The 144,179-nt window shown below is 40.7% G+C and overlaps 5 protein-coding genes across 7 annotated transcripts in view; 3 read left to right on the top strand and 2 right to left on the bottom strand.

The window, feature by feature from the left end:
* The first annotated feature begins 17,390 nt into the window (after window positions 1-17,390).
* On the top strand, window positions 17,391-42,853 carry LOC115785745 (zinc metalloproteinase-disintegrin-like brevilysin H2a). Its single transcript, XM_030737568.1, has 22 exons — window positions 17,391-17,509; window positions 21,180-21,268; window positions 21,384-21,460; window positions 21,682-21,760; window positions 21,954-22,030; window positions 22,404-22,587; window positions 22,860-22,922; window positions 23,056-23,127; window positions 23,240-23,409; window positions 24,246-24,327; window positions 26,062-26,195; window positions 27,598-27,775; window positions 35,046-35,135; window positions 35,423-35,618; window positions 37,414-37,519; window positions 38,000-38,156; window positions 38,251-38,331; window positions 39,951-40,038; window positions 40,138-40,243; window positions 40,344-40,428; window positions 40,505-40,597; window positions 41,847-42,853. Exons 1-22 carry the CDS (start codon window positions 17,452-17,454, stop codon window positions 41,877-41,879), a joined length of 2,298 nt encoding a protein of 765 aa, XP_030593428.1. The 5' UTR covers window positions 17,391-17,451; the 3' UTR covers window positions 41,880-42,853.
* Window positions 42,854-53,634: 10,781 nt separating this feature from the next.
* LOC115786212 (zinc metalloproteinase-disintegrin-like brevilysin H2a) lies at window positions 53,635-70,546 on the top strand (the record flags this gene model as incomplete). Its single annotated transcript, XM_030738268.1, has 21 exons — window positions 53,635-53,692; window positions 54,310-54,362; window positions 54,649-54,701; window positions 54,854-54,932; window positions 56,152-56,228; window positions 57,755-57,938; window positions 58,141-58,203; window positions 58,291-58,362; window positions 58,475-58,644; window positions 58,825-58,906; window positions 60,765-60,898; window positions 65,523-65,700; window positions 66,743-66,832; window positions 67,132-67,327; window positions 67,651-67,756; window positions 67,845-68,001; window positions 68,095-68,175; window positions 69,883-69,970; window positions 70,053-70,158; window positions 70,259-70,352; window positions 70,430-70,546. Coding segments are annotated over exons 1-21 (2,238 nt in total), but the record flags the coding sequence as incomplete, so codon positions are not given.
* A 7,641-nt stretch (window positions 70,547-78,187) lies between these two features.
* Window positions 78,188-95,379, top strand: LOC115785744 (zinc metalloproteinase-disintegrin-like brevilysin H2a). Its single transcript, XM_030737567.1, has 22 exons — window positions 78,188-78,257; window positions 81,601-81,689; window positions 81,831-81,907; window positions 82,062-82,140; window positions 83,366-83,442; window positions 84,063-84,246; window positions 84,445-84,507; window positions 84,598-84,669; window positions 84,782-84,951; window positions 85,122-85,203; window positions 85,643-85,776; window positions 88,710-88,887; window positions 90,138-90,227; window positions 90,527-90,722; window positions 91,040-91,145; window positions 91,234-91,390; window positions 91,485-91,565; window positions 92,700-92,787; window positions 92,870-92,975; window positions 93,070-93,163; window positions 93,241-93,462; window positions 94,411-95,379. Exons 1-22 carry the CDS (start codon window positions 78,200-78,202, stop codon window positions 94,441-94,443), a joined length of 2,436 nt encoding a protein of 811 aa, XP_030593427.1. The 5' UTR covers window positions 78,188-78,199; the 3' UTR covers window positions 94,444-95,379.
* Window positions 95,380-102,946: 7,567 nt separating this feature from the next.
* LOC115785576 (serine/threonine-protein phosphatase 2B catalytic subunit alpha isoform-like) lies at window positions 102,947-133,988 on the bottom strand. Of its 3 annotated transcripts, XR_004020373.1 has the most exons (15): window positions 133,223-133,988; window positions 125,915-126,112; window positions 124,024-124,148; window positions 116,670-116,781; window positions 114,145-114,290; window positions 113,176-113,315; window positions 111,150-111,227; window positions 110,972-111,066; window positions 110,738-110,863; window positions 110,471-110,548; window positions 108,937-109,021; window positions 107,996-108,093; window positions 106,394-106,865; window positions 105,477-105,503; window positions 103,261-103,284 (listed from the first exon to the last, which is right to left on the bottom strand). XR_004020373.1 is itself a non-coding variant. In XM_030737315.1 (14 exons), the coding sequence occupies exons 1-14, from the start codon at window positions 133,281-133,283 to the stop codon at window positions 103,133-103,135; spliced, it is 1,521 nt and encodes a 506-aa protein (XP_030593175.1). In that variant the 5' UTR covers window positions 133,284-133,988; the 3' UTR covers window positions 102,947-103,132. The 3 variants fall into 3 exon arrangements, 2 of the variants coding, with proteins under 2 accessions (XP_030593175.1, XP_030593176.1); XM_030737315.1 differs by lacking the exon at window positions 106,394-106,865 and having other exon boundaries at window positions 102,947-103,284; XM_030737316.1 differs by lacking the exons at window positions 105,477-105,503; window positions 106,394-106,865 and having other exon boundaries at window positions 102,947-103,293.
* A 2,421-nt stretch (window positions 133,989-136,409) lies between these two features.
* Window positions 136,410-144,179, bottom strand: part of vps37ba (VPS37B subunit of ESCRT-I a) — a 20,021-nt gene continuing 12,251 nt past the window's right edge. The window contains exons 3-4 of the mRNA XM_030738117.1: window positions 141,124-141,206; window positions 136,410-138,872 (exon numbers count right to left, since the gene is read on the bottom strand). Coding sequence (XP_030593977.1) covers window positions 138,384-138,872; window positions 141,124-141,206 — 572 coding nt within the window. The 3' untranslated portion in view covers window positions 136,410-138,383. The remainder of the gene's footprint in view (window positions 138,873-141,123; window positions 141,207-144,179) is intronic.

Here is a 144,179-nt window from a genome sequence, read left to right as displayed (position 1 = left end):
GAGCGTGGTCAGCAGATGCTCGAGGCGCATAGTGCGCCGAGATCGCCAACTGCAGAGTCAGACCTCAGACCTACGAACTTCATGTGGCCTTCAGGTAGCTCTAGACCAGTGCATAGAGAGCTTCATGAAATGGAGTGGAGACGTGTTCTCTGGAGTGACGAATCACACTTCTCTGTCTGATAATTCGATGGGCAAGTGTGGGTTTGGTGGTTGCCAGAAGAACGGTACTTGTCTGACTGCACTGTGTCAAATGTAAAGTTTGGTGCTTTTTCCTCTAAAACACACCCTGACCAGTCTCACAACAATCAGACTAAACCAAATTATAATACAATGCAAAGAAACCTATCTGAAACACTGGAGAGACTGTGAACCAGGCCTTCTAATCCAACATCAGTGTCTGACCTCACAAAAGTGCTTCTGGAAGGATGGTTAAAAAAAATTCCCATAAACACACTCCTAAACTTTGTGGAATAAATCTAGAACTGATAGATGTTACTGATATTCACTTTGATCACTTTTTAATTTGACCTTTTCACATTTAGAGTAGCAATTTAACTTTACAGAGAGATATAATCTCTCCAGCATGTCCTGTGTCAGCCTGGTAGGACATGCCTGGAACACCTCACCCAAGAAGCACCCAGGAGGCATCCTAGTCAGATGCCTGAATCACCTCAGCTGGCTCCTTTTGATATGCAGGAGCAGTGGCTCTGCTCTGAGCCCCTCCCATATGACTGCACCCCTCACCCTATCTCTAAGGGAGAGGCCAGCCACCCTTCGGAGGAAGCCGCTTATACTCGGAATCTTGTTCTTTTGATCACTACCCAAAGTTCGTGACCACAGGTGAGAGTAGGGATGTAGATTGACTATTAGGCTCCACCCCACATTTAACCCTTGTTGGACAAGAGGTTAAGAAAATGGATGGTTAGATGGGTCTGTTCCATTATTTGTCTTTCTATTTGAGTTTTACTCCAATAACATATGACAATGTTAATGGGGTGCTGTGGTAAATGTGTGGTATGTGCTAAATTTGTGCTGCAGGTGGACTGTACCATGTCAAACTGTGTTGATTATTTGAATTATTATTTTATTATTTTAGTAATGAGGCAAATAGATAAATAGTCACTTATGACACATTTGTAAATGATTAAACTTCTGATTAAAAACTCCACTACGTTTACAGGAAACCTTTGTTCACACACTGTTATCGCCACATGCTTAAAACAGAAAAATCACCATCATCACAGAGACAGGAACTCTCACTGAATGAATGGCCAGGTCACAATCCAGCAAGTGTTTTCCCCTCACAGCCAAGAGATGTGCTGGACAAGGACCCAAACAAAATCATGTTTATTTGCATTTTATGCATCATAAATTGTTTGATAAACTAAATTTTTTGGACATATAATAGTTTCAAGAAATACAGTACCAGTCAAAAGTTAGGACACACTTTTGATTGGTGTTGTATTTCCATACAGTGAAGATCACAAACACTGGAAATACTAGAAAGTCCAGTTGTTCTTGATTATGTCATTGCGTGGCCTTGCTTTGGGGCTGAAGCTTCATTGTCATTGTCCTCATCTGAAGGCTTAGTAGTTTTTCAGATAAAACATTGATTGCTGGAAAACAATATTTTTATTGCATTTCTTATTCTGAGCCTGCACCAACCACAAGCTTCCCATTGCAAAAATCAAACAAACAAACAAACAAAAACTTAAATCAACAAAGGATGGGGGAGAATAAAGAAGCAGAGGAGGTGTAGGACATGCATTATATGTACAAATGTCCTGTGCCACCTACACGTTACACTTAGGGGAGCCACTCAGCCATAGAAACCCACGCAGCCCACGTTATGGCTCAGCTGCTGTGGTTCCTGAATGTCACTACTACACTGACTTTGTAAATAAGTCACAAAGTTTAGGACAAGATGCCTAAACTTTAACCTCTTAAACAATGTCATGTTGTTTTACATACATTACAGGACCGCGACAGTGGTCTTTTCATTTCAAATTTCTGATTTCTTTTTTTTAATTAAACATAAACTGCAGCAGTTGTTGGAGATTAAATTAGCATTGTGGTTTCAGTGGGTGTGTGAGCAAAGTTAGCTAGACAGGAGCTTTTTGTGTCCTGCCTGCCATTTATGGACTTCCTTAATGTCACTGTTTTATTTTGAGATGAACAAGTTAAACCTAAGCATGGGCACTAGGTTAATAAAGAAATATAGTTAGTGTAAGAGTTCACTAACAAGCTGTTATGGTGATTTTAGATTTACATGTTTATTTTTTTACTTTTTTTAAGCATTATCCCAGGTAATGCAATTTGCCTATTTCCAGTTCCTCCTCCTTCCTCACAGTTTTCCATCCATCCATCCATCCATCCATTCGCTTCCGCTTATCCGGGGCTGGGTCGCGGGGGCAGGAGCCTAAGCAAAGAAGCCCAGGCTTCCCTCTCCCCAGCCACCTCCTCCAGCTCATCCGGAGGGACCCCAAGGCGTTCCCAGGCCAGCCGAGAGATATAATCCCTCCAGCGTGTCCTGGGTCTACCACGGGGCCTCTTCCCGGTGGGACATGCCCGGAACACCTCACCTAAGAGGCGGCCAAGAGGCATCCTAATCAGATGCCCGAGCCACCTCAACTGGCTCCTTTCAATGTGGAGGAGCAGCGGCTCTACTCTGAGCCCCTCCCGGATGGCCGCACTCCTCACCTTATCTCTAAGGGAGAGGCCAGCCACCCTTCGAAGGAAACTCATTTCTGCTGCTTGTATTCGCGATCTTATTCTTTCGGTCACTACCCAAAGCTTGTGACCATAGGTGAGGGTAGGAACGTAGATCGACCAGTAAATCGAGAGCTTCGCTTTTACACTAAGCTCTCTCTTCACCACGACAGACCGGTGCAGTGTCCGCATCACTGCAGAGGCAGCCCCGAGCCGTCTGTCGATCTCCCGCTCCCTTCTCCCATCACTCGTGAACAAGACCCCGAGATACTTGAACTCCTCCACATGGGGTAAGAACTCGTTCCTGAGCCAGAGAGCACTCCACCTTTTTCTGGCTGAGGACCATGGCCTCAGACTTAGAGGTGCTGATTCTCATACCGGCCGCTTCACACTCGGCTGCGAACCGTTCCACTGCGAGCTGGAGGCCACCCCCTGATGAAGCCTCCTCCGTGAATCGCCACCTTATCGTGGTGGAGGGGTTTGTGTGCCCCAGTGATCCCAGGAGCTATGTTGTCCGGGGGCTTGTCCCCCTGGTAGGGTGTCCCATGGCAAACTGGTCCTGGGTGAGGGTCCAGACAAAGAGCGGTTCAGAAGACCCCTACGTTTGCAACAACGAGGGAACAGTTTACCCTGCCCGGGATAGGGTTACCGGGGCCCCACCCTGGAGCCAGGCCTGGGGAGGGAGCTCGAGGGAGAGCGTCTGGTGGCCGGGCATTAGCCCGTGGTGCTCGGCCGGGCGCAGCCCGAAGAGGTTACATGGGCCCGCCCTTCTGTAGGCTCACCACCTGCAGGAGGTGTCGTAGGGGTCAGGTGCAGTGTGTGTCGGGCGGTGGCCGAGGGCGGAGGCCCTGGCGGACCGATCCCCAGCTATCGAAACTGGCTATTGGGACATGGAATGTCACCTCTTTGGTGGGGAAGGAGCCTGAGCTAGTGCGTGAGGTTGAGAGATATCAGCTCGATATAGTTGGGCTCACCTCAACGCATGGCCTGGGCTCTGGAACCAGTCTCCTGGAGAAGGGCTGGACTCTGTTCCAGTCTGGAGTTGCCCTCGGTGAGAGGCGGCGAGCTGGGGTGGGTATTCTTGTATCCCCCCGGCTTGCTGCCTGTACGTCGGAGTTTACACCGGTGGACAAGAGGGTAGTTTCCCTGCGCCTTCGAGCTGGGGAATGGGTCCTGACTGTTGTTTGCACTTATGCGCCGAATGACAGTTCAGAGTACCCACCCTTTTTGGAGTCGCTGGGTGGGGTGCTGGAGGGTGCTCCATCTGGGGACTCCATAGTCTTGCTGGGAGACTTCAACGCTCATATGGGCAATGACAGTGAGACCTGGAGGGGCGTGATTGGGAGGAACGGCCTGCCCGATCTGAACCCGAATGGTGTTTTGTTATTGGACTTCTGTGCAAACCACAGTTTGTCCATAACGAACACCATGTTCGAACATAAGGATGTCCATAAGTGCACATGGCACCAGGACACCCTAGGTCGCAGGTCGATGATCGATTTTGTAATCGTATCATCAGATCTGCGGCCGTATGTTCTGGACACTCAGGTGAAGAGAGTAGCTGAGCTGTCAACTGATCACCACCTGGTGGTGAGTTGGATCAGGTGGCGGGGGAAGATGCTGGACAGACCTGGCACACCTAAACGTATTGTGAGGGTGTGCTGGGAACGCCTGGCAGAAGCCCCAGTCCGGGAGATCTCCAACTCCCACCTCCGGCAGAACTTCGACAGCATTCCAAGGGAGGCTGAGGACATTGAGTCCGAATGGACCATGTTCCGCACCTCCATTGTTGAGGCTGCTGCTCAGAGCTGTGGCTGCAAGGTGGTTGGTGCCTGTCGTGGTGGTAACCCCCGAACCAGATGGTGGTCACCGGAGATGAAGGGAGCCATCAAGCTGAAGAAAGAGTCCTATCGGGCTTGGTTAGCCTGTGGGACTACGGAGGCAGCTGACAGGTATCGGCAGGCCAAGCGGAATGCAGCTCGGGCAGTGGCCGAAGCAAAAACTCGGGTGTGGGAGGAGTTCGGTGAGGCTATGGAAAAAGACTTTCGAACGGCATCGAAGTGATTCTGGCAAACCGTCAGGTGACTCAAGAGGGGAAAGCAGTGCTCCACTCACACGGTTTATAGTGCGGGTGGGGTGCTGCTGACTTCAACTGAGGCTATAGTCAGACGGTGGAAGGAATACTTCGAGGACCTCCTGAATCCCACTGACACGCCTTCTGTAGTGGAAGCAGAGTCTGGGAACGAGGGAAATGACTTGACCATCACTGGGGGTGAGGTCACTGAGGTAGTTAAACAACTCCTTGGTGGCAGGGCCCCTGGGGTGGACGAGATTCCCCCTGAGTTCCTGAAGGCTCTGGATGTTGTAGGGCTGTCTTGGTTGACACACCTCTGCAACATCGCGTGGAGATCTGGGGCAGTGCCAATGGATTGGCAGACCGGGGTGGTGGTCCCCATCTTTAAGAAGGGAGACCGGAGGGTGTGCTCCAACTTTCGGGGGATCACACTCCTCAGCCTCCCTGGTAAGGTCTATGCCAGGGTGCTGAAAAGGAGGGTCCGTCCGTTAGTCGAACCTCGGATCCAGGAGGAACAATGCGGTTTTCGACCTGGTCGCTGAACGCTGGACCAGCTCTTTATCCTCTCAAGGATATTCGAGTGTGTGTGGGAGTTTGCCCAACCAGTCTACATGTGCTTTGTGGACTTGGAGAAGGCATTCGACCGCGTCCCTCGGGGTGTCCTTTGGGAGGTCCTGCGGGAGTATGGGGTGTCTGGCCCGTTGTTGCGGGCCATTCAGTCTTTGTACAACCGCAGTGAGAGCTTGGTCCGTATAGCCGGTAATAAGTCGGATTCGTTTCCTGTGGGTGTTGGACTCCGTCAGGGCTGCCCTTTGTCACCGATTCTGTTCATAATTTTTATGGACAGAATTTCTAGGCGTAGCCAGGTGGCGGAAGGCTTCTTCCTCGGTGGCCCCAGAGTCTCATCTCTGCTTTTTGCGGATGATTCGGTTCTGTTGGCTTCATCAGGGGGTGCCCTCCAGCTCACAGTTTTCCATCTAAACCAAATAATTTGCATTTTGTCTAAGCTGCCTAACAGCGCAGACTAGAATCTTTATTAGGGCCCGAGAACGAACTGTGCGAAGGCCCTATTGTATTTGCTCCGTTTATTTCCTTTTCTTTTCCTCTGGGTTTTTCAGGGAGTTTCTGCATAGCTGAGACATTTCCTGTGTCATGATCTGAAAGTCCCCTTTGTTTGCTGCCACAACCAGGTCAGAGACTTGTTATGGCCTGAGGTTGCCAACTTATGGCACCGCAGGCTAAGCATGTAGACTCCAAAACCCTGAGCGCTTTGCCTCTTCTGGGTGTTAAAGTTGAGGCGTGGCTGCACATGCTTGCTTTAAAGTGTAATTGTGGTGATATTTTGCTACATGTGAACAAATGAACAGACCAAAACTAACAATGAACTGATTCCAGTAACGAGTACCATGTGTATCCAAGCTCAATCTCATTCTGCCTTAGAGCTTCAGTATTGTTTCTTCTAAACAAACCACACTGGGTGGTGATAACATCAACATTGGTGTGACGTATTATCTTGCATAATGCTCAAGATCCAGTTTAACTGCATGACTGAAATTTGTTTCCAAAAAAAGCAGCTATACTGCTTTAATGATCTCAGCTAGAATAACTAGTAACGTTCACTTATTACAGGAAATACTGAGGCTTTTTAGAATGCACTATTTATATTGTGTTATCCAAGGGCCAAAGACATACTGCAGTGGGAAAAGTGTTGGCAAAAGTATGATTTACTTCTTTTTCTGCAAGGTTTAAAAAAGGTTTAAAAGGCACAGTCATGTAGGTGAACCTACTGTATATATAGATCTTCCAATCAACACCACAGACCAGACACACACATGCAAAAAAACGATCTTTTACATTCATGAACAAATGACCTGAGACCCACTGGATTCTTTGCCATGTACAGTAAAGGTATAATGTTCACACATTATATACATTACACAGCTTATTTCTACTCTTACTGACCACACAAAGCACTTTAGACTACAAGTTTCATATTTGGACAATCACTTGATCCCCTTTGAAAGATAAATGTGGCAGCTTGAGCAATGCCACCTTGGCAGAAAAGAAGGTTTTTATTCAACAAAAATAACATCAGATGTAATATGCTGTGGGAAAAGTAATTCTTCCCTCCCTTAACTTAGATAAATTGTCATTGGGATTTTGCATAACTGTCCATCAGCATGCTAACATTTTTTAAATTACTCTTTCACTTTCCAGAATTCACAATTCAATTGTTTTGGGTTGCTTTGCCCAGTGAGCAAAGCAACCCAAAACAAAAATATTCCCTGCGGTGTGTTTCACAGATTGCTCACATTTCCAGTCCTGAGAAATCTTTGATTCGTTTCTCCAAATCACCGTCCATCCATTTTCTTAACTGGTTATCCAATTCAGGGTAACTAATGCTTAAGCTTATGACTGCTGTTACTGGGTGTACTGGGCAAGTCACTACTCCATCAGAACCAGGCTCAGGGAGGGGCAGCCATCCAGTGTGACCAGCTGGAGGTAAGGGGAGGGAAACAGGATAAAAAAAAAAAGATAAAATTGAATTAAATTGAATTGAAAGCTCTGCATCGCATTCTACTTTTAAATACCCTAGGAACTGCAAGTAAGCTAGCTGTCATGATACCCAGAGCTCTCTCCAGTTTCCTTTTTGTCTTTCTGCCTCGCTCCCCTCCCTGTGTGTTTGTGGGCATGTTGTGTACATGCATCTGTGGAAGACATCACCTTATCAGCACACCTGCCACAGATGGAGGCTCATCAAGGGCAGGCTATTTAAGACTGCAGAAGTTCATCAGTTGCTGCCAGATTGTTGTATCTGTAAAGGAGCGGTACTCAGGCTCCAAGTCTGTGATCGTTTCTCTGTGCAAATTCTGTGCTCTAATTCCTGCCTTTGAACAGACCCAGCCAGTTCAAGGAGACATTCTGTACTAGGACGTTTTTGCGTGTATGCACCCACGGACCCCTGATCCAGTCCCCAAGAAGACCCTGGAGGAAAAACAGCGTTGCTCCCTCTATTCACATCCGTTCACAATTAACTCACAATAATCAGCTGTTTGTTTTCTCAAACCAGTATTCCACAAGGGAGTCCTTCTCTTCCCTTTCATGACACTAGCAGGCTGAGAGCAAAGTGCTCTGCTGAAATGGTGAAATGGTACTATAAGGTTTTTAAGATAAGATGGGGCCTGATTATTCAAGACCTTGTATGTGAGGATTTTAAATCCAGTTCTGTATTTAATAGGGAGCCAATGAAGGTGTGTGTGTGTGTGTGTGTGTGTGTGTGTGTGTGTGTGTGTGTGTGTGTGTGTGTGTGTGTGTGTGTGTGTGTGTGTGTGTGTGTGTGTGTGTGTGTGTGTGTGAATTACAATAGTCCAGCCTAGAAATAATAAATGCATGAATTAGATTTTCAGCATTACGCTGCGACAGGATGTTTCTAATTTCAGAAATACTGCACAAATGCAAGAATGCAATCCTATATATTTGTTTAATATGTGCATTGAAGGACATAGTCTGGTCAAAATAACTCCAAGATTTTTCAGTGTTACTGGAGGAAGAGGTAATGAGATCCAGAGTAAGTATTTGGTTAAACACCAAATACTCCATAATTAACCTTCGTGTGTGAAGAAGACTTCCCATTTATATGAATAAACTGGAATCTATGAGATAAATATGATTCAAACCACTGCATTGCAGTAGCTTTAATACCTATGGCATGCTCTAATCTCTGTGATAAAATGTTATGTTCAACAGTATCAAAGCTGCACTGAGGTCCAACAGGACAAGCACAGAGATGAGTCCACTGTCAGAGGCTGTAAGAAGATTATTTGTAACCTTCACTAATGCTGTTTCTGTACTGTGATGAATTCTGAAACCTGACTGAAACTCTTCAAATACAGATGATCAGTTAGCTGTTTTACAAGGGTTTTTGAAATTAAAGGAAGGTTGGAAATTGGCTAGGTAGAGTGATGGTATTTTAAATAATAGTTTAATTACTCCCATCTCAAAGGCCTGTTGTATGTAGCCCATTAATAAAGATAGATTGATCATATTTAAAATTGAAGCATTAATTAATGGTAGCATGGTTTAGAGGAAGTAACTATTTAGTTTAACTCTGAAAGATCAATCAGAGAGAAAGACTCTTCATAATGATACTGTAAGTAGTACTGAAAGTAGCTGATACATAATGATACATCTGTGAGATGGTTATTAATAATTTTTTCATTAATGGTTAAAATAAAGTGGTAAATGAGTGAACCACCACTGTACTGGAGCTTGGTTATCTATGTTACATTGATTATTATATGCATGTTTTTGACATATTAATTTTTCAAATTAAAATATAATTTTTAGTCTGAATACTGATATATCACAAGGCCATTGTTCTACAGTACTGAAACATACACAAATATTAGCAGTGACATTGCCATCAAATGATCAAAATTGACCAGAATCATGTTCAATATCGTCACCTTGTTAAAATAAAGTCTTTTTTTGGCAAAACTGATTTTTTTTGCCTAAATCATTTCCTCGTGATGCTGCCAACCTCTGGTAAAATCGCCTACCTCCTCAGTTGAACAGATCCTGCAGTTTTACCCATTTAATATAGCTGCCTATATCAAGAGTGTGACTTAGGCTGTTTTATTTTGACTAAGTCAAAAGACTACGTGGGCAATTTTACAAGTTTTTCAAGATGGCAGCTGCTTCGATTAAAAAAAAAACCTCTGCCTCACCACTGATGTTATTTCCATGATTCTGGTCTCATCCCCCATTGTTAAGTGACAAGATTAACTATAATATAGACTAGGCTATAAATATTGCATAGTCATAAATCTTTTTATTCAGTTTTTTGGTCAGCAAAATAGCTAAATCCATGAAGACTATCTGACTGTTACAAGTGAAAGGCTGTTAAATCTGTTAAATCTTTTCTGCCTTTTCAAACAATATTTCATCTACAGGTTTTGCCTCTTTTTTTAACTTTACATGATCTAATTAAGAAAATTTTGAAGACTGTATTGTAATCTGATAGCTAGACATTGTGTATAACAAAAAATTACATTATACTTTTTGTGTTTATGATGAATATCTCAAAATATTGAACACAATATTATGAAAAAAAATATTAGTAATTATAACATAATTTAACTAGTATTGTAGTATATCTGTTGTGCAGTGTCTAGAGGCAGCTTGTGCATCCTTAGGGGTGCATGTATGCACAATACTTAGAAAATTCCTGATGTAGCTTAATACAAGTGACCACAAGGCAATGGATATTTTTCAAAATGATCCCACATAGGTGACTATACATCTCAAAGGGTTGAAAGAGGAGTAAAAGAAGCCTCACTGTGAACAACCATCATTGAACAGAGGAGGTGGATTACATCACCAACTTTCCCCTGCTTGCAGTCCTGAGCTCCCTCCCCAGGTGCCTCAACCCACGTTCACACCTTTGTTCAGGTGACCTCAATAGGTCACATGATACAATGGGGCAAAGTCCCAAATTGGTTTCACCCAAAACCACTGATTGTAATGACCCACTCCTCCTTTCACACCTTGGTACATGTGATTATGCACATGAACAATAGTGGGTCACAACCACCTCCAGGGGACTACACCCACTGGGGTTTAAATACCTGGGTCTCTCCACCTTTTGGTTTGAGAACTGAAGAAGCCTTTGGGATGAGAGGAAAAATGACTTGAAGAAACAAAAGAGGTCCAGTCGCCCTTTTTTCAAGCTCCAGAGACCTGGACGACTGAGAACCTACACAGGCTAGGTTCTAACTGAGCACTCAAAGCACTTTATTCAACATGTTTGCATTTATCCATTCATACAAGCACTTCCTTCTACAGCTAAGTGCTTACTAGCTAACATTCACACACACTCATACAGCTGCATTGGAGAGCAACTTGGGGTTCAGTATCTCGCCGAAGGATACTTTGGCATACAGACTGGAGCAGCCAGGAATGGAACCACCAGCCTTCTGATTAGTAGAGGACCTGCTTTACCTCCTGAGTCACAGCCACCGCCATGAAGACAAAATGAAAGCAGCCTAATCATAGCAATAAATCCATGTGAAAGTGCTTAAGCATGATGAGTTCCTGAAACTGAATGCAGGTTACTTCATTAGCACCAGACCAGGCAAAAAAGTTGGAGAGCTGACTGCATGATTTGAAGGCTCTTCGGTTTAGCAGTGAAGTCAAATTCCATTTCGAGCTGTCCTTCATGGAGGACTTTGCGTGGGTAGCACTGCCACAGAGGACGAAGGTGGACAAGAATGTTTCCAAGTGCTCTGCCCATCAAGGAGAGAAAGTTCCAGGATCTCCAGTCAATGAAACATCTCATGCCCACTTCTTTGACAATTTGCCACATCAAAAGGCATCAGTCAAGAACCCAGCAAAGAGCTGGAGGGAGAACTGAGGAGATGTACATTTCTCCTCATAATTATGTTTAGTTAGTTTGTTACTTATGCTTAATGGTTGACAGAGTTGAACATTTAAAATTGCTTAAGTCGCAAAGGCATGATAAAAAATTTGCCTAAGTCATTTATTCCTCTTATGTTACATAATGGACAGGCATCGTAATGTATGTCAAAAGTCATCTATTGTCATAACCTTTTTGAGTGAAATTATTAATAAATATCATATTTTCAATAGTTCAGTTTTTGGTGTTTCCTGAAAAACCTGAAAAAATGACTTAGGCCATTATTTTAACAGGGTGACATGCTCAAAAATGGCTATCTTGAGATAGATAGCCCATAGATAAGGGCCAGTAGGGGCCATCTCCACCTACTAGGCGGTCAAGAAGGTTGTTATCATCGTTCTAATGGAGGATCACTGCATACATTTTCATTGGATGGATGGATGAACCGTGAGGTCCGCCTCCTGCTGAAGGCACGCAACACTGCTTTTAGATCTGGTGAAGCCCAGGCCTACAGTGCATCCAGAGCTAACCTGAAGAGGGGCATCAGGGAGGCCAAGCATAGCCACAAGCTAAGGATTGAGGAGCACTTCAGTAACTCCAACCTCCGATGCATGTGGCAAGGCATCCAGGTCATTTTTTACTATAAACCCACCATCACCACCCCACAAGTCGACGACATCTCCCTGTTAAATGAGCTCAAGAACTTCAATGCACATTTTCACAGGGATAACCAGGAGGCAGCCACCAAGGCAGTACTCCCTGTAGACCACCAACCAATCACACTGTCCCCCACGATGTGTGTGCTGCACTGAGCAACGCACTGACCAACGCACTGTAAAGCTGTTGGCCCTGATGGCATCCCCGGACGCATGCTCAAGGCCTGTGCTGAACAACTAACTGGGGTCCTGACTGACATCTTCAACCTGTCTCTGTCCCAAGCAGTTGTCCCCACATGCTTCAAGACCACATCCATGATGCCAGTGCCGAAACACTTCAGCTGCCACATGTCACAACGTCTTCCGCCCAATTGCACTCACCTCTGCAATCATGAAGTGCTTCGAGAGGCTGGTCCTGGCTCACCTCAAAACCAGCCTACCTCCCACCCTGGACCCTTTCCAGTTCGCCTACCACCAGAATAGGAGAACTGATGATGCCATCTCCATAGCGTTTCACTCCGCCCTCTCCCACCTGGACAACAACAACACCTATGTGAGAATGCTGTTCATCGATTTCAGCTCAGCATTCAACACCATCATCCCCTCCAGTCTGATCACCAAACTGATCAACCTTGGCATCAGCCCCTCCCTCTGTAACTGGATCTTGGACTTTCTGACCAACAGACCCCAGTCTGTTTGGTCAGACAACCTCACATCCTAAACACCGGCGTTCCACAGGGCTATGTGCTGAGTCCTCTCCTCTACTCCCTCTTTACACACAACTGCGAACCGGTGCATGGCTCCAACACCATCCTCAAGTTCTTAGATAACACAACAGTGATCGGCGTCAACACCAACAACAATGAAACGGACTATAGGGAGGAGGTCCTGCACTTGGCATCATGGTGCGCCGACAATAACCTATCCATCAACACCAAAAAGACCAAGGAGATCATTGTGGACTTCAGGAGAACCACTGGAGGCACACACACACAATCCAGATCCCCGGAGCTGAGGTGGAGCATGTCTCCAGTTTCAAGTTTCTGGGGGTCCATCTCTCCCAGGATCTTTCTTGGTCAGTCAACACCTCCATCCTGGTCAAGAAGGCTCACCAAGGGCTCTTCTTCCTGAGGAAACTAAAGAAGGCTCATCTGTCTCCTCAGATCCTGGTGAACTTCTACCGCAGCACCATCGAGAGCATCCTTACCAGCTGCATCATAGTCTGATATGGTAACTGCTCCGTCGCGGACCAGAAGACTCTGCAGCCGGTGGTGAAAACTGCCCAGAAGGTTCAGGAACAGCTTTTTCCCCTTAGCTGTCACCCTGCTAAATTCTACACAGAGGTGTATTACAGTCTGCCTGTACAAGTATTTGTGAAAGACATCATTATAAAAAGCTCACTGAATTAGAGTGTGGTGCTGTAGGATAGCACTGTTGCAACAGGTCAGCGTGAAATTTCTTCCCTCCTAGATATTCCAGGATCAAATGTCAGTGATATTATTGGAAAATGAATATAGTTATGTTTGGTGAGTTCATTGATCCAGTCTGCACCTAGAGAAAATGTCTCTCCTGTTTGTTTCTTGCTTTGTAGATATTTCTACACTTCCATAACTGTGGCTACATTTATGTGTGAGCATACTCTCATGTAAGATTGTAATTATGCATAGCTTGGTCACCCTTAACTTTGCTGTGCAGCCTATAAATATGGCCCAATTTATAGGTTTAATAATCATAGGACTGACTCTTGTAGTAGTATATTAGGTGCAAATTTAAATCTTTACTACTAAATGGTTTAAATCTTAATTAAAAAGGTCCTGACTTGTGCTTTTATGAAAAAGATAACATAGCACTAACTTGCACCAGATTGCAAATTACTCTCCAATTACTGCAGTGGATGCATAACTCTAAAAAACATGCATTATAGCCATCATCAGAATAAAGGTCTGGGATTAAACCCAAGCTCTAAGAGAAGTCAACAGCGTCATCACTTCTGACTGATGGATTCACCGCTGTACAACTCAGTGCATTGCATGCTCAGTAGTTTACAGAATGATACAATCACTGGTCTGATTAGCAGTGATTTTGTGATCACTGTATGCTGATGTACTGTAGTCTCAAATGCCACACAACTGTCCTTTTAATCTGTCTGTTAAAAGATGTAAGTTTGTCCCACTGCCAGCTCTGTAAATTCTGTATGGTTCAAATCAAGGAAAAGTCCCGTCTCAAGTTCTTTTTAAGAACTTGCAGAATGAGGAAGAATGCTCGATTATTTTTTATTTTAGTTTATGCTGTCAGTGATCTTGAGGCAACTGTTTGTTGTGATTTGGAGCTATATAAATAAATTTGAATTGAATTGAATTGAATTGAATTGAATTGAATTGAATTGAATTGAATTGAATTGATCTGAACATTTTGTGTATCAACACAATCCGTTCTTGGACCTGATCCAACCCTGGCAAAACCTATTTGAAAAATAGGTAATACATATTAAAAAAATTCCATTGTTCAAAATGTTAAAAAAAAAAAAAAAAGATCATTGTAAATGTACCCAGTTCACTCACAGAAGGGGTTAGTTTAAAACGATGGTGACGGTATGCTACTCCTGGTTTAGTAAGTGTGAGCAGATTCTAGTGAAGTGAGGTGCCGCACCCAGAACAAAGCAAAAAAAAAAAAACATTGTGTTTCAAACTGGATGCATCTGCCATTTAGGGTAGTCTCCTCCTACAGAAATACAACACCAAGTTCCTGTTTTTCCTCCTGAACTTTGTCAAAACTGCAATCCTTTGACTTGGATTTCATTTTAGGAAAGAGGACAAAGTGTCAGCGAGCCATCATGATGAGGACAGAATTATTAGCCCTCCTTTTTAACACTCAAACTCCCAAGGTGGTCATTTTGACCTTATTTAAAATTTGCACTGGGATATCTTTGTTGCTATAAACCCCATGTAGGACTGTGACTTTTCATAAATATGTGTATATTGTATTCTAACATTGTCATTTTATTAAAATTATAAGACACAAAAGAGTTGAGTATTTCTACCTAGAACTCCCATAGCAGTAAATATGGATTTTCTCTGATTTCTGAAAAGTCTGTGGGGACTAATTAGCACTGGATGCCACAGAAAACTTTTAAATATTAAACAAATACACTGGTTCATATACAGCACTTGTCTATTGTACTTGAGCACTCAAAACATTTTACACACATGCCTCATTCATAAAAACGCATCAGTATTTTGTCCAAGAAGACTGGAGCAGGGGATTGAACCACAAACCTTCTAATTAGTAGGCAACCTACACACCTCCTGAGCTACAGCCGCATTATGCGCTGATGCGACACGCAAAGCTGCGTGTACTGTAAGAGCGCTCATATGGGTCCTTTTGGAACAAACGACTGATATTGTCATTTGTATTGGAGGACATGTTGAGATTATGATGTTTGCTGTCTGTCTTACTTCGAGGTCCATGAAAAAAATGACATGCACACCATCATGCTGTCTGAATTGTGCTTCCAGAGAGTGATGCATGAGCAAATAACCTTGAAGAGGTTAGCAGCCAGTAGCCTATTGTAATAGAGCTGTGATTTTCAAGTTGTGAAGAATTTTACCATAACAACATTAATCCCCAGTTTCATTTTAAAAGTTAATTGTTTTCCCCTGACAACTAGTGATTCTCACATTTGGGTTAAGTTCCTGTAGTCACTATGGGACAGTCATTCACTTGTTTGGGTTTAGTGGATTTGGCCTCTATTAATGGAACTTCATGAAATGAATGAGACTTGCAAAAAAAAAATTTTTATTACCAGGATTTGTGTGGATAAAGCAGCTTTCCATCTTATTCTACACAAATCCAACCATCCTTTGTCTGCTTGTCTGTTTTTCCTGAGAATTTCTGTTGATTATCTCAGCTGATCTCAATGCAGTTTTTATTTTGTCATTGTAAATTGCAAATGCAAAAATGTCACGGGACCCAGAGTTTTGTTTTGTGGACTCTTACATTCTGATTTAGTTTGACTGTTTAGTTTGTATTTCACCTTTCTGTTTCCTATGGATTTATCCTGTTACAGCTGTTGTTTATGCTCTTAGTTTAGTCTTTCGGTGTCCTTTGTTATAGTTCTCCGCCTCCCCTGTGTTCCCCTGTAACTTCTCTGACCATCATGTTAGACCTGTGTTAGGTCTCTGCCAGTGACGTGCGGTGAGGGTCGTGACTGGTGAGGCACTGACGTCATCACATCAGATTTACAAACATATAGCTTATTCACCATTTGATTGGCAACAGTTGTTTTGTTTAACATTAACATAGTCTGAAGCAAACCTTTTAGCTCCGGTGTTGGTCTTCCTTTAATTATTATCTTCTGCTTCGATTGAAAGTCCAGTTTAGAAAATTCTTTCAGTTGAGTTATGTAATCTTCCATGTTGAACATAAGGCCAAGCAACAGGAAAAACTAACTGGCCTTGCTAACTGTTTATGGTAGCTTGCCACCGAGGAGTCGTAGAGTCCCTGGGATCACCAGCGCCCCCTACCATGAGGCACGAGAACTGCGTGCCTCACCTAGTGTCTCTTCGCAGCAGTTTCATGATCGCTCAACACAAGAATGCATTACACACACATACAGTTGTTAATGAAAAAACAAAAAAAAAAAAAACTGTGCATTATATACACCAGCTAAAATATAGAAATTTAGTTCATATAGTAAAAGTGTTAGAACATTTTAATAGCCACATGCAAAGGGAAAGTAATCCGGTCTCACTGCATAGCATGCCAGCACAGTTAGTAGTCATTGGCAATGACTATACTGAGCCGCACCACGGATTGCGCAATCCGTGGTGCGGCTCGCCGGGCTGGTGCCTCACCGTTCGTCTCTTAGTATTTGACCGGCAAATGCGAAAATTCAACGATTTTGAAAAAAACTAATCTAAAAATGGTGTAGTTAAATGGAAAAGAACTTTAAAATACAAATCACTGAATGAATATAACCATTTAATTTATTTTTTAATTTTATATTTCCACGATGACAGGTGAGGCCGTGCCTCACCTGCCTCCCCTGACTGCACGTCACTGGTCTCTGCGTTATGTTGTTTACTGTTTTACTTTGGTCTGTGTTCCCTGGTGTGTCCCATCTTTCTTATTACCTTGTGTGTATTTCTAGCCTTTGTCTCTCTGTAGCTCGTTGTTGCATCCTCCTACTCAGTAGCATTCATCTTTGCTTCATGGTTTTATCCTATATTCCTAGTGTTTGAATTCTTGGTTCCAGAACTGCCTTATTTTATATTTTTTAAAGACTTTAAAGACAAACATCTGCTTTGAATAAAAGCAGATGTTTGGTGATGTCAGTCACTGCTGTGTTGTAAAGTGCCCTGTTTGCTTTTTTCAGGTTACGCAGGTTAAGCTCACCACACAACACTCGGGGGTATTCTTTCTCCATATGATTACAGAAGCATGAGCATGTGTGGGCTAGTTTGAGCATACTTTAAGTTTGCTGTCAATGAGGAAGTAGAAATGGCAGATCCAGGAGGGCTGGAGAAGGTGTGGCCAGAGTGCATAAAGCCTGATCACAGTGCTGGTCTGATGTTACATTAACTGTCTGCACTTGGACAATGACACGAAACCTCCTATTGTGGATCCTCATCCTAAATGCCTCTCTCAAGCCCTCAGGTAAGTCACTGGATACTTCAACCTCCACTCAGCACACTGGCTAATTAATAACTAAAACCTAGTTCTGTCCTACTGTCTATTTATTCAAAGCTGTATAAATGGCAGCTTTCTTTTTCTCAAGTAGTCCTCTAAAGCACCTAGCCAAGCATGTTATATTTTATCAAGACTTATAGATACTATGCTTTAGCTTTGAACTGCTTCATGGTATCTGTGTCTGCTGAGCTATACTCAGATGAGTTTGCCTCATTGCACTTGTTAAACATGTGATTGTAAATAGCACATGCAAACACGGTGACTGCACCTGTTGAACAGCCACGCTTTGTATGCACACTCATTAAAGTCAAATATGCTGCATAGAAAGAAAGAATTACTTGAATCACATTACTGGTTTTGTGACACACTGTCAGAGGCAGACTCTGGAAAACAACAAAGCCAACACCCTCTCAGGTGCCACTGTATACCAGATCCTCAGGTACGCATGACTCAGAGGGACTTAATGATTTTCTTTCGGGCAGCTATTGCTGACTGGGAAGTACAATCGTGAGTCACAAATTTTCTTTGGTGAGACAACATGCAATACAAATTAGGCAAAAGAAGTCTTTTCAATTTTGCAACTGATACTCCCCAGAGTCAGAACAGAATAAGGCAAAAAAAAAAAAATAAAAATAATCCATCCACTTACCCGTTGCAGGGTCATTGAGGGGCTGAAGCCTCTCTCAGCTGCCACAGGGCGAGAGGCAGAGTACACCCTGGACAGGTCGCCAGCCTGTCGCAGGGCTAACACAGAGAGACAGACAACCATTCACACTTGCAGTCACACATATGGGCAATTTAGAATCACCACTAACTGTATCTTTGGACTGTGGGAGGAAACCCATGCAAACATGGGGAGAACATGAAAAGTCCACACAGAAAGGCCCCAGCCAAGGTGAATTCAAGCCTAAGACCTTCTTGCTGTGAGTCAACAGTGCTAACCACCATGGTGCCCACTAATAATAATAATAATAGAGAGAGAGAGAGAGAGAGAGAGAGAGAGAGAGAGAGTCATTTGGAATGAGAAAGAAACTAGATGAAAAGAATCAAGAAGAATTAACTGTCATTATACGTCAAGACATACAATGAAATTACATTCCCATCCAAGAAATACAACCAACAAAACAAACAGGGAAGACAGGTGTCTGAGGTCATGTAGCCTTTATGCAGCGCTAAAGGACGAAATAAAATTTCATTATTAATATGGAAATTGAGGAACCATTTTTGTCCATCATAAATATGATTCTAAAAATGAGAACTGCTCTGTGGGTTGTTCAGACAAGTTCAGTGAAATAACTCTGTAAACAGAGCAAACAGCATAGTTTCCACTGAGTTTTACATAACAATAATAATGTTATAATCAAGTAAATATTCCCATCTCATGGAGGTTACATGAAAATTTTGTTATAAATGCTGCAAGAATTAATGAATTAGGGCCAAAAAGGTGTTTTCTGAGGTCATGGTGATACCTAAGGTCATCTCCATTACGATAAGCTTCTGTCCATGGCTCCAGGATCATGCAATGATGGAGGTAAAGCCCTAAACAGTGTCTGCAGGCTTTCTTTTCAAAAGGCTTAAAGCACAGGATGGCCTCTTGCTATCCTGGGAAAGAAATCAGAATGCAATCAGTGCACCACACATTACTGCAGGGTAGTTAGTATGTCAGTACTTTTATCTGGGCAACAAGAAACTATAGCCCTGGGTTAAAAAAGCAGTGAGAGGACATGTTTACCGCATGTTTTCCACAGAAGAAATGACTGCAACAGTATTAATAATTAACCTAACTTGGTATAAAGATATACACTTCCTCTTTACAAAAGGATCTGTCAACAGGAGCAAGCCTTACAAGGTTATCAAAGGTTTGCTGCACTGATAACTAGTTTCTGGGTACTGTGTTGATAACTGTACATATTTTTTATTAATATGTCATTGCTAAACAAAGACAATGAAAACCTGATTTAACCTTTGGGAGCGTCGGGGCTGTTGTTGTTTTTATTGTTCCCTTTTTCTGCTTCTAGAAGGAAGTTTTGCACTCATCATGGGATGACAGAAAAGTTTCTAAAGCTAAGGGCTGATGGACAAAAGAAACCCAGAAGCTATTGAGTCTTCAACCAATAAATTATGCACATTTTCAGCATCTTATCTTGTTTTCATTACTTTTTTTTTTGAATTATTTTTAATGGTAAAGGAATTATTTACAGTTTGGAATGGTATCAGTTATTGTAATTATTGTAGGGTCTTTACTTTGCAATATAAAGCACCTTGAGGTGACTGTTTCTCGTGATCTGTTGCTATGCAAATAAAATTTAATTGAACTGAAAATGACTGAACAGCTCGAGACTTGCAGAGACTGAATGAATTAGGAAATTTAACCCCAGAAAATGACGAGAAGTTGGATGATCCATTCAGATGGCTTCATGTGATGTCACTTACAGTAACCAGTAACAGCCCTCACTGCAAAATGTGTTTGACAGATGTTGAGATTTATCTCCACAGCTTAAATTTCATTAAGTTCCTAAAATGAAGAACTACTATAACAAAGGCATTTAAATACAAACAAATCTGTCAATTGTTAAATAAATCCTCTCACTTGGAACTTCTTCAGTCAAACGAGGCAACTGATATTAGTTTCATCTTATTGCTTCTCCTGAAACTGACCCCATATGTGCAACGTACATATGACTCATTGTTTCATTTAAAAATTAGGCAACTTATGGCAATAAAATTGGGGAATTTCCAAGGTAATCTAAATTTTTGAATTTAGTATTACAATTATCTACAATGTTACATTGCATATCCCCCCACCCACCTTATATATATTTGACCAAGTAAAAGCAAAGGTCACATGTTTGCAGCCAAACAATTACAATTCAATACTAAATTATTTACTCCATTTTTTTGGATTAACTCATTTGATTTGACTAAGTCCCTCTGTATATCTTGTGTATATCCAGTGTGTGTGTGTGTGTGTGTGTGTGTGTGTGTGTGTGTGTGTGTGTGTGTGTGTGTGTGGTGGTGGATATCCCCCCACCAGGGCTGCCCTTTGTCATCAATGAGGATGATGCCCTGTTAGCTTCATGAGGTGGTGGCCTTTAGCTCACACTGGAGCAACTTGCAGCTGAATGTGATGCACCAGCTGTGAGAATTAGCACCTCAGAGTCTGAAGCCATAAAAGGGTGGAATGCCCACTCTTGGTCAGGGAAGAGTTGCTGCCCCAAGTGGAGGAGTTTAAGTGAGTCCATCGTGGTGAAGAGAGAGCTGAGCATGAAGCAAAGCTGTCGATTTACAGGTCGATCTACATCCCAACTTTCACCTATGCTCACAAGCTTTGGGTAGGGACTGAAAGAACAAGATCGCAGATGCAAGTAGCAGAAATGAGCTTTCTCCAAAGGGTTGCTGGCCTCTCCCTTAGAAATAGGGTGAAGCAAGCAGTTATTCAAGGGGGCTCAGAGTAGAGCTGCTACTCCTCCACACCGAAAGGAGGTGTTTAAGCATCTGATTGGGGTGATTGGATGGACCCTGTTGACTCCTCAATAGACTTTCTATAACTATAATTATAACTTTCTATAATATAATTATTGAATATTCAGAAAGAATATAATTTTTTATTAATCATTCATTTGCTGTATTTCCACAGAAAGCCACGGTCCTGAATTTGAAGAGGGGGAGCACTATGAGGTGGTTCGACCTGTCAGACTTCACACAGTCAGAAAAAGACACACAGAGGTTTTTTTCTCTTTCTTCTTCTTTGTTTTATTTCAAATCCTGTGATGACAAAGTTTTGGGAAAGGAAAAATAACAATTAATGACTAGACACAAAATCTTTCCTTTTTGCCCGCAGCACCGCAGACCAGAGACTCTTACATATGCAATGACTGTGAGCGGACAAGACCTAGAAATGCAACTAGAAAGAAATAAGTAAGTTTTCACTTCCCTAAACTGATGTGTCTGTGCAGTATCAGGAAATCAAGCAAATTTTCAGAGACAAATGGATATACACCTAATGGTATAATAACCAGCTTGTAAAATTGTAAAAGAAGTACTCATAACTTTCTCTCAGAAGAGACTAAATAAATTGCTGATTCTCTCAAGTCAAATCATATGAGATGCACATTTATTCTGTATCTTTCTTTCTTCAGTGAATTACTCACCGAAGACTACTCCGAGACTTACTACCAAGAAGACGGGACTCGAGTCACCACATTACCAAAGGACATTGTAAGTGTTTTTCCATGCAACAGCTTTAATTTACCTCAACTTAAAGCTGTAAAAAGTTTCACTAGATTTAAAAATCTTTTATGTCTTAAAAGTCTGTTTTAAGAGAGTGCATGATGAAAACGGAAACACATTAAGAGGAAATTTTTAATTTTCTCATGTAATAACACCATCACTATTTTCATGTCTTTGCCAGGATCACTGCTACTATCACGGGAGGATTGTGAACGACAGCAAATCGTCTGTTAGCATCAGCACCTGTGATGGACTGAGGTGAGCCGGCATCTTCAGCTTTCCTTTAGTTAAACTGTCATGACATCATTCAAAAACAGTACCCACCCGTATTTTAAGTATGTCATAATAATTCAAATAATGCCATCTGAACTCCTTTATTGTATTAGACCTTAAAGCCACACAACCAGTTTGTGTATTTCTTTAAATACAGAAACTTCATATGACATCAATAGATTTCTGGTCACTTGAGTTCAGCATAAACAAGCTTCATATAGACAAATGCTCACATTAACATGTGTAATGATTTACATGATGTTATGTCATGTCAGATGACAGCTGGTGGGTTCCCAGGTTGATTCAGCACCATCTGAATGATGGATTAACTGGTCTAATCAGTGTGATCTTGGTTTAGGGGTTACTTCAGAACATCTGCCCAGAGGTACCTGATTGAGCCGCTGTCCAGTGATGATGAGGGGGATCATGCAGTGACAACTTTTAATCCAAAGAACTTCACACCTGCTGTGTGTGGGGTCACTAACACCAGCTGGAGTGACGACTTTGAACCTCCAATTGGCCGCGGCCGCTCCAGATCAGCGGTAACACAATTGGTTTTGTCATCTTCACAAGCTCAGAGTTCCTTCAAGTCATGACTTTTTAAACCTTTTAGGTCATCAGACTATTCAATTCAATTCAATTCAATTTTATTTATATAGCGCCAAACCACAACAAACAGTCGCCTCAAGGCGCTATCAGGTTAAAGAAAAAAACTAGCACATCCTTCAATCAGTAATGTTAATCATTTATTAATAAAGCTTAAGTAGACATGAACAAAAATGGCTGTTAATTTGCTTTATTCTTTTTTCTTCAGGGTATTTCTATTGTCCAGCAGCAGAAATACAATGAGCTCTTCCTTGTTGCTGATAACCGTGAGGTAAAATGAAACAACTGAAAAAAAATCTAATATATATATGATATCATGTCATATACAAAGGTGCTGTAAACAGTAAATGCACTGCAGAGAAAGAGGATGTGAACTTGGTCTAATATGATTCGTGGTGTTTCAGTATGTGAAGATGAACAGGAACCAAACGAAGCTGAGAGAGAGAATATTTGAGATTGTCAACTTTGTCAATGTGGTGAGTTTGTGTTTTTGCTATTTCTACACAAATTCCAACCCAAGACTGACATGTGCTGTAGCTGCTAGCAGCTGGAGCGTAATGTCAAGTTTCCATTGGTGTCTTTCTGCAGGTCTACAAACCTCTGAGGACCTTTATTGCTCTGGTCGGGCTGGAGATATGGTCCAATAATGACTTGATCACTGTGACCCCCCCAGCAGGGGCAAACCTGGATGCTTTCAGGTCGTGGAGGAACTCTGAGCTGGTGAAGAGGACAAAACATGACAACGCACACCTTATCAGGTATGAACAGCCTCTATGAGTATAATCAAGTTAGACTCATATCATGTGGAGAGAGATTTCTTTTTTAGACCTTTGTGTCATGGTCCTGGGCCCATGGCCCAGGGTTTTGTGTTCTCGGTTTTATTTCAGTTATTTCTCTAATTATGGTTATTAGTTTGCTTTTGTATTCCTCAGTGTGTTCTAGTCCCTTGTGTTTCCCTATGTCAGGTCTGCGTCTCTGTCCAGTGTCTGTGTGCCAGTTCCCCGTGTCAAGTCTGCGTGTTCCTTGTTTTGTCACTTCCTGTATTATTTTGACAGTCTTGTGTTCCCTGTGCTTTGTGTTTAGTTTTGCTTCCCCTGTTATTAGTTTCATTTGCTTCACCTGTTGTGCCCTGCTGTTTCCTCTTGCCCTAATTACCTGCTGTGTATTTAAGCCCTCAGTTTCCATCTGATCATTGTTCCGTCATCGTCAGTGTTTCTCCTTCCTGCTGTGTGTTTCCCAGTTTAATTTTTCCCTAGTTCTCCCAGGATTGTTTTTTTGTGTTTTGTCCTTGGTTGAGGTTTTGTTTATTTTCTCCTGTGAGCCTCAGCATAATAAAGCTGTTAAATTTTAGCTCCAGTGTCACGCGTCCTGCATTTGGGTCCTACCCTGCCACCATACAGCCAACCATGACACTGTGTTGCTATAAAGTGGCTCCTGCTTTCTGTTCCCGAGATAAACAGTCAGTATTTAACAGCTCAGAGACACTAAATTCAGAGGTCTGCGTCCTGAGCTGTCATATGTTGTTTCACATCAGGTGAAGAGGTTTGAAGTGTGTGTGTGTGTGTGTGTGTGTGTGTGTGGTTTTATCTTTCAGTGGTATCGACTTTGAAGGAGCAACTGTGGGTCTTGCTTACATTGGGACTCTGTGCTCTGCTCACTCTGTCGGGGTAGTACAGGTAAGCTGTTATAGAAGACTAATTTTTTCAGTTACTTCAGTGCCATGTTTTGTACTTCATGTTTTTAGCTCAGTAATATTTTGAGACGAAGGATTTTATTTTTAGTCATGTTAGTGGCCCCAGCTCAGTGGATGTCAGCACCAGTCTGTCAGCTGGTCTGTCATTATATGACAGGAGATGAATCCATCCAGCTTAAGTGATTCCCAAGTTTGTCTTTATTTTTTTTTTTAATATTTGGTAACAATTTATAATACGGTCCATGACTAATGCTGTAAGTACCATGACTAAGGCCGTAAGTACATCGTACCTACATGTAAGTACTGTGATTAAGGAAGTAAGTACCCTGTAACTACATGTAAGTGCTGTGTCTAAGGCCATAAGTACCTCGTAACTACTTAACTAAGTCCCAGAGCTTACAGCCTTAGTCCTGGAAGTTACACAGAACCTAAATGTACTTACAAGGTACATCCCTGTATAATACCTGTACTTACACATAAATACAGGGTACTTATGGCCTTAGTCCTGGAACTTACAGTATGGCCTTAGTGCTGGAAATTAAATGTAGGTACAGAGTACTTACAGTCTTTGTCATTATACTTACATATAAGAACAGGATACTTATGGCCTTAGTCACAGTATGTACACTTAGGTACAGGGGCCTTAGGGCCTTAGTCACACTACTTACATGTAGGTATGGGATACCTACGGCCTTAGTCACAGTACATACAGATAGGTACAGGGTACTTACGGTCTTTGTCATTATACTTACATATAAGAACAGGATACTTATGGCCTTAGTCACAGTATGTACACTTAGGTACAGGGGCCTTAGGGCCTTAGTCACACTACTTACATGTAGGTATGGGGTACTTAGGGCCTTAGTCTCAGATCAGGCTGGTGTGGATAGATGGTTGTGGACTGTATTATAAGTGTTACCAAATATTTAAGCAACTTCTGAATGGATTGTAGTGTATTTTGGTGTACAGTATGTTGTAGAGGATGATGGGCTTTTGATTCTTGCTATACTGATACCATGTTTTTTAAGTTACCCAGTGAAACCTTTGAAAATCTACTCAGTTAATAGCAATAAGATTTTATTCAGTTATTCATTGTTCCCAGATAATGTATCCCACTGGCTTGAACAATCCCATAACTTTCGTGCTTCATGTTGTGGTTAAAAATTTTATAGTAATTGTGAATTTTCCATCCATCCATTCGCTTCCGCTCATCCTGTTCAGGGTCGCGGGGGGGCTGGAGCCTATCCCAGCTGTCATAGGGCGAGAGGCGGGGTACACCCTGAACAGGTCTCCAGCCTGTCACAGGACCAACAGAGAGAGACAAACAACCTTTCACACTCACATTCACGCGCTCATTCACACCTATGGGCAATTTAGAGTAGCCAATTAACCTAACCCCAGTAAGTGCATGTCTTTAGAATGTGGGAGGAAACCGGAGTACCCGGAGGAAACCCACACAAGCACGAGGAGAACATGCAAACTCCACACAGAGAGAGGCCCAGGCCAAGTTGGAATCAAACCCAGACCTTCCAGATGTTATTCTAACAAAACTTTTCCTTCATTGTGTCAGTCAGCCATGTGGTCAGAAAATCATGACTAAGTAGACTGAGAAAACACAGATATGTTAAAACTAAGACAAATATTGTACATTTTTTACCTTTTTTCCTTGCCATCACTACAATTTTACTTCTATTTTTTGTGCTTTATTACTTCTCAGGATCACACTGACCGAGCCATTGCAGTGGGAGCAACACTGGCACATGAGATGGGCCATAACCTGGGCATGAACCACGATGACTCCAGTAGCTGTTTTTGCTCTGGAGAAAGCTGCATCATGTCAGCAGGTCTCAGGTAAGAAAAGCTGTTCTGAAGCATCGATCAAGTCGATGACTTGGAGTCTTTCTGTTAGCAAAAGAATACATGCTACAACAAGTGTAAAGGATGGCTGAAACTGATTCCGGTTCATGGGTTTCAATTCAATTTTTTCAATTCAGTTTTAGTTATACTGTATATCGCAACAAATGGTCACCTCAATGCACTTTATATTGTAAGGTAAAGACCTGCAATTATTGCAGAGAAAACCCAACAGTCAACACGACCCCCTAATGAGCAAGCACTTGGCAACAGTGGAAAGGCAAAACTCCCTTTCAACAGGAAGAAACCTCTGACAGACCCAGGGTCAGAGAGAGGCATTAATCTGCTGTGACCGTGTGGGGTTTCAGAGTCCTCATATTCTGGCTATGAATATATTCAGGACTTTGGGATACAGGACACAAACATGGCACCCACTCTCTTGCCACTTGAGCCAAAATAGTTTTCTAGCTTTCAGGTTTGCGTCTGGGTTGTTTGACCCACTGAGCATTAGTGTTTCCATGATCAGCTCAAAGACAGTAATAATGTACCACAAATTAAACTTGCGATAGCAATAGCATGAATCATAGAAATCTGTGTGTTTCGCACTTGGTTTCACTTTTTTTTTTTTCACTTGCTTAGAAATAGAAACGAGTGAGGCTGTGGATTAAAATCCCTGACATGTCACACACGTCCACCAAAGGGAGGCCTTGTGCTTAACTGAGACACACCAACAGCATTGACAAAATGGCATTATTATGGAGGTAGAACAGCTTGGTACCATATGGATTAGCAGTTCTACAAAACTGATAGTGGCTAAACCATGTAACTATAACTATAACTATAAGTTATAGTTACGTGGTTTAGCCACTATAACTCCTGCATGTATCACATAATGCAGATTGGCCAAAAGCATATTTATCCCTACACAAAGTATTCAGAAATGAAGATGCTGTAAACAGTAAATAAATGTTCTACTAAATGTTTTTATTATCACAACATGTTCCTTTTGGTCCAACAACATCTGAAAGGTCTGAGCACTGTTGTGTGTACAGAGAACCAACAAAAGGTCCGCTGGTGCAAAAATTAATCTCATTCTATGAGACTGAAGGATGTGTACGAGCATCTTTTATGGATGTACACTGTGTACATACTGTATATGTATGTACACTGTAACACTATTGAGCAGCTGCTTCTGCTCAGTGTCAGACACGGCTAACAGGAACACTTGAAAGTGTGCTTTACAAGTCAAAAGTACCTGCTGTACTTGTTGACTTAAGTTAGATTTAATGTATTTTCTCACAGTCAAATACAAAATCATTGCTTTAATAAAAACTTGTTTTTCTGCATGTAGTTCAACTGAACCAGAACAATGTGGGTTTTTTTTGTTTTTTTTCTTCAGCTGGAAAATTCCTCAAACTTTCAGCAGCTGCAGCACCAACAACTATGAAAACTACCAAACAACCCGCACCCCCACCTGCCTGCTGGACAAACCAAACTACAAGGACATCGTGGCTCCTGCAGTCTGTGGAAACGGCTTCAGAGAGGAAGGAGAGCAGTGTGACTGCGGCTCTGTGCAGGTAAATTCAATTCAATTTTTTATATATATATATATATATATATTAGGGATTGTTAACATGACCCAACAGCAATAAATATTATGCCCCCACCACCACACCCCCATGTAATTTTTTATTAAAAAGACTATATTGAACTCATTAAAACAGACATTTTGAGCATACGTCTGCTCTAACTAAAGTTTAACTAAATTTTATCATGATATAGCTTCTCTACCTGAGCGTTAAAGTGATCTAACCATTTTAATTCAGTTATAGGCTTGTATGAAGAAGTAAAGTGAATGTATCTAAAAAAAATTTCTTGTTAATTTGTCTGTGTGAGATCAGTCACACTTAGCCATATAAAATTAAGGAGTGTTTAGAGTTGCTACAACCATCCTTCCTTGCTGGAGTGTGTCTCACACTTTGTTTTATCCCATCATCTATGAAGAATAAAGCACGTGTGAGTATTTTGAACTATACTTGTTTTTCAATATGTTAAATCAGATGGGGAAATTCTAATCATTCAAAACATCAGTTACATGCTATTTCCAAGCAAAATTGTGGTTAAAACGCTTCTAAATTACCTATCTATAGGGGGAAAAAAGAGTTTCTCAAGAGTTGTTACAGCTCTCCTGTAGTTCTGTTAACACATCTGTGTGACATAGAGTCAAAGAGGACAGCAGTAGATATTTGTCTTTTTCACATTTTTTTTTTTATCCATCTCGCTTTCATTCCAGTCCATGGAGGCTTCAGCGAATATAAGCAGGGAGCGGCACACAGACTCATTCTCTTTTGGCTCCTCACAGTCAGAAAAATATTGTTTTTGATCATGCATCTCCAATAATAGGGTCTTAAGCATTTTAGTTTGTGCTGCAGGTATCCATGTGTTTGTGAGACCAATGTGCCTACCCTCAGATAACTTTATTACAGGTATTAAATTCTCTCCCACCACATGCAGAAAAACATATATAGTTTTTGATCAAGCATTGCCACTAATAAGGTATCCACCATATTCATGATGTAGCTTCTCTGAGTGTCATAGTGAACTGTTTTTTTTGTTATATGCCTCTATGAAGAACCATAGGTTGATATAAGTAAATAGAATGGATGGAAAAAGATATGTTTGATAAAAAATTCTTGTATATATTTAATTTACCCATCTTGGTTGATTAAAAGACATATTTTAATTTTTACGAACTATAAAAGATTGGTCAATTAGAGTATACAATTTAGTTCAATTGGTAATGGAGTTGTGCTTACTTAGCAAGCTGAGTTAAATAAATGGGTGGTGAATGATTGCTTAAACTAAGTATCTTCAGTTACTGAAACTCTGTTATTAGTAGGCCTCGAGTACATTGAACATAGTCCACTGCACTTATTCAACTAATGTTATTACTTAAAAACATTAAGGCAATGAGTTACCTTGTTTTTTTTTTTTTTAAATAGATTCAACTTATCCGAGTTTACAGTGTATGCTTACAATTGCCGAATCCCATCCTCTTACCGGGCACTGTCTGTTCAAAGATTTATTTAATCGGCTTTTCTTTCAAAAAATCAGTTACATGCTATATCCGAGCAAAACCATGGTTAAAGCAGTAGCGTGTGCATTTTCCTATTGGGAAGGGGGGTGGAGTTGTTACAGCTTTCCTGTATTTTTCTTAACACATCTGTGTGAGACAGAGGATTCTTGAAACAGTTTGCACTACAGTGGCTTGCAAAAGTATTCATACCCCTTGAACTTTTCCATATTTTGTCACATTACAACCACAAACATAAATATATTTCACTGGAATTTAATATGAAAGACCAACACAAAGTGGTATATAATTGTGAAGTGGAAAGAAAATTATACATGATCCAAAACATTTTTTACAAATAAAAAACCAGCGGGCCCGTATCTCTTCAAAAATATATTCAATTACCTTTTCTTTTAAAACATCAGTTACACGTCATGTCTATTTTTCTTAAGCAAAACTATTCTGTTACACCTCCGTTACTAATATAGTTCCATTCTACTCACATCAACAGAAAAAAAAAACCCTGCATTACTTCATCACGAAGGCCCAATTCTGGCTTATTTCCACCAAGGTCTTCAAGGTTAACTTGATGATTTATTGGTCCAAAATTGTTTTAAAAGAAAAAACTTTGATACTATGATTCGTACAAGTAAATAGACTGGTTCTTATATAAATCGTTTCTCCTTGAGCACTCACAGTACTTTATGCAACAGGTCTTCATTCACACAAGCATTTCTTCTACACCTGAATGCTTTCTATCAAACATTTACACTCCATTAAACACATCAGAAAGCAAATTGAGGTTCAGTATCTTGCCCAGGGATACTTTAGCATGCAGACTGGAGCAGCCAGGAATCAAACCACCAACCATCCCATTATCAGATGACCTGCTCCTGAACTCCAGAGACAACTACTGTGTGTATTGTCAACATATATAAAGTATAAAGATTTTCAATATTGTTTCACATGTGACCTCTGACCTCTCCTGAAAAGAGGAATTAAAAAAGCCAAAGCAGACTACAGGAAGAAAATAGATTACCGTCTGTCCAGCAATAACACATAGGAGGTGTGGCAGGGCATTCAGAACATCACAAATTTCAGAGGCTGTGATGTGACAGCAGGAGACCTGAGTGTGTGACTAGCAGAGGAACTTAACTCTTTCTTTGCTTGCTTTGAGACACCTCAGGACCACCCATCTGCTCCGGCCCTGCCCCCTCCACCAGGCTCCAGCTCCACCCCACTCATTGTCCAGGAGCACGAGGTACGACACGTGCCCTTGGCAGTGAACCCCAGGAAGGCTGCTGGACCAGACAGATTACCTGGCAAGGTGATCAGAGCGTGTGCCCAGCAGTTCACTCTGATTCTCACCAGGATTTTCAACCTCTCCCTGACCCCCCTGCTTAAAAACAACCACAATCATCCCTGTCCCCAAAAGGTCTTCCATTGAGGACAGTCCTGTGGCCCTCTCACTGGTAATCATGAAGTGCCTCGAGAGGCTGGTTCTCCATATCACCCCCCCCCCACCCCCACCCCCACCCACACCCACGTTCCACACCCATTAGTTTGCATATCATGCAAACACATACACAGAGAATGCCATCACTGTAGCTCTCCACTCTGTGTTGAGCCACTTGGAGCAGCAGCAGAGCTATGCTCGTGTGCTCTTTGTGGATTACAGCTCAGCGTTCAACACAATCATCCCGGACATTCTCATCACCAACCTGCACACCCTGGGCCCTCCCCCCTCTTACATGTTCCTGGATAAAGGACTTCTTAACCAACTGGCCCCAGACTGTGAGACTTGGCCCCCATCTCTCCTCCACCCGCACACTGAGCACTAGGGCTGTGTGATGAGCCCCCCTCCTGTACTGCCTCTATACGCATGACTGCAGTCCAGCCTACCATAACAACCTCACCGTCAAATTTGCTGACGACACCACATTGGTCGGGCTCATCTCAAGGGGAGATGAGGCAGCCTACAGAGAGGAGGTCCTGAAGTTGACATCCTGGTGTTCAGAGTACAACCTGGCACTGAACACCATGAAAACCAAAGAGATCATCATCAATTTCAGGAAACGCAGGACTGACCCAGCCCCCCTCTAAATCAACGGTGAGCGTGTGGAGAGGGTCCACACCTTCAGGTTTCTTGGTGTCCTCTGGTTTCTGCTGATCTTTCTTGGTCAGATAACATCACAGCTGTTATCAAGAAGGCTCAGCAGTGACTTCACTTCCTGAGGGTCCTCAGGAAGAACAACTTGGACTCAAACCTGCTGCTGACCTTCTACCGCTCATCCATTGAGAGCCTGCTGACGTACTGTATCACAGTATGGTACTGCAGCTGCACTGAGGCAGACAGGGTCAGGCTTCAGAGGGTAGTCAAGACAGCACAAAGAGTCACTGGCTGCCCTCTCCCCTCCCTGATGGACATCTCCACCTCCCGCTGCATCAGCTCACACCCTGGCTTTGAACTGTTTGACCTGCTGCCCTCTGGCAGGAGCTACAGGTGCATCAAAGCCAGGACAGACTCAAGACTCAAGAACAGTTTCTTCACCAGAGCAGTCACCACCCTGAACTCACACATTCATCCACTCTAACTATGCAACACCCACAATATTATACTATTCATACTGAACAATACCTATCACTCCTATGTTGTGTAATATCCAATATTCATTCACTAGTGCAATATTCATTCGCCAAGTGCAATACTCACCATCTTAATATATTATACACTTATTTTATTTTTTACAATGTATATATTTTTATACATTCTCTTATTTTCTGTATTTTTTAATACACAGTATATACAGTATACATACTGTATATAAAATATACAGTATGTATATTTTATAAATACTGTTTTATTTTCTGTATATTTTTAGATTATATTAGATTATTATATTTTTATTTTAGAAAGTTTGACTTTCTACTTCATGGCACTGAACAGGAGTGGCCCTCCAGTCTCATTGTACATCCTGTATAATGACAATAAAGGCATTCTATTCTATTCTATTCTATTCAAGGTCAGCAGATTGATCTGGAGGTCAAAGTGATAATAATGCTTTATGGAGCTATTTAACACTGTATTTCTTACTGCCGTTTGTATTTATAACATACAGGTATATAAGGAATATTATATGGGGATTCTAAATACTACGTTTCTTCTTCAAGGTCAAATAAGGTCAAACTTTTAAAGTCTTTATCTTTAAAAGTCTGATTAAAATTCTGCTGCTTTTGTTTGTACTGGCATCATACACCAGTGATACTGGTATATGGGGATTCTAAACACCACATTATAGTTTGCATCCAAATGTCATGTCACACCTCTGACCTCACTTCTTATCTTCGATGAAAGTATTGTTGAGAGAGAGAGAATGAATACACATAAAAAAATAATAATAATAATAATTATACCCAAAATTATTTTAAGTATATTAAAAAGGTTTTTCAACAGAGCCAATAACAAAAGCCTGAACTTTGCACTTGTTTTTACTGCACTAAACATCTCAAAGTACATTTAAAAGAACAAAGCAGTACTATTCCCTTAAAAGTATGTACTGCTCAGAGAGGGAGCTGCCTTGGTGCCTTGCTTCTCGTTGCTGCTTTGTCACTTACAGACAGATCAGACAATGTAGCACAGAGGGAGTTATTTATAGTTAGTCCATATTCTGAGCTGTGTCTATGCATGCTCAGGCCTGAAACAGTATCTGCCTTACAGCTACTGTTTTCTGAGAATGGAACTCAACACCATGTTTTCTTTCTGATCTTGATTCTGTTTATGAAGTGATTGTTCTGAGGTGATATGAGAGCCGAGCTGCCTGGTAGGTAGCAACACCTTTCTTTCCCTCAGAAACCTTCGCTGAAACGATGAACAGGCACTCAAATTGGTCGTCTTTCACCAGGCTTGATATTCAGCTGACTTCCACAAGCCACTGACAGCTGAATAAAACAATTACTCCTCTTGAAACTATTTTTACACCATTACTATCATTGTGTACTTACTTTGTCATCTTTTAGGAAACACTTCTGTGTGCTTTGTGTTTTGAGCTGTGGTTTTGATTATTTTATAAGTTCATAAGTTATATTATTTGTATATTCTCTTGTTAAATATATTCGTGCTCTCAGGTCTTTGTGCTTTAGTTCAGTTCTGCCTCTGGTGTCTTGTCTCAAGATATATTCATTCATCTGTCTGTTTCCCCAGTGTGCCTGCGTCCCTTGTGTTTCTGTCTGAGTCAAGTTCACAGGTCTTAGTCCTGGTCTCTGTGTTTGTTACTTCCTGTCTTGTTATGTTAGTCTCCTGTCCCTCCTGTCTGGTATTTAGTTTTATTTTCCTTGTCTTCTCTCAGTGATTAGAGACCTGGTGTGTTCTATCTCCTGATTGTCCCTTATTCCCTCCTCCCTTGGCAGTGTGCTTTCCTTGTTCTGCATTTTCCAGGGTATCCTTGTCCATTAGGTTATTTGCTCCTGTAGACCCGTTCCTTGTTTTCCGTGTTTTGTGAATGGCAGGCAATAAAAGCTGTGTTTATTAAGTCAGTCTCCAGAGTCCTGCATTTGGGTATGCATCCTACCTGCCACACTGCCTAACCATGACAGAAATATATTAACAGTGTAGTTGAACATTAATTAATGTTTATAGTGAACCTCTTCCAAAGCATGTGAGGACTGGCTTTTTGCTTACTACAGCACAAGATGTGCTGCTAAACAGCTTGTACTTTCCAGTGGGGAGAACATTCCAATCAAAGCGATGTTTAGACCTGTTTTCCCCTCTGCTGGAATTTAGCAAATTAGATCAGATCCCAGGAACTGCACTTTTTTTTTTCAGCTCAGCTTCATTTATAGTGAAAATGTTGATGACTGGTTAAAATCAAACTTTATATTGTCTGTGAACATCAACCTCAGAATGTGCAACAATAAGCAAAACTACTGTCAGCCTCCATTGCTACCCCTCAGCCTCCTGGGATCTTCAGGTGGCACAATACTCGTGGAAGTACTAGTTCTAGAACACATTGCCAGGTCTCGGTAGTTCTTAAAGGGGTGAATATGGGCCTTGGTGACTTGCAAATGGTTAAGTAAGAACCAGGAATATGAAATATTAAAACCATAATAAATATAAACTACTGAGAATATGGTCACTTTCTGTGATTGGCATTATATATAGTAAGAACTAAGTCAATACATCTATGGCCTCAATTTGAAAATCCTAAGTGACATCTTTCTCTAGTTATTGCGTTTACAAGATAGTCAGAAAACTTGACCTCTGACCTTGACCTTGAGGTCAAGGTTGCTGAGATTCTAATTCGTCTGATGCATTTCGTCTCTTACATATTTTTTTCAAGTATAAAAGTGATTCTGCTGTCAAGTCAGTTATTTTATGGCTCAGAATTGTTACAGGCCGACAACTTCATCAATGCCATGCTAAATATAATCAGATCAAGTTGTCATGGCAACTGCGTGCCAGTGAATTGCTCTTTCCTGCTCGGGGCTTCACTGAAAAGAGATTTCACAGAAAATCACAAAAGTACCTGAAAATGAAGTTACACTTAAGTATGATAGAAACTGAACAGTGGTTATACATTATAGTGGTAATATGCCAGCAGACAGCCACAGCAGCATCATTCACCAGGTTCTTTTCTATCTGCATAGATAGGTTTCATGGTTTATCATCTAACAATAAACATTCCTGAGGGGAGCAGAGCAAACAGATATTTAATGCTACATAACAGCAGTAAGGCCTGACAACAGCTGATGAGTTCTAATATATGTTGTCCCTGTAGGAGTGCACCAATCTCTGCTGCAATGCCACCACCTGCACCCTGAAGGAGGGCTCACAGTGTGCTGAAGGCGAGTGCTGTGAGAACTGTAAGGTGAGTCAGTAAGAAAAGAAAATATGCCTCTTAGTTTCTTCCCTGAAACCCTCCTTCTCTGGTCATTGTGATCCAAATGTTTGCTTGGCTACAGCCCTCTAGTGGTTCTCTGCTGCAAATGTTTGAACCAACACCATCATATTGAATTTTGAAAGTGCTCTGTACCTACATCTTCTTTTGTTAAAAGAGCTCGTGCACTCAGGAGCTTCCACATAGTGTTACGCTTTTTAAGCATAAAACACAAAATTTCGGTGAACTTCCACATTGATGGAAGATGCTCCACACAGATCTCACCTACCACCAGAGAGTGCCGCATGAAGCAAGATGACTGTGATCTGGCAGAGTACTGTGACGGGAAGAGTCCCACCTGTCCAGAGGATGTGTTTGCTGTGAACGGGCTCCCGTGTGACGGAGGCCTGGGGTACTGCTACAATGGCCAGTGTCCACAGAGACCTAAGCAGTGTGTCAAGATGTATGGATCAGGTGAGTGTCCTGCTAACATGCATATGTATGTATATGAAAATCCTAAAGTGACTGTAGCTCAGGAGGTAGAGAAGGACTGCTGTTAATTGTAAGGTAAGTGTTTCAATCCCTGGCTGCTCCAGTCAGGGACTGGGCAAGATACAGAACCTGAAGTTGCTCTTCAATGTTTTCTTTGGACTGTGAATGTGTAGATAGAAAGCTTAACCGGTTCAGAAGCTATCTATTTGAAATGGAGCACTACGTGCAAATCACAACTAAAAACAATTAAATGTGGTGTACCACAACGATCTATATTAGGTCCTTTTCTTTTTATTATTTACTTTGATGACTTTATAAATCAGGTATACTACACAAACTTATTTTTTTCTCATAAAAATCTCGATTATCTCCAAAATATAATTAACAAAGAATTAACTAAAGTAGATATCTGGCTTAAATGCAATAAATTATCCTTAAACTTTAATAAAACCCAATGCATTATATTCCATTCCATAAAAAAATGTTGAAAATGTACGTTTCTAGATTAATGGAAGGATCATTGAAAGAGTCCAACACATACAATTTCTAGGAATATGTATTGATGAATTTTTAAATTTCAAAAAACATATAGATGAATTAACAACTAAATTATCTAAACAGGTTGGCTTGATTTATAGAATTCAACATTATCTCCCTCTTGAAGCTCTCATAACGTTGTGTCATACCTTATTTGAACCACATTTGAATTACATTTGAATTTGAATGGTGTAACACGTATCCAAGCTATCTTGATTAACTGCTCGCTTTGCAGAAGAAAGTGATACGTGCCATAACATGGTCTGAGTTCAATGCTCCTTCTGATCCTCTCTTTTATAGGCTTAAGCTTCTGATGCTCACTGAGAGCAACACTTTTCATAATGCATGCATGATGTTTAATGTAGTTCGCAGACTAAATGAAAGACTTTGCCAACTTATTCCAATAATTTATCCGACCCACGAACACAATACCAGAAGGAAAAATCATCTGAAGGGGAAAAAAAACGCAAACTGAAATGTACGAGCTTTGGAGCTTTGGTCTGGAGATCTGAAATGAAATTAACAGCACAATACAAAAATCATCTTCTCTAAAGATATTTAAGAAACTTTTGAAAAATGAACTGTTACAACATTATGCTCAGACAAACTCAAATGGCTGCATAACTAACAGTAAAACCGGATATAAAAATCAGCATATATTATAAACTAAAGTAAATCCATTATCATCTAATAATTATGTCTAATATAATGTCTTAATAATATCTGGATAGAAAGTATAAGGTTTCTTTTTTTTTGTGCTTTGTGAATATGGCTGTAAGAAGTATGAAAACAATCAATGTGATAAGTTTGATAAGTGCAATATCATGTTCAAACAATAACAATGTGTGATACCAGGAAAGGGAATGTACGTGCTTATGTGAAGGATGCGAAATTAAGAATAATGTTTAGACTAGATGTTATTGTGGGGGTATGGATTCACTGTATTGTTCTTGTAATGTAAGGTTTTTTTTTTTTCTTGGGGTCTATGTATAAGCTAAAGCAGCTTCTTGGGAGTTCCCCCTTTTTACAAATCTTACAGGTGTGGTGTTGTGCACATGTACCTGTCTTAAAGGTTTTTGTTGGTTCTGTAGGATTTTGTAAATAAATTTGTAAAAAAAAAAAAAAAAAAAGAAGAAGCACTGTCTTCATGCCCCCATTCATACAACAGAAAAGTGCTATATAAGAACCAGTCCATTCATTTGGAGAGCAAGGTTTTCATATAATCTCCTGCTGCTATCAGGTGCTACAGAGGCCGTTCAATCCTGCTATAACCACAACACCAGAGGAATCTACTATGGCTTCTGCAGACGTCCCTCAAAGGACCAGTACATCCCCTGCCAGCAAGAGTGAGTCTCAGCACAACATACAGTGCTTGGTTTTTATCAGTTTCAGTGTTAATTTTATTATTTTTAATTATTATTGTATGAAGGGCATATGTCAGAGGCAAGATTTAGGGAAATCAGTAGGTATTAGAATAAAAACACAGAACCTTTTGTAAACATGACTCACAGTCTTGTAGACATCCAGAGTCCCAATAAACATGTCCATCAAAGCCGCATCAGGCAACTAGTGATAAACAATTTTTTTTTCATCAAACTAACAGAAACTAAAACTTCTTCTATATTTGTTTACTTTATTTCTGTCATTGTTCCAAGTTCGCAAAATCATTTCAGTTAATTTTACTTTTTGTCAAGAGTTTAGTTTTATTTTTATTTTAGTTAATTAAATTTTTTTTCACATCTAGTTTTAGTTAACTATAATAATCTTGATTGGTTCTTTATAGTAAGTGAACATGATCACAAACAAACAGCATCTTTCCTTTGCAGAGATGTTCTTTGTGGAAAACTCTTCTGCAGCAGCAGTAACGACGACCCAAACTACGGCCGGATGGTCAAGGTCGGCAAATGCTTGGCAACTTTTTTCTCTGACTACACCAAAGACTACAGTCTGGTGGAAACAGGGACTAAATGCGGAGATGAAAAGGTATCAGGCTGTTTCAATCCACTTCTTTCAACACTAAATCTACAAAGTAGAACAAAATAAAATAAATAAATGTGTCTGACTTGTCTTTTCCAAGGTGTGCAGCCAGAGCCAGTGTGTAGATCTGCAGACAGCTTACAGAAACACAAACTGCTCAGCAAACTGCCCAGGCCATGCTGTGAGTACATGACACCAAAAACTGACTGAGGTGGAGCTGATTTTAACAGTTTTATATTGGACTGTACACTCTGGTTGTTTTCATTATCAGTTAATATGTTGATTATTCTTTGAATTTTCTAAAATAATCAAACTCATTAAGAGGAGGCGTTGCATACTCTCATGTTTGTGAACAGGGTTCTGAGATTTTGTAAAACTTCTTTAATGCAACTCCAACGAAAAAGGGTTAAAGGGACTTTTTGTAATTGTTCTCTGCAAAATGTAACTACCGCACTACAAGGGGAAAGCATTTTAAACCTAAAATTTTAATTTTTAAAACTGGAACATTATAGTGTAGTTACTCATCCATATAGAAAGAGTAGGTTATGTGTAAAAGGCGGATGAAGCTATTGTTATGACACCCATTGGTTTCTGGACTCCACATTTTTAGTGTTCAGTCTTGTAGTCTTGGAGTTTTGGAGCCAAAAGTGACCATATTGAAGTGCTAAGTTATCAGCTAACACTATCAAGTTTGGAGATCTAACTCAGTGACTCAGATTAATGGAGGTTAGTGCTAGCAGACAGCTATAGAGAGTTAAACATTTTTTTTCCCAGCTATGAACATACATATTAATACTGTTATATTAACCATTTTAACATGGTAGTCTATATAAGGGTATGCTCACTTTTGGTAGCCTCAGGTAATTACAGATTTTAGCATTTTTGCTTTTTTGTTCAGTCCCAGCGGTGGCCATTTGGTAGTAAAAGAGAAAAAATGCAGTATTTTGTTAATACTGTCTTAATTTCAAAAATTTTGAACCCAGGATTTTACAGTAAGTACATTTAAAATCAAGTTTCCCTAAACTGAATATTGTTTTAGGTTTATTGTAACATAAATTTGATTTGGGGGCTCAGATTAAAAAAAAACACAGACACAATAACAATATAACATAAAACAATAAAATAAACTAGAAGTACTCAGAGAGCGCAAACCTCTGCCAAGGCCAATCCCGCAATAGTGAAGAATTCTTAAAAAAATTCCTGGATCCAGATCGTGATCCGGATCACCGCCAAAATTTAATCACTTCTTCCTCTTGTCATTTCCAACCACTCCACAAAATTTCAGTGAAATCCGTTCCTAACTTTTGGAGTAATCCTGCTGACAGACAGACAGACAGACAGACAGACAGACAGACAAACAAACAAACCAACGCGACCGAAAACATAACCTCCTTGGCGGAGGTAATGAAACTCATGAAGCCCCATTAGCCCAAATATTTGGAGTGAATGTCAGAATCACACCAGTGTAGACAGGAAGATCCAGTTGTTTTCCAGGTTTGGCCCAATAAGAGCACAGACACCCTCCTAGACATCCCCAAACCACTGATGTCAGGTATGTAAGGATAACCCAAAGTTGAATAAGTGTGCGCATTACTTTTTTAAAATACAAATTATTTTTCATAATTTATATTGGGGTGCTTTGTTTGTTTTAGAATAGTGTAATATTAAGGATTTGTTTTACTTTTTACTCAGTGCCATTCAAGAAGTGTCAGGGCTCTGCAAGAACTCTTGCAGAATAAAAAGTTAGAAAATATTTCTGACATTATATAATAATGACACAATCTTCTTTGTGTTTTCCAGGTGTGCAACCACAAAAGTGAGTGTCAGTGCGAGCCTGGATGGAAGCTTCCTTCCTGTGACTCAGTGGAAAATGTTATTAGTGATACTGGTAAGAGTCATCTCCATCAATCTGCAAAGTAAATTCAGTTTATTGTACCATGTTGCACTGCTGCATCCCAGCCAAACTGATTTTTCTCTGTCTCTGCAGGGAAAACTATAGCCATCGCAGTCGCAGTTACACTGTTGATTCTAGGTATCATTGCTGCCATAGCAGGAATCATCTGGAAGAAGCAGCAAAGTCCCACACGGCCACCGTGAGTAATCGTGACTCTCCTGGAGGCCTTTGTATGGCTCTGTTTCTGTAAGCTCACTTTCACGAGGGTCGTCACCTGTGGATTAAATCTCTCTTTACAGTCCAGCATTACAGAGGAAGCAGAGGGCTGTGGAAAACCCTGCTTACCACCTCAACAAGCAGCCTGCACCCAGTAACCCTGGGCCGGTAATGTCCTGAGTGGAGCTGGAAAATTTTCTAAAAACTGTTTCAATACATTTCATGATAATACCTGAAATTTTAGGCTAACAGACTGAAACCTGAAGGACCTCCTCCACCACCCCCAGCAGGGAACAAATCCAAACCACCCACTGCAAACTACGCAGCTGCACGGCAGGTAACAGAGCTCATAAGCCTTTAACCTTTGGTGTGATTGAATCAAAACTCTTGCAGTTTTTTTTACTATCAGACGCTTTACCTGGAAAGAACTGTCTTGTAACCAGCATGCTGGTCAGTTACTTCTTTGTTGTAGCAATACTTCTTGGCCATAAATATCATACTGCTGGCATAGTAGAATAAGCTGTTTGGCAGAGATTTGGCAAGTTTTTCATGGGTGCAAACCACATACTCAACTCTGCTGCTCAACCCACAAATCCATTTTCCTACAAATGTGGCACCACTTGAGAGGAAATAAACATGCTCTCCAATTTACAAGAGTATATTGCCAAAGAACATTCTTACAACAAAGAAAATATCAGCCAAACACAAATTTCCTTACTTCTTATGCCAAATTCATATTTAAAAGCAAGCCATATTATAAAAAGTAAAGATTTCTTCTTTAGTGTTTGAAAATGTATTTTTTATTGACGAATGACAACCAATTGCATGCACCTTTTCTGACTTCCAATCAAAGATTCCTCCTGAGAGAAATATAAAACTTCTTATCCTCTAACATGCTGGTTAAAAGACAGTTGTTTCCAGGTTTGTTTCCCTCACAGTAAAGAAAGCTGCAGAAGTAAAGAATGCACTCTTAGTGACTTGCCTGGTTAAATAACAGATACACTGACTTGCATTGAACTACCACAACATTGTGGTACAAATTGGCATTACACACAAGTACAACCTGGATCTAGTTCACTGTCAGTTGATATCTCTTTAACACAACAGATATTCTGGATAAGTCTTACTGGTTGTATCTTTACAGTCTTTTGAGAGTTTCAGTATTCCAACATTTAGCTCCCATCCAAAAAGCAGCCCAGCAACTTGTAAACATAACACTGCCATGTCACCACTGCACAAATGTTATAAACAGTTCACTGTTTCACTGTTAAAGTCGTGTTTTTGGATAGCTTGTGTTTTTGGTTTTTGAAATCTTTGTTAACCACTCCTTTGTTTGCTAGCTTGCTTTTAAATGCAGCGACTCGATGAATCAAACAGTGAAATTCTCTGAATCACTGAGTTAGAAATGAGTTAAAAGATGCTAAACTGTTTCATACAGTTGATGGTAATTTAGTTAATTCTGTTCTCAGTACTGTAAGTCACACCTTTTATATTACACACGGTCATTTGAACTATAGTTAACATAAAAATCAGCATAATGTAGCTTTAATATTTGTGCATGTATCCATCTTTCTTTTGTCCTCCAGGCTCTGAGGCCAGTACCTCCACCAAAGGTTTGATGTCTGACAAATGCCGACTCTTAGCAGCTCTTACTGTCCTCAGTAAGAAGCTGCTGTCACCACTTTTCTCTGCACTTTGTTTTGCTGGAGGTTTTCCTAACAGTGACTCATGGACTGCAAGAGGAGTAAACTGGACTCTGATTGTTACTGGACTGCCATCCACTGAGGTCTGCATCACTTTTTGGCACTTTTTCAGACTACAGGGTTAGAAGTACAAACAGCTCTGCCCCTGAATGTGACTCACAACATATTTTGTCATAATGTTACAGTACCATAGAATATGATTTTGTGCATGACTGGACAAAACTGTTAAACAGTCTTCAGAATGTGCAACATTTTCATATTTCATGTGTTTTTTAAAGTCTTGTAAAGTGCATTGATTGACGTTCATGTAACAAAAATTGAATGTATTGTGGTGTATTAGATTGCAGTGTTAAAAAGACTGAAAGACAGCAATTATGGCATCACCTAAATATATACACCCTGTGTTTGATTTTTGTTACAAGATAGAATACCTTTATTGTCATTGCACAGTGCAATGATGAAATTTATATGTCAAACCATGTTTTCATTGACAACGCTGTAAAAGTTTGAGTTGTATTTAATTTTTTTTTCTTCATATACATGTGTAACTCCTTTGTTTACAAAATCACACCTTTGCATGTGTAAAGAATGGCCAGCAGCATAATGAGGTACTTTTTATGCCAAGTTAAAGGCAAGACCACTAAGTTTATATGCAGGTACCATAAGCAAGACACATATCAATTAGCCATACCATTAAAACCAATAACTGTGATGTTTTTAATGTGAATGTTTTATCTTAATTATTTTGTTTCATCATTATTTTTATTGTGGTTGTTTCTCAATATTTTTACCATTTTATTGTCCTGCTATTTACTGTGTCTCATGCACTCATTTTGTAAAGTGCATTGGGATCATGTTGTACAAAGATTAAATAAAATTGATTAAGTGACTGAGGTGAAGAATACTATCTTGGTACACAATGACACATGTTAAGGGGAAAGATAAATTGAATGAATGGACAGTTCTTGAAGCTGATGTGTTGGAAGCAGAAAAAATGAGCCTAATTGTGAGGGCTGGGTGACTGGTGCAGAGCACAGCAGCAGGTTATATGGGATGCTCCCAGAATGCATCCATGTGTTCCAGTCTCAAAGAAGAGCTACAAACTGCTAAAACATGGGATTGGAGCCTAGCCCAGCTGTCACAGGGTAAAAAGTGCAGTACACCTTTCATAAATAACCAGTGTATCATAAGATTAACACAACTACCACAAAGTGACAACCATTCACAGTTAGAGCCAATTTAGAATCACCGGTTAGCTTAAACATGCTCTCTTTGAACTGTGGGAGGGCCCCAACCAGCCAGCAGGTTCAAACCAGGAACCTTCTTACTGTGAGGCAACAGGGCTAACCTTTCACCATCACTGAAGGTTGGTTCAGTGTGATGTAGAAGTTGTGGTTCGCTCACTGCCTAATTTGGGCTGCAAAGGGTGAATTCCTGCAGAGTATAATGACCAATAGATTATTATTAATTATGTTGTGATTTTTAATTTTACAATGTGAACCAAACGTTACCTTTCTTAATCTCAGTCTTCATTTTATAGATTAACTGTTTTCACCAAGACAACTGGTTATTGATTATTGTGCATATTGGACAACACTCTACTAGCTGTGTTGACTACCGAATGAAGGTTCACGTCTTTGGGAACAGTCCATCCCCAGCTGTGGCTATTTACTGTATGCAGCGTGCCGCAGTTGAGGGAGAAGAAGAGTACCGACATGACGCGAAGCAGTTCATAATGAGACATTTTTATGTTGATGACGGCCTTGGATCCACAGCAACAGGAGAAGAAGCTGTTGAGATACTCACGAATGCACAAAACATGCTGGCTCAGTCGAATAAAATAGCTTCTAATGACCACAAGGTAGTGGAAGCATTTCCTGCTGTTGAAAGAACCAAGGATCTAAAAGACCTGGATTTGGAGCTGGACAACATACCCCTGCAAAGGAGGTTGGGGGTGGTGTGGAATCTCAAAAGTGACTGTTTTACTTTTCATGTAACCCCTGAGCAAAAGCCATTCACCAGGAGAGGTGTCTTGGCCATTGTTAACAGTTTATATGACCCGCTTGGCTTTGTCTCACCCATCACAATGCAGGGAAAAGCTCTTCTCCGTGACCTATCCACAGAGCAAAAGGATTGGGATGAACCTCTTCCGGCAGAAAGAGAAGATGAATGGAACAAATGCAGAAATTCATTGAAGGATCTTGAGCAGCTACAAATACCAAGGTCTTACCTGCCGTTCTCTCAGGCCATTGCTGTGAAGAAAGAACTGTGCATATTTTCAGATGCGATGGAAAACAGAATTCCGCACACCAGAACGCAACATGAAACGTCTCTTCTTTGTAAGGTCTGATTAGATTAAATATTTTTCAAGGAGCGTTCTGGTGTGCAGAATTCCGTTTTCCATTGATTCTTCGTTTTTTCCTGCACCCTTTACTTTGGAGGTGCGTGTTCTATTGAGACTTCGTATTTTCAGATGCCTCAACCATGGCCATAGCAGCAGTAGCATATCTAAGAGCTCTCGACAGTGAAGGTCAGTGGCACACAGGGTTCATCATGGGCAAGTCCAAAGTAGCCCCTCGACCAGCTCATACTGTTCCTAGATTGGGGTTATGTGCAGCAGTTTTAGCTGTAGAGATGTACAAACTCATTAAAGATGAGATGGACATTGAAGTAGACACTCTCAGATTTTTCACAGATAGTAAAATCGTCCTTGGTTACATACACAACAACACAAAGAGATTCTAAACTTGTGTGGATTAGAATCAGGAAGACCACACATCCAGCAAAGTGGTTTTACATATCCACTAGTGACAAGCCAGCAGACACAACCACTAGACCGATCACAGCTTCCACATTAGCTTCCACGAACTGGTTTAGTGGTTCTTCCTTTTTGACACGACATGACATAGAGACATCACACTCTGATAGTTTTACTCTCATCGCAGATGCAAAGATCAGACCAGATGTAAAAACCTTTGTTACCAAAACCTCAGTAACACAGCTAGAGTCATGTCATGTTGAAAGATTCTCTCATTGGTTGAGATTGTGTTGTACTGTTGCATCACTAACACGTGTGGCAGCATCATTCATGAAAACAGACACAGAAAGTAAAGCCTTGGAAGTGTTTTGGTGATAGTAACACTGCAAATGTCCAAAGCAGCCAAGTTTATCATTCACACAGTACAAAGTGAAACATTAAAAGAGGAGAACAGGTGCATAAAAGCAAATCAGCCACTTCCAAAACAAAGTTGTCTCCAAAAGCTGAACCCTGTCATCGCTGAGGATGGACTCCTCTGAATAGGAGGACACTTGGCACCTGCTAACCTAACAAAAGAGGAGAAACACCCACTCATTATTCTAAAGGCTCATCACATGGCTGTCCTTCTGGTTAGATACCATCATGAAAAAGTAGCACATCAGGGGCATCGCATAACAGAAGGAGCACTCAGAGGAGCTGGATTTTGGATTACTGGCAGTAAACGGCTCATTTCTTCTGTCATTCACAAATGTGTTCCTTGCCAAAAACTTAGAGGACAAATGCAGACTCAAAAGATGGCAGATTTACCCACTGACAGGCTGCCACCCGTGCCACCATTCACTAGTGTTGGACTGGACGTATTTGGCCCCTGGACAGTCACCACACGTCGCACCTGAGGAGGAAGTGTGGACAGTAAACGCTGCCTGTACTTTTCACCTGCATGTCCACAAAAGCAGTGCACATTGAGCTCACTGAAGCAATGTCGACGTCGAATTTTATCAGTGTACTAAGAAGATTCTTCTGCATCCGTGGACCTGCTCAAATACTTCACTCTGATAGAGGGACTAATTTTATCAGAGCATGTAATGAGCTGCAAATTGAAGGACACAGAACTGAACGCTTACCTGTTGGAGAAAGGATGCACATGGTTGTTCAACCCCCCACACTCCTCACACACGGGAGGATCATGGGAGCAACTCATTGGAGTTGCAAGGCGCATCCTGGACAGAATTGTATTGAAGGCCACACGTATCCAACTCAGATATGAAGTGTTTAGTATATTCATGGCAAAAGTAATGGCAATAATGAACCAAGACCACTTGTACCAGTCTCAATGGAAAAAGTGAGTATGCACTATATGCAATGCATAGGGGCACCGCACAAGGGGGGGGGGGGGTTACCAAAGTAATGTCGGGAAATTATTTCTCTAGTCGGCATTTTCTGTATTTAACAGCTATGCATATGATATGATCAATGACAGAGGCACAGCGCTGATTAGGCGCCCCTGTGCTCTTTCACCTCCCCTCCTCCTGTTACCCCACCACCACCACATACACACACACACACACACACACGGTCAATAAATATGTTCATTTTACAGCCACGCAATAGGTGAACACACAAAAACCCATTTTGTCCTTAATCATTTTTCTTAGTATCCAGTGTGCTGTCCTTATAGTGCATTGACATGTTGTAAAATGCTACCTTTTGTCTATAACATGTCCAGCCCAAAATAGGCTTTGTAAAACATGACTTTTATTAACCTGGACTTTATAAAAATCTGTTTCGCAGATCTTCACAATCACAGGGGTGATGTGCTAAATTTCACCACTAGAGGGAGCTACAGATCAAAGTTGCTGTAATGCTCCCAGAATCGAAAACTTTAGTTTTTACTATACAACAACACTGCCTGCGTGCTGTAAACATATATCTGTGTGAACTGTGGATGAATGCAATTCAAGTCAATTTTATTTATATATTTCAGATATATAATTTAATTCAACTCCATTTTATTTATAGACCGCCGAATTTATTCCTTTCTTTTCACCACAATTAATATTCTTTTGTGAAAATGAGGGAGATCTGTGATAGCCCAACTTGGTCTGCAGAATGCATAAGCTGTTTTTCTTTTTTTTAATAATTCTCTTAGCACATGCTAATATTATAAAGATATTAACTGGCTATTTAAAAGCGCAGAAGGAAAGATCTCAGTGATGATAAAATGATAATAAAAATGATGTGGCAGTGACTGTGTTATTGTGAAGGGACTGAAGAGAACAGATCAGTTCATTTTTGTTCCTTCTGCACTAAAGTGAGCAAGACTTGTAAATGATGGTCTGACTCTTGTGCTACTCATAAAAACTGCCACACTTCTTTTGTTTACCACACAAAGTGTGTGTGAGTGTATAGGCCCTGGAGACATTAAGTGCCTTAAGATTAATGGTTTTTTTTTTATTTGCACAATATTGTTGCTTTTAAAATATTGTACTAAAGGAAATATTCATATTTAAACAATACAACAAACAATCGAAATCACTAAAATATTTCTATTCATAATTTTCAGACTTTTGTATTTATTAATTAAACTTAAACTTAAATTTCATCATTGGTCGGAAAGAACGTTATTTGGATCCGTGTGTGTCAGGCGGAAGAATCAAAATGAATCAGTGAAAACAAAAGGAGGAGGTTTCATCTTCCATCTGTTTCCAGGTGAGGTTCTGGTTCAGATCTTCCAATAATTGCTGCTCCAGGTGATGATGTGATCCTGCCGTGCCCCCTGGAGCCTATGTTTGATGTTCAGGGTCTGACGGTGGAGTGGTCCTAACCCAACCTGTAGCCCAACCCTTCAGACGGGAAGAGCCGAGTTGAGTACATTCACCTGTACAGGGACAGGAAGGAGGTCCCCAACATGAAGCTGGCATTGTACTTCAGGAGGACTGAACTGTTCATCGACGACCTGAAACACGGCAACATTTCACTGAAGATCCTGAACGTGTCTGAAGAAGACAGACAAGCTGAGTAGTTCAATGTCTTGTCATCATTTTAAAATTTGAATGGTGCTCCTCTGTGAATCGCCACCTTATTGTGGGGGAGGGGTTTGTGTGTCCCAGTGATCCCAGGAGCTATGCTGCCCCCTGGTAGGGTCTCCCATGGCAAATTGGTCCTGCTTGAGGGTCCAGACAAAGAGCGACTTTCGGACGGCATCAAAGCGATTCTGGGAAACCGTCAGGTGACTCAGAAGGGGAAAGCGGTGCTCCTACAGGCTGGGGATGGGATGCTGCTGACTTCAACTGAGTCTATAGTTGGACGGTGGAAGGAATACTTCGATGACCTCCTGAATCCCACTGACAAGCTTTCTGTAGTGGAAGCAGAGCCTGGGGACAAGGGGGATGACTTGCCCATCACCGGAGGTGAGGTCACTGAGGTGGTTAAACAACTCCTTGGTGGCAGAGCCCCTGCAGTGGTTGAGATTCACCCAGAGTTCCTGAAGGCTCTGGATGTTGTAGGGCTGTCTTGGTTGACACACCTCTGCAACATTGCGTGGAGATCTGGGGCAGTGCCATTGGATTGGCAGACTGGGGTGGTTGTCCCCATCTTTAAGAAAGGAGACCGGAGGGTGTGCTCCAACTTTCGGGGGATCACACTCCTCAGCCTCCCCGGTAAGGTCTATGCCAGGGTGCTGGAAAGGAGGATCCACCCGTTAGTCAAACCTCAGATCCAGGAGGAACAATGCGGTTTTCGTCCTGGTCGTGGAACGCTGGATCAGCTCTTTATCCTCTCAAGGATATTCGAGTGTGCGTGAGAGTTTGCCCAACCAGTCTACATGTGGTTTGTGGACTTGGAGAAGGCATTCGACTGTGTCCCTCGGGGTATCCTGTTGGAGGTCCTGCGGGAGTATGGGGTGTCTGGCCCACTGTTGCAGGCCATTTAGTCTCTGTACAACCGCAGTGAGAGCTTGGTCCGTATAGCCGGTAATAAGTCGGACTCATTTCCTGTGGGTGTTGGACTCCGTGAGGGCTGCCCTTTGTCACCGATTTTGTTCATAATTTTTATGGACAGAATTTCTAGGCGTAGCCAGGTGGCGGAAGGCTTCTTCCTTGGTGGCCTCAGAGTCTCATCTCTGCTCTTTGCAGATGATGCAGTCCTGTTGGCTTCATCAGATGGTGGCCTCCAGCGCAGAGTGAAACGGTTCGCAGCCAAGTGTAAAGCAGCTGGTATGAGTATCAGCAGCTCTAAGTCTGAGGCCATGGTCCTCAGCCGGAAAAGGGTGGAGTGCCCTCTCCGGCTCAGGGGCAAGTTCCTCCCCCAAGTGGAGGAGTTCAAGTATCTCGGGGTCTTGTTCACCCGTGATGCGAGAAGGGAGCGGGAGATCGACAGACAGATCGGGGTTGCATCTGCAGTGATGCGGACGCTGCACTGGTCTGTCATGGTGAAGAGGGAGCTTAGTGTAAAAGCGAAGCTCTCGATTTACCGGTCGATCTCCGTTCCTACCCTCACCTATGGTCACGAGCTTTGGGTAGTGACCAAAAGAATAATAACGCAAATACAAGTGGCAGAAATGAGTTTCCTTCAAAGGGTGGCTGGCCTCCTCCTTAGAGATAAGGTAAGGAGTGCGGCCATCCGGGAGGGGCTCAGAGTAGAGCCGCTTCTCCTCCACATCAAAAGGAGCCAGCTGGGGTAGCTCGGGCATCTGATTAGGATGCCTCCTGCCCGCCTCTTGGGTGAGGTGTTCCGGGCATGTCCCACCGGGAGGAAGCCACGTGGTAGACCCAGGACACGCTGGGGAGATTATATCTCTTGGCTGGCCTGGGAACGCCTTGGGGTCCCTCCGGATGAGCTGGAGAAGGTGGCTGGGGAGAGGGAAGCCTGGGCTTTTCTACTTAGGCTCCTGCCCCCGCGACCTGGCCCCGGATAATTGGAAGAGGATGGATGGATGGATGGATGGATGGATGGATGGATGGATGGATCGAGCTGAAAATATGTGGAAGCAGTTAGAGTTGAAAGAGGGGGAGGTTGAATGAGGATTTGAACACTATCTGAAACAGCATTCACACAAAAAATAAAAATCCCCATTAAAAACGTCATGTGACCACCTCATGTGCATATGGAATCTGAAACTGTGCTACATATCTCAAATCTTACATCATAAAGATAAATGGCTAAAAAATGTGTCTTAGGCTAAAGCCTTGGATCTGAAGCCTTAAGTAGCCAAGAGAAATTTCAAGTGAACATTTTCAGTCTAGAAGTCAGTTTGTTTGCAGCTTCCATCTTCGCAGCATTCAAACGTTCAGCATCGGCTGAAAAACATTCAGAAAGTTTTGGAAACTTTACTGAGTCAGTGAATCAAGATTGCAAGATATCTCAGCACCCAAGAGCTCTGGATTGGGGTGATCAGCCAAATGTTTCACGTGAGGCCAAATCCCTCACAAGTCCTGTAGAAATTTGCAGTGAACTTCTTGTGAACACACAAGACTGAGAAGTTCCAAATACGCAGTACCAGTCCAACATGCAGATTGCAAGTGATTATTGGGAAACAATGTTTAAACAAGCACGGGAGCGCATTATATGCTTGATGAGAGAGTAGCAACAACAAAGAGCTCAGTACAGTGATGTGTGCTACAGGCTCCAGGCATCAGAGAAACAAAATGAAAGGCAGCAGATGATGCTTGATAAAGCCCGGCAAAGAATTACCAAAATTCTGTCACACAGAGAGATGCAGTGCAGGCAATGAGAGAAAGAATGCGGTTACGCTTCGTGTCCAATTGGAAAAAAAAAAATAGACAAATATTGGAAGAGAAGAGAGAAGAGGAAATAAAACACAGAGGTCCAAAACAAGCTCGATGACATGGAAGTAATGCATAAGGAGATGCAACGCAAGCTTGAAGACATGCAAGTCTTGCAAGCAAAGCTTGATAAGAACTGCAAAGAAATGGACAATTGCTGAAAGAGAAGGAACATCAGGAAGAAATGCAGAGGGAGACACAGCATATTCTCCAGGACTTTGAGAGGAAAAATACAGACCTGCGAATATTTTACGATCAACTCAAGGACAAAAGTGACAAACTAGAGGAAGAAAAGTAAGATCTGGAGAAAATATGTGCAGAGATGCAGTGCAGGATCCAACAAATGGTGACAAAAAGTCAGAACTGGAAAATCTCTGTGACAGTGCACTGCGCAGAAACAGTCAAATGCATGAGGAGATGCAACAACACTTGAAAACACATGAAGACATGCAGTGTACACTAAATGAAGTGCAGAGGAGAAATCAGGAGTTTCAAGACATGTATGAAAATACAGGATGATAAATATAAAGAAATGGAAAAAAAGAATGCAGAAAAGCAGGAAAAAATACAGTGGCTTGCAAAAGTATTCATACCCCTTAAACTTTTCCATATTTTGTCACATTACAACCACAAACATAAATATATTTCACTGGAATTTAATGTGAAAGACCAACACAAAGTGGTATACAATTGTTAAGTGGAAAGAAAATTATACATGATTCAAAACATTTTTTACAAATAAAAAACTGAAAAGTGCGGTGTGCAAAAGTATTCAGCCCCCTTTTCTCTGAGTGCAACCAATTGCATTCAGAAGTTGCCTGATGACTGCTAATGACTAAAAATGCTTCCAATTTCCTGGTCCTGATGATCTGTTTGTGACTGTCCAAACAAAGAAAACCCCAAGATTGTTTCTGTTGTCACTATTTCACATTTTAGCCAGATACCATCATGATTCTATATATAGCTAGTTACCAAAGAATGTGGTTCAGCAGAATAAGGAACAGACATAGACGTGATGTATGTGAGAAATGTGGTGACACTCAAATCAGGGAGAAACTTGCAGCAGTTGGGGTGAGGGGAGGAAGACAGGTCAAAAGACACACTGTGGAAGAGAGCCCATGATGAACAACAACTAATGATTAAATGCAGATGCAGAGTGGTGCATAAACACACAGAGTGTGAAAAGAGGTGAGTAAAGACAAAGTACTCAGTATATCATGGGAAGCCACCAGCAGCCTAGGCCCATTGCAGTGTAACAGCGGACTGGTCAACACTGGCTTAACCTAAGAAATGACAATTGGCTTAATGCTGGTTACAGGTGGAAGTCCAAAGAAGGGTCGAGATGGTCTGTTCCCAGACTCGCTTACTTCTTTGTAGGTGGTGTAGCATGGAGGGAACAGCCAGATTGGACTCCAGTAAAGGAAACAAAGCCAGCTGATATCCAAAAGACACTTCAAAAGTTGAGAGACCCGTGGCAGAGGAGGTGAGAGAGTTATGGGTGTACTCAATCCAGGCCAGCTGAGAGCTTCAGATGGAAGATGTGTTTCAACAGTATTTCTGTATTTCTATGTTACACAGCTCTTTCTTCTAGCTTCTCCATCACACTGTGTGTGTGTGTGTGTGTGTGTGTGTGTGTGTGTGTGTGTGTGTGTGTGTGTGTGTGTAGCCCCAGATCATTCATATACTTTCAGAGGTGTATTCGGACACATTTTTAGCCCCCCCAAACACACACACACACACACACACACACACACACACACACACAAAACACACCTGTCATGTTTGCAGCAGGGATGAGACTCAACTGCAGACTGAAGAAGATTAACAGATTTATTGGCAGGTAAGAATAAATATTGCAGGGATGTATATCCAGTTGATTGCCTCTGAAACAGGATCACTCCAACCCTCCAATGGGCACTCCTCTCCGTCACTCAACGTGGCCCTCGGACTTCTGTGCAGAGAGGGGAAAATAAATCATCAGCAGGAAAGCGCTGACTAAAGGCCTTTCTTCTTCTTAAAAAGGGATCAGGAAATTGGCTGATGGAGAGCAGGTGAATAACCCAGCTGGCAGGAACTGGAGTAGGTCCCACCCCTGAAACACAAGGTGTGGTTAACAGGAGCCATGACTGCACCCTCTCAAGGTTTACTGTGTTCATGTGTGCAGATTTTACTACTAGTAAAATCAGCTAACCTGAGTATTTAAAAACCTCCTCTTGATACACTGACATAACTTACTGACTGCCTTTAAACCACTTTGAAAAGCTTTTTTTCCATCCCAACAGCATTTTTATCCTTCTCCCTTTTCCATTTTCTGTTTTGGGCCCCGGAGAGCTTTCTTTCTTTGCCTCACCATCTTTAGCTACGTGTTGTCAATAGCACGATTCAAATGAAGGAGCACAGGGGCACCTAATCAGCGCTGTATTATTGAAGGTGTTTTATCTTACAATATAAACCACATTAGGCAGCTGTTGGTGTGATTTGCTGCTATATAAATAAAATATAATTGAAATAAATTGGCTTAAAATGTCCAGTTTGCTTTTTTTTTAACACTATTATGAATTGTTGCTTTAACCAGTCATTCAGCAAATGACTATTTTTGGTCATTTCCACGCACTTTATACATGATACCCAATAAAGGGCATAGAGCTCACTGAGCACATAATGTCTATATTTGGAAACACTGTGAAATTTTATGATGTAGTCACAGGGATGTGACAAGTGTTGTGAACGGAAATTACCATACAGTTAAGTACTAATATTGTGGTAGTCAGCCACAAAACACAGTGAGTCATGTTGCTTTTAAGAAGACGTATATAAAGTTTCCTTCATTAACAAGGTAAAAGCACATTTCATCTGCATGTCTAAATAAGTGGTGGTAAACCTTAAAGACTGTAGGATTTGAAAATGCATCACTTAATCATTAGGTGGGAGAACGCAGGTTAAGCTCTCACCACAACACTCAGGGGTATTCATTCTCTATTTCATAACAGAAGCAGGGGCGTGTTTAGCCGTACTTTAAGTCTGTCAATGATAAAGCAGTAATGGCAGGAGAGATCCAGGAGGTGTGGCCAGACTGCACAAAGCTTGATCGAAGCGATCTGATGTTACAATGATTGTCTGCACTTGGACAATGACACAATACCTCATATTGTGGGTCCTCATCCTAAATGCCTCTCTCAAGCCCTCAGGTAAGTCGCATAGATGCATAGATAGATAGATAGATAGATAGACAGACAGACAGACAGACAGACAGACTGGGGGTATAATGTCATCTGATAATGTACTTTAAATTATTAAACTTTGGGGGAAAAAATTGGAAACTTAACCCCAGTAACAGGAAATGACTAGAAGTTGGATGATCCATTCAGATGTGCTGTCACTAACCAATTACAGCCCTCTCTGCAAATGTGTTGGACAGATATTGAGATTTATCTCCACACCTTAAATTTCAGTAAGTTCCTAAAATGAACAACTACTATAAGGAAGCCAATTAAATACAAACAAATCTGTTGATTGTTAAATGCATCCTCTCGCTTAGAACCACTTCAGTCAAATGAGGCAACTGATATCAGTTTCATCTTATTACTTGCTGTTATTCAGGACAGTCCTTCTCCCAATCTGACCCCATATATGCACCGTGCAAGCTGTTATTATGACCCACTTTAAAATTAGGCAACTTATTTTAATATATAGGTATTTCCAAGGTAATCTGAATATTATGAATTTAATATTACAATTATCTATAAAGTTATATTGCATATCACCTGGCTTGAAATTTGTAATCACGTTTGTTGTATTTCCACAGAAAGCCACGGTCCTGAATTTGAAGAGGGGAAGCACTATGAGGTGGTTCGACCTGTCAGACTTCACACTGTCAGAAAAAGACACACAGAGGTTTTTTTTCCTTATTTTTTCTATTTCAAATCCAGTGATCAAAAAACAAAAAGGCTGCATACATTGTGCTGCTATTTATGGGAAAGAAAAAATAATGAATGACTAGAAGCAAGATTTCCCATTTTTTGCCCGCAGTACCACAGACCAGACGCTCTCACATATGCAATGACTGTGGGCGGACAAGACATAGAAATGCAGCTGGAAAGAAATAAGTAAGTTTTCACTTCCCTAAACTGGCGTGTCTGTGCAGTATCGGGAAATAGGCAAATTTTCAGAGGCAAATCAATATGACCAGCTTCCAAGGTAGTCAACTGTAAAAGAATTTATAAAGTACTCATAACTTCACAGTGAACAATTACTTTCTCTCAGAAGAGACTAAATAAATTGCTGATTGACTCGATCTTCAAGTCAAATCATATGAGATGCACATTTATTCTGTATCTTTCTGTATTCAGTGAATTACTCACCAAAGACTACTCCGAGACTTACTACCAAGAAGACGGGACTCGAGTCACCACAGTACCAAAGGACATTGTGAGTGTTTTTCTATGCAACAGATTTAATTTACCTCAACTTAAAGTTGCAAAACATGTTTCACTAGATTGAAAATGATTCCAAGTCTTTGACTGTTAATTACTGTTCAGTGTAGGGCTCTGACATTTTTAGGCACAACACAATCTAAAAAGGGAAATACCACACTCACACACACACACACACACACTTACATACACATACACACACACACACACACACACACACACATACACACACACGAGTTAAGAGTTTGTTCTTATTTTACCCTGTTGATTTATATATTTATATATAATGAATAATATATATGCTAAAAAATACATTAAACTCTGCCTCTCCTGTCTTTATCAAGTCAGTTTCAGCCACACTGAAATTGGGTTGAAACTGTATTTTAGCCTGAAACAGGAAAACAGAACACTGCTGGCTACAAAAACCAAACAGTTGGTCCTCTGATTACATCACACAGAAAACAGGAAATCTGGTTTTAGAAAAAAATTTTCAGAGCATATAAACCAGAGGGAGGTGCTTTTCTCTGAAGGCAGCATTAAAACTGAAAGCATTCTGGAACTGAAATAATTCTTCAGTGTATCTGTGTTCATGATTCAGATAATCTGGGATCCATTTATTGGGTCCTTGTTATGGCCAATTCAAGATGCTGAGACAGATTCTTCAAGATTAGCGTGCCCAGCAAAGTAACAGATGATAATTCTCTGCTGAAGGGGCAATGGAAAGATGATGCCCTCCACAGGCCAGTGCCAGTATCACAGCTGAGAAGCCAAATAACTTAACACACTAGTCCATAATGGACTTTGTGTGTCATCATTTTACCCCTGCTTAAGCTCCTCAAGTGCTGACATGTCCATCTCTTAGTTTTCCACTTTTTGCTCTAATGTCTGGCCATCCTCCACCTCATCTTCTGACAGCACTAAGTATGACTCTACTTCCACTCTGCGTCACTCAGCCCTCTGTCACATGATCAGTGTTAGTGCTATGGGTGATATGACAGAATGAAGTTCAGTAAAAAAGCTTGACTATGAGAAGTTATTTGTTAAAATTATTTGTTTTCAGATTTATTTCCATCATCTATTGAAAGCCTATTTAATATTCATGAAACTGGGTCTCCAAAGGTTAAGAGAGTTCATGCTGGAGACAGAAACAGATTAAGAGGAAATTTGAAATGTTCTCATGTAATAACACAATTACTATTTTCATGTCTCTGCAGGATCACTGCTACTATCACGGGAGGATTGTGAACGACAGTGAATCGTCTGTGAGCATCAGCACCTGTGATGGACTGAGGTGAGCCGGCATCTTTAGCTTTGCTGTAGTTAAACTGTCATGACATCATTCAAAAGCAATACCCACCCATATTTCATGTCTGTCATTATAATTCAGATAACCTCACCTTTGGTGTATTAAACCACAAAGCCACGCAGCCAGTTTCTGTATTTGTATAAAGGATTAACAATGTTAAACCTTCATTAATTCATAGCTTTATGGCCACCTCAGTTCAGCAGAAACAAGCTGCACATAGTCTCGCATCACTTTCAAATGTAAGCCTAACATTAACCTTATCCTAACCCTAAACCTAACCTCAACTCATGGTGACCTGAACCTTAATTTAAACCTAACCTGCGAAACATATGTTCACATTAACATGTTTAGTGATTTATGTTATGTCATACTGAACATCTGATACACACTATACCTGCCAAATGCTCCCTTGTGTTTGGCTGGTTGTTAAATTAACAACGGCTGCTGTGTATGAAAAGTATTATTTTAACAAACGCATTAAAGTCAGAGGAAATAAAATCAAAACATAAGTGCTGAAACCTGCTAAAATACCACTGCACTAAAATCAATCCTTCACTGAAAACTATTTAGAGCGACCAATTAACTTAACCCCAGTAACTGCACGTCTTTGGACTGCGGGAGGAAACCCATGCAGACACAAGGATAGCATGCAAACTCCACACAGAAAGACCTGAGCCAAAGTGGATTTGAAATAATTTTTGATAAAAATTATAATATGTAATATATAAAGTAAAAAATCAGAATATGTACAGAATGGAGTGGGTGAGATGGATTGTCCATAATGGAGAGCAGTTTATTCAGTGACCTCCTGTCCCTCACCAACTCAAACACCTCCAAATTCTGACCAATGATGGTTCCATCCTTGCGAATCAGTTGTTGATACTGCTGGCATCTCTGGCACTTATTTTTTTGTTAAATCAGTGGAGGAATTTGCTACCAACTTTAATCCTATTCTGTTTCGTCTGATGAGCTGAATTTAAATACATGGGTATCTTAGTTCCTGGTTATTTTAGACCAAAAACTCAGGTTTGATTTTCATAATAGAAAGACGTCTAAGACTATCAAGACAAACTGTTTTCAGAAGAAAAGACCATGTATATCTACCAAAGCAGCCCGATTGTATATCCATGCTATGATTTTATCATGTCACACTGTTCTATCTGTCATCTGGAGACAGGTTTCAAAATCAGTTATGAAGCAGTTATGTACAAACAAACTCTAAAAGTATTTGATCAGAAACTAATGAAGTAACATCACTGCCAAATTCTTTAAAAAAAAAAAAAACATTTGCTGAGTTTTTATAAATTTCTTAATTATTCTTTTGTAAAAACAGTGTTTAAATGTATGAATGGCCTGGCCCCTGATGTTATTTGTCAGTTAATACACAAATATAATAATTAAGGTGTGAGCACAAGGGCTGCAGGGTCAAAGGATCCAGAATGATTCTGGGTCAATCCCTGTCCTTGTATAAAAAAATTAAATTAAATTAAGAAAATTTTATCTTGGTTTAGGGGTTACTTCAGAACATCTGCCCAGAGGTACCTGATTGAGCCGCTGTCCAGTGATGATGAGGGGGATCATGCAGTGACAACTTTTAATCCAAAGAACTTCACACCTGCTGTGTGTGGGGTCACTAACACCAGCTGGAGTGACGACTTTGAACCTCAAATCAGCCGCAGCCGCTCCAGATCAGCGGTACCACAATTAGTTTAGTCATCTACACAAGCTCAGAGTTCCTCCAAGTCATGACCTTTTAAACCTTTTAGGTCATCAGATTAAATGTGATAAAGAAGGAAAAACACATCGTTCAGTATAGTAACTTTAATTTTCAATCAATAAAGTTTAAGCAGACATGATCAAAAATGGCGCTTCATTTGCTTTATTCTTTTTTCTTCAGGGTATTTCTATTGTCCAGCAGCAGAAATACATTGAGCTCTTCCTTGTTGCTGATAACCGTGAGGTAAAATGAAACAACTGAAAAATAAATTAAAAGCACTGCTGAGAAAGAGGATGTGAACTTGGTCTAATATGATTCGTGGTATTTCAGTATGTGAAGATGAACAAGGACCAAACGAAGCTGAGAGAGAGAATATTTGAGATTGTCAACTTTGTCAATGTGGTGAGTTTGTGTTTTTGCTATTTCTACACAAATTTCAACCCAAGACTGACATGTGCTGTAGCTGCTAGCAGCTGGAGCGTAATGTCAAGTTTCCATTGGTGTCTTTCTGCAGGTCTACAAACCTCTGAGGACCTTTATTGCTCTGGTCGGGCTGGAGATATGGTCCAATAATGACTTGATCACTGTGACCCCCCCAGCAGGGGCAAACCTGGAAGCTTTCAGGTCGTGGAGGAACTCTGAGCTGGTGAAGAGGACAAAACATGACAACGCACACCTTATCAGGTATGAACAGCCTCTATGAGTATAATCAAGTTTGACTCATATCATGTGGAGAGAGATTTCTTTTTTAGACCTTTGTTGCTTAGAGTGTGTGTGTGTGTGTGTGTGTGTGTGTGTGTGTGTGTGTGTGTGTGTGTGTGTGTGTGTGTGTGTGTGTGTGTGTGTGCGTGTGTGATCTTTCAGTGGTATCAACTTTAAAGGAGCAACTCTGGGTCTTGCTTACGTTGGGACTCTGTGCTCTGGTCACTCTGTCGGGGTAGTACAGGTAAGCTGTTCTATGCAGGAACTTGTCTTTATTTTTTTTTACTGAAATTTTTAAACAACTTCTGAATGGATTTTGGTGTATTTTGGTGTACAGTATCAGAATCAGAATCAGAATCAGAATCTTTATTGTCATTGTACACAGAAGTTGCACAACGAAATTTAAAATGCATTCCTTTCTAGGTGCCTCAGACAATAAATAATAAAATAATAAAAATATGAGTGATAAAAATGATTACTAAAATACAGTGCACAATAGTAAATTAAGACGAATCTAGCCCCAATACACACACCAACGCACGCACACAGTCAGCACTACCACCCCACATCACTGTCCAAACCACACAGAGTTCAGTTCAATGATAGCCCTGGCATAAAAGCTGTTCCTCAGTCTGTTTGTTCTGGCCTTCATTGTCCTGAAACGTCTGCCTGATGGCAGTAGCTGAAACAAGGAGTGTCCAGGGTGTGAGGGGTCCTGGAGGATGTTCTGTGCCCTCCTCTGGCAGCGGGCATTGAACAGTTCCTGGAGGGAGGGCAGGGGACAGCCTATGATCTTTTGAGCCGTGTTGATGATTCGCTGGAGTGTTTTCCTGTCTGCTGCTGTGCAGCTGTTGAACCACACGCACAGACAGTAGGTCAGGATGCTCTCTACACAGCAACGGTAGAAGGACACCAGCAGATTCTGGGTCAGATAGTTGCTCCTAAGAACCCTCAGGAAATGCAGTCTCTGTTGGGCCTTCCTGACAATGCTGGTCGTATTGATACTCCAGGTCAAATCATCCTGCAGATGTACTCCCAGGAACCTAAAATCTGAAACCAGCTCCACTTCATCCCCCTCGATGAACAGAGGTTGAATGACATGTGTTGTCCTCCTAAAGTCTACTACCATCTCCTTTGTCTTAGTGGTGTTCAGGATCAAGTTATTCTCACTGCACCACCTTGACAGCCGCTGCACCTCGTCCCGGTATGCTGACTCATCCCCGCCTGATATGAGCCCCACCACAGTGGTGTCATCCGCAAACTTAATGATGCAGTTACTGGCATGTATGGAGGTGCAGTCATGTGTGTAGAGGGTGAAGAGTAGGGGACTCAGCACACAGCCCTGTGGAGAGCCGGTGCTGAGGCTGATGGCTGAAGAGAGGTGGGGACCTACTCTTACCCTCTGGGAACGGTCTGTCAGGAAGTCCTTGATCCAAAGACAGGTGGAGCGTGGTATCCCCAGATCTGACAGTTTAGTCACCAGTCTGCCAGGAAGGATGGTGTTAAACGCCGAGCTGAAGTCCACAAAGAGCAGCCGAGCGTAGTTCCCCCCCTGCTCCAGGTGAGAGAAGGCAGAGTGGAGGGCCGTGGCAATGGCGTCCTCTGTGGACCGGTTGGCTCTGTAGGCAAACTGGTGGGGGTCTAGTCTGGGAGAGAGACTGGAGATGACGTGAGCCCGGACAAGCTTTTCAAAGCACTTCATAACAATTGGTGTTAGTGCTACTGGCCTGTAGTCATTCAAACCTCTGATGAATCATAATGAGGCTGATGGTCTTTTGATTCTTGCTGTACAGCTGTTCATTTTTTGATTAATAATTGTGAATTTTAGAAAACTGTTTCAAAATGCATGATAATTTTTTAAAAAATAGTACATTCATTCATATGCCATTTACTGCAGTTCCTCCATTTTGCAGTGCACATCTAAACTGCTACAGGAACTCAGTCAGTAAATCCATGTGGTCAGAAAATCATGACTAGGTAGACTGAGAAAACACAAATTATCAGGATATGTTAAAACTAAGACAAACATGGCACAGTTTTGCTTTTTTGACTTTCCATCACTACATTTTTACTTCTATTATTTGTGCTTTATTATTTCTCAGGATCACACTGACCGAGCCATTGCAGTGGGAGCAACGCTGGCTCATGAGATGGGCCATAACCTGGGCATGAACCACGATGACTCCAGTAGCTGTTTTTGCTCTGGAGAAAGCTGCATCATGGCAGCAGCTCTCAGGTAAGAAAAGCTGTTCTGAAGCATCCATCAAGTTTATGACTTGGAGTCCTTCTGTTAGCAAAAGAATGCGTGCTACAAGTATAAAGGATGGCTGAACTGATTCAGGTTCATAGGTTTCAGAGTCCTCATATTCTCGCTATGGATATTATCAGGACTTTGGGAAACAGGACACAAACATGCCTACTCTTGCTACATGAACCAAAACAGATTTTTAGCTTCCAGGTTTGCTTCTGGATTGTTTGACCTACTAAGCATTAGTGTTTCCATGATCAGCTCAAAGGCAGTAATAATGTACCGCAAATGAAACTTGTGATAGTAATAGCATAAATCATAGAGTTAATCTACATTTCTGTTTTAGCCGTGGCCGGGAAAAAAAAGCAGAAATGTAGATTTTCACTCAAAATTTTAAAGTAACACTTTATAATACGACCCGCGGGCTGGCCATAAGAATGCCTTACAACCATGATTAAGGCTGGTAGTACTGTGAATAAGGCTGTACAACCAGCCCACGAGTCATATTATAAATCGTTACCAATTTTAAGAGGCTTCAACTTTGGGCATGTGCACTTTTTAGAGTGTAGGAATAAGAACGAGCGAGGCTTTGGATTAAAATCCTGGCATTTCACATACATCCACCAAAGGACACCTTGTGCTTAACTGAGACACACCAACAGCACTGACAAAATGGCATTGCTTTATGGAGCTAGAACAGCTATGTGTTTTTAGTATCACAACATGTTCCATTTGGTTCAACAAAAAAATTCTGAAGCAAGTCTGAGCACTGTTGTGTGTACCGAGAACCAACAGGAGGTCACCTGGTGCAATCATAAGCCAAGCCAAGCCGAGCCAATTTTATTTATAAAGCACTTTAAAAACAGCAAGCACTGACCAAAGTGCTGAACAAGGAAAACAAGACAACAGGACACAAGGGAAGTGCAGATAAAAACAAATAAATAAAAATAACATAGGATAAAAGCAACAATAACATACATAGTTTATCATGAATCAAATAATAAAACAGTATAAACTAACTAGGTAAAATAAAATACAAAATAAATACACAACAACTTAAATCAGCATCTCAAATCTGGTCAAAAGCCAGGTGAAATAAGTGGGTCTTAAGAGAGGTTTTAAAAGTTGTCAGTGAAAAGGCCTGTCTAGTATGCAATGGCAGCGAGTTCCATAGTTTAGGGCAGGGGTGGGCAAACTTTTTGACTCGTGGGCCACAGAGGGTTCTAAAATTTGACAGAAGGGCCGGACCAGGAGCAGATGGATGGAGTGTTTTAGTAATTCACCTCATAAGAGAAAGAATAACATGGGATATGTAGAAAACGTGCTTTAATTTTAATAGAAAATTAACAAAAGCAATACAACAAAATATCTCTTCCAAGTCCCACAGTATTTCTTTATTAATATGACTCTTAAAACACTGAAAATTCCATTAACAAAATACAGTTTAAAAAAAAAATACTAACAGTTACCATTTTGAAGCATTTAAAGTTTTGATATCCTTCAGGATATTATTATCACTCTCCTCCTCAACATTTCAAAAATTGTTGGACATGCAGATCGGAACAGTGACAACATGCCAGTATGTGGCCATGTTAAATATATCTGTTGTGCATTGTTTATATTGAGAAGGCAGTGCACCTGCACACCACTTATGAGCACACCTTAACAGAAATGACATGTAACACGTAAATGCATGTTTAAGAGCAGAGAAACTTACTTTTGATTTCAGTGGGAACAGTGTTGTTGGTGTCCCTTTTTAACAAGCGCATCAAAGTCTGGAGTCAGTTTTGTTGTGGCGATTCTCAGGATGGATCTGAGGTGTTGGTCAGTCAAATTGGATCTGTGGCTGGCTTTGTTGAAGTTCATGATGCTGAACGTCTGTTCACACACATAGGTCGAGCCGAACAACGCCAGAATCTTCTGTGCCGTCCTCCGGAGGTTTGGAAACACCGCTTCATTAAGTGACGCATAAAAGTCATTCAGTTTAAGAGAGTTGAACTTCTCTTACAAGACAGCATCAGCCTGAAGGTCTATCAGTTCCAGCTGCATCGCTTCTGGTGCTGTTTCGGGGTCTTGTGACAGGGGACAGGCCACCAACTGAAGTGACTTGTTAATTTTCTCAAAATCAACAAAGCGATGGCGGAATTCTTTGTGGAGTGCATCCAGTGTCTCGCTGTATTTCTTAACTTTTGCGCCAGCCTCCTCTTTCAGTGTAGCTAGTGTGGGGAAATGAGTGAATGACTCATTTAGGATTTGCTTGGAAAATAAAGCCAGTTTGGCTTTGAAGGCTTTCACGCTTGTGTACAGGTCATGCACAAACCGATCCTCCCCCTGTATGTTCACGTTCAGCTCATTCATGTGTGAAAATATATCCACAGCAAACGCAAAGTCACAAAGCCAGTTCTTGTTGCTCAGCTCAGGAAATTCGTCGGCCTTCCCCAGTAGCTCCAAAAATGCACCAATCTCCTCTTTGAGGTCCCACACTCGTTGAAGCACTTTTCCCAAGCTTAACCAGCGGACACGGGAGTGATAAAGTAGGTCATGGTGCTCTGCATCAGTTTCCTCCAAGAACGCGATGAACTGACGGTGCTGAAGTCCCCTTGCACGTATAAAGTTGACAAGTTTTACGATAGGATTCACAACATGATTCAGCTGTAATACAGATTTACATAGAGATTCCTGGTGGATGATGCAGTGAAGGAAAATAACATCCTGGTGAGGATTTTCTTCTTTTACTTTATCCTGGATTCTTCTCAGCAGGCCAACATTTTTCCCTGTCAAATTTGGAGATCCATCTGTGGTGACGTTGATAAGTTTACTCCAAGACAGCTTCGTATTTTCAATGACAGCAGACACCCGGCTATACAAGTCCTCCCCCCATGTTTTTCCTTTCAGAGACTCCATTGTCAAAAAATCCTCTGTTATTTCAAAAGTATCGTTAATTCCTCGGATAAAAATGAGGAGCTGAGCAGTGTCATTTACATCGTTGCTTTCATCCAGAGCTAATGAATAAAACGTGAATGACTCCGCAGTTTTTTTTAAGTTGCTAATTAGCTCTTTGTCTATCAGTTCCACACGGCGAGACACTGTCTTGCGTGATAGACTGATTTTTTCAAACTTGTCTTTGGCCTCTGGACACAAGACACCTGCTGCCTCCACCATACACTCCTTTAAAAACTCCCCTTCAGACAGAGGCTTGCTGGCCTTTGCTAATTTGAATGATAGCATAAAACTGGCCTTGGTACTTGACTCTTGGATGGCACTTTGACGATGAAAAATACGTTGTTGAGCTTGTAAATTAGCTATCAACCTCTGAGCAGTAGCTTCCCGTTCTTTCTCTGACTGCTTGCTAGCATAGTTAGCATGTTTTGTGGTAAAGTAACGGCTGATGTTAAACTCTTTAAAAACCGCCACAGTCTCTTTGCATATCAGGCATACAGCAGTAGATCTGTGTTCGGTAAAAAAATATTTCGTTGTCCACTCCTTATTAAACACTCGACATTCTCTGTCCACTTTTCTTTTTTTAGCTCCGCTCATCATTGCAGAAGGGTTGAGCTGTCAAAGAGGGAAAACGCTGAATAATGATGCGTTCATGCGGTGTCGGAATGATCGTAAAAATCACTTTCCCACTGGGAAAAACAACTCGGCAAGACGGGTCTTCCGACACCACTTGAATGCAGCGTAAGAGCGCACCTCAACAAAGGTCAGTGTGTCAGAGTATCCCATCTAGCGATAAACGCCACAATTGCAGGGAGAGTAAAACATTAACAAGGTTTACCATTATAATTGATTCAAATTCGGGGGGCCGGATTAAAAAGCTTAACGGGCCGCATACGGCCCCCCGGGCCGTAGTTTGCCCACCCCTGGTTTAGGGGCTGCCACTGCAAAGGCGCTGTCCCCCCTAAGCTTCCGCTTAGTCCTCAGCAGGTCCAAAAGCAGTTTATCAGCTGATCTGAGCAAGCGGGAAGGGGAGTGTAGGTGCAGTAACTCAGAGAGGTACGATGGGACAAGGCCATTTAAAGACTTAAAAACAAATAAAAGTAAAACGCAGGAAGTTTAAAGCCATCCAAGCTTTGACTTCATCGAAACACTTTGTCAAGGTCTGTATGGAATTTGCATCACTATGTTTTAGGGGCATGTAAATCTGGGTATTGTCGGCGTAACAGTGGAAAGCAATTTTATGCTTTCTGAAAATAGAACCAAGGGGCAACAAATTTAGAGAAAACAGCAATGGTCCAAGAATTGAACCCTGGGGCACGCCACACGACAAAGGAGCACAGGAAGATTTCAAATCATTTAAGCAGACTGTAAAAGTTCTCTGGGTCAAGTAGGACCTAAACAACTCTAGCACTGTGCCATGAATACCTATACACTGCTCGAGAAGAGATATTAAAATAATGTGGTCCACTGTATCAAAAGCAGCTGTCAGATCTAAAAGAAGTATAATCATTAATAATTAATCTCACATGGTTATGATACTGAAGGATGTGTCTGAGCATCTTTTATGGGTCTACAAAGTTAGATGTTCTCAGCTGATTTGGGAAGTAAAAACTTGCTTTTCTAACTGTAGCTCACAAAATTGAAGCAGAAAAATGTTTTTGTTTTTCTTCAGCTGGAAAACTCCTCAATCTTTCAGCAGCTGCAGCACCAACAACTATGAAAACTACCAAACAACCCGCACCCCCACCTGTCTGCTGGACAAACCAAACTACAAGAACATCGTGGCTCCTGCAGTCTGTGGAAACGGCTTCAGGGAGGAAGGAGAGCAGTGTGACTGCGGCTCTGTGCAGGTAAGCACATCAAACTGGTGTAGCAAGCTTTGGATGATCTGGTGAAGGAGAGCTTTTCTTTTCACAAACATCTACTCATTCCCTCTGTCAAGGAGGTTATGTATTTGGCAGCGTTTGTGTGTCCTTCTGCCATAAACACGACAGCTCAAAAAGTTTGGGATGAATTCTGAAAAAACTTGGAAGGGGTGTGGTGTGGGGTCATGTTAACAATCCTTTAAATTTGGCTTATATTCACCAAGGTCTTTAAGGTTAACTTAACCCTCTGGAGTCTTGGTTTTACCTTTATATTGCACCTTAAAGACAGTTTACCATGCCTTGTTTGGTGTCATTTTTTTCAGTACAACCTCATATTTGTGACTGTGTGGTTATTTTGACATTCTGGATTAAGACATTGGGCCTAAAATCACACAATAAACATAAAATCCAAGTAGAAAAAACGAGATATTGTACTGTGAAAACCACAAACATGTTTAACAAACTATTTTTACAACTTAAAATACAAATAATATAAGTTGCACTTTCTCTCTTTCACCGCTGTCACTCCCACAACTTTCACCTGTTCTTCAGCAACCACATTAAATACTGCCCAGAGAGGGAGCTGCCTTGGTTGAGGTTTGCACTCTCAGAGTGTTTCTTGTTGATGCTTATAGACACTATTCAGATTGGACAATGTAGCACGTAGGGAATTATTTATATTTATATCCTGTTTCTGAACTGTGTCTGTGGATGCTGAGGTAAATGGTAAATCAACTAGTTCTTATATAATCTTATATTATATCCATTAACACAAAAATCAAGTTATAATGAATAATGTTATAGAAACTGAAACTGAAAACAGTGGTTATACACTATAGTGGGCCAGCAGCAACCACAGTGGGCATCATTCACCAGGTTCTTTTCTATCTGCACAGATAGACGATAAACCATGAAACCTAACAATAAACATTCCTGAGGGAAGCAGAGCAAACAGATATTTAATGCTACATAACAGCAGTAAGGCCTGACAACAGCTGATGAGTTCTAATATATGTTGTCCCTGTAGGAGTGCACCAATCTCTGCTGCAATGCCACCACCTGCACCCTGAAGGAGGGCTCACAGTGTGCTGAAGGCGAGTGCTGTGAGAACTGTAAGGTGAGTCAGTAAGAAAAAAAAATATGCCTCTTAGTTTCTTCCCTGAAACCCTCCTTCTCTGGTCATTCTAATCCAAATGTTTGCTCGGCTACAGCCCTCTAGTGGTTCTCTGCTGCAAATGTTTGAACCAACACCATCATATTGCATTTTGAAAGTGCTCTGTACCTACATCTTCTTTTGTTAAAAGAGCTCGTGCACTCAGGAGCTTCCACATAGTGTTATGCTTTTTAAGCATAAAACAATTTAAGGAAAGCAAACTTTCAGTGAACTTGTACATTGATGGAAGCTGCTCCATGCAGATCTCACCTACCACCAGAGAGTGCCGCAGGAAGCAGGATGACTGTGATCTGGCAGAGTACTGTGACGGGAAGAGTCCCGCCTGTTCAGAGGATGTGTTTGCTGTGAACGGGCTCCCGTGTGATGGAGGCCTGGGGTACTGCTACAATGGCCAGTGTCCACAGAGACCTAAGCAGTGTGTCAAGATGTATGGTTCAGGTAAGTGTCCTGCTAACATGCATATGTATGTATATAAAAATCCTAAAGTGACTGTAGCTCAGGAGGTAGAGCAGGACAGCTACCTAATCGGAAGGTCAGTGGTTCAATCCCTGGCTGCTCCAGTCAGGGATTGGGCACAATACTGAACTTGAAGTTGCTCTTCAATGTTTTCTTTGGAATGTGTAGATAGAAAGCACTTAAATCGCTGTATACAACATGTCTTCATGCACCCATTCATACATGTTGTATACACCACTTTGAGTGCTGTATACAACAGAAAAGTGCAAGGGCAAGGTTTTTATATAATCTCCTGCTGCTCTCAGGTGCTACAGAGGCCGTTCAATCCTGCTATAACCACAACACCAAAGGAGTCTACTATGGCTTCTGCAGATGTCCCTCAAAGGACCAGTACATCCCCTGCCAGCAAGAGTGAGTCACAGCACAACATACAGTGTGACAGTTACTCTGCAGTCCACCCTTATTATTATTTATCACAAACAGCATCTTTCCTTTGCAGAGATGTTCTTTGTGGAAAACTCTTCTGCAGCAGCAGTAACGACGACCCAAACTACGGCCAGATGGTCAAGGTCGGCAAATGCTTGGCAACTTTTTTCTCTGACTATACCAAAGACTACAGTCTGGTGGAAACAGGGACTAAATGCGGAGATGAAAAGGTATCAGGCTGTTTCAATCCACTTCTTTCAACACTAAATCTACAAAGTAGAACAAAATAAATAAATAAATGTGCCTGATTTGTCTTTTCCAAGGTGTGCAGCCAGAGTCAGTGTGTAGATCTGCAGACAGCTTACAGAATCACAAACTGCTCAGCAAACTGCCCAGGCCATGCTGTGAGTACATGACACCAAAAACTGACTGAGGTGGAGCTGATTTTTATGTTGGGCTGTACATTCTGGTTATTTTCATTATAAGTTATTATTTGAATTTTCTAAAATAATCAAATTCATTAAGAGCAGACGTTGCAAACTCTCACATTTGTGAACGGGGTTCTGAGATTTTGTAAAACTTCTTTAATTCCACTCCAACGAAAAAGGGTTAAAGTGACTTTTTGTAATTACTCTCTTCAAAATGTAACTACCAGGCTGCAGCATTTTAAAGCTAAAATTTTAAATTTTATAACTGGAAAGTTATCAGCTAACATTAGCAAGTTTGAAGATCTACCTCAGTGACTCAGATTAACGGAGGTTAGTGCTATCAGACAGCTTTTGAGAGTTCGGCATTTTTTTTCCCCAGCTATGAACATAGATTTTGATACTGTTAAACTGACCATTTAAACATGGCAGTCTATGGGGATGGATTTACTTTTGGTAGCCAGCCTTAAGTAGCCAATCAAGGAACTGCAGGATTTTCACTCTTGGCTTTGTTGTTCAGTCCCAGAAGGAGCCACTTGGTACTAAAAGAGAGAAAATGCAATATTTTGAAATTTTGTTAATACTGTGTTTTGAATCCAGGACTTAATGGTAAGTACCTTTAAGGAAAAGTTTTCCCAAACTGAATATTGTTTTAAGTTTATTGTAATAAAAAAATGTGATTTGGGGTCAGATTTTTTTTTTTAAAAGTTAGATATGTGAACACAAAAGATCTGGTTCAATACAATAATTCAATTCAATTCCATTTAATTTATAGATGAATTATTTTGCAACGCAAAGGTTGTACGATAATTACAGAGAAAACCCAGCAGTCAAAACAACCACCTATTAGCAAGCACATGGCAACAGTGAGAAGGAAAAACTTCCATTTAACAGGAAGAAACTTCCAGTAGAAACAGCCTCGAGGGGGCAGTCATCTGCTGCGACCAGTTTGGGGATGAGGGGAGGGAGACAGGACAAAACACATGCTGTGGAAGAGAGCCAGAGATTAAATGCAGTTGTGTATAAAGAGAGTGAAAAGAGGTGAATTGCAGCATAGCTAAGGGAGGTTTCAGGGTCACCTGATCCAGTCCTAACTATAAGCTTGATCAAAAAGGAAAGTTTTAAGCCTAATCTTAAAAATAGGGTGTCTGTGTCTCCCGAATCCAAGCTGGGAGCTGGTTCCACAGAAGAGAGACCTGAAAGCTGAAGGCTCTGCCTCCCATTCTACTTTTAAGTTTCCTAGGAACAACAAGTAAGCCAGCAGTCTGAGAGTGGAGTGCTCTGTTGGGGTTATACAGTACTATAAGGTCTTTAAGATGAGATGGGGGCTGATTATTCAAGAGCTTGTATATAAGACGAATGATTTTAAATTCTATTCTGGATTTAACAGGGAACCAATGAAGAGAAGCCACTATGGGAGAAATATGCTCTCTCTTTCTAGTCCCTGTCAGTAAATAAATAAATAATCAAGTCCAAGTAATTCACATTTCAGTAAATCTAGTTAATTTACATGGCAGCAATTTAGTATACTGCACTGTTTTATATTTATTACTCAAATTCAAAAGTTGGGTCATTGTTTTTTGTTTGTTTTAAGTAAAACAAAGCATGTTAACTGAAGTGTAATAAAAAGTTACATTTCTGACATTGTCTAATAATGACAATGACAATCTTCTTTGTGTTTTCCAGGTGTGTAACCACAAAAGCGAGTGTCAGTGTGAGCCTGGATGGAAGCTTCCTTACTGCGACACAATGGATGAAGCTTTTAGTGATACTAGTAAGAGTCAACTACATTAATCTGCAGATTACATTCAGTTTACTGTGCACTGCTGCATCCCTAATTTTTTCTGTCTCTGCAGGGAAAACTGTAGCCATCGCAGTCGCAGTTACACTGTTGCTTCTAGGTATCATAGCTGCCATCGCAGGAATCATCTGGAAGAAGCGGCAAAGTCCCACGCTGCCAACGTGAGTAATCGCGGCTCTGCTGGAGGCCTTTGTATGGCTCTGATTCTGTTAACTCACCTTCATGAGGGTCATCACCTGTGGATTAAATCTCTCTTTGCAGTGCAGCAACACAGAGGAAGCAGAGGGCTGTGGAAAACCCTGCTTACCACCTCGACAAACAGCCCGCACCCAGTTACCATGGGCCAATCCGACAGGTAACGTTCTGAGTGGAGCTGGAAAAAGTTCTAAAAAGCTGTGTCAACACATTTCCTAACAATACCTGAAATTTTAGGCTGACAGACTGAAAACTGAAGGACCTCCACCTCAACCACCCCCAACAGGGAACAAACCCAAACCAGGCATTCAGATCTACAGAGCTGCACCACCCCCACCAGCCATTCAGAACTACAGAGCTGCACCACCCCCACCAGCCATTCAGGACTACAGAGCTGCACCACCCCCACCAGCCATTCAGGACTACAGAGCTGCACCACCCCCACCAGCCATTCAGAACTATAGAGCTGCACCACCCCCTCCAGCCATTCAGAACTACAGAGTTGCACCACCCTTGCCAGGGAACAAACCCAAAAAATCCATTACAAACTACGCAGCTGCACGGCAGGTAACAGGGCTCATCGGCCTTTAATCTTTGATGTAATTAATTCAAAATGTTTGTAGTTTAAGATTTATTGCCAAGCAGCATTGTTACAACAAATAAAATCCTCAAACACATATTTCCTTACTTTTTTGCTAAGTTTACATTACAATTAAAAAAGTAAAGGTTTCTTGTTTAGTGTTTGAAAATACACTTTCTTAGTGATGAATGACAAATGAATAAGTGCATACACCTTTTCAGAATTCCAGTCAAATCAAAGATTCCTCCTGAGAGGAACACAAAATATATTATCCTCTAACATGCCGGTTAAAAGCCAATTGTTTCCAGGTTTGTTTCCCCTCACAGTAAAGAAAGCAGTTACATTGACTTGCACTGAACTATCACCACACCATGTGGTACAAATTGGCATTACACACAAGTACAACCTGGATCTAGTTCACTGTCAGTTGATATCTCTTTAGCACAATAGATGTTCTGGATAAGGTTTACTTGATACTACTTACTTGATACTTTATACTTTATTGATCCCACAATGGGGAAATTACAGTTAACAGAACACCCATCCAAGACATAGGTGCACTGTGGCCATGCTGCCCCCTTCTGGAGGTGCTGCCATTACTGGTTGCATCTTTACAGTCTTTTGAGAGTTTCAGTATTCCAACATTTAGCTCCCATCCAAAAAGCAGCCCAGTAACTTGTAAACATAACACTGCCATGGCATCACTGCACAAATGTTAATAACAGTTCACTGTTTCAATGTTAAAGTCGTGTTTTTGGTACAGTATTTGCATTTTTGAAATCTTTGTTAACCACTCCTTTGTTTGCTAGCCTGTTTTTAAATGCAGCGACTCGCTGAATCGAACAGTGAAATTCTCTGAGCCACTGAGTTAGAAATGAGTTAAAAGATGCTAAACTGTTTCATACAGTTGATGGTAATTTAGTTAATTCTGTTCTCAGTACTGTAAGTGGCACCTTTTATATTACACACAGTCATTTGAACTATAGTTAACATAAAAACCAGCATGATGTAGCTTTAATATTTGTGCATGTATCCATCTTTCTTTTGTCCTCCAGGCTCTGAGGCCAGTACCTCCACCAAAGGTTTGATGTCTGACAAATGCCGACTCTTAGCAGCTCTTACTGTCCTCAGTAAGAAGCTGCTGTCACCACTTTTCTCTGCACTTTGTTTTACTGGAGGTTTTCCTAACAGTGACTCATGGACTGCAAGAGGAGTAAACTGGACTCTGATTGTTACTGGACTGCCATCCACTGAGGTCTGCATCACTTTTTGGCACTTTTTCAGACTACAGGGTTAGAAGTACAAACAGCTCTGCCCCTGAATGTGACTCACAACATATTTTGTCATAGTGTTACCACAGAATATGATTGTGCGTATGACAGGATGAAACTGTTGAACAGTTTTCAGAATGTGCAACAGTTTCATATTTCATTGGTGTTTTTAAAATTCTTGTAAAGTGCACCGATTGACTTTCATGTGACAATCAAAACTTGAATGCACTGTGGTGCATTAGATTGCACTGTTAAAAAGACTGCAATTACAACGTCACTTAAATGTATAGTACAACACTTTCATTGACAATGCTGTGAAAGTTTGAGCTGTATTTATATTTTTATCTTCATATACAGATCTAACAGGTACTTTTATGCCAAATTTTAGAACCAGGACCACTCAGTTTGCATGCAGGTATCATAAGCATGTTGTAAGACACATATCAATTAGACACACCATTAAAGCCAATGACTGTGATGTTTTTAATGTGGATGTTTTATCTTAATTCTTTTATTCAAACATATTTTTTAAAGATTTTTTTATGAGTGTTTTTTATTGTCCTGCTTTTTACTGTGTCTCATGCACTCATTTTGTAAAGTGTATTGGGATCATGCTGTACAAAGATTGAATAAAACTGATTAAGTGACTGAGGTGAAGAATATTATGTTGTTACACAATGACACAGGGAAGAGATAAATTGAATGGATGAGCAGTTCTTGAAGCTGATGTGTTGGAAGCAGAAAAAGTGAATTGTGAGGGCTGGGTGACTGGTGCAGAGCACAGCAGCAGGTTATATGGGATGCTCCCAGAATGCATCCATGTGTTCCAGTCTCAAAGAAGAGCAACAAACTGCTAAAACATGGGATTGGAGCCTAGCCCAGCTGTCATAAGGTGAAAGGTGCAGAACACCCTTAAATAGCCAAAGTATCGGAAGGTTAACACTAACACAAAGTGACAACCATTCACAGTTAGAGCCAATTTAGAATCACCGGTTAGCCTAAACATGCTCTCTTTGCACTGTGGGAGGGCCCCAACCAGCCAGCAGGTTCAAACCAGGAACCTTCTTACTGTGAGGCAACAGGGCTAACCTTTCACCATCACTGAAGGTTGGTTCAGTGTGATGTAGAAGTTGTGGTTCGCTCACTGCCTAATTTGTAATTTTACAATATGACCCAAAAGTTACTTTTCTTTATCTTTGTTTTAATGATTAATTGTGTTCACCCAGACAACTGGTGATTATGACTATTGGCTGAAGTGCTCAATGAATACCACATCACAGTGATGCAGTTGTCCACTTGTTTGGTTTGCTCGGTTCGGCCTCAGTGAATAGAACTTTATGAAATGAATAAGCATCGTAAAATCATGTATGAATCAAGCAGCTTTATATCTGACACTAAAAAAATCCAAAAATGAGGCCCATTTTCTTGTAAGATTTGTATAGTTTTGGGTTTTTTTCTCCTTTATTCAAATTAGCCTAAAAATGTAAAAGATGCCCTATTTTCCCTGTGAATCTAATCTTTCGCATGAATTACATGCTCGATCCATGTTGATCTGTGATTTTTATTTTATCCTTGGTAATGTTTATGTTTATCTTTATGCATATCTGTGTGTCGAGTACCTATTTCTACTGGTTCTCAAACATTTTACCTATTAAAAGGTTCATCTGTCATTATGGATAGATAAAGCTGGGTATCACCTGCATATGTCTTCACCCCTTACAGGGTGGCTGCCGCTCAGGAGGTAGAGCAGTTCACCTACTGTAGTAATTGGAAGGTTGGTGGTTTGATCCCTGGCTGCTCCAGTCTTCATGCCAAAGTGTCCTTGGTCAAGCTACTGAACCAATGTGTTCATTGGAGTGTGAATGTAATTAAATAAAAGGCCCTTAGGCATAGAAAAAAGCATTTGTGTGAATGGGGGTGTTGTACAAGCGCTTTGAGTAATCAAGTAGTAGAAAAGCACACTATGAAAACCATTCTATTTACTATTCTGATAATACTGCCTAAGTTAGCATGTATAGTATAAATAGAACTGATCCTAGCACAGAACCCAGTGGAGCTCCTTAACTAACCTTAGTGTGTGAAGAAGACTCCCCATTTAGATGTTAGATTCAACTCACTGTCATTGTGCACACAAGGCACACAACGAAATGATCGTTGCAGGTCACTCATCCAGAGACGAGCATCTGCGGTCATGCAGCCAGAGACCTGCGCTTACATGAACAAACTGGAGATTGTTGGATGGACATAATTCAATCCACCGCAGCACAGGACCTTTGATACCTATATGGCATGCTCTAATCTCTGTAATAAAATATTATGGTCAACAGTATTGAATGCGGCACTGAGGTCTAGCAGGAGAAGAGCACTGTCAACTGTCAGAGGCCTCAGGGGTCTATCCTAAAAGGTCAGCTGAATCCTACTTTTACCTTTCTACATATGTTATATTTCATTCAGTTAACAGTTGTTTAGTTTTTTTGCATCATTTAACCAGCATCACTGAGGAGGCAGCTGACTTTGGAGTGGATGAGCCTTTGCAAGTCAGTCTTTGGGAAGTACCTTTCCTGTTTCTGCCTCTGGCACTAAAATGTTACAAGAACTTTATTCATCTTCACTTGTCAATGGTTTAAATCTTAATTAAGAAGTCCTGAGTTGTGCTTTTATGAAAAAGGTAAAATAGTAGGATTAACTTGCACCATATTGCATATAACTCTGCAATTACTGCAATGGATGCATAACTCTCACAAAATGTGCGACACTATGGCCATCATCAGAAGAAAACTCTGAGCGTAAACCCTTGATCTAAGAGAAGAGAGCAGTTATCAGTTTGTTTTGTGTTTTTGTTTTGTTTTTTAGAGGTTTTGTAATTTATTGTAGGCAAGCAGACAGGAGCTCATCCTCCATTCACTGTGTAACTGAAGCCTGTGAGTTTATGGCTGGTCTTCTCTATCCATGTCCGTCTGAAGTTGACATATGGGAATTTGACCAAGGGTAAGATCATCAATTCTGTACATGACTCATAAGTGCTTTGGTAGACCTGGCTTTTGAAATGCCAAAGCTTGCTCAGTGGGGCTTTCGTCATGACCAGTTTGCTTAAGAGTCATCACTTCTGGTCGATGGATTCAGCGCTGTACAAGTAAGTGTATTGCGTGCTCAGTGGTTTACAGAATGATACAATCACTGGTCTGATTAGCAGTGATTGTGTGATCACTGGATGCTAATGTACTGTAGTCTCAAATGCCACACAGCTGTCCTTTTAATCTGTCAGTTAAAAGGTGTAAGTTTGTCCCTTTGCCAGCTCTGTAAATTCTGTATGCTCCAAACAAGGAAGAGTATTGTCTCAAGTGGTTTTTAAGAACTTGCAGAAAGAGGAAGAATGATCAATTGCATAATTTAGTTATCTGAACATTCTGTGAATGAGCACAATCTATTCTTGGCCCTGACACAACTCTGTCAAAAACTATTTGTAATACAGGTAATACATATTTTTAAAAATACCATTGTTCTAAAGATACTCATTTTCATTGTAAACGTACTTGTTTACACACAGCAGGGGTTCGTTTGAAAGGACACTGACGGTATGCTACTCCTGGTTTAGTAAGCATGAACAAAACAAAAAAGCATTGTATTTCTGACGGGCTGCAGCTGCCATTCAGGCTTCAGGGAAATCTTCTCCTACAGAAATACAACACCAAATTCCTGTTTTGGATTTAATTTTAGGGAAGCGGACAAAGTGTCAGTGAGGCATTTCTAGTAAACAGGGCAGGTGATGAGTGACAATTCTATTAGTGTTTCCAAAAACTCATGCTACTTTAATGTGAGTCCACAATGGTGCACAGTTCATTTGTTTAGGACCGTAGAAGAACTACACTGGGGACAGATTCTGATTCTGATTCTGATTCAACTTTATTGTCATTGTGCAGAGGAAACAAATACAGAGCCAACGAAATGCAGTAGCATCTAACCAGAAATGCAAGATAGGGATTATATACATATAATACACAGTTACAATGCAGAAGTGACCAGATAGGTGAGATAAGGAGACATATAAGAATGTTAAGACTATTAAACAGATAATGTTAATTATACAAAATAGACTAACATGTATTTACAGAGAAATAAAAGTGACTACAATAACTACATGAATGGGTAATGAATGAGAATAAATAAGGTGAAGTATATAAGTATGGCAAGTATATACAGTATATGCATTATTGTTGTGCTGGTATAAGTAGTGCAATAGTGCCATGTGCAAATTTGCAAAATACTGATTGTACTGGTTGTATATACAGTCGAGATGAAACATTTGTGAAAAGTACAGAGTTAAATGTGGTACAAAGTGCAGTGATATTTTTACAATGGTGTGCTGGAGTTTAGCAGGGTTACAGCCTCAGGAAAAAAGCTCTTCCTGAGCCTGTTGGTACGAGAGCGGAGGCACCTGTAACACCTGCCAGACGGAAGTAAGGTGAAAAGTCCGTGATTGGGATGAGAGACGTCCTTAATAATGTTCCTCGCTTTGCCCACGCACCGTTTATTGTAAATGTCCTGTGTGGTGGGTAACTGAGTGCCGGTGATGCGTTGGGCGGTTTTAACCACCCGCTGAAGAGCTTTCCGGTCAGCTGCGGAGCAATTGCCGTACCACACAGAGATGCAGTTTGTAAGAATGCTCTCAATGGTACAGCGATAAAGGTTCACGAGTATTCTGGGACACAAGTAGGCTTTTTTGAGTCTCCAAAGAAACTAAAGGCGCTGTTGTGCCTTTCTGACCAGGATTGATTCAGGTTGAATGATGAAAATTCTGATGAGCATGCTCCTGACTTGCTGCATCACCTTGGGGCTCAGACACTACAGGCTCATCCACTTAAGAAAACTGCTTGATGTCCACTCTGACCACTCAAAGTGCTCAACACTACAAGCCACATTCACTTTTTGACAAATATTTTTATAGCATTTTACTATCTCAAGTTCACATACACCCTCACCCCCAACTGGGCACAGCAGTTGGCTGCCCCTCCCTGAGCCTGGTTCTGCCAGAGGTTTCATCCTGTTAAAATGGAGATTTTCCTTCCCACTGTCACCAAGTGCTTTCTCATAGGGTTTGTCTGATTGTTGGGGTTTTCTCTGTGTTACTGTATGGTCTTCACCTTACAATGGAACGTGCCTTGAGGTGACTGATGTTGTGATTTGGCGCTATATAAATACAATTTTTATTGAACTGAATTGACTTAAAGTGTCCAGTTTGCTTTTTTTTTTTAGTGGTATGACACTATTACGTAATGTTGGTTTAACCCTTTTTTAGGGCAAATTGCTATTTTTGCTCGTTTCTGCACTCTTTTTATGTGACTCCCATCCCGTGCCTCAGTGAGGTTAAGAAGCATGTGTTTGTTGTAATGTTTCAAAAAGTGATGTTGTAATGAATTTGTTGTAATGTTCTAAAATACGTGTTCCTTTCACCATGTATCTGTTTTTCTTGTATTTTTTTATATATACACTTCTTGGATTCTTTTCGAAACTTATGAACAAAGAACAAAATGTGGTAACTTCACTGACCTTGTTTTTTTGGGGTTTTTTTCATGAAAAAAAAGACCTTTTGAAAAATGTCACAAATGTAATAATGTCTTGTTATGTCTTCTGATTACACTCTGTGGCTGAAATTTTGAATTTCAAAGTATTTCAATGAGTGTCCTATAAAGGTTAACTCTACCACCTATTGGTCCACACACATATAGCTTAAGTACCAATGTTGTGTTAGTCGTGTACAACACACAGTGAGTCAGGTTGCTTATTTACAGCTTTCAAGAAGAAGCATCTAAAGTTTGATTCATCAATAAAGTAAAAGATTTAAAACCACATTTCATCTGCATGTCTAAATACATGCTGTTAAACCTCAAGGACTGTAGGATGTAAGAGTGTTTTACTCCATGATTGTGTATGTGAATGCAGGTTAAACTCTCACCACAGCACTCTGGGATATTCTTTCTCCATTTCGTAACAGAAGAAGGGGCGTGTTTAGTCCAGTTTCTGAGTGTACTTTAAGCCTGCTATTAATAAGGAAGTAGAAATGGCAGATCCAGGAGGGCTGGAGAAGGTGTGGCCAGAGTGCATAAAGCCTGATCGCAGTGCTGATCTGATGTTAGATTAACTGTCTGCACTTGGACAATGACACGAAACTTCCTATTGTGGGTGCTCATCCTAAATGCCTCTCTCAAGCCCTCAGGTAAGTCACTGGATACTTTAACCTCCACTCAGCACACTGGCTAATTAATAACTAAAACCTAGTTCTGTCCTACTGTCTATTTATTCAAAGCTGTTCAAATGGCAGCTTTCTTTTTCTCAAGTAGTCCTCTAAAGCACCTAGCCAAGCATGTTATCTTTTATCAAGACTTACAGATACTATGCTTTAGCTTTGAACTGCTTCATGGTATCTGTGCCTGCTGAGCTGTGATAACATGTGATTATGGACCACTCAAACATGGTGACTGCACCTGTTGAACAGTCACACTTTGTATGCACACTCATTAAAGTCAAATAATGCTGCATAGAAAGAAAGAATTACTTTAATCACATTGCTGGTTTTGTGACACACTGTCAGAGGCAGACTCTGGAAAACAACAAAGCCAACACCCTCTCAGGTGCGACTGTACACCACATCCTCAGGTACGCATGACTCAGAGGGACTTAATCATTTCCTTTCGGACAGCTATTGCTGACTGGGAAGTACAATCGTGAGTCACAAAATTTCTTTGGTAAGACAACATGCAATAAAAATTAGGCAAAAGATGCCCCTTCAATTTTGCAACTGTTTCTCCCCAGAGTCAGAACCGAACTAGGAAAATAAATAAATTATTAATAATAATAATAATAATAATAATAATGGACTTGTTGTATGATTGAGCTTGAAGTTGCACAGAAATTAATTTGAAACTTGTACCTTTTTGCTCTGCAGTTGTTGTTGCATATGATTTGACTAGTTATATTTGACTCTTTAGGTTTATTATTGAAAAATAATCTCAATATGACTTTGACCTGGACAGAGAGAGAGGGAGATGGATGAATGGAGAGAAATGTAGAAGAAACTGTTTTGAATGAAAAGGACCTAATGAAATTTCCTTATTAATATGGAAATTAAGAAACCATTTTACTCCAACACACATAAAATATCATTTGATTTATTCAAACTATTTCAGTGAAATAACTCTGTAAATAGAGCAAACAGTTTCATTTCCACTGAGTTTTACATAACAATAATAATGTTGTAATCCAGTAAATATTCCCATCTCATGGATGTTACATTAAAATTCTGTTATAAATGCTGCAAACATGTATGAATTATGGCAAAAAAAAAAAGTGTTTTCTGAGGTCATAGCGATATTTAAGGTCATCTCCATTAAGATAAGGTTCTGTCCATGGAGCAGGATCATGCAAAGATGGTCTGCAGGCTTTTCCTTTCAGAAGGCTTAAAGCAAAGGCTGGCTCCTTACTATCCTGGGAAAGAAATCAGAATGCAATCAGTGCACCACATGTTACTGCAGGGTAGTTAGTATGTCAGTACTTTTATCTGGACAACAGGAAACTATAGCTGCGAGTTTAAAAAGCAGTGGAAGGATGTGTTTACCTCTTCCGCACAAGAAATGATTGCAAAAGTATTCATAATTAGCCTAACTTGGTATAAAGATATACACTTCCTGTTTACAAAAGGCTTTGTTAAGAGGATCAAGCCTTACAAGGTTATCAAAGGTCTGCTGCACTGATAACTAGTTTCCATGACAAAGGTTCAGGTACTGTGTTGATAACTGTACACATTTTATATTAATATGTCATACACTGATAAACAGGAACTAGAAAATTCCCCCACTTACTGCACAGGTTGGCTACCCAAGTGTGTGAGCCCACACATATAGAGGATTTTGCATCTATCAGTTTATATAATATCTCTTATTTAGCATGGTGTCAGTATAACTGTTTTTCTTCTGTAAAGGATCCAGACCGTGAGGCTGCAGTCAGCTTTCATTAACCTACAAATGAGGCTGCAGTTTGATTTAACTTTTGGGAGCGTCAGGGCTGTTCTTGTTTTTACTGTTCCTTTTTTTTTTTTTTTTTTTTTGCTTTTGGAAAGAAGTTTTGCATTCATCATGGGATGACAGAAACGTTTCTAAAACTAAGTGCTGGAGCTTCATATGGGGTCATTCATTTTGTAGATTGGGTCTGAGGGACAAAAGAAACCCTGGAGCTAATGAGTGAGTCTCCAACAAATAAATTGTGCAGATTTTCAAGTACAAATATAGGTAATCTGTATATTTTTCATTTACTATTACAATTATCAATAAAGTTATATTGCATATCACCCAGCCTTCAGCTGATCCAAAATGCTGCAGCTAGAGTACTGACAGGGACTAGAAAGAGAGAGCAGATTTCTCCCATATTGGATTCTCTTCATTGGCTCCCTGTTAAATCTAGAATAGAATTTAAAATAGTTTTTCTCACATACAAGGTCTTGAATAATCAGGCCCCATCTTATCTCAAAGACCTTATAGTACCATATAACCCCAATAGAGCACTTCACTCTCAGACTGCTGGCTTACTTGTGGTTTCTTGGATACTTAAGAGCAGAATGGGAGGCAGAGCCTTCAGCTTTCAGGCCCCTCTTCTGTGGAACCAGTTCCCAGCTTGGATTAGAGAGACAGACACCCTCTCTATTTTTAAGATTAGGCTTAAAACTTTCCTTTTTGATCAAGCTTATATTTAGGGTTGGATCAGGTGACCCTGAACCATCCCTTAGTTATGCTGCAATAGGCCTAGGCTGCTGGGGGGCTCCTATAATGCACTGTTTCTTTTCATTCACTTTATTTACTCTGTTTATACTTCACTCTGCATTTAGTCATTAGTTAGAGCCAGAGATTAATAATAATCTCTGGCTCTCTTCCACAGCATGTCTTTTCTCTCCCCTCAGCCCTAACCGGTCACAGCAGATGACTGCCCCTCCCTGAGCCTGGTTCTGCTGAAGGTTTCTTCCTGTTAAAAGGGAGTTTTTCCTTCCCACTGTCGCCAAGTGCTGCTCATAGGGGGTCATTTTGAAACAATGACTATGATCATTAAGTTGGTCATTTATATACCCAAAGTAATCCAAACAATTTTTATTTACCTTACAATGGTCAGAAGAATAGCAATGTTTGAAACTGTTTTGAGCACTGCGTAATCTCACAGAGAGCAAGTCAGGGTGGATAGCTGGGTCAACATGTCGGATCATTTTTTTATTCACAGCCCTGAGAATGTAACTCTTAAGCGAATGATTAAAATAACAATGATCACATGTTTGCATTCAAACAACAATTACAATACTAAATTATGTTCTCCATATTTTGGTTTAGTTAAAAATGGAGAACATAAAATTTACAAAAGCTGGGATCTAGATAGCCTAGCCTAGCACAAATAATGGAATCAAATGATTATTTGAATTAAACTATCTAATTCCAAGATACACCCTGCTGACTCCTGGCTAGACACTCTATAACAACCCAAAAGAATATAATTGTTTTAATCACATTTGCTGTATTTCACAGAAAGCCACGGTCCTGAATTTGAAGAGGGGGAGCACTATGAGGTGGTTCGACCTGTCAGACTTCACACAGTCAGAAAAAGACACACAGAGGTTTTTTTTCTCTTTCTTCTTCTTTGTTTCATTTCAAATCCTGTGACGACAATAAAGGCTGCACATGCTGTGCTGCTACTTATGGGAACGAAAAAAGAAAATTAATGACTGGAAAAAAAATTTCCCATTTTTTGGCCACAGTACCGCAGACCAGAGACTCTTACGTATGCAATGACTGTGAGCGGACAAGACATAGAAATGCAACTGGAAAAAAATAAGTAAGTTTTCACTTCCCTAAACTGGTGTGTCTGTGTCTGTGTCTGTGCAGTATCAGAAAGTAAGTTTTCAGAGACTAAATAAATTACTGATCGACTCGATCTTCAAGTCAAATCATATGAGATGTACATTTATTCTGTATCTTTCTGTATTCAGTGAATTACTCACCAAAGACTACTCTGAGACTTACTACCAAGAAGACGGGACTCGAGTCACCACAGTACCAAAGGACATTGTGAGTGTTTAGATTTGTATGCAAGTTTCATTTCCATGTGCAAAAGATTTTAATTACCTCAACTTACACCTGTAAAACATAGGAGTCAAGGACTCTGTTGAGGACATGGGTCTGAAACCTCTACATCAACCTACACAGTCCTACTGTCCTGTCATATATATATATATATATATATATATATATATATATATATATATATATATATATATATATATATATCATGAAACAGGAAAACAGAACACTGCTGGCTACAAAAAACAAACAGTTGGTCCTCTGATTACATCACACAGAAAACAGGAAATCTGGTTTTAGAAAAAAATTTTCAGAGCATATAAACCAGAGGGAGGTGCTTTTCTCTGAAGGCAGCATTAAAACTGAAAGCATTCTGGAACTGAAATAATTCTTCAGTGTATCTGTGTTCATGATTCAGATAATCTGGGATCCAAATTTATTGGGTCCTTGTTATGGCCAATTCAAGATGCTGAGACAGATTCTTCAAGATTAACCTGCCCAGCAAAGTAACAGATTATCTGTCTCTGATAAGGAAGTGAGAACTTCCTTATCTTAAACAGAATGCAACAAGGCTGCCATGGAAAGATGATGCCCTCCACAGCCCACTGCCAGTATCGCAGCTGAGGAGCCAAATAACTTACACACTAGTCCATAATGGACTTTGTGTGTCATCATTTTACCCCTGCTGAAGCTGGCATTTTCATTTGTTCCTCCACTTCATGTCCTGACAGCTCTAAGTATGACTCCACTTCCACAGTTCTGAGTAAAATCCTCTCATCACTCAGCCCTCTGTCACATGATCAGTGTTGGTGCTATGGGTGATATGACAGAATGCAGTTCAATAAAAAAGCTTAACTATGAGAAGTTATTTGTTAAAATGATTTGTTTTCAGATTTATTTCCATCATCTGACTGTTTTAATATTCATGAAACAAAAAAACATTTTTACCAGAGCCAGTACATTAGATCACATTATTCTGTGATCACACAAGGGACAGAAGATAAACAATGAATCAATAGTTTTGAAAGAAAGTATGCAACATGTTTCTTTGAGCTACAGATGTACAGTACAATACTTAAATTATCTTTAACTGAATATCAAAGCATTTTTTTTTTCTTCTGGGTCTCCGGAGGTTAAGAGACACAAACAGATTAAGAGGAAATTTGAAATGTTCTCATGTAATAACACAATTACTATTTTCATGTCTCTGCAGGATCACTGCTACTATCACGGGAGGATTGTGAACGACAGTGAATCGTCTGTGAGCATCAGCACCTGTGATGGACTGAGGTGAGCCGGCATCTTTAGCTTTGCCGTAGTTAAACTGTCATGACATCATTCAAAAACAATACCCACCCATATTTCATGTCTGTCATTATAATTCAGATAACCTCACCTTTGGTGTATTAAACCACAAAGCCGCACAGCCAGTTTCTGTATTTGTATAAAGGATTAACAATGTTAAACCTTCATTAATTCATAGATTTCTGGTCACCTCAGTTCAGCAGAAACAAGCTGCACATAGTCTCGCATCACTTTCAAATGTAAGCCTAACATTAACCTTATCCTAACCCTAAACCTAACCTCAAGTCATGGTGACCTGAACCTTAATTTAAACCTAACCTGCGAAACATATGTTCACATTAACATGTTTAGTGATTTATGTTATGTCATACTGAACATCTGATACACACTATACCTGCCAAATGCTCCCTTGTGTTTGGCTGGTTGTTAAATTAACAACGGCTGCTGTGTATGAAAATGATGATGAAAATTAAAGTTACAGGAGATAAAATTAAAACAAAGGTGCTGAAAGCTGCTCTTCAGATGACAGCTGGTGGGTTCCCAGGTTGATTCAGCAGCATCTGAATGATGGATTAACTGGTCTAATCAGTGTGATCTTGGTTTAGGGGTTACTTCAGAACATCTGCCCAGAGGTACCTGATTGAGCCGCTGTCCAGTGACGATGAGGGGGATCATGCAGTGACAACTTTTAATCCAAAGAATTTCACACCTGCTGTGTGTGGGGTCACTAACACCAGCTGGAGTGACGACTTTGAACCTCAACTCAGCCGCAGCCGCTCCAGATCAGCGGTAACACAATTAATTTAGTCATCTTCACAAGCTCAGAGTTCCTCCAAGTCATGACTGTTCAAACCTTTTTCCTTCAGACTATTGGGTTAAATATGACAAAAAAGAAAAAACTAGCACATCCTTCAGTCTAGTAATGTTAATTACTTAAGGAGACATGAACAAAATTGATTTTCGTTTGATTTTTTCTTTTTTCTTCAGGGTATTTCTATTGTCCAGCAGCAGAAATACATCGAGCTCTTCCTTGTTGCTGATAACCGTGAGGTAAAATTAAATGAAAATTAAATGAAAATTTAAATGCACTGCAGAGAAAGAGGATGTGAACTTGGTCTAATATGATTCGTGGTATTTCAGTATGTGAAGATGAACAGGAACCAAACGAAGCTGAGAGAGAGAATATTTGAGATAGTCAACTTTGTCAATGTGGTGAGTTTGTGTTTTTGCTATTTCTACACAAATTCCAACCCAAGACTGACATGTGCTGTAGCTGCTAGCAGCTGGAGCGTAATGTCAAGTTTCCATTGGTGTCTTTCTGCAGGTCTACAAACCTCTGAGGACCTTTATTGCTCTGGTCGGGCTGGAGATATGGTCCAATAATGACTTGATCACTGTGACCCCCCCAGCAGGGGCAAACCTGGAAGCTTTCAGGTCGTGGAGGAACTCTGAGCTGGTGAAGAGGACAAAACATGACAACGCACACCTTATCAGGTATGAACAGCCTCTAGGAGTATAATCAAGTTAGACTCATATCATGTGGAGAGATATTTCTTTTTTAGACCTTTGTTGCTTAGAGTGTGCGTGTGTGTGTGTGTGTGTGTGTGTGTGTGTGTGTGTGTGTGTGTGTGTGTGTGTGTGTGTGTGCGTGTGTGATCTTTCAGTGGTATCGACTTTGAAGGAGCAACTGTGGGTCTTGCTTACATTGGGACTCTGTGCTCTGGTCACTCTGTCGGGGTAGTACAGGTAAGCTGTTCAATGCAGGAACTTGTCTTTATTTTTTTTTACTGAAATATTTAAACAACTTCTGGATGGATTTTGGTGTATTTTGGTGTACAGTATGTTGCAGAGGATGGATCATAATGAGGCTGATGGTCTTTTGATTCTTGCTGTACAGCTGTTCATTTTTTGATTAATAATTGTGAATTTTAGAAAACTGTTTCAAAATGCATGATAATTTTTAAAAAAATAGTACATTCATTCATATGCCATTTACTACAGTTCCTCCATTGTGCAGTGCACATCTAAACTGCTACAGGAACTCAGTCAGTAAATCCATGTGGTCAGAAAATCATGACTAGGTAGACTGAGAAAACACAAATTATCAGGATATGTTAAAACTAAGACAAACATGGCACAGTTTTGCTATTTTTACTTCTATTATTTGTGCTTTATTATTTCTCAGGATCACACTGACCGAGCCATTGCAGTGGGAGCAACGCTGGCTCATGAGATGGGCCATAACCTGGGCATGAACCACGATGACTCCAGTAGCTGTTTTTGCTCTGGAGAAAGCTGCATCATGGAAGCAGGTCTCAGGTAAGAAAAGCTGTTCTGAAGCATCCATCAAGTTTATGACTTGGAGTCCTTCTGTTAGCAAAAGAATGCGTGCTACAAGTATAAAGGATGGCTGAACTGATTCAGGTTCATAGGTTTCGGTGTCTGTTATATTCTGGCTATGGAAACAGTTTTATAGCTTCCAGGTTTGTTTCTGGATTGTTTGACCCACTGAGCATTAGCGTTTCTATTATCAGCTCAAAAATGGTAATAATGTACCACAAATGAAACTCGCTTGTGAAAGAACAAATCATAGAGTTATCAACCTGGAAACCATGTGTGTTTCACACTTGGTTTCACTTCACTGGTGTGTGATGGTCTTGGGCCGTTTTGACGAGTGTTTTGTGTTTAATTTGTGATCCCTGGTTTTTGGTTTCTTCTCCTTTGTTTCCGTTTGAGTGTGTTTAATCATGTCCCAGTTGTGATGCTTAGTTTAGTTCCTCCCTCTGTGTTCTTGTTCCCTGTATTTGTGTTCTTCAGAGCACCTGCCTCCCTGTTTATGTCAAGTCTGTTCCCATGCCTACTTGTTTCCTGTTTTTCTTTGTCTTTGTCTCTTGTGCTCTGTGTTTAGTTTTACTTCCTGGTCTCATCTATTATTACCTGCAGCGCTGCTTCACACCTGTTGCCTATTTCCTCATTAATCCTGTTGTATATATTGTCCGTGTTTGTGCCCGGTCCCTTGTTGTGTTGTCATCAGTGTTAATCCATGCTGTGTGTCTCCCAGTGCCATAGTTTTGTAGTTTAGTTCTGGCACCTGACCAGCTCCAGTATAGCTGTCCTTGTAAGTTCTTGTCACTTCACAATAAACCACATTTAAGTTCAGTTTTATCCTGCCTGCCACAGAGCTAACCATGACATGGTGTGTGCACAGAAAGTTAAAGTCTCTTAAAATTTTGAGTGAAAACAATATACATTTCTGTTTCAGTCATGGCAAAAAAAAAAAACGTTGATTTTCACTAACCCCTATGGAAATGGAAACAAGGGAACTGTTTACCCTGCCCGGGATAGAGTTACCGGGGCCCCACCCTGGTTATTAGCCGCTGGTGCCCGGCCGGGCACAGCCCGAAGAGACAACATGGGCCCACTCTCCTGTAGGTCCACCACCCACAGGAGGCGTCATAAGGGTCGGATGAAGTGTGTGTCGGGCGGAGGCCCTGGCAGACTGATCCCTGGCTATCAAGACTGGCTATTGGGACATGGAATGTCACCTCTATAGTGGGGTAGGAGCCTGAGCTAGTGTGTGAGGTTGAGAGATACCGGCTAGATATAGTCGGGCTCACCTCAACACATGGCCTGGGCTCTGGAACCAGTCTGCTGGAGAGGGGCTGGACTCTGTGCCAGTCTGGAGTTGCCCCTGGTAAGAGGCAGCGAGCTGAGGTGGGTATTCTTGTATCCCCTCAGCTTGCTGCCTGTACGTCGGAGTTTTCACCGGTAGGTGAGAGGGTTGCTTCCCTGCACCTTCGGGCCAGGGAATGGGTCCTGACTTTTGTTTGCGCTTATGCGCCAACAGTCAGCTCAGAGTACCCACCCTTTTTAGAGTCGCTGGGCAGGGTGCTCCAGGATGCTCCATCCAGTGACTCCATCATCCTGCTGGGGGACTTCAACGCTCACGTGGACAATGACAGTGAGACCTGGAGGGGTGTGATTGGGAGGAACGACCTGCCCGATGTGAACCCAAATGGTGTCTTGTTATTGGACTTCTGTGCAAACCACAGTTTGTCCATGATGAACACCATGTTCAAACATAAGGATGTACATAAGCGCACGTGGCATCAGGACACCCTAAGTCGCAGGTCGATCATCAATTTTGTAATCGTATCACCAGATCTGCGGCTGTATGTTCTGGACACTCAGGTGAAGAGAGGGGCTGAGCTGTCAACTGATCACCACCTGGTGGTGAGTTGGATCAGGTTGTGGGGGAGGAAACTGAACAAACCCGGTGCACCTAAATCCCACTGGTGCGGTGGGAATGCCTGGCAGAAGCCCCAGTCCACAAGAGCTTCAACTCCCACCTCCAGCAGAACATCGACAGCAATCCAAGGGAGGCTGAGGACATTGAGTCCGAATGGACCATGTTCCGCACCTCCATTGTTGAGGCTGCTGCTCAGAGCTGTGGCTGCAAGGTGGTTGTGTGGGTGGAGTGCTGCTGACTTCAACTGAGGGTAATGTCAGGTGGTGGAAGGAATACTTCGAGGACTTTCTTAATCCCACTGACACGCCTTCTGTAGTGGAAGCAGAGTCTGGGGATGAGGGGGATGACTCGCCCGTAACTGGGGTTGAGGTCACTGAGGTGGTTAAACAACTCCTTAGTGGCAGGGCCCCTGCGGTGGACAAGATTTGCCCTGAGTTCCTGAAGGCTCTGGATGCTGCAGGGCTGTCTTGGTTGACACACCTCTGCAATATCGTGTGGAGATCAGGGGTTGTGCCACTGGATTGGCAGTCCAGGGTGGTGGTCCGCATCTTCAAGAAGGGATACCGGAAGGTGTATTCCAACTTTCGGGGGATCACACTACTCAGCCTCTCCGGGAAAGTCTATGCCAGGGTGCTGGAAAGGAGGGTCCGTCTGTTGGTCAAACCCCAGATTCAAGAGGAACAATGCGGTTTTCGTCCTGGTTGTGGAACGCTGGACCAGCTCTTTATTCTCTCAAGGGTGTTTGAGTGTGCGTGGGAGTTTGCCCAACCAGTCTACATGTGCTTTGTGGACTTGGAGAAGGCATTCGACCTTGTCCCAGCTGGTGTAATCATTAATCTCACATGGTTATGATACTGAAGGATGTGTCCGAGCATCTTTTATGGGTCTACAAAGTTAGATTTTCTCAGATGACACAAATACAAAATCATTGCTTTAGTAAAAACATGTTTTTCTAACTGTAGTTCACAGAACTGAGGCAGAACGATGTGTTTTTTTTCTTCAGCTGGAAAACTCCTCAAACGTTCAGCAGCTGCAGCACCAACAACTATGAAAACTACCAAACAACCCGCACCCCCACCTGTCTGCTGGACAAACCAAACTACAAGAACATCGTGGCTCCTGCAGTCTGTGGAAACGGCTTCAGAGAGGAAGGAGAGCAGTGTGACTGCGGCTCTGTGCAGGTAAATAAGAACATTAAACTGTTAAACCTTTCATGGTGTAGCAAGCTTTGGATGATCTGGTGAAGGAGAGCTTTTCTTTTCACAAACATCTACTTGTTCCCTCTGTCAAGGAGGTTATGTGTTTGGCAGTGTTTGTGTGTCATCACGGGATGTTGAACAGTTAAACAGTTTATACATATAATAAAACACTATAAAACATACATCATCATTTGTAAGTTGTATATTTAACAAGCCCCACAGACTCCCATACCTGTGGATGTGATTCACCTTTGGGGGTTGAAAAGTGGAGCCAAAGCTGCATTCTTTTTAACAGCCCCCTGGGTGGAAACCCCTGTTGTTGCAAAAAGACTTCAGGTCCTGTTGAAGTCTGTAGCACTTTCTGATGAGTTTATGAACTCAGTCACTCAGTTCAGGGAATGAAATATGAAATCCTTTTTGTACATTTTGGTTCTTTTAAGTGCTTGAAAGGAGCGTTATGCAGGATACACTCACTGACTACTGACTGACTGGAAAGTCCAAATGTTGAACAAGATATCACAATTAGATCCAGCCTTCACACATCACAGCTGGCTCCAAAATGCCAAGATGCAGGTGGTCAAAACACTGACATGGTTCGAGCCTCAAGTGGCCATCAGAGTAACTGCATTTTTATAGTGAATCTTTAGTGGTCAGTGCCTGATTAAAATCAAACTTCATATTGTCTCTGATGTGCAAATCTATAGGTTTTCCATCTATAAAAGTGATTCTGTTGTTAAGTAATATTTTGGGACGAAAGCTACTTTTGTCTGAAAACTTTTACAAGCCAACAACTTCATCAGCGCCATGCTAAATATGACTAGATCAAGTTGTCATGGCAGCTGGGTCCTGCTGAATTGCTTTGTACCTGGCTGTGGCTTCACTGAAAAAGACAGATTTCAAAGATCAAGTTTTTGGTATTTCGTGTGGAACACTTTCATATATATTCACACATATTCACACATTCACATGGTCCACTAACACAAACGTGCCTGAAAATAATATATTATAGAAGCTGAACATTGGTTATACACTATAGTGGTAATATGCCAGCAGACACCCACAGTGGGCATCATTCACCAGGTTCTTTTCTATCTGCACAGATAGACGATAAACCATGAAACCTAACAATAAACATTCCTGAGGGGAGCAGAGCAAACAGATATTTAATGCTACATAACAGCAGTAAGGCCTGACAACAGCTGGATGAGTTCTAATATATGTTGTCCCTGTAGGAGTGCACCAATCTCTGCTGCAATGCCACCACCTGCACCCTGAAGGAGGGCTCACAGTGTGCTGAAGGCGAGTGCTGTGAGAACTGTAAGGTGAGTCAGTAAGAAAAGAAAATATGCCTCTTAGTTTCTTCCCTGAAACCCTCCTTCTCTGGTCATTGTAATCCAAATGTTTGCTTGGCTACAGCCCTCTAGTGGTTCTCTGCTGCAAATGTTTGAACCAACACCATCATATTGCATTTTGAAAGTGCTCTGTACCTACATCTTCTTTTGTTAAAAGAGATCGTGCACTCAGGAGCTTTCATATAGTGTTATGCTTTTTAAGCATAAAACAATTTAAGGAAAGCAAACTTTCAGTGAACTTGTACATTGATGGAAGCTGCTCCACACAGATCTCACCTACCACCAGAGAGTGCCGCAGGATGCAGGATGACTGTGATCTGGCAGAGTACTGTGACGGGAAGAGTCCCGCCTGTCCAGAGGATGTGTTTGCTGTGAACGGGCTCCCGTGTGATGGAGGCCTGGGGTACTGCTACAATGGCCAGTGTCCACAGAGACCTAAGCAGTGCGTCAAGATGTATGGATCAGGTGAGTGTCCTGCTAACATGCATATGTATGTATATAAAAATCCTAAAGTGACTGTAGCTCAGGAGGTAGAGCAGGACAGCTACTAATCAGAAAGTCAGTGGTTCAATCCTTGGCTGCTCCAGTCAGGGATTGGGTAAGATAGAAACCCTAAAGTTGTTCTCCAGCATTTTCTTTGGACTGTGAATGTGTAGATAGGAAGCACTTTACAACCTGTCTTTATGCACCCATTCATACATGTTGTATACACCACTTTGAGTGCTGTATACAACAGAAAAGTGCAAGGGCAAGGTTTTTATATAATCTCCTGCTGCTCTCAGGTGCTACAGAGGCCGTTCAATCCTGCTATAACCACAACACCAAAGGAGTCTACTATGGCTTCTGCAGATGTCCCTCAAAGGACCAGTACATCCCCTGCCAGCAAGAGTGAGTCACAGCACAACATACAGTGTGACAGTTACTCTGCAGTCCACCCTTATTATTATTTATCACAAACAGCATCTTTCCTTTGCAGAGATGTTCTTTGTGGAAAACTCTTCTGCAGCAGCAGTAACGACGACCCAAACTACGGCCGGATGGTCAAGGTCGGCAAATGCTTGGCAACTTTTTTCTCTGACTACACCAAAGACTACAGTCTGGTGGAAACAGGGACTAAATGCGGAGATGAAAAGGTATCAGGCTGTTTCAATCCACTTCTTTCAACACTAAATCTACAAAGTAGAACAAAATAAAATAAATAAATGTGTCTGACTTGTCTTTTCCAAGGTGTGCAGCCAGAGTCAGTGTGTAGATCTGCAGACAGCTTACAGAAACACAAACTGCTCAGCAAAATGCCCAGGCCATGCTGTGAGTACATGACACCAAAAACTGACTGAGGTGGAGCTGATTTTAACAGTTTTATATCAGACTGTACACTCTGGTTATTTTCATTATAAGTTAATATGTTGATTATTCTTTGAATTTTCTAAAATAATCAAACTCATTAAGAGGAGGCCTTGCATACTCTCACGATTGTGAACAGGGTTCTGAGATTTTGTAAAGCTTCTTTAATGCAACTCAGAATTTAATTTTACAACAGCAAAGGGTTAAAGGTACATTTTGTAATTACTCTCTGTAAAATGTAACTAAGACCTTCACTACCAGGGCATAATTTTAAAGCTAAAAATTTTTAAACTAGAAAGTAGTGTAGTTACTCATCCAACTGCGAACCATTCTTCTGTGTGCTGGAGGCCACCATCTGATGAAGCCAACAGGACCACATCATCCGCAAAGAGCAGAGAGGCCACCAAGGCGGAAGCCTTCCACCACTTGGTCACGCCTAGAAATTCTGGAAAAATTATTAACAGAATCAGTGAGAAAGGGCAGCCCTGGCAAAGTCTAAGGCCCACAAGAAACGAGTCCGACTTATTGACGGCAATATGGACCAACCTTGCTGCGGTTTTAAAGGCCAGACACCCCATACTCCCGTAGAACCTCTCACAGGATACCCCGAGGGACAAGGTCGAATGTCTTCTTCAAGTCCACAAAACACTTTATTTTAGGACTCCACATAGACTGGATGGGCAAACTCCCCATGCAAACTTGAAAATCCTCGGGAGGATGAAGACCACGACGAAAACCACACTATTCTTCTTGAATCTGAGGTCCAATGAATGGATGGACCCTCATTTCCAGCACCCTGGCATAGATCTTACCAGGGAGGCTGAGGAGTATGATCCCCAATAGTTGGAGTATACCCTCCGAATAGAATAAATAAATAATCAAGTAAAGTCCAAGTAATTCAAAACTGGGTAAATATAATTACATGGCAGCACTTTAGTATACTAGAGCTGTTTTATATTTATTACTCAAATTTAAAAGTTGAAATGTTTTTTGTTTGTTTTTTAAGTAAAACAAAGCATGTTAACTGAAGTGTAATAAAAAGTTACATTTCTGACATTGTCTAATAATGACAATGACAATCTTCTTTGTGTTTTCCAGGTGTGTAACCACAAAAGCGAGTGTCAGTGTGAGCCTGGATGGAAGCTTCCTTACTGCAACACAATGGATGAAGCTTTTAGTGATACAGGTAAGAGTCAACTACATTAATCTGCAGATTACATTCAGTTTACTGTGCACTGCTGCATCCCTAATTTTTTCTGTCTATGCAGGGAAAACTGTAGCCATCGCAATTGCAGTTACACTGTTGATTCTAGGCATCATAGCTGCCATCGCAGGAATCATGTGGAAAAAGCGGCAAAGTCCCACGCTGCCAACGTGAGTAATTGTGGCTCTGCCCTTTGTATGTCTCTGATTCTGTGAACTCACCTTCACGAGGGTCATCACCTGTGGATTAAATCTCTCTTTGCAGTGCAGCAACACAGAGGAAGCAGAGGGCTGTGGAAAACCCTGCTTACCACCTCAACAAGCAGCCTGCACCCAGTTACCATGGGCCAATCCGACAGGTAACGTTCTGAGTGGAGCTGGAAAAAGTTCTAAAAAGCTGTGTCAACACATTTCCTAACGATACCTGAAATTTTAGGCTGACAGACTGAAACCTGAAGGACCTCCACCTCAACCACCCCCAACAGGGAACAAACCCAAACCAGGCATTCAGATCTACAGAGCTGCACCACCCCCACCAGCCATTCAGGACTACAGAGCTGCACCACCCCCACCAGCCATTCAGGACTACAGAGCTGCACCACCCCCACCAGGGAGCAAACCAAAACCACCCATTGTAAACTACACAGCTGCACGGCAGGTAACAGAGCTCTTGGCCTTTAACCTTTGATGTGATTGAATCCAAACTTACAACAAAAACATCATCATAAAACACAAATTTCCTTACTTTTGTGCGAAGTTTAAAAGCATATATAAAAAGCCATATAAAGTAAAGTTTTCTTGTTTAATGTTTGAAAATTTACTTTTGTTAATGGATGAAAATGAACCAATTGCATGCACCTTTTCTGACTTCCAATCAAATCAAAGATTCCTCCTGAGAGAAATATAAAACTTCTTATCCTCTAACATGCTGGTTAAAAGACAGTTGTTTCCAGGTTTGTTTCCCTCACAGTAAAGAAAGCTCCAACAGTAAAGAATGCACTCTTAGTGACTTGCCCGGTTAAATAACAAATACATTGACTTGATCTACAACAACATTGTGGTACAAATTGATATTACATACATGTACAGCCTGGATCTAGTTCACTGTCAGTTGATATCTCTTTAACACAACAGATATTCTGGAAAAGTCTTACTGGTTGCATCTTTACAGTCTTTTGAGAGTTTCAGTATTCCAACATTTAGCTCCCATCCAAAAAGCAGCCCAGCAACTTGTAAACATAACACTGCCATGTCACCACTGCACAAATGTTATAAACAGTTCACTGTTTCACTGTTAAAGTCGTGTTTTTGGTCCAATATTTGCACTTTTTGAAATCTTTGTTAACCACTCCTTTGTTTGCTAGCTTGCTTTTAAATGCAGCGACTCGATGAATCAAACAGTGAAATTCTCTGAATCACTGAGTTAGAAATGAGTTAAAAGATCCTAAACTGTTTCATAAAGTTGATGCCAATTTTGTTAATTCTGTTCTCAGTACTGTAAGTGGCACCTTTTATATTACACACGGTCATTTGAACTATAGTTAACATAAAAATCAGCATAATGTAGCTTTAATATTTGTGTATGTATCCATCTTTTGTCCTCCAGGCTCTGAGGCCAGTACCTCCACCAAAGGTTTGATGTCTGACAAATGCCGACTCTTAGCAGCTCTTACTGTCCTCAGTAAGAAGCTGCTGTCACCACTTTTCTCTGCACTTTGTTTTACTGGAGGTTTTCCTAACAGTGACTCATGGACTGCAAGAGGAGTAAACTGGACTCTGATTGTTACTGGACTGCCATCCACTGAGGTCTGCATCACTTTTTGGCACTTTTTCAGACTACAGGGTTAGAAGTACAAACAGCTCTGCCCCTGAATGTGACTCACAATTTATTTTGACAATGTTGTGAAAGTTTATATTTTTATCTTCATATACATAATTAACTCCTTTGTTTACAAAATCAGTTTTCTACTTGAGTAAAGAATGGCCAGCAGCACAATGAGATATTTATTTATGCCAAGTGTGCGTTTTTAAATGCAGGACCACTAAGTTTGCATGCAGGTATCATAAACAAGTTGTAAGACACATATCAATTAGCCACAGCATTAAAACCAATGACTGTGATGTTTTTAATGTGAATGTTTTATCTTAATTCTTTTATTCAAACATATTTTTTTACATGAGTGTTTTTATTGTCCTGCTGTTTACTATGTCTCATGCACTCATTTTTTTAAAGTGTATCATGCTGTACAAAGATTGAATAAAATTAAGTGACTGAGGTGAAGAATATTTTCTTGTTACACAAAGACACTGAAGGAACCTGCTACCAGCTTATTCCTTCCAGGTTTCGGCGTGTTCATTTACCGCACAGGAATTACTCAACACAATGGAATAAGGAGTCAATTATTAAATTTAATTAGCCAATCACACAGATTTTACAGATTGATCTGGACCACACTGTGAACCATGACTGAGCTAATACAGAACCAGAATCAGGGCTCAAAGTCTGATACCTATCTCCAGATCTCATACACTCAGAGCTTATCAGCTTCTGTTTCATCATATGCAAAGCAAGAAATGTGCAAGAAGAAGAATCTCAGCAGCCACTTCTCAGATGGCCTCGGCGTTTCTTTTGTCGCTTGTTTTGGTTTCCTTCTTGTCTGCTCAGGGCGCCATTTTGAGCGATCATGGTCAGAACCTCAGACATCTGTGATTGATAAACACATATCCACCAAGATGTATGTATGTACTGCTGTTAAGCAAATATTTTGTTTATGTTATACTCTAAAGCAAATAAATGTGAGAGTAATAAAAGCAAATGCATATCATGATTATATTTAAAGCTTCATAATAATAGCCTATTGTAATTCATTTGTGATTTTGATGTGAAGAATTTTACAATATGAACCAAAAGTAACTTTTCCTAATCTCAGTCTTCATTTTAAAGATTGTTTTCACCCAGACAACTGGTGACTTTTGGCTCATATTATGATGTCAATCACTGTACTATAGTTTTTTTGTTTGTTTGTTTGTTTGTTTTTTGCATGAAAAAAATAAAGGAACATGTTGAAAACACATCAGATAACAATTGGGAAAAAAATCTTGCTGATATCTATTCAATTCAATTAAATTTTATTTATATAGCGCCAAATCACAACAGTCACTTCAAGGCACAATAAGGCACAATAATACAGAGAAAACCCAGCGGTCAAAATGACCCCCTATGAGCAAGCACTTGGCGACAGTGGGGAGAAGTGTGTATGTATATATATATATATATATATATATATATATATATAAATCCCAGCTCACCCGGGGGGCAGTAGAGGACCCAAGCCCTCTACCAGAGGCCTGGGAGCTTGAGGGTCCTGCTCAGTATCTCAGTATCCCAGGACTGCGCTCTTCTGGGCAGAGATCTCAGATATCATTCCCGGAGCCATTCTCTCAGTTTGGGGGTCAGTGCCTCGAGTGTTCCGATTACCACAGAGATCACTGTTACCTTCGTCTTCCACACCCTCTCTAGCTCCTCTTATCCCATTTTGACCTCAGGACTTCCAAGTCATACTCTGCATAGATGTTCTCGGATTCTATTCCGGCAACTTGGTTTATGAATTTCCATGTGTGCCCTGCCCACTAGCATCTTGCATCAACTCAGGGGCAACTCTGCACAGCCTGCATCTGGGGTCATGTCTTGTGTGGTACGCCCCAGCCTGTATCAATCTTGTACTCAGAGCTTGTTCCTGTGCTGCCATGATTAGTGTCTCTGTGCTGTCTTTTCAGTCATCTTTGTCCAGCCATTGAGAGCATTTTTCGACATCAGCCACTTCTTCAATCTGATGGTTCTCTGATGGTTTCTTGATTTTCTGCCACCTGAGGTACTCACTAAGCACGATTTTGTGTGGCCATCTTCCTGATGTTTTCATGGATACTTCTTGTTTCATTCTGGATAGTGGTTCTGAGACTCACTAGTCTTCGGCCTCTTTCCTTCTGCTTAGTGTACAGTCTCAGGGTGCTGGATTTGGGGTGAAACCCTCCATGGATGGTAGGGAGCTTTCTTGTCTTGATATCAGTGGATTCTATTTCCTCCTTTGGCCAGCTTATTATCCCAGCAGGGTATCTGACAGCTGGCAGGGCGTAGGTGTTGTTTGCCCAGATTTTGTTCTTCCCATTCAGCTGACGCCTATGTACATACATATACATATATACATATACGCACACACACACACACACATATATATGTCGAGGGCTTGGAGCCATAGGGGTGTAAGTGACACTTGATATATATATAATTACAATTCAATTATAATGTATAATGTATATATATATATATATATGTATATATATATATATATATATATATATATATATATATATATATATATATATATATATATATATATATATATATATATATATATATACCCATACTATGAAGCTCTCTACGCACTGTTCTTAAGCTAATCTGAAGGTCACATGCAGTTTGGAAGTCTGCAATGATTGAATCTGCAGAAAATTAGCAACCTCTGCGCACTATGCTCCTCAGCATCCACTGACACTGGCCTGTGATTTTACATGGCCTTCCACTTCATGGCTGATTGCAGGCATTCCCAATCACTTCCACTTTGTTATAATCCCACTAACAGTTGACTATGGAATGTTTAATACTGAGGAAATTTCATGACTGACTTGGCGTACAGGTGGTATCCCATCACCACGTTGGAATTCAGCTCCTGAGAGTGACCCATTCATTCCAAATGTTTTTAGAAGCAGTCTGCATGCCTAGCCCTTGTAATGTCCTCCCAGTTTGCATACACCTTTTGTCCTCTGGGGTCAAAAAAGCCCCCAAATGGTTTGACTGTTATTTAAAGCATACATTGTGTTTGTCGATCAATTCTGTGTTACACCTTTGGTCCTGCTTTAGTCCAGTGCATTACCCCAAATTTTTCCATTTGTTTTGAAATTTAGGGACAATAATTCTTGTCCTATTTTTGAATGAAAATAAAATTTAAAAAAGAATTACTTTGAATTAATGACATATTAATGACTATTTGACATATTGCAGACTGGTATTTGGCAGAGTTTAGTGAGGTTGCTTTTTTTTAAACCACTTCAGTTTTTTTAATGGCAGCAAATGTCAATGGGGTCAATATTGACCCATCAATTTTGACTGTTTTTATAGCATGTGGTATAAATTATCACCAATCTTTGTGTTTCAACTTTTTAGACAACTTTATTCCAACTCATTAAATGACATATAAAACACACCAAAACATTTTATCTTTCAGAAAAAAACTGTCTGAATGGGCCCTAAAGTTGCATGCAAGGCAAGTAGTAATGGCGTGATCTTTGCAGATGTATTTATTGTATTTTTGGCATATTTGTAATGTCTTGAGATCATTCTGGCGAGGGCAGAATTTGCAACTACTTCTATTGGGTGATTTACTCATTGGTCAGCTGTAAATCACCCAGAGGTGCTGCAGGGGCAGAGGCACTCTTGCTCAGAATCTTTCTCATCAGTTGATTCTTCCTCATCATTGTGAGCACAGTTCTCCACTTCTAACATTTTAGATTCTACTCCATCATCATGTTCATTTTTTTTTTATTTCATACCCATCTTCCATTTCTGCAGCAGGTGATGTGGGGAATTCTTCAGACGTGGAGGTAGCATGTGGTCTGTATGTTGGATCTGTCACCTTATCATTCTTCCTCCTCATTACACTCAGGTTTGTCTTCCTGGTCATTCTTTCCCACAAAATTGTTAGAAATTAGATCACAAGCCTCTGGTGCAGTAGAGCTTCTTCCTCTGCATGTTGCACAATTTGAAACACCTAAACACCTGTGAGAAAGGCCCTGTTTTATTTCTTATCTCACACATCAAAGATCTGAGATTAAAGATGTTTTGGAAAGCTGTACGGGGTGACAATTTGACCCATTGGACCAATTTGTGCTATGGGGGTCTTTTGGGGTCAAAAAGACGTGCCCAAGTGCCCATGTTGGCCCTTAATTACCACCAAAAACACCTATAATGGGCATGTGTGTCATGACTGGACCACTGAGCAATGAAAGAGGGCACCCAGGTCTGATGAATTACATTTTCATTTCCTTACAAGTTCCACACATTGTTAATTTAAGGTGGAGATGCTACCAGGATGCACTGGTGCTGATCCAATCCACCCATCTATCTTCTTAACTGCTTATCCAGTTCAGGGTCACAGTGGACTGGAGCCTATCACAACTGTCACAGGGCGAGAGGCAGGATACATCCTGGGCAGGCTGGCAGTTCATCATAGGGCAAACACAAAGAGACAGAAAATCATTCACACCTCCATCTAATTTCAAGCCAGAGAACCAGAAGAAAACCTACTGAGGCATAAAAAGAACCTTCTTGCTGTGATGTGACAGCGCTGTGCCCCTTGCTAGTGGTAACGCTTTAGAAAACAGGTCCTGGCATTCATGTGTTTGACAACACAATATGAGGCATGCGGTTATATGTTGCGGCTGATCGGTATATACTGAATGTTTACTGCAGGTTCAAAGTTGTTTTCAATTAAATAAAATGTCATAATCAAAACTTGAGGTTGAACCCAAACCTCAGAGCGTATGTGGTATCCACAGACTGTATATAAAAGATGTAGTTTTGTCTTGAAACCTTAAAGGTACCCCATTGCTATTTTGAAGCTGGACGTGGTGAGCAAGGGGTGGGGGAGAAACATAAACAATATTCCATGCTAATATGGCAATAACTTGTCAATCACAAAGTTGCACAACCCTGAAGAATAACCTTTAATTTAAAGTGCACCATTGACAATGAGGTCATAGATGTTTTCAGAGTTTTCCCACAGACTTCTATACAGTTAAGACTTCTTTTGAAACCATAAAGTTTGCCCACTGCTGCGCATTAGAAGGAATGCAGGTTTAAATCATTGGATTCACCCTCCAGGCTTGGAAGGTACATCTATCTTTTATGCATAGCCTATGGTTTTATTTTACTATTTCAATTATTATTAAAACTATAGTCTCCTGGTGCAGAAGAATGTGATTTAATGTACCTTAGCTGCATTAGTGGTTTCATTGTTATTACCCTTCTTATCCTGTAGGGGGCAGCAGACGGTGTATGAAGTAAAATTCAGACAAGTCACATAAATCACTGCATTTGAATTTTATTTTTTCTTCCAAGTGATACACCTACATAAAAGATTTAATGGCCTCGCATGACAAATACGATACAGCTTTTTGAAAATCCCCTTTTTACAGCTATTATAAGATCTGATATGATGAACAACTTTTTAAAATTGTTTTACATTCTGCAAGATATGTATAGGACCTAACAGGAGGTCAATATACTGTATGGCTCACCCAATAAAGCCTTACTGTTAAAACAAATTTCAACATCACAGTTCTGAATGTAAACCAAAAACAATATATATTTAAAACCTTTAGGAACCTTTCCCAGAAACTACTGAACATAATGGCAAACAACATTATTTTGGAAAATTTAAGGATATAAAGAAATGTAATCTTTAATCATGTGAGGCTCAAAAGCCTCGTGGCTTGACTCTGGTTCACCATCCACACACACACACTCACTTTCAGATCTTGACATGTGTAGCCGAGGTGGCATGGCACATGAACACAAATGCCTCGTGCTTTTAAAAAAAAAAAAAATAAATAAAAGCAAAAAGCATGAGGAAAGTGTGTGGGGGGGTTAAACTCACAACAGAATAGCAAATTTTAAAGCTTAAAGCCTACGTCCCCATTCCTTGAGTGATAGAAAGACAACTGAATTACAGTCAGGAGTGTCGAAGCACCAGTAGAGTCAGTTCAGCGTGTCCTAGAAAAAGCAGGTCTTAAAGGGTTGGGAGTGCCTGTGAGGAGTGGAGATGTTCAGACCAAGATTGCTGAATACTTCAGAGCACAGAGAGCAGATTAAAAAAAACAAAACAAAAGAAGAAATATAAATAGTAGCAATCTCAGCAGGTGTTAATGGCCCACCACCTTTGTGTGACCACAGGTTGTAAAAATAATGTACTCTGTATGTGAATCAGCCAAGCTTCAGATGATTACAGTACTGTTAGGCCTTGACAGACAGCTGTCCCTGGTGGGGGGAATGACTCAGTCCATCGCATTTAAGTACAACATCATCAAAGTGCTGTTGTTTCACTGCAAGTCAAATGTTTCCCTTATTCGATATGCATGGTTATCACAATTTAAAAGAATACTGTCTAATTAACAGAAGATGGAGACACCAATACAGCTTGAAAAACAAAGGTAAGCCCCAAAAGCATGCCCAATTTTTTTTTTTGCTTTAGTGTTTTACAACAAAAGACCACATCAAACTGCCATAATTCAGTTAAATACACCGACGTTTCCTAAGCAATAATGAACATCAGTTTGCTTTGAAGAGAGTATGACAAGCAGGTCCTCTTCTGTCCAACAACTGGAGACAAAACTGGTCCTTTTAGTGTCAGTTGGTTTCTTGTAATAATCTTCATGCACAGAGCTCAAAGAGCTTGCAGCTGGGATGTGAGTATTAATGAGTCTGGTTGCTGTGTAGAATAAGACATGCTTTATATGTGGGTATATCCCCTTTTCTTTTTTTTTTTCTTTTTTTCCTTTTTCATTTGTGGGGGGGGTTAAGGGGAATAAGAGCTTCCTAGCTGCCATCAAGTGAACACAATTCGTAACCAGCACAAGACAGCCAGAAATACAAACTATCATTGCACACAAATAGTTAATCCTTCACTTTAACCGTGTCATAATACAGGAAACTGTTCCTCAGGAAGTGAATAAAATACCTTACAAAAATCAAGCATCTTTAGGGCTTCATTTGAAATTTATAAAGACTTTCATATAAACTTTTACTTTTTTAAATTATTAATATTAGATAAGATGGAATTTAATTCCCTTTTTATTTTTTCCCAACCACTAAATGTAATTTATCTTCTGACTGATGTACATATGTGCATACACTGCGCTGTATGCACAACCTCAAGTGCCCAAAAGTCTTACAACATCCAGCCGAGGCTGCTGAGGCTACAGTATTCGTACTTTTCCCTTATTGAACACATGGAGAACAACAATTCAAAATAAACAAACTTAACATGACTAAAACTCTTTGATAACAAGGGCTTCATCTATCAATACCAACTTAAATTTATAAAATTCTGTTTTTTAAAATCATTTCCACGTGTATAGGTTCAGTGTACAGTATACATTTCAACTGTAAAATGTCTTCAGTAATTTCTTGCTATAACACAATATATCTAATAGGTTTTACCTTGAATAAATAAAATAGTCACGTCATAGGTTTGTCCTTTTTTTTTTGAGCAGCTGGGCAGTGCTTTCCCAGCACTGTGGCTCCTTTTGTTTTTAGCCACTGATGTGTCTGCTTCCATTCACTGCCCGGCTGTGGGCGAGCAGAAGATGGACAGGCAGTTTCAGCAGAGGAGACAGAGAGAGAGAGACAGAGAGAGAGAGAGACAGAGAGAGAGAGAGAGAGACAGAGAGAGACAGAGAGAGACAGAGAGAGAGAGACACAGAAGAGAGAGAGAGAGAGAGAGAGAGAGAGAGAGAGACAGAGAGAGAGAGAGAGAGAGAAGAGAGAGAGAGAGAGAGAGAGACAACGAGAGAGAGAGACAAATAGACAAGAAGAGAGCAGGAGAGACATAGAGACCTAGAGGAAGAGGAGAGCACAAGAGAGAGGATCGAGAGAGAGAGAGAGACCGGAGAGAGAGACAGAGAGCGAGAGAGAGACCGAGAGAGAGAGAGAGGAAGAGGAGACAGAGGAGAGAGAGAGAGAGACAGGAGACAGAGGAGACAGGAGGAGAGAGAGATAGAGAGAGAGAGAGAGAGAGAGAGAGAGACAGAGAGAGAGACAGAGAGAGAGAGAGACAGAGAGAGAGAGAGCTACAGAAAGAGTACAGAGAGACAGAGGAGAGAGACAGAGAGAGAGAGCTACAGAGAGAGAGAGACAGAGCGAGAGAGAGACAGAGAGAGAGGAGAGACAGAGAGCTACAGAGAGAGACACAGAGAGAGAGAGAGAGAGAGAGAGAGAGACACAGAGAGCTACAGAGAGACACAGAGAGAGACACAGAGAGAGAGAGAGAGAGAGAGAGACACAGAGAGCTACAGAGAGACACAGAGAGAGACACAGAGAGAGAGAGAGAGAGAGAGAGAGAGAGAGAGACAAAGAGAGAGAGAGGGAGAGCTACGGAGGGAGGGGGAGAGAGAGATAAAGAGACAGAGAAAGATAGAGAGACAGAGAGAGAAGTTGGGGCTATGACTCAGGTGGTGTGGGTTGTGTAAAGATGGCAGGGTAGTGTTTCAGTTGCCTATCCATCAGTGCCATTCTTGTTGGGGGTGTTGGTGTTGATTGTGGTTCCATCTGGCTGCTGGCCATCTTTGCGCGGAGGCATCCTCTCGTTTATCCTGTCGAGGCCACGCGCCTCCTCAAAGTTGCGAATCTTCCTTGTAGGAGAAAAGCCTTGAATGGCTAAAAACCAAGAGAGACACCAAAAATTATAAGCAGCTCAAAACAGCTGAGAAATATCACTACTTCACAGCGAGTGTTTGCTGTAAACCACGATATTTAGCTTTCTTTTCCCATCAGTAATAATCAAAACGCATTCCTTGTGGAATTTCATTCGATGAGCCAAAACACAGTATCTGCTAAGCACAGAACAGATGATCTGGGAATACAACACATGCACAACTAACAATGACTCCTAGTGTTCAAGCACCAGTGGGACAAACTACACCAATAAAACACCTCACACTTTATAGACTTACTTTAACGTCCCAAAACGGCCAAGGAAACCAGACAGAAAACAAGTGTGAATGAAAAGCAAACTTGTAAGGGACAGTTCATATTTTTCAGTTCATTTATCATAATCAACAGAATGAAAACTCAGTGGTGAACATTTTAAACAGGAATTGTTTAGAAAAAAGACCCTTAAAGCTTACTCTTGCACAACCAGATATCTGTGATCAAAACGAATTTCTTCTTTGAATTAAACATTTGAATTCACAGAGTCTTAGCTCATGATTTCCATCCAGGAGTACTTGGACCTTTGAAAAAGTACAGGTTACATCGTTGAATATTACTTATATACTTGCAATAACTAGTTTAAAGGTATGGTTATATAGTTGTGATATTAGCTCAAAGTAATTGTTATGTAGTTGAAATGATCAGCTAAAAGCAGTGGTTAGACAGTTTGAAAAACAATCGATAAAAATTACTGGTTGCACAGGTGAGATGATTAGGTGAACGCAAAGATTATGTAATTGAAATATTTGTCTAAAACTGAAAAATACTTCAAAATCGATTGAAATGATCACATCTGAAACATGACTGAGTTATTTATCAGTTTGATAAAGGAGACATAAAAGGTTGAGTTATGCTCCCTGGAAGCACTGCCTCTTTGCCTTTTCTGCAGGGTTATACTACCTAAGTGTTAATGTTTTCTACAAAAGCTAAGTATTTTAAATTTTATGGATCTGATTTATGTATTTTATGGGTCTGATCAAATAACCGACTCATGACTCAAGCCTGTTGAGCCACCAACCATCATTCTCAACCAGAAGAGACAGGCAGTGGAGCCACAGCCAAATGGTGCAACAGGATTAGTTTCTGAAAATATCCCAGGCAGGGATGTCCCTGGTCTTATCTTAGCCCGGTCTTAGCAGGCTTTTCTCTGTGTGGGGAGCCACACTTGGCAAGAAAAGCTTATGTGACCAGAGCCAGGGACTTCTTATCAACAAAGGACGAATCATGTCCTAAACCCAATCTGCAAAACAAACCACATAACAGTCTTTAATTTACAGAGATACAGAGACAAGCCTGATTCAACTCAAGCTGACCTGAATCCTTCAAAGCTTCAAATCTTACCATACAGTTGTTGACACTGAGATGCTCATTTTGTAACTCACCATCTGGACTCAGCATACAATATCAAATAAGGAACTGTAATTATTAATCATTAAGCATTAAATATTCTCAGACATGGACATTTGATTTTAGTGATTCACAGCTCTGCTCTAAAGCTACCGGCACAGGCGCTGCGGCACATGACGCATGACTAGCTTAAAAGTCGCAACCTGACTAAGATGTTAAAGACAGGAACCTGGATACTGTCTATGTGCAGGAATAATTTCAGACTTTGTGAAGATATACATCCACAAAGAGTTTAGCTTTATATATATCAGCTTAAGGCAAATATTTGCAGATCATTTTTAACTGAAGATTCAATGAGGATTCAAGGCACTAAGAATGGGTTCCAGTATAGCCTCAGAGAAGATAATTTAAGTGTTTCTATCCACTTTTGCTAAAATAAATAAATAAATCCTACAGCTGTTGCAAAAAGCAAGCTTTTTTCACTTTGTTTTATGTTTATATTTTCATCTTATTCAAGTGTCTTTTTTTGCCTCGCAAAAGAAAAAACTAATAGCTAATATTTTTACAGTAAGCAGAACCATCAGATTCTGATCATGCAAGAGCAACCAAAAATAAAGAGACTGTAACAGGATCATCAATAGAAGCAAACAGTGGGGACACTACAGGGGGAAAAAAAAAAAAACTCTAAAAAGGTACACATTTGAAGAGTGGGTCTGTGTTAAAAGGTGAACACCATACACAAAACACAGACAGGGGATTTGAGCCAAACAGCCAATGCATACCTTTTGCTTTAGCTGCCTCAATGGTAGCTATGTTAACGGGAGTTGAGGAAGGAGGGGGGAAAAAAGGAAGTCATCAAAGTAGCCAGAGACAGCAAATACAACAGTAAAAATCAAACTGTACACCCCTGTGGGATAAGCTGGAGAAACAGATGGCAGAATATAGGCCAACACCCATGGCTCATTCATAGGGAAGCAAAAATTCACAGCAGCTGTGAAACGCCACTAAAACACAGTGAGTGAGTGGGTGGAAAGGTTAGAGTGAAGAAGTCTGTAGGAGATTTAAGCTGGTGTTGTGTTAAAGGGTCACGAGGACTTAGGTGTGGAGAGCTGGGGGGGGGGGGGGGGGGGGATTTGGCTGAGCACTAAGAGTCTAAGACTGGGGCAAGATGCACAAGAATGACCAAGCAGTCTAGCCAAAAGGCGCGACACACATGCGGTCAGAAGCTCCTTCAAACACACTCCTTCACTCATGTACAAACAGCTTCAAAGTGAGCTAAAGTAAATTACCAGGGAGCAGAAATTTTGGAAACTAAAATCATGAACATTTCTCCTTTAAGCCAGACGTTTGCCATTTTAAAACTCTAAATACTTATTTATTCAAACAGTCATATTCAGTGTTCATCAGATGTGCAGGTATATCATCAACACTAAAACAAACAACAACCATGGGGGGGGGGGTTTAAAGTGAAGAATCAAGGAGGAATGGACAAAAAACACATACGCCCCTGCTCCCCTTGTTTGAACTGGCCTAGCTGATCTGAAAGCTGCGACTGGGGGAACAGACATGGACAATGACATTCTCAGAAAGGTCACAACATGTGGTTTTTCCTTTGATTGCTCTGCAACTTCTGTAAGCCTCCAGCACGGCAAAGCATGGCTCCCAGCATGTCCTGTGGCAGGTGAGGCCAGGTGCTGACCTTTAGATCAAAGGGTCAGTAGCCACTTCCAGGTGACAGGCTGACCTCCCCAACCAGCCGACCCACAGCTCAGCCCCAAAGCTGGAGGCGGGGGGCACCAGTCAAAGTCCTCACGGCGCTTCCTGTGGCGGGAATACCGGCATTGATCTTGAAGCCTTCAAAGAGACTTTAGCAGGATGGGGAAGCTGGTCTCAACACATTGAATATCAAGACGGAAAGCTTTAGCTCAATTATTATCAATGTAGCTAATAATAATAATAATAATATCAATAATACCAATCGTGTGACTACTAAAACTGAAGACAAAACTTGGATGCTCTTTTTTTTTGTTGCTTACATCATGCTGAAGTTGTCTGTTTTTAAGTTAAACCTGAATTATTAGCCTCCTCCAGGGCAGCAGATCTCCAAATGGCAGGCAGAGCAGGTCTTGAAAATGAAAATTATGTACAGCCATCCATTTTCTTCCACTTATCCTTTTCAGGGTCACAGGGGGCTGGAGCCTATCCCAGCTATCATAGGGCGAGAGGCAGGGTACACCCCTGTACAGGTTGCCAACCTGTCTCAGGGCCAACACAGAGAGACAGACAACCATTCACACTCACATTCACACCTACGGCCAATTTAGAATCACCAGTTAGCCTAACCCCACTGACTGCATGTCTCTGGACTGTGGGAGGAAGCCGGAGAACCTGGAGAAAACCCACGCAAAGATGGGGAGAACGTGCACACAGGAAGGCCCCGCTGGTGGATTCAAACCTTGCTGTGAGGCAACCGTGCTAACCACCGCATCACCGTGTTGCCCAAAATATGTATATATTTAACAAAATTATTTTCTTAGTTATAATTAGAGTACCATGCAGCACATTACATTAGAGCAGTCCTCAACTAAAGAAAAACATTAATTAGACCAAACATATTGGAATCTCGTTACTTCACAATCACAAGCAGAATAAGAAACTTCTGGGACTAGCTCCTTGTTGTGGTATCAAACAGTTTGAAGTCAACACAACAAAGCAACAAAGGCCTAGTGCTCTCCTTTTCTCCACCTGAAAGGAAAACTGGCGATTATCCCACCACTGGGAAGTTGGGGGAAAGCATACAGATCAGCCACCTGACTTGCAAACAACATCGCTACACAGCAAAGACAATAGCAGTGATATATTTACAAACCTCATTACACACAGTCACACACATAAGGTGAAGGTTATAAATGTGAGTAGAGTGTAGGAAGGGTATCAAAGGGAGGAGTTATGAGTCCTGACAGTTCTAACTCACGCCCATTTAGTCTTAGTGTGCAGTTTTTTGGCCTGCTTCCCATGCTGGTGAGTGTATAATGTCTGTATTAGCATGCCAGGCTAACTGGGTGCTCTTTCCAGAAATACAAATGCCAGAATATTAGGGCAGCGGCAGTGTCTGAACTCAAATCTTAGCAAGAAATCCAATAAATGTATTTTCAACAGAATATGTAATACTACTTCATTGAAATGAAAAAACTAAAGAAAACAAAATAAACAGACTTTGTGACACAGCGTGAAGAAATAAACCTGTCTAGGTAGAGCTAATTGACACAATCAAAGGTTACAAAGGATAAAATGCACTTACCACTCTGTAAGGTCTGCTTTCCCCCAGACAACACTCCCACTGGAAGAGTTCCAGTTGGGGTCAGGCCTTTGAGTGTTAACACACTCTCACTTTCCTCCCTAGTTCAAAAACACAGGTACATGAAGCACACACACAGATTACGTTTCACCAAACACAGTGACACCACACCTGGTGGTTTCATGAGGTCACGAGTTCAATCATCACTGGATATTTAACCTGTAAGACTATCTGCACCAAACGCCTCCAGACAAACTGCTAACATGTGTCCTGCTTCTGGAAGTGGGTCACTGACAACTTGTGGCAATTTTAGCAGTCGAAGCAATATTTTTAAGGCTCGATTCTTAGCGTACAGAGTTGTGTCAGCACTGCGTTTTCAATATCATCTCTTTGGCTTTAGTCCAGAGAAACTAGAGAGAGAAAGCCAAAGCTCACATTTTTTATCCTATAGAGACATCTGTATTATTTTAAAACCCTGACTAATGAAAAGAAAAAAAAAAGAGACACATTAGCCAAGTATCATTAGTCTTCTTTTTTCCCCTCAGTATTCAAAATATTGAGCCATCTGACAAATAGGCTGCTTGTCCACTTGCAGCAGTGTGACAAGCAAGCAGCAGCACCATTAATCTGGAATAATGTCTAATGTCATTATGGAGTCTAGGTGCATCGTGACTCATCTCGTGCCCACTCATTAAATCCTAGCAGGCCAACGTTGTGTTTTCAAACTCAGCTTCATTGTGTAGTCAACTCTTTTCATTTCACCAGTATTACTGCATACTGGCCCTGTGGTGACCTGCAAATTATTTTTGGTATTCTGATGACCCACTGTACTGAGCTCATTGAAATCCCTTCAGCATATACATGAACAGAAGCCATTTCAAGCTGGAATTATATCATTTAAAAAAAAAAAAGGGGGGGGGGGGGGGGGCAATGTAAAGGCAGACCTGAGAACTGCGAAGACTCGAGCCATTTTCCCCACAGCACGAATCTTGTTCCGAATAACCTCCTTACGCATCGCTGAGGTGCCACCTGGAAACAGTGCATAGAATGAGTTAAGACAAAGCACACGGCCCTTTCTATCCTGTGCTACTTCTAGTCTTTGTCCTCTTTGTGCATGGGTGTGTTTCACAGTAGAGTACATGTACTTCGGGGAGCAGAGCTCCCTCATCAACATCAGCCATGTGTAACAGAGGGTGAATTATGATTAAGTGCTACACATAAATCACCTTCCAGCATTCTATGTCAATTAAGTTTGTGCCAGGACTCATTATCACTTCATCCAGTTTAAAAAGCAAACTGAAATTTTCATTAATGGAAGAACCAGACATGAAAGTTGACAATTAAATCAGACCTAAAAAGACTGATTATATTTATGTATTTTTAGAGCAAAACAAGCTTTAAAATATATTTAGCTCTGATACACATGTTCAAAAGTTTGTTAACCCTGTGAGGTCTGACTCATCATAGATGGTAATCCTACCCCTGCCTTAGCAACTACATTTTGAAGAAAGGCAAAACAGACTTTTTGAAAAAAATGTGAATAGTTTTTGATGTGTGAAAATGATTATTTTCTTTGTTCCCTGATTGTTTTTATTAAATTGTTCTCCAAAATCTTGGCAAAGTCTAGAACGGCAGCAACTAGCAGCTCAACTAGCTCACGATTCACCACAATTCACAGGTTATGTGCGAAGAACAGAAAGAAAGTGTTAAGTTTTCTTGTATTGTTTAAACTAACGAGAACCGAAATCCACTGAGAACTCAGTGAAGCCCACAAACAACCTTATCCAGGACAAATTCATCGTGTTCATCACCAAATCAAAGTGTTTGATTTCAGGAACATTATGACTACGTGATCACTAGTAAACCAAACAAAGTATGAAAATATATGAACACAACATGTCACAGCATTGAACATATTACTGACGTTTGCAGACAGGAAGGCCTCGATCACGCTGTGCACCATTTAGACTCACCGCTGCAGGGATCGGTGCTAAAGAGAGTGACGAATTTAAAGAGTGCATCTAACTAAACGGCCTGTCTGCATCCAGCTTCTTCTTAATTTAGTTGTATTCTCACTGTGTTAAAAACAAACCAGCAGAGGATGGGGCGGCTAAAAAAGATCTGCTCCAAGCAGGTGGTTTCATGAAGGGCTTTTGTTGGCATTTTTAATATGAAAATATTTAATAAACCAACATCAGTGAGGGTTCATTCCAGCCAGTTTGCTTCACAGGTGATATTTAATAAATTAATTAATTAATTAATTAAAAACAATCACTGGTCCAAATGGGCCACAAGCTAACCAATCAGCTTTCCCAACTTCTTTTAAACTGGTCCATAGGTTCTGTTTAATAGGAAAAGTATTGGACAGAAACATTTCTAAATGAACAACCAAATCAGAAGGTTTTGAGTGCATGGCTCTTCAGCAACTCTCCTCATAAATATTGTTTTTCTTTTCTAATTATTATTATTTTAAATTACCTTCATACAGGTCATCTCCCTCTGACATGAGCTCATCGTCGGAGCAAATGTTGAGGACATTCACCAGCATCTCCGTCACTGTGGGGGAGAGAGAAGCAACATTCAAACTTAAAACTGGCATCAAACCAGTGTTTGAGGCAAACATTGGTTTGGTGCCAGTTTGGATCAGTCTGGATAGTCTACAAAGTCGTTGACTCATCGAAAACTCAATACAAGATTTATTTTTGGCCTCCAATTCACATTTTTTTAACTCAGCACCAAACATACCTTTCTCTCCAACAAAAGGCAGAGACCATGTGAAGACATCCATAAAGTTGGGCAACCAGTAAGGATGTGGGGAGCAGTTGAACTGTCGGATGTTCATCACGTTGTTCTCGTATTTTAATACAGCAGCTAGGACAGACAGAGGGAACGAGATGGGAGGAGACGTTGAAGAACTGAAGCCTGGTAAATGCAACAAAAATGAGAGCAATTAACAAAAAAAAAAAAAGCGAGACAGACCTTTGTTGTTGTAGACATCTAGGTAATTTGGAGCTGAAAAGATTGTGATTAATGAAGGGAAACCTGTGGTCTGGCTTTTTCTGTACATCCGATACCTGTGCAGCCACAAATAAAGTGACTCATTAAAGATGTTCCATATCATCAAATGCTGGAAATTCATTTTCAAAATACCACTTACCCTGCATCCTGTGCTTCATGGGCTCTTATTACCGACAGCAAATTATTATTTACCAAAAAGTCACAGACTGCTGAATAACTGCAGAGAGAGAGAGAGAGAGAAAACTGACCTGTTAAACCACTGGGAGGGGGGGCGGAGGGGTCAAACCCTATTCCAAATTTAAACCATTAGATGGAGCAGCGTGGGGCCTCTTAAGATCAGTTACTAATTGACTGTTGTCGGCCTGAGGAAATACTTCCACATTTAGTTTCAGCATGCTGTGCCCTCTGGCCTCTTGAGCTCAGGGCTTAAAGATGCACAGCATCCAGCAGTTGGACTCATGTATTTATGAGCATGGCTTTAAGAACAAGCAGACAGGTTAGATGAGGACACTTTACAGTACAGAGGACAACTATAGAGTACAACTAATCCACTAGCTCAGGAAATTGTAGGGCAAGTAAACAAAGCAACCTCGAACTATTTCTGCCATTTGCAGCTTCAACAGACTTTAGATACGGCAGACTTATCTTTAACCACTGAATACTCAACTAAGGCAAAATCATAGTCGCAATTATTTTTCACATTTACTCATCAACTCTACAACCACCTCGCAATTATTAGACACATTCTCACAGTGGGTTTTCCTTGCACTTTAAATAAAACAAACAAAAATAAATAAATACAAGAATTAAAAAAAAGTAACACCAGTGAGTGCTGCTCAAAGAAGACCAGGTGAGAGATCCTCAGTGATTCAGAGATAAATGAGAATGTGCTGCAGGCAACTGTTAAATAATCATTCAGTAGGTTTATCAAAAGAAACCTTGTTTTACTTTCAAGTCTTCTTGATGTAAATCTTGATGAGTAAATCCTCTCCTTCCTTCATCTTGGCTCCAGCTGAACTAAGCAGTGAGCCAATCTGGGCTCTAAGAGCATCATTGCAAAAATAAAAGATGTTTTAATCAAAATTATTTTGCTTTTCTAACCCCTGGAAGCCAATGAAACTGAAAATAAAATGTGATAAACCAGTCAGTCCTTACACTATTTGATCTCACCTAGTGATCTATTAAACAAGGTCACTTCACCTTAAGATATGTCTGAAGGAGGAAAGCAGCAGTGAGGAAATGCATGTAGCACGGTCCGCTCAAAAGTAAGCAACTATTAACTTAAGTATTACATGTTCTCACATAACAATTGGTTTGCATCACATTTTTTGTGTTTGACTACATCTTAGCGAGTAGTTTGCAAGTCTATGCAAACAAGTTGGCATCTTCCACAAAGCGTTTCCCAAATATGAGGTAAATAAAGTGCTCATCTTATATTTGCTGAGGTGTTTGTGGAGACCACAAAATGAAAGGTGAGATATGTCCATCCAAAGTTGTCATCTCTCTAGTTTGTCTGGTGCAATTTCTTAATTCACTGATGCATTAATCTTCACTTAATACAGACTTACTGGGTAACTTGATTACATCTGAACTTACACAAAGCGGATGTAACCAGCTCCAGACAAACTGATCAAGCTTATCGCAATCCAAATCAGCTGGACTTTCAACATTTTCTATCAGCAAGGATTGTGATGGGTATTGTCGACAGGTTCTCTCTCTCTCTGATTTTATTACACCTGACTGTCATTTCCTATTCTGAATAAGGGTTTTGTATCTTTTAACCCACAGAATTCCAAACAAGCCATTGAAATGTACTCATCAGTAGCATGCTTATTTGCTCTTGACCATCTCTGGACCCATTTTCACAGAATATTGTGAAGGAGCTCTTTGAATCTGTTGACCTATTTTGTAAAGGCATACTGAATGTGTTGCCCTATTTTGAACATGCTGTTTTTATCTTCTAACCTGTTTTGAGAAGGCCATTTTTGAAAGTGGCTCAATAAACTGATTGACCTACAAAACAATGAATCCACATCCTATGAACCTGCGTGATGCAGCTCATTTTCTTTTTGATTTGTCATTATTATTGTTATTACATTGGTCTGCAAAAGCAGTACTCGTCTGAGTGCAGCAGTAACGTTAAAAGCAGCAGTTTTATCAGATACCTGAAAAAGTAAGAGCAGCCTCTGACGGAGTTGTGGTTGAAGTGCTCTGATGTCTTTTCGCTGCCGTAGTCCTCACCAGGGTCTGCCCAAATCAGGTCACACATTGGCCCAAATGCTGGAGGCTCTTTAAATCTGTCTAACTGTTGAGAACAAAACACAAACATGACGAGCAGAGGTACTGTATGGTTGGGGCAAAATGACAAAGTCAATGGAACTGACTGGCTCTCAAGGAACTGAGAAAGAAAGAGAAAAAAAAAAACGTTTTCAGCAACAGGCCTATAACCCCCTCTGTTACACTACTTATGCCATCAGATACGGGCAAAAAATCCCGTATTTTATTCTAAGAAGCTTAAGGAAGGCTACAGCATGTTAACAAGTTAAACAAGTCTGAATAAAAATTGATATAAATAATTTTATCCCTTTTCATCCTGACTAGAGCCCAACTAATAAAGGCGTTTAAAAACCGAACCTTATTATACAAACAAAACAGAAACACTTTTCTCTAACATTTTTTACATGTCATTTACTCATTCATGCTCTGCCTGACTGGTTGTTGTGTTTGTAGCTGACTAAATGCTAAAAAAAATACTGTCAAGAAGAGCTGAAGGATTTTAAAAAGGTAGCTTTTTGTAATGATTTCTTTGCGTCCCTGACAAACTAACAGCTAGCAGCCATTTTGTTATTTTTAACATTGATGTCAACCCAGAATTTCACAATAAGTGTATCCTACATTCATAACATAAAGTATCGATCCTAACTAGTCTCAGGCAGGGAACACTTACTGGATAAAAATGTCAGGAAGTGTGAAAAACAGAGTCTAAATGTATTTGCGCAAGATTTTAAGATTTAAAGCTACCAACACTGAACAGGCTGCATAGAACAGAGCTAACACAGTCTTACATTAACTTGACAGGCAGAGCTTCGTAGACATTTTGCCACAATGTCACAAGCCAGTGATAAATCACTTACTTTTCTAATGTCATCTAGGCAGTTGATTTCTGGTGAGAGTCCACCGTGTACACACAGGAACTGCTGGTTGAGTAGGGCAGCGAGGGGCAGGCAGTCAAAGGCCTCCATACAGGCGTCATACACCCGTTCAGAGTATTTAATTTTACCTGCAGTAAAAACACAGATTATGATTCAGTCTGTAGCTCATAATTCCTAGCAGAAATGGTAAAAAGTCTGTTGAACTTGCTAACTAGAGTGATATCAAGAAAGGTTTGTTAGAAGTGTTATGAGCAAATAGCACAGCTGCTCTGCCAACTGTGCCACAGGTGATTGTTTCCAGACAGTTTCTGCAGCACCACTTGAAGAAGACTGAGGAGGTCAGATTAGGTCAGGAGGATGTTGATGCCTTACAGAGGATTTGCAGCCAGGACAGTACAATGTGAGTGCCAGTTAGAAGCTGACGCTACTGTCAGGTCATAAGACAAGTGTGTACATTTAAGCTTAGTTGCTGAAATGAAAGTTTTGGGGGTTTTTTGTCTCTGAAGCTTTTTTTGGGTTTACCCTGTGGAAATGTAAGTTTTAGTAATCGAACAGAGTTTTAAATTTGATATGAGACTATTCATTATAAAATAAATTCCGCCTAATACTCAATTGGAATAGCAATTTAAAAAAATATACTCATGGGATGAGAGATATAATGCAGTTTTTGCAGTTAGGCGTTATTCATAAGAGCCATATACTCCACGCCATAACCCATTTCTTCACAGAAACTGCATGTCATGTTAATGTAAACCACAACAGATAAGATGGAATGCAATTTAATCCAAAAATGTTATGATGAGAAAAAAAAAAAAAAGCAGGAGACCTCTTTAGCTGATGATATATTTATATTATCATATCTTTTTCTTCAGTACTTCCCAGCAGTATGTAATTACAATTCTTAGTTCAACAATAAAACGAATTGATGCAAGCAGGATCTGGATAAGGTCTATTATACCAGAGAGACTATAGCCAAGGCCAAAAAATAAAATAACTGGTATTGTAATAAAGCATGTTTTAACAAGTTTAATGCATTTCATTTGCTCAAGTATATTAAACATATTTATGTATTAAATGGTGAGGAAAAAAATGGACTTTTGTCAGTAAGTTAACACAGGTTTATTTCAGTAATAGACCAATCGTGCACTCGTGTGTAGCCATTTAAAAACACAGTAACAACATAGGTTAAAACATTTGGTGTGAGGCAACACTGAGAAATTATAGCTCTAAAACCATATTTTACTACTACTACGAACCTATAGTGTGACAAGACAAAGGCAAGAGAAAAGCTGTGACCACAGCTGTAACCATTTATTATAACAATCCCTAATCTCTTTGATTAAATGTGTCAGAACTGATTACCAATCAATAAGCCTTTTCAATCAATAAGCTTTTTACTCTCTTCTCGCTCTGAATGGGATTATCCAACCCCATAAAGAAACAGGTGGCAGACTTGTGCAAGTAGTCTGCAACTTTGCCTCTGAGGAAGCCTAATAAACTCACACTGAAGTGTGTTGTGCACTAACCACAGTTCGTTGCTTTTGCTACCTCTACCTACCTATCAGCATATTTAGCTTACATACATGCTTTCATTATAAAAATATGTATATATTTATACACTGCAAAATGTAAATCTTGCACTCAATCAACCACAGCCTGAAGCACTAACAGGTGGCATGGTGTGTGTGTGTGTGTGTGTGTGTGTGTGTGTGTGTGTGTGTGTGTGTGTGTGTGTGTGTGTGTGTGTGTGTGTGTGTGTGTGTGTGTGTGTGCAGATGAAGTGGCATGTGGGTGGATGCAAGCAGAGATGTAGTGAGTGAAATCTATTTGCAGCTGGCAAGGCGTTCTGTCCTGACTGCTTTCTGAGTTTGCATGCTAATACCTCCACACCTGCTTTCCCCGCACACACACACACACTTCAATCAGTGACAGATGCCTGTGTGAATCTATGTGCAAGTGTGTGTGTGTGTGTGTGTAACTGTCTGAAAAGCATCAACAGCATGCCTCACTACTCTCCATGCTTCAGCAGTTCCCCGTTGGCAACACAAACAGGAAAAAGGCTTCAGCTCCTCACTGGAGACTCTCAGATGAACTGCTGCATCTTGTGACGGGACTTCCCAATTCAACATGTTTGTGACAAATATGTCCTACTTATGGGATGCACGTCATTTTACTAAGGGGAAATCAGCCGTCAGAGTGAAAACCCTCCACTTCTCTTGCCTAAAGCCTGACTTAACACAGCTATAGTTCTCTGCACTATATGTTTTTCAATTCCTCATTTGTGTCTGTGGCACTTGAAAGTGAAAAAAAAAAACTATCAGTGGGACTAAGGAAATTCCCTTGAGAGCAATCCTGCACTCACACTGTTAGTACCAGACTACACCATAACACCTGAGCTATGTCTGAAATCTGAAGCCTGATTGATACAGGTCAATTTGAAGTGGTGCAGAGAGCATAGGAGCCTATTAGCCGGGTCTTCATATGGCTGAGAAAAGCACCATACTTACATTCCTGTTTGAAGGTGAAATACTCGGTGAGATGTCGGCACTCGTGGTTCCCACGCAGGAGGAAGAGTGTGGTGGGGTGGTTGATCTTGAGTGACCAGAGGTAGAGAACGCACTGAGAGGAGGGATGGCAAGAGAGAAAAAAAATGTAGGAAAAGTCAGACATGTACTGATAATTATATTCAAATATATTCAGTGTTTCCCACACACAGGCTTCCCTCACCACTGTCACCAAGTGCTGCTCAAGGGGAAAAAGTTACTCTCTGAAAGATGTAAAGGTATGAACTTTACTATGAAAGACACCTGGAATTGATTTTTGGTTTAATTTCACACTATATAAAAAGTATGAACACACATACACCCTCATGCTAATTAAGTACACTGTCTCTGCAAAAATTCTACATATGCATTTCATCTATTTGTCTCTTGAATATATTGACATTTTTGGTTTGAAGAAGCTGATTGGCACGCCGGGTGACCCTCTCAATGGTAACAAAAAGCCTTGCTTTCCAACACAAAAATGCACTAAATGTACAAGACTGTTATTCTGACCTTTGTTACTATTAACATTTTCATATTTTAGAGGCACTGGAGATGTGGAGGAGAAGTTACCAGTATTTCCCACACACAGACTTTACTTTGGCTGGCCACCCAGCCTTAATCACATATCCAATTGTGAGGGGGTGGGAGGCTGAAAGCTATCCCAGCTGACACAGGCTGAGAGGCAGGGTACACCCTGGACAGATCTATCATAGCATTAACACAGAGTAAAAAAAAAAACCCAAAAAAACATTCGGACTCACATTCACACATGTGACCAATTTAGAATCACAGATTAACCTAACATGCATGTGTTTGTGCTGTGGGAGGAGGCCAGAGTACCCGGAGGGAATATGCTCAGGTACGATCTTCTGCAAGCTGCAGGGTAACTAAGCAGAAGCAGCAGGTAGTTGGAGAGAGGTGGCTCATGTGTTAGGCCAAGCTCACCCAGATTACACAACAGAACAAGGCAGCTGCAGTCTAAGACAGAGGAGTTGGACTCCAGGTGGACCCAGGATGACTCATTGAAGGAGCAGCTCATTATTTTTTCCAACAAAGTACACTGCAAATAAAATACTTGCACACTTAAAAATTATTTTTAATTCACATAAGGATGCGTGAGCCTCCTTTCCTGGGACAATCATGAATGTATGTAAATGTAACCCCTTTCTAGAGAACAATAATATTCAGTGAAGCGTGCTCATATTACAAATGCTAGAAACAGCAGATGTTCAGAGTTTTAGCCTGAATAATTACTCAGTCTATGCAGGTGCAATCTCAATCTTTGGGAAACCACGTTTGATTGCAAGGCAATTGCACATGTTGCCAAGTGTGAGACAACCTGTCTGCAAACAGTCAGTCTAACTGGAACTGACCGACTCTCAGACAGATTGGCAATGGTTTTCAACTAACTACTGCACAATGTATAAACAGACTGATTGCCAACACATTGCAATCAATCTGAGTCAGTCTGCACCAACTTGTCTGTTAAGTTCTTAAATGTAAAAAATCTACCAGCACTCTCCCACAACAAGATCCAGACACACGATTAACTATTATACGCCACGTGTGGATTTGTTTTTCCTTCCCTAACCAAATATTAGAACCAATAGGATGTGTTTCCTGTGACTACATTATTGGCTCCCATTTAAAAAGACCAGACCAGCATTTACAATCCAAATGAACTTGCATTCTCTTCAGTTCAGGCAGTGTTCAATAGCTGCCACTTGACACTCTCAACCTGCTTTTTTAACATGCACAAACCAAGGCCCGCTATTAAGTCAATGGAACAAGATGCCAAGGTAACCAGAGCCAGCGGGTGTGTTTTCACGCAGTGTTGAAATAAGGTGGTCATTTCGGGGGGGGGGGGGGGGGGGGGGGGGGGGGGGCTATCTCATCTTATACACACACCGATCACTGAGAGGAATATCAAACTGTGAAGTGCAGGTAAATGTGTTGAGGGGGCTTTCGGTGTGACTTGCACTCTCTTATGTGCGGAGGCGGAGGAAAGGACACGGCTCTGAGTGGCTTGAAGCTGACATGAGTTTTAATGAGAGCCCTCTGCGATCTTTTAGCCAGCCACACAAGGAACAGGGGAAGGAAGACAAAGGAAGTGGCATGGAGCTTTGTGTGGCAGACATGAACACTGGCTACCTTCACCTCAAACTCACACACACTCTTCAGCCTGTGCCTGGTTTATGTAGGGGAGGGGCTGGGGCTTGGATGGTTTGTCCAAAGAGACACTTGCTTGGATCAAAGAGAATTCAATAGGTGGATAAAGAAGTACATGGAATTAAACAGGTTGTGCACATACACTGAATTTAGACTTTGGTGAATTGCTGGCCTGCAGTGGTAACACACTGCTTCAAGAGGCTGCAGTGACTCTTTACGTTACCTAGGTAACCACATCCTGATATCCATTTTCCTATATCTGTCTTATGCACTACTGAAGTGGCCGAAAAAAGAGAGAATTTTCAGCCCTGCTAGTGACATCAAATGGCTTCAAACCTATAGCTTTTACAGTTTTGGATTGTTTTGTGGTGATATACAGCTGCTTCCTCTGATGTGTAACAACAGTGACACATTTCATATAGTCAATTCTGCATGATCGTGGGCACTATCTTAACCAATCACTGGCTGCCAAACACTGATCATTTTCATTACTGCAAGAATCTACCTATTAGTTTCTCCACAGATCTATTAATCACTCATTTTAGGCCTAAATTCTCAGAGTGCCACCTGCCTAATAATAATAATAATAATAACAACCTTATAATCGCAAATTACAGAAAAATTCATCACATTTTAGAAGCTAAAACTCGTTTGTTACATTTTTGTAAAAAAAAAAAAAAAAAAAAAAAAAAAAAAATCACTTAAATGATTCATTTATTTATACTTTATATTTATAAAAATTTTTTTATAAAGCTTTGAGCTCTAGACCAACCAAGAAAACTTAACATATGTGAAGCTGCAAGTTTCAGAGGCAATGTCTGGAGTTGAAAAATAAAGCCAACAGCAGCCAATAACTCATCCACCTCAACACTGGAGCGAGGAGGTGCAGCCACTGATTGACGGATGTCCTGACACAGTCAGCTGAAACCGATCAATGTTTGCCAGGCTTCACCTTGATTACCTCTAATAACTGAAGTGGACCTCTTCATTGTATGTGTGCTGCCGGAGCCCTCTGGAGCATTTTAAGGGATTATCTGACTGATATTGTGACCTGCTGTGTGGTACAGATGATCCAAGAAGTTTGTGCCTCAATTTTGGTGAATGAAATTACAGTACTTTATTTGTTACTTTGTCCCAGTTAGCTGATATGTACACACTGAGACTTAAAAATGTGGAGCCCAAAAACAATGGGTGGGGTCACAGCAGCTAAATCCACCTTTCATACTGTCTATGCATTTCTATTTTTTAATTTTTCTAAGATTAAGATTAAGATAGTGTTTACTTGTCACATGCGCAGTTATACACAGTACAATGCACAGTGAAATGTATTTTGTACCTGCAACCATATATACACACACATATAAATAGGAAGAATAAAAATAAAAATAAGAGTAGCTTTGCATGATTCCCAAAATAATTTGGGTTTATCTTATCTTGGACCTTGATGAATCGCATTAGTTCTTCATCGCTCACTCTCTGCCTCTAACCCAACTTTCTTCTGATTGGCCTTCACTTGTAAACAGAAGGTGTGTTGTGTGCCTGGGATCACATCAGATGACCTGGGATGATTATGTGTGCGTGTGTTCCAAAGCTAATCCAGTGTCTGGGACTTCTTTTTAAAAAAAAAAAAAAGGAAGGAAGAAAGAACACACACTATCCTGACAGGCTATTCCCAGGTCAAAAGATTGGTTCCTCTCAGCAGCATTTTTAATTTTATCAATTAGTTGTGACAGCATGTACACTACTGTGACCCAGCCAGCCACGGTAGCTTTAGAGCTACAAGAACTGTGACCAAAACAAATTTGCTTATTAAAAAGGTGTGTCACTTTTTTAGAGAAATGTGTGAGGGAAAAAAAGGCAGGGGTCTGCAGTAAAAACAAATCTACCTTCATCATCAGGAGCCTTTCATTCCCCTCACTGCTTCACTGCCCTCTTTTCATCTGTGACATTTTACTCACCTCAGTGAATAGCCCAGGGCCAAATGTTAGCCTACTCCCCAGCTGACTCTTACATAGCTTTCATTTTCTGCTTTTTCCCACAAATATTCAAAATACTTCAGTAAATTAATCAGGGCTGCATAAAAAAAAAAGTACTATGCCACAAGTATCCACCTAATCTGGCAGTTAAAAGAGAACTCCACAACTAGTAGAATCACAATGTACAGTTTTCCAAAGGTGCAGTGCAGGCTGATAAGCCCAGTTTTGGGACCAAACAGTCACTTTTATTTTAAGTTATTTAATGTAACATTTTCAGTTACTATTTTCTTTAAGTTAAGTATATACGCAGCCAGGAAGGAGGAGGAACCTTAGCCAGAGGCTTCTTCAGTCAGACTGCAGCCCCAGGTGGCCTCCAAAATCCTGATGAACAAATCCTTTGTGTCAGCATATGCAGGTCTGTGACTAAAGATAGCACCCTGTAAACTGGACTTTCCAACTCAACACCTGAACTGTCAAAATGAAATTTACATTTAAAACATCAATCCTTTACTTGCACTACAAGGTCTCATGCTCCACAGAGTGCTTAAATCAGATTAAGAACTTTGAAGTACTTACAGGAACAATTTGAAATGTGTGCTACAAGGAACACATTGTTAATAGAGTAACTCATTGTGAGTCTGAATAAGTAACAGTAAAGCTTGAAATTCACACTTCCTCCCACAAGGTATCCAAATTTTTTTTTAACAACTCTGGATCTCAACTCTATTTCACTGCCATCTGGCCCAATTTTTCCCTAGTTTTTGTCATACGAGTTCTGACATACAATACTGTGCAAAAGTCTTGAGCCACACTCATTTCCTTATATTTTGCTTGGAAAACACATATAGGTGCAGTGTTTTATTGAAATATGTGCAAACATACATGGAAAAACAGTAATACAATTTTAACAAGCATGAAAGTCAATATTTGGTGTGACCACCTTTATTCTTCAACACAGCCTGAACTCTCTGAGGCAGCTTTCTTCTAATTTCTTTAAGCAGTCTTCTTCTTGAAGGACATTCAAAGCTCTTCTTTGAATGTTAGGTGCCTTTTGCTCCATCCTCTGTCAAGATGATCCCACATCGCTTCAGTAATGTTGAGGCCAGTCCATGACTGATAGTGTTCCACTGTGTATTTTTTCTGTCCAGGTATGCTTTTACTGCATTGGCAGTGTGTTTGGGATCGCTGTCACGCTGAAAAAAGAAGCTGTTGCCATCAATTTTGACAAGATCCCCAACACCACTGGCTGAAACCACAACAGACTCCACCATGTTTTACAGATGGCAGTAGACATTCACTGTTGTACCACAGATGATGACTTGAATCAGAAATTACACATTTGGATTTATGCACCATAAGACCTGTTGCCAGTTCTTGTGTAACTTGGCATAGCTCAGCCTTTTCTCCCTGTTTTTCTTCCTTAAAAATGGTTTCTTGACAGCCACCCTTCCACTGAGACCATTTCTGATGAGGCTTTGATGAACAGCAAATGAATCGACTTAAGGACCATGTGGCCAGTTTCCTCAGATGTGGACAATGCTGAGATTTGCCAGGTTTTGGGCTAAAAGCTCTTTGGAAATCACCTTGTTGGTGCAAAAATGCCTCTTAAACTGTTATTGTTGGGATTTTTCATGTAGGCAACAAAAAAAAATAGGAACAAATTATGAGGTTTTATGACAGGCTGTTAGTAACAATATGACTTAAAAAAAAAACAAAAAAAAAAACCACACGATTAAATTTATTTTTTGCCAAGTTATCTGTTATGTGCAAGTACAACACTGGCTCATCCCTTGAGTTAGGTGCCTTTGTTATGCTTGAATAGTCAGTGTTAAGTTAAGACTCAAAAGGAGTGAAAAAGCAGCCAATGTCCAAACACAAACTTTGAAAGCCATAGCCCTCCAGCCAGAGATCTCCATAAGAGAACTGCAGTCAGACTGCAGCTTTCTGCTCCACTCCTCTGTCTTATTTTTAACAGTTAATCAGCATGTGTAAAGTGTGCCCTTTGGAGGTGTCACTGAAATAAAGTTAAGGCACAAAAACCCATTTGGTCAAGGAGCACTACAGTGTGGTTCCCTACACATCACTGCAGTGGTACTTACATTTTAGTAGCCATTCTCACCGTAGGCAACCATCTGAATCAACGTGAGACTGAAACACGCTCCTATCCAAATGCTTTTCATTACATTAACTCCAGCCTTTCAATCTGACTTGCAGTAAGTGGTCTTACTCAAATGTAACACACTAGAGTACAAGTAGCAGTATAAAAAGCCAACAAAATATGTATAAAAAAGATTTGTTTCCTTTCTGGCATTATGACCTGTATCCAAATTAGAAATAAGGACAGCTTTGCTACATATGGCATATAATTACAAAAAAGCTAAAGGAATATACCAAAACATATCATATTGTTCAATGAATAATAGTGATAGTTTGATTTAATATGTTAGCATTTTGTCACAATCCAATTCTTTTTCAGAAAAGATTGGGAGTCTAATATTCCTTGCTGAACATACTTATTCCCACTCTTAAGATTTTCACGGCCCAGTTTGAAATCTGAAAATGAAAACCTGATGATGACATGAGCCTGAGATAAAGGCTCATTCTCCATTAACAACTTTCTGTTTGCCATCCGACAGCCATCGCTCCAATTTAACTCTGCTCAATGCTGTCAAGATATGAGATGCATTCAGGTGAGAAATGGGTCAGAAAATGAGGAAAAACCTTTCCGACTCCCACACTTAAGTCTGTTTACATCTTTAATTTTAAACATTTACTGACAATTTCAAACTATATTTTTTATTTATTTATTGTAAATTACTTCTTAATCCTTAGATTTCTATTACATATATATGCAAAATTTAAAAGAAGCATTTTTTTTATGTTATGGAAATGTAATCAAAAACAAAAAAAGGTGACAGTTTCAATTACAAATTTTAAAGAGAAAAAAAACAACTATGGGTTAAATAAGCTTTTACCATTGATGCACTCAAAGCCCACTTACAGCTGCAGTGAATTTCAAAGCATCATCTATGAACAAAATCATTTTTGTATAATGAAAAAAGTCTTTACTGACAACAGGGTGAAAAATGTTCCTTTACAAAAGAAAAAAATGCTTTATTTACTGGTAAAAGAATTAAAAATGACTCAAATATAATAATACAATTACTCACCTCAATACTGAAGTATCCTCGATCTACATAGTCCCCAAGGAAAAGATAGCGTGTGTTACTCGGTGAACCCCCGACTTCAAACAACTTCATAAGGTCAAAGAATTGCCCATGTACATCTCCACATACTGTCAAAGACAAAACACACTGCTCTTAATTTCTCAGTTACATGTTATTACAGTTATTACTGTTTCTCAAATAGGTCATGCTTATAAATAACCAAGAGGAGGAAAAGATCTGATCTCGTGAGGGTCGTACTGTGTCTCTATTACAGGTCCATATCAGAAACGTACTTCTTTACACCAGTGGGATGGCACCTAAATATGTCAACCTGTCAAAGTAGTTGTGCAGCAACCTTACTGAGTTGGACCTACTAAAATTCATGCAAGTACCCCACCAACCTCCACCAGAACTACCTTAATGCTCTTTGGCATTGATTCACCATGTTTCTGGAAGTCTACCAAAAGCACTCTGCCAAACATGTTTTCCTCATTTGGTGTTTTGATGTTGATTTGGAGCCAGAGCATACGATCCACATGATTTTCACACTCTTCAAACCATTTAGTGACTCCTCATGGCTTACGCAGGTTTTTCACCAGTACACTGGACTTCTGGCAGCCTGCCACTGTTATGCAATTGCACCCACCACGCTTAACAACTTTTCTGACAGAAACTCTGATTTGGGAACACTTTAATCCTGGAAGACATGCCTTCCATAGAAATATTTCATCATAGGGAGAAGGCGCTCATTTAGATGAATTCTACCTATCCCTCTGGGAAAGGTCATTTCAGCACAGTACGTGTAGCACGCATGTGCGTGGGGGGGGTTAACATTAGCAAGCTACTGCTAATTAGCTTGCTAATTGCCGTGATAGTGAACAGTTAAGAGTGATAATTATTTTTGCATATAAACCAGAAGAGTTACACTTACACATAGTTACACAGGACCATTGCAAGATCACGCATGCACATTGTGAATGAAACTGGCCATGCCCGGTGTAGTCTGTGTGGTCACAACTTCAAAAGCATGCAGATACTCATGGACACTGAAACTAAGGTTACCAATGGACTGGTAAATGTCACATGTGGTGATCTACATTCAAGTTGTTCAGAAGCCATTTCTTGTGTGCAGACTCCAGTTTTTCTACAGTTGTTTTTTAGTCCTGCACCCAGTTTTTATTTTCCGAGATCATGTGTGTCTTTCATTCTAGTAGTAGTCAATGAGAACAGAAGCACAGCAAATATTTTGTGCAAATACTTCATGTGTAATTATACAACGATTATCTCTTTACCTAGCACTTCTTAGCTATACAAACTATACGGGCTATGTTAATCACATAAACATGCACAGGCATCTTTATCACAAATGTTATCCCACACGTTTTAGCTTTAGCATTTTGCTTCCATAGGGTGCTGAATATTGGTGTGCTTAACTGAGGGTATGCAAAGGTCAGCTGAGAAGAAGCAGATACGTTTCAAAGCCTGATATGACTGAGTTGACTCAGACAGCCTGTAAGGGCCTTTGATCTGGTGAAAGTGTGAGCGCATACAGTCAGTCATATACTATAAACAGCCCTGCAGTGCTGAAGCAGGTGCTGCATCACTTGTTTAAAACATATTCTACATCCACCTGCATTAACCTGCTTGACACAGATTTTCTGTTGAATCGCCCCGTTTACTGTATGTCAAAGTTCAGTGTTAGTTACAGAAGGCCAGCGGGCAATATTATCAAGAGTCTGAATGCTGGACCTCCAGCTCAAGGGTAATCTGCCTCTTTGTTAGATTGCCCTAGAAACATTTATCTGAAAAGAAAAAAAAAAAAAAAAAAACAACAATTTTCAAACTCAAATATATGACAGAGTCCTCCTTAAGCTCTTAATATCTTCCATCTCACCTGTAATAGGTGCCTCCACTTCCAGCATGCACTTCTCTTGACGGAGGATGTTGGCCCCATCATTGATAATCTTCAGAGCCACGTCTTCTTCCACCCGGCCCTCTTTGACGAGGTGGTTGCGGAGCAGCTCAGCATTGGGCTTGCCATCTTCATATAGCTCTTTCATAGTCAGCTTATGTTGTGGAGGGTATGGCACAGCTGTTGATTACCAAAAACAAAATAATAAAAAAATCATTACGATAATCAGATTTGAGCTTTGGTTGGCAGCTACATGGCAGCTGAAGGGGAGCGCGACAATCTGTGTCAAAATTCAAACTTCTTCCTGGATTCATGACTCATAAAAATTTTAAAAACACAAGTATGATGATGTTCATTATTTGTCTTATTATATTTGGTGTGTTTAGCTTTCCAAGATAATGTCAGTGTCTCTCATCAATGAACATCAACAAATCCTCAATTATACAAGAAAACCATTCCATATTAGGGGTGGGACAAAATATCAACATCGCCATGTATTGTGGTGTTTCCTCCTGCTATACAATTATTGTTAACCCGGTGCTTTGATATTTTCATTAAGACAGACTGCCCTAACAATTTGTCTCACCAGTTACTACTTCGTGACCTCTCATCCTGTCATGGTGGAGCTTACCAAATGACTGAGGGTAAAGTGAATGTAAATTAAATAGTGAAGTCTCTCTCTCGCTCTCATTATTTCCGCTGATGACTGTCATACAATGTATCAAGGATCACAAAATCACTGTATATTGATAAAAATGCTATTTAACAAAAAAAAACTAATGTGCATTTTGTAACACTCTCACCAAGGCCAAAAATAAATAAAATAAAATAAATCACCCACCGTTAGTGTTCTATGGTTAAAAAGCTGTTTTTTTTAAACCATCAAATAAATCAAAATCAAGCCCCTAAGTATAGACTGCAGCTATCTAAAGCAACTAACTTACTGGCAACATATTACTTCTTTACACATCCAATGCCAGCAAAATATAGAAAGACTGGCAGTAATAAGGTTCAAAGTAATACTTCTTTGTCCATTAAGTAGATATTTGTGTTGGAAAGCAGGACCTTTTACACCAATTAGTCTCATCTAGCATGCCAATCAGCTTGCTGAACTTGAATGTCAATACATTCATGAGATGAATAAATTAAGTAGAGATGCATCAATATATCGGGTACATTCATTTCTTAGAATGAAGCCTTTTTCCCATGGCCGGGGAAAAAAAAAAATCGTTAAATGGGTGCAGAAACAAAGATAGTTACAAGAAGAAGAAGACAGTCCACACACCAGAGCACTCCTGTGAGATAATTTATTACAAAAAGTACATTTTCTCACAGGAGCACTCTGGTGTGCGGACTGTCTTCTTCCAATTTTTATTCTAAACATCTGTATCAGCTCAGAATTTCACAGTTCAGTGTATCCCTAAGTTGAAGTGCATCTGTAGAATGTTTGCACTGACAATGAATGCTAACTAGCATTAAGGGTGGGACAAGTGTGAAATATGCTGTAATATTTAAAGATCGTCCAAGTAACAACTGAACTGGAAATACATCAGAATAACCACTTTCATTTTCTTGTTCATGATCCAAATTTTCAGGCCTATGGCAAAAATGTTTTCCCCTTTTTCCATCTCCTCTAAAGAAAAACTGCGGTATGATGTAAAACTGTGGCCCAAATTTCAGGGTATGAACCAATCTGTGAAACTGGAGAACTAATATGCCTTTCTATAGACTGTGTATGTAATTGTGCCAAATGCAAAGCAAAGTTTTCATTTGACACAAACACATACACAGTCTATGGAAAGGCACAGTCCAATATGAAACAGCTGAGATTCCCCCACAAACTGTGGATTCTCCTGATGCAACAAATCATCACAAACTGAGGACAAGCTGATTGTCACCATTTGTGGGCAGCCAAAGGTCTACCATTTAACTTCTGTTTTATATACTGACAGGGGGGAAAAAAAATAGAGCTTGAGAAAAGTGTACAAAATTATAGGACTTCTTGGTAAGTTCTTAAAAATCTGCATATAAACATACACCGATCACCCATAACATTATGACCACTAAACAAAAATATTGTTTTGTTCCCCGTTTTACTGCCAAAACAGCCCTGACTCATTAAGGCATGGACTCCACTAGACACCTGAAGGTGTGCTGTGGTATCTGAACCAAGATGTGAGCAATAGATCCTTTAAGTCCTGTAAGTTGCGAGGTGGGACCTACATAGATCCAACTTTTTTGTCCAGCACATCCCACAGGTGCTCGATTGGATTGAGATCTGGCGAATTTGGAGGCTAAGTCAACACAAACTCGCTGTGCTCAAACCATTGCTGAAACACTGTTGCTTTGTGGCAGGGTGCATTATCCTGCTGAAAGAGGCCACAGCCATCAGGGAATACAGATTCCATGAAAGGGTATACATGGTCTGCAACAATGCTTAAGTAGGTGGTACGTAAATGGCAAATGGACTGGTTCTCATATAGGGCTTTTCTGCTCTACTTGAGCACTCAAAGTGCTCTAGACAACATGCATCATTCAGCCATTCACACACATTCATACAAGCACTTTTTCCGACACCTAAGTGCTTTCTATCTAACATTCACACTCGGGTGAACACATCGAAGAGCAACTTGAAGTTCAGTATCTTGCCCAAGGATATTTGGATGGCATGCAGACCAGGGCAGCCAGAACTACCAACCTTCCAATTAGTACATGACCTACAGCCACCCCCGGGGCCAGCCTTTGCTCCCCACGTGCATCAGTGAGCTTTGGCCTCCCATGACCCTGTCGCTGGTTCACCACTGTTCCTTCCTTGGTCCACTTTCGATAGATACTGACCACTGCAGACCAGGAACACCCCACAGTTTTGGAGATGCTCTGACCCAGTCGTCTAGCCATTACAATTTGGCCCTTGACAAACTTGCTCAAGTCCTTATGGTTGCCCATTTTTCCTGCTTCTAACACATCAACTTTGAGGACAAAATGTTCACTTGCTCCCTAATATATACCACCCACTAACAGGTGCTTTGATGAAGCAATAACCAGTGTTATTCACTTCACCTGTCAGAGTTCATAATGTTATGCCTGATCAATATATACTGTATATGCACAATATACAGTCTATTCAAACTGGTAGTTGTACTCCTCCCTTCCTGTTGCCTGTTATTAGTGAATATTTGTAGATTATCAAAAATATTCCAGAACAATTTGACTTATCAATTACTCAATTTTATTGCTATATTGTAATGGCAATTTTGCTAGAAAGTTCCAGACATTGCAATATTATAGAGACAAATTCAACAATTCCACCCTGAGTAGCACTTGGTGACAGCAAGAGGAAAACCTCCCTTTGAAAAGGAAGAGACCATTAACAGAAGCAGACTGTAAGGTGGCCAGCCATCCACCTTGGATCAAGATGTTAATTTAAAAGTACCAGTAATATATAAGGAAACATTACCCCAGAAGAAACATGAAAAAAATAAATAAGCTGAAAAAAAAAAAAAAAAGCTGTGGATCTAAGCCTGCATTTACTTAAGTTGAAATCATGAGGTGACATTTTCCTCGCATGAGCCAAGATGAAGTTATTGGCACCGGAGGAGGGATGCATACATCTACATGATGATTATGTGTGAGCGATGTGCAAGACAGAAAACAAGAAGCCCTGCACCTCACTTAACTCCCTCCATCCCTCCCTCCATAAGCTGCGCCACACCACCTACACAATCCTTTTCCCGTCATCACTAAAGGTCAGTGCTTTTGAGGCTGAGACCTGAAAGCATCATGATCAAAACACAATTAAGCGGGTAACAAGTAAACCTGGAAAATATATCACAGAGAAACCAGCAGTGTGACAGCAGTGCAGTTATGGCATTAGCTTACTGTGCATAGAAAAGTAATGCCTCTTAATTTAGCTTGTAATCAGGAAAGCAATAGTTAATCTAGTTCTCTAACAAGAGACTATAATGAAGGCAATTATATCAAAATTGTGTAACTGCTTTAAAACAGTGTTTACTGTGCAGATTAGTGCTCCAACACTGGCATCATCAGTTCATAAAGCTGCAGGAGCAGATAGCTGGCGACTAATCTGCACTTGTTCAAAACAATAATAGAGTGAGATCCAAGCTCTCACTGCCTGGGTCTGAGAGGTAAAACGGATTATAGCTGGTACGCCCAACAGACCAAGCAAACACAAATGCATTATGCCACCAATTAAATAAATGGTGTAAAGCTAGTATGCTGCCTTTCCACTGGTGAGAAAGAGATGAGCCGATCTGGGATCCTGCTGACGATTTCATCCTGGATTCCTGATGTCTTTTAAATCCATCCAGAACCATCAAATGAGAACCAAACACCGATATCAGCTCACGGACACCATCAACATGTGCGGTGCCCGTGGCAATAAATGCAGAAAAGAGAAACAGGCATTCAGACAATACTGTCACACCCACACAAAAGTAAATCAAAGTGCAGTGTTAAAAAAAAAAAAAAAAAGGGAATCAGACTTAAGCGTGGGTGCTTTTACTAATCAGTGATGTGGTGCCTAGGGTTGCCAAATGTATTTGTCACTCAGGCTCATGCCATAGTCTAGACCAAGAGTTTAGTGGTAGAGCTACTGACTGCTTTTTCCCCCCTAAAGGAAATAAGTGACATGTTTTTATTGCTGGTGCAATAAAGCAAGTGAATAAGTCACAAGATGTTAGTTAGGCGACAGACTATAGCCTGGCCTGCAGTGGAAAAGCTCTGACTTGACTAGCCTGTGCTGAGGACAAGTTGTCATGCATTGGCCTGTGTGGTATAAATAAACAGTAAGTGCTCCCAGGCCTACGAGGCACGGCCGCAAAGAGAGCTGTAAGCTGAGGTACGAGCCTTAAGAACAGATTAGGTAAAGCCTCTATTAGCAAGGGCTTCCAGATTCAGGGGCTGTTTACTTAAAAGCTTTGTCACATTGGAAGAAGGTTCCTGTACGGATAAAGCAGGCACTGTTTAAAAAAAAAAAAAAAGTCATGAAGACGGAGAGTGGGGTGCATCATGTGTGTGAGATAACCAGACCGTGAAACATTTCGGGCAATGGCAGCGCCAACCAAATTTACAAGCATTTGCCTGGAGGCAGCCCCCCCCACGCTGGACAATAACTTTTCTCAGTACCAGTGAAGTGAACATGCCATGCAACGCAACAGGAAAGAGCCCGCTGTCCTCCAGCAACAATAATAATAGCAGTAATATAAATTTGGGGACTGTACAATCAAGACTGGAGCTGTCTGTTCAAACACAGATACAAATGAATGTCTGGCTGCCAATAAACAGCATCACTCCACTCACACACACTCCACTGTGCAGTGAGAGGAAAAGAGTGAAGCAAGCCACTCATTTATCCAGTGAAGAAAAATGTTTTGTTAAAAATAAGCTAATAATATAACATTAAGCTGCCACCGCCCTGAGAGTGGCTTCTTATTAGAGACTGCCTGGCCTAATTAGCATTAATGTTTGATGAACTCTTCAAAACTGCACACACACACAGTGGGTCACTGCTGCACTGCATCAACACCCACGGCCTGGCAGGACAACAAACGACTCAAGAAACAAAGACACGACTATCTGCCATCCTGCCCACTGAGGATAATGTTTTGGACAGTGATATGAGCCGGCGTCTCGAATATGTTCGGTATTGTTTCAAAATCCACACAATGGAGGAGGATTGAATTACAAAGATGCGGCTGGGTAGAGATGAATGGAGCGCACTGTAGCTGCATGAATTGTCAAGTCCACTTCAGATTGCTCTAATTATCAGTGAATGCATTACCCTTCACGAGCTAAATAGCCACAGCCTGGGGTTTTTAATTTCCCATCTCCATCAGTCGATCAAGTGGGGTGGTAGCTGCATCCACTGCCCTGTGGCCTGTCTTTGATTTTATTTCAGACAGTCAGATTTAACACACAGCAATCTGATATGCCTCAAAAATGACATGAAGCAAGCAAGACTGTAGCTGAGCCAAATCCTGCCTTCATTGAAGACTTGTGACATCACTCGCCTGTAAGACCCCACTCAGCCTGAGGGAAAAACCATCAGGTTTAATAACCGAATGATTGCGCTACCAGGTCAAAGGCAGTGAATGAGCTTAACTGCTGACTTACACAATCAGAGGAGCATTAGTCTTAGCAGGTCTATCAGTTAAGCCATCTTACAGCCACAAGTTACACTGGAGACCCAAACCCACAGTTATATTTTTTCATTTACAATCTGTACTAATTAATAAGATCCTGAGCCTCTCTTCAATCTACAGTGCTCCTCTCTCTTCACTGTCACTTGACTGCTCTCCTTCTCCTTCCCTGTCTCTCTCTCCAACATGTGGCTGGCCATGTTGGGAACATCATCGGGGAGATTCTTTCCACAATTAACTCACCCTCTCCCTCCTGGCTCACACTTCAGCATTCCAGTCCCCTGGCAGGACATGCTACTAGTGCCCTTGCAGTCAGATAGACAAAGATGCAGGCTGCTTTGACATTAAGAAGTAGAGGTGGCAGTGGTGCTTGCAGGAGTGGGGTAAGGTTCTCTCTCTCTTGCACTCTCTTTGGGGAGCTACCTCAGATTTGGCTATGCCTCACCCACCCAGGGAAGACAACAAATGGTGTCCCGTCTGTCCAATGACCCTGGACGAGCTCAGTGAAGGGGAATCCATCTCACCAAGCTTTGCTCGTAACCTGAGCAGACCTCAGGGTATTCCCATGAGAAGGCCTCATGATTTTAGATTTCATTCAATTGAAATATCAAGGTGACTGGAAAGGACGACATCCCAGCTTTGATTTCTGCTATGCTGTGGTCAACTGCATAGATAGCAGTGGGCAAGTATGGAAATAGTACCTTTATGAAATCATATTCTTGACCTGATTCAGGCTCATCCACAGATATCTGAGCATCCCCCTGGTAAAACCGCAAGGCTTGTGAGACTGCAATAGTACACACTGGTAAACACACGTATTGACGAGAAGGTTTTACTGATATTAACCGTGACATTTAAAAGCCATGAACTGATAGTGTGTCATTAATGTGCACATTATAGCATATAATCGTACGCCAAAAAGACAACACATAATAAACAAACTTCTACATACATTTTCTAGATATATCACGATAGTATAGTGTGAACTCTGCGACCAGGTGACAATTAAAATGAAAATCTGACATGTAACGAGTATGTTCAAAGTTTCTCCAAAAGCTACAGGTGGTTGTCTGTACGAAGCTTTAGCTTTCAGTCAAATCGTGTATGATGCGCTACTGAATGAGACTCTCACCTTTTATGAGCCGTTCCGTTGTGGACTGTTTCTCCGGTTTATCTTTATCCTTTCCTGACATGTTTCCACTGGACGCTAATGTGCTGGGGTTTAAATCTCGAACACTTCTCAGCCCCGCTAGCCTTGAGACCAGCTAGCACCCAAGTCCGACCGTCACCTCCGTCTTGACTTTCCGCTGGAGGGTCAGAGGCACCACTACTTCTGTGTTCGCCCTCTCTCACGAACAGCAAAGATTAGCGAACGAAAGAGGTCCAGCTGTTATTGTGGTTTGACTAGCTAATAACGTAGCTAGCGTGCAGAAACATTAACGTTAACGAATAACTAAAGCACAAAGTAGGAGTTTTGACACTATGGTAGAAATGTAAAAAGCACAAACGCATGCAAACGCTTGATATGCAATAGTTGTCAAGTACGGCAAATAATACCCGGTTGTTAGCCAGGAGGAGGCTGCCGTTAGCAGCTAATCCGACTTAGTTATTCTTTTTCAGCTAGTTAGCCAGCTAACATCTTAACGTATTGGCAAGTCGGCGGCCAGGCGAAGACGGCAGCGGAAGACTGGCGTTTCATCTTCAGCGTGCAGGTCGCTGGTTGAAAGGAAAAGTGACAGCAGCAGGGCAAAACGCGGTTATTCAGAACGCAGAAAGAGCGCAAGTCCTCCCAAGATGCAGACAGCGTCTTGACAGAGTATTCTCCTCCTCCACCTCGGATTAAACTCTAATCTGGCAGTGAGTGAGGAGCGGCGGCGGGTTTCCTACAACATGGTGGAGCCCATATGACGTGACTATGGAAACGTAACACGTGACTTAGGGGTGCGTTCAAAAACACAAACAAAAGCCCACCTTTTTTTTTTTTTTTTTTTTTTTTTAAAGTAGTTTGTTTTGCTGCTACTTATAAACGAGTGAAAGTCAGAGGCTGCCTCCAAATCCAGCTATTAAAAAGCAGTTAATACGTCGGACGTGGTAATGTTCCCTCTAGCAGTGACATTTGCATTGGCATTTTCCTAACTATAATGAACGCTTCGTGAGTTTTATTGATTCCAACTTAACTCATGCAGAAGTTCGATCAAATAACTTGGAAACAACTGATTTTAACTGAGAATTAAGAATGATTTGCCTTATTTAGGAAATGTATATATAAGATAGGATAATATATATCGAGAATGGTCAATGTTAAAGTCTCAGATAATGAGGTAAAAGTAACCAACAGCTCAGGCTTTAGACTGACAGCCCAGTTTTTTGTTTTGTTTTTTTAACTTGGCTCTGTATGATGTCAAAGAAAGGGGATACCCTAATATGGTCATCTCATCTTAGAATCGCAGCTCTAGTTGTTGAGTTACAACCCTATTTCCCTGTTGTTCAAACCGTTTGTTAGGAGCAACCAATCAGAAGAAAGCTGGCTTAAAGGGAGTGTGTGGAGAACTGTTGTTGTCAGTAAATGAAGTGCTGCTCCCATGTAAGAAAAATAAGGATTATTTTATGACTCAAGTGAAGCTATTCTAGCAAAGCAGGCCCCGTTTAGAGATGAATTGCTGCCTACAGAAGGATCTGGTGTTCTTCCTAAGGAAATATTGAGGAATGGCTTTGAAATGCAATCCAGAAGTTGCACACCATTCTTATAAAACTCAGTGCACTTATAGGTCCAATGAGAGACAACGTAGGTTTTCCATTGCATGGATTCAAAAATATCTGTTGTTTCACAGGTATGATGTAATAGTGTATTAAAACAAATATTGTAGTGGAGAACCATTCTGCAAAATTCAGAACACACCTTTTTATAAATTAAATGTAAATCTTAATTTGAAATTGTAAGATTTTTCTTAAAAATAATTAAATCAGATTGCTAACCCACTGAGTAATTAGTCACTGTGCAGGTTGGAAACAGAAAACTTGAATGTAGTCATTCTTCCCCTCATTTCTTTATTGTTTGCTTCCAAGGAGCCAGATATTCTTGTAATTTCTCAAAGCAGTCTTGAGCAACAGTTCTCCAGGTCTCTCAAAAGTTTTTCTTTGGACATCGGCTGCTTTTGCACTCATTTTCAGTCCAGTCCTTGTACCTGACCATTTTCAGAGGAATGTTTTGTTAAGCCACTTAACACTGACCTATGAAACATTCAAGCATAAAAAGGCTCCTAATTCAAGAGATGAACCAGTGCTGTGTCTACAAATAGAAGAAAACTCAGCAAAGAACCCATGTCAAATCTTTACACACTGTTACTAGTAATCTGTCATTTCAGTTGAATCTTCGAAAAATGCTAACAATAACACAGCTTGACAGGCATAAAAATTGTATTTTTGCACGAACAAGGTGATTCCTAAAGAGCTATTAACCAAAACCTGGCACAGCATAGCATGGAAAACTCAAGGAAACTGGAGACATGGAGGACTAGAATGGCTTTCAAAAAGCCAATCTTAAGAGGTCATTGTTTGGGGCTGCATTTCAGCTGCCAGTGTTGTTGGGGATCTTGTGAAAATTGATGAAATTATGAATGCAGAAAACCAGTGTCAGATATTGATCCACCATTTAACACCACCTGGAAAGCATCTGATTTTTCTGCATGACAGGGATCTCAAACACACTGGCATTGCAGTAGAAGCATACCTGGATATAAAACACACAACTGAACAGTATTAGTCATGGACTGCCCTCCCCAGAGCCTGGACCTCAACATTACTGAAGCAGTGTGGAATTATCTTGACGGACAATGAAACAAATGGTAACCGACATCCAAAGAAGAGCTTTGAATGTCCTTCAAGAAGCCTGGAGGTCCTTTCCTGAAGGCTACTTTAAGAAATTATAAAAAACTGCCTTTGCAAGTTCAGGCTGTGCTGAAGAATAAAGGTGGTCACACCAAATATTGACTTTCAAGCTTGTTAGAATTGTACAAACTTTGTTTTTGTCCCATTTACTGTATTTCTATGTATGTTTGCACATATTTCAATAGATCACTGCACCTACTTCCCATTTTCCTAGCATTACATAAAGAAATGGGGGGTGGCTCAAGACTTTTGCACCATACTGTATGACTCAGTGCACTGTAAAACATTTGCCCACATTAGTCGGTTTCATTGCATACCAACCACTAGGTGGCAGTCTTGTTTCATTATGTAAAGCAATCTAGTCTGAAACTTCAGCTGAATACATGGAGTAGGCTGCGTGTTATAGACACCCCTGCAAAAAAACAGATACAAAAAAAAAAAAAGATTTATTGAACTTGAAAATAGCATTAAATTCCACTTAAACATTCATTATAAGTAAATACCTACAACATTACACTGAAATTATCACCAATCACATATAAAACCATGGATGCAGAGGATCAGTTCGAACACGAAAAGCAGCTCAAAAGCTTAAAAAAAAAAAAAAAAAAAAAAAAAAAAAAAGGAGTATTAAATAGGAATCCTCAAAATGAACACAGAACAAAGGCCATGCACAAAAGAATTATCCATGTTAGTCGTTAGAAATGCTGGTTCATCGAGACGTTGATGCTTTAGCTTTTTCTAGAGTTTTTCCTGCTGACATGTACGTTTGCTTGCATGTGAAGTTTAATCACAGAGATATGACACAAATAATTTCTGAGCCCTGTTTTTTTTTCTTTTTTTAAAACCAATTAAAAATAAAAAAGAAACACTAAATACAAAAACCAGTAAATTCCCTCCAGGCAATGGAAGTAGAAGTAAAAGCACCACTTGGCACAGAGCCTGGGGGTGTCTGGGGGTCTCTCTGGCACAAGTATGGGCTTTCTGCTACCAGTGAGAAAGCAACAGTCTGTTCCAAACCGTCTGCTGGAACAGAAAGTCAGAGGAAGGACATAATGCTCAACCAGTTTCTTTTTTCCTTTTAATCTAAAGCCAGGGGGTTCTATATCAGAGCATAAAGAGACTTGGAGTAGTCAGCAAGACGCCATCAACGTCACTTCAAGTGTAGGCACTCGTGGCTCTTCAACAGTGCACAGCAACTGCAGTCAGAAGGAGACGGGGGAGAAAAAAAACGGGATTTTTTTTTTTCTTTTAAAACAATTGCACCAGAATAATGTTTCCTCCCAAAAGCCAGGTTGACCTTTGAAGTTTCCCCATCAGGACATCTGGCTTGCATGTATACAAGAAGAGTGTTTCAACTCAATATCACAAAACAGATATGTTAGGAACCATGGTACATAACCCTACTGCTTACATTAAAAAAAAAAAAAGACTAACACGGAATGATGTGGGAAGTCTTTGGTGCTCAGTGTGATAGAAAACTGATGAGATCCAAAGAGCTGTTGGCATCTCTTCCAGTGCCAACCAAGGGTGTTAAAGACATCATAAAAGAGGAGTGTAGCACAGGAACCCACAGAAAAAAAACAAAAAACAAAACACCACACATCTTGAGTGTACTGTATGGCTATACATGAATCCTTCATTATGTGAGGCCACACGGGCCTACTCATTTCTTACAAGTTCTCCAATCTTCTTCCTCAACAGCCCCTTTAAACTTGTGCCCTGAGATGGACCAGTCAGCCATTCTTTTACTGTTGATCAGTCTATCCTGGCTATTATTAACAAAACTCTGTACTCTATCATAAGATGCTGAAATTCAAAGATTCCTATGTACCTTGTGAATATTCCTATTAAAGAAAAAAAAAAGGTCACAGCATAGATGCAGTTTTCGCCTGAATATTCTGGGAACTATTTTCATCTAAACTGCACAGTAATTAGGGTCTCTCCTTGCTTGCATTGAAGTCATCAGTAAATTAGTATGCTGCAGATGGAAATGACTAATCAAACCCTTTTTTTTTTTTTGGAATATCATAAAAAGTTAAGGAACATGTTTGAAGGAAGGTGAGAAAATGGCTGGGTGACAGAAAGTGCTGATAAATGATGAGTCCCAGCTCAGCGGCCTGCAGACTCACACCGTCACCACAGCCTGCTGCCCTTCCCCTAAAGGTGCTCAGGCTGAATAAGAGTCTAAGATGATCTCGTCTTTTTGTTGTTGGTTGTGGGATTGTTGGTGAGAATGAGAGGTGAGCGGGAATCCACAGAGGTTACTAGAGATCTGCTTCAGCTGACCAGACCAGCCAGTGCAGGTCTGCTTTCTTGTGTTGCATTTGGTCATAATCCAAGAAGGCAGACGAGACAGAAAAATTGTTCTTAGAGGAGTTCCAGTAGTGATAACTTCTTTTACTTTACTGCATGATGAATCCAGGCTGTGGAGCCATCCTGGGTGGGGCCCTCTGAGGCAAAGCAGGGGGGTACTGAGAGAGGTAGTTGTTGGGGTAGCCAGAGGAGACGTTGGGGAAGGGCTGCCCTGTTCGGGGAGGAATCGGTGGGTATGGAGATGCTTGATAGAAGACAGGAGGTTGGGGGTCAGGAGTTGGAGGTGGATTCAGAATTGGAGCTGGCTGGGATGGAGGTGGTGGTGGTTTCCTTCTAGGCTGAGCAACAGGGGAAGAGGAACTGCCGTCAGCCTCGCTGAGGAGGGAAGCAGCACCAGAAATTTCCTGAGAGCGGGAGGAAGGGACTGACACCTGGGGCAGCCGCTGGCCTTTCATCACCATCTCCTGCAGCTTCTCAATTTTAACTCGTCTCAGATGGGCCAGCTTCCTCTTGTTCTGGTAGGCATCAATAAACGAATCCAGGGTCATGTCGCCATCCAGGAAAGAATCAGCCATGTTCTGTGGACAGAGGGGATTTGGAGCAGGGTTAGAGAGAGAGAATAGAGAAGATCTGGCTTTATCAAATCTTAAAGACCTCACAGAACCATATCATCCCAGTAGAGCACTTCTCTTTTAGACTGCAGGCTTACTTGTGGTTCAAAGAGTTTCTAAAACAGACGGGGAGGCAGAGTTTTCTGCTCTCAGGCCCCTCTCCTGTGGAAACAGCTCCCAGTTTGAATTCAAGAGACAGAAACCCTCTCTACTTTTAAGACCAGGCTTCAAACTTTTCCATTTTGATAAAGCTTGTAGTTAGGGCCAGATCAGAGGGCCCTAAATCATCCCTTAGTTATGCTGCTATAGGCTAAGGCTGCTGGGGACTTGCCAAGATGCACTGAGCATTCACTCCATGTGTTTGTGATGTTTTGTCCTTGTCTCTATAGATTCCTATTTTCTGTCTTTTCTTTCCGCTCCCCCACCCTCTACCCAGTCGCTCCCAGTTTGCTCCTCCCAGAGCCTGGTTCTACTGAAGATCTCTTCCTGTAAAAAGAGAGTTTTTCCTCCCAACTGTCACCAAGTGCTTGCTGATAGGGGAGCATGTGATCATTAGCGTTCTTTCTGATACTGTAGGGTTACCTTACTGTATAAAGCATCTTGAGGTGACGTTTTTGTGAACTGCCACTATCAGACTAAAACTGAATTGACAAGATTCAGCATCACGCTGAGAGTCGACGTGAGTCACAGTGATGGAAATAGAATACAGGGAGAATCACTCACTGCTGACGAATTTAACATTTACAGTGATTCATCTAATGGTCAGTTCTCTGCTCATTGATTTCCATTTGGTAAAATATCACAAAGAATGACAAACTCCTGCTTTAACTGATCAAATCATTCAAATATCATTTTAGCACAACACAGCTAAACTATATTAACACTAGTCATTAATGGCAGCCTGCTCTCTATGAGTGTGAAGAACTGCATGTACATATAAGAAGTCTTGTATTTATCAAACCCCTACAGATGCATGAATTTCACCTTTTGCACATCCATCTACCACACTTACATTATATTCACATGTACATTTTACATAGCACAACATTTAGTAGCCTAAGTGTATAGTTATTGTGTACTAATATAGCAAAGATAGAAATAAAAATGTCGGTCAGTAGGGTTTAAATAGTGTAGTGTTGTACCTGATGCTTGAAGAAGCAAACTGTTTAAACATGCTAAAACAGCACCTACTACAGTTAGAGTCATTTTACCTGAAAATAATTACAGTACTCTGGCAACCATACCACTTTATGAGTTCTTAGCATACCAAGCAATACAGCTGTCACACAACCTTGAGGCCACAAACTGTTCCTGTAGATCAAGCTGTTTTGAGCTGCCCTGCTTTATAATTGTTTAAGATATAAAACATACTGCACATACCTGGAAAACATGTGCTTGCTTTTTATTCAGTTTGGGAAGTGGCATTGATTGGGCACTGCATGGAATGTAGGAGGAAGTTTGTATTGTAAAAGAATAGCTCAGAGCAGCTCATTTAAAAACAAGCTCTTATTGGGGAACTTAGCTTCAGTGATTATAATGTCAACTAAGAACATGAGCTGGTTCAATCTGTATGAACTGAGCTTTGAGTGAGCTGTTGTGTGATGTGCACCACACTGTATTGTTTTGTCTGTATTTTATTGTTCAGTTGTGAGTTTAGACTTCTCAATGTACGCATTTGTGGTAGCACTTTTGTTTTGTATTTTTTGTGGTGTTTGAAGGCCTATTTAGGGTTGGGGAATGGCTATAAACACTGATGTGTGGTACTGATTCATGCTAGTAGTCCCTGTACAAACAAACCATGAAATAAACACATGGTCTCAATGACGTTTAAAAAAAAAAAAAAACAGTATGACAGGGATATTTTTATTAAGCATAGTTCTTAGTGTATTATGTATTAGCGTATAAACCGATGAAGAAAGAAAGTGGTCCATCTGCAAACAGAATCAAAATAGTTTTTTTTTTGTCTCATTACTAAATAAGCAACTTTTCAGATTGTAGAACAGCTTAAAACAGTGACAGCGCAGGTAGTTACTGCAGGGACGATAACTGCTGCCTCTACATCAGCTGTTCTGCTGCCCACATGCTCTCCAACAAAGGTCTTAGATTTGAACAATGAAGCCTCTGTAGGAGTGCACACCAGCAACTAGAATAGCAGCTATATGAATTCCTGACTGAAGATACATGAAGTCATCCATGATGAGAGCTGAAGAATACTTACCTCTGTTTCCTCTTCTATTTTGGCTCCCTCTGCCTGAAGCAGGGCCAGCAGAATGTCCAGGGAGGTGTTTCCTGATTTGTGGTCTGTTGAAGAACAAGACAGAGGAACGACAAGCATTATTATTGTGCTGGGTCTGAACTGAGAGGAGGCATGCCCAGTGTCTGTAACAGTCGGGTGTAACAGTAGTAAGTAGTAAGCAAAGTCATGCAGAAACAAATCAAATCCATAATTCTCTTGTACCATGTGAGCACTGATTGAAGTGAAATAGTACAGCTACTCACACAGTCATCCAGGAATTCGAGTCATGAGATGATTACGTAGTGTTACACACTGCTCAAAAGGAACACAGATGCATTCTCAAACCAAGGAGCTCATTAAAAAGACATCTCCCGGAGATAAATGTTTTGGCATTAACAGCTTGAGCCTGTTACACAAAGCTGAGGCAGGACATGTGAAAGCTGCTAGTCACTGTCCTAGGAGTGGCACTTCCAAACTGTCAGAACACCTCTGTTTGTTGTGAACTTGAAAAGCCCAACTGAGTCAACTGAAACTGCCTTGGTGTCTCCAAGGAGGACCACAGTTTTGTTTGGGTTTCTAAGCAGGGATGAAAGTCTACACCAACTGGCGCTGGGACGGCATCCTGACAAAGAGACCAGTAACACAGCACTACTTACCATCTGCACTATAGCATTTTAAACTCACCAACCACGTCTATTCCCAATAATGGAGCTCTAGGAGACAGACTGCGCTAAACTGATGACTCTGCTGTGATTGGCTGTTGCATTCTCCCTATACAGCCTGGTCATCTAAGGCAGAGACAGACTAGGCAAAGAACTCCACAAGTCCAAGACCTGTTAAATACATCCATTATTTTTATTATTGGTTTTATTATTTTGAAGACAGCTTAACTGTGTGCACAGAAACAAGTTCAGGTTTTCTACACTTTCCCTGGCAGCACCACTCTAAGATTGTCCAGCTGTCTGAGCATGTGTTTCCTCCCACACAACAGCAACAGCAGTGCAAGAGACTGAGCACACCTAGTTGTATTCCAAGGCCACAGCTGAAGTTTCTTGTAGACTTTTTGATGTATTACTTCTGAATGTTGACTTATTCATTAGGGAAAACTGAAAAATAGGGAACTTAAAGGAAACATTTTGAATTAGCATGGGAACAAGCTGGGCAAAAGAAGCCTTGCTAAAATAATTTAAAAGATATGGAAAATGTGACGGATAGTGGAGACATTTTCAAACAGACCTTGTTAACCATCATGGAGCCAATAATAACAGCCAGGAGCTGGCCCTCCCTTGTCCATTTCCTTTAATTTAATAATTGTAAACAAGGCTGGAATTACCTGAACTAATATTTAACCATTTCAAGCCATACTACTGAACACCAACACATACTGTACTTTTGTGATAAGATCACATTTAAAATACTACCTGAACGCTGATGCCTGGCTGAAAAAGTGAGAATTAGCTTGTCAGAGTCCAAGAAGACCAGCTCACAGAAGAGCAGCATAATGGTTTAAATTAATGCACAACTTTAGATAAAAGCTGCAGCCTGGCCACTTGTTTTCTCATCAAGAAATACGCAACTTCTATACATCTGTTTCAAATGGTTCCTGCAGCATTAAAAAAAAAAAAAAAAAAGTATTTTTTTAGGAGACCATTATAAAGATGAACACTAAGCAATGTCAAAATGATGCATTGTATTTGGGCTTCATAAGTCTGCAGTGCAATATGTCTACAGCACAATATTTGATGCTTTTCTTTGCCACACATGATGGTTATATGAATCTTTACCAATCAAAATGCAATCCAGCAGTCCTAAAACAACCTTCTGCACTGGGTGTTTATTCTGTTAAGACAATAATAATGTTCTTAGCTTATGTATCTTATTACTAGCATTTAATTTTTTGGAGTTGAATATTTGATGTTAATAATCATTTTACATTCAACCATTTTGCTACTATATTACATATTTATTGTTCTTTATTTGTAATACATATGGAGTAACATGTATGTCCCTACAGGCTATGTACTCATAAAGAACACATGTTAATGAACACTTTAGGGCATTTGGTGGCAGTGGGAGCAGAGTCCGAACGAGTTATGACTGTGCTGTAGATAATATTGGACTCTGTGGACCATTTTAGTGGGCCTGTGGAATACACAAACAGTGGCTCTTTATTTTAAATATATCCATGTGCCACATTAATTTTGTACAGGGAGAGTGGCTTGGGAAATCACCTTTTTTATTTTTGTCTATTGGAGGAGTAGGTTTTGTGGAATCAAGTAAGGAACAGGTGTTGATTAAAGTTAGCATGTTACACCCACTGTTATGGCTTTCACACATTGAAAATGTGCTTTGATTTAAATTTCTTTCACCTTCAGATATTTCTGTCCACCGTTGTTCACCAATACTCTAAGTTAAATCACTCATCACTGAATGTGGTCAGGATTAAGTGTTATTTGGAGCCCTCTCGCTGGTATAGCTTACATTGCTTTCTATTCATACTGGATGGGAGAAAAACACTGACCTCTTGCCTTCTCTGCACTTTCCCATTGTTGAACCACATCATATGTGCTAAGTGCCAGGAGCTGTTAGAATCCACTATTAAGTTGCTAATTGATGGGTAGAAGATGACCTTTTCTTCTTTTAGGTCAGCACTTGTCAGCTCACATAACAGCAACAATAGGACAACAATGCTGAGCAAGTCATGATGTTAAAAAACAATTTACAAAATTCATCTTACAGAATACAGACTGGCTTTTTCAAGGTCTTAAACAGACCATCTCCAACTTTATCACCTACGGCAACCTTTCAGGAAATATGAGACAATGTCATTTTTTTTTTCTTGACCTTAATTTCAGACTGCAGAAACCCCGTGTTAATATGTCAGATTTTCCATGAAATCAAAAAGTTGCCATTGGATTCCAAAACCTCATGTGTTACTGGTGCAGCTTACACTGAATAATTACCAAAACCTTTTTTAAAATTCACAGACAGGGGGTTTCATGCTTCACACAAAGCCTTTCTCCAGGGGGAATTCCTCT

The sequence above is a fragment of the Archocentrus centrarchus genome, chromosome 9 (genome assembly GCF_007364275.1).
Source record: "Archocentrus centrarchus isolate MPI-CPG fArcCen1 chromosome 9, fArcCen1, whole genome shotgun sequence".
Lineage (NCBI taxonomy): Eukaryota > Metazoa > Chordata > Actinopteri > Cichliformes > Cichlidae > Archocentrus > Archocentrus centrarchus.
This window is presented reverse-complemented; position numbering and strand designations above follow the sequence as displayed.

Excerpts from the sequence above, each read along its gene's own strand:
- LOC115785745 (XM_030737568.1), top strand. The coding sequence starts at position 17,452 with ATGACACGAAACCTCCTATTGTGGATCCTCATCCTAAATGCCTCTCTC. Across the intron at positions 17,510-21,179 it reads TGCCTCTCTCAAGCCCTCAG|AAAGCCACGGTCCTGAATTT; the intron begins GTAAGTCACTGG and ends GTATTTCCACAG. Across the intron at positions 40,598-41,846 it reads ACTACGCAGCTGCACGGCAG|GCTCTGAGGCCAGTACCTCC; the intron begins GTAACAGAGCTC and ends TTTGTCCTCCAG.
- LOC115785576 (XM_030737315.1), bottom strand. The coding sequence starts at position 133,283 with ATGTCAGGAAAGGATAAAGATAAACCGGAGAAACAGTCCACAACGGAA. Across the intron at positions 110,864-110,971 it reads AGATGTCTACAACAACAAAG|CTGCTGTATTAAAATACGAG; the intron begins GTCTGTCTCGCT and ends TGTCTGTCCTAG. Across the intron at positions 103,285-105,476 it reads TGAGGCAGCTAAAGCAAAAG|GCTTTTCTCCTACAAGGAAG; the intron begins GTATGCATTGGC and ends TAGCCATTCAAG.
- LOC115785744 (XM_030737567.1), top strand. The coding sequence starts at position 78,200 with ATGACACGAAACTTCCTATTGTGGGTGCTCATCCTAAATGCCTCTCTC. Across the intron at positions 81,690-81,830 it reads TCAGAAAAAGACACACAGAG|TACCGCAGACCAGAGACTCT; the intron begins GTTTTTTTTCTC and ends TTTTGGCCACAG. Across the intron at positions 91,391-91,484 it reads CTAAATGCGGAGATGAAAAG|GTGTGCAGCCAGAGTCAGTG; the intron begins GTATCAGGCTGT and ends GTCTTTTCCAAG.